The sequence below is a fragment of the Rutilus rutilus genome (assembly GCF_951802725.1).
Source record: "Rutilus rutilus genome assembly, chromosome: 6".
NCBI lineage: Eukaryota > Metazoa > Chordata > Actinopteri > Cypriniformes > Leuciscidae > Rutilus > Rutilus rutilus.
Window position 1 is genome coordinate 19,231,196 of NC_140214.1, and position 142,891 is coordinate 19,374,086.

General features: G+C 37.1%; 13 protein-coding genes across 19 annotated transcripts in view; 5 read left to right on the forward strand and 8 right to left on the reverse strand.

Annotated features, from left to right (window-relative positions):
• Nucleotides 1-4,089: 4,089 nt before the first annotated feature.
• Nucleotides 4,090-13,626, reverse strand: crispld1b (cysteine-rich secretory protein LCCL domain containing 1b). Its single transcript, XM_084412099.1, has 15 exons — nt 13,390-13,626; nt 12,590-12,899; nt 9,750-9,868; nt 9,504-9,636; nt 8,535-8,650; nt 8,338-8,438; nt 7,393-7,554; nt 7,086-7,146; nt 6,934-7,000; nt 6,650-6,780; nt 6,513-6,556; nt 6,352-6,424; nt 6,152-6,221; nt 5,154-5,287; nt 4,090-4,805 (listed from the first exon to the last, which is right to left on the reverse strand). The coding sequence occupies exons 2-15, from the start codon at nt 12,845-12,847 to the stop codon at nt 4,754-4,756; spliced, it is 1,521 nt and encodes a 506-aa protein (XP_084268225.1). The 5' UTR covers nt 12,848-12,899; nt 13,390-13,626; the 3' UTR covers nt 4,090-4,753.
• A 1,462-nt stretch (nt 13,627-15,088) lies between these two features.
• On the reverse strand, nt 15,089-18,491 carry pi15b (peptidase inhibitor 15b). Of its 2 annotated transcripts, none has more exons than XM_084412616.1 (6): nt 18,404-18,491; nt 17,993-18,213; nt 17,020-17,138; nt 16,637-16,769; nt 16,442-16,557; nt 15,089-16,282 (listed from the first exon to the last, which is right to left on the reverse strand). In XM_084412616.1, the coding sequence occupies exons 2-6, from the start codon at nt 18,131-18,133 to the stop codon at nt 16,147-16,149; spliced, it is 645 nt and encodes a 214-aa protein (XP_084268742.1). In that variant the 5' UTR covers nt 18,134-18,213; nt 18,404-18,491; the 3' UTR covers nt 15,089-16,146. The 2 variants fall into 2 exon arrangements, with proteins under 2 accessions (XP_084268742.1, XP_084268741.1); XM_084412615.1 differs by having other exon boundaries at nt 17,993-18,288.
• Nucleotides 18,492-31,516: 13,025 nt separating this feature from the next.
• Nucleotides 31,517-51,122, forward strand: jph1b (junctophilin 1b). 3 transcript variants are annotated; one of them, XM_084411237.1, is made up of 6 exons: nt 31,517-32,197; nt 36,330-37,092; nt 43,471-43,589; nt 46,651-47,315; nt 48,700-48,798; nt 50,733-51,122. In XM_084411237.1, the coding sequence occupies exons 1-5, from the start codon at nt 31,819-31,821 to the stop codon at nt 48,778-48,780; spliced, it is 2,007 nt and encodes a 668-aa protein (XP_084267363.1). In that variant the 5' UTR covers nt 31,517-31,818; the 3' UTR covers nt 48,781-48,798; nt 50,733-51,122. The 3 variants fall into 3 exon arrangements, with proteins under 3 accessions (XP_084267363.1, XP_084267361.1, XP_084267362.1); XM_084411235.1 differs by having other exon boundaries at nt 31,543-32,197; nt 50,574-51,122; XM_084411236.1 differs by lacking the exon at nt 50,733-51,122 and adding an exon at nt 48,971-49,814 and having other exon boundaries at nt 31,543-32,197.
• Nucleotides 51,123-60,260: 9,138 nt separating this feature from the next.
• On the reverse strand, nt 60,261-66,334 carry LOC311291240 (uncharacterized protein). The gene is made up of 10 exons (XM_084410162.1): nt 66,141-66,334; nt 65,377-65,460; nt 65,142-65,264; nt 65,004-65,056; nt 61,969-62,025; nt 61,638-61,721; nt 61,279-61,401; nt 61,138-61,190; nt 60,744-60,896; nt 60,261-60,444 (listed from the first exon to the last, which is right to left on the reverse strand). Exons 1-5 carry the CDS (start codon nt 66,262-66,264, stop codon nt 62,020-62,022), a joined length of 390 nt encoding a protein of 129 aa, XP_084266288.1. The 5' UTR covers nt 66,265-66,334; the 3' UTR covers nt 60,261-60,444; nt 60,744-60,896; nt 61,138-61,190; nt 61,279-61,401; nt 61,638-61,721; nt 61,969-62,019.
• Nucleotides 66,335-71,857: 5,523 nt separating this feature from the next.
• Nucleotides 71,858-76,114, reverse strand: LOC311292166 (uncharacterized protein). Of its 2 annotated transcripts, XM_084411740.1 has the most exons (6): nt 75,811-76,070; nt 74,842-74,987; nt 74,664-74,747; nt 74,410-74,532; nt 74,265-74,323; nt 71,864-74,024 (listed from the first exon to the last, which is right to left on the reverse strand). In XM_084411740.1, the coding sequence occupies exons 2-6, from the start codon at nt 74,843-74,845 to the stop codon at nt 73,905-73,907; spliced, it is 390 nt and encodes a 129-aa protein (XP_084267866.1). In that variant the 5' UTR covers nt 74,846-74,987; nt 75,811-76,070; the 3' UTR covers nt 71,864-73,904. The 2 variants fall into 2 exon arrangements, with proteins under 2 accessions (XP_084267865.1, XP_084267866.1); XM_084411739.1 differs by lacking the exon at nt 74,842-74,987 and having other exon boundaries at nt 71,858-74,024; nt 75,811-76,114.
• Nucleotides 76,115-76,185: 71 nt separating this feature from the next.
• Nucleotides 76,186-78,193, reverse strand: tmem70 (transmembrane protein 70). The gene is made up of 3 exons (XM_084411738.1): nt 77,869-78,193; nt 76,955-77,054; nt 76,186-76,796 (listed from the first exon to the last, which is right to left on the reverse strand). Exons 1-3 carry the CDS (start codon nt 78,067-78,069, stop codon nt 76,351-76,353), a joined length of 747 nt encoding a protein of 248 aa, XP_084267864.1. The 5' UTR covers nt 78,070-78,193; the 3' UTR covers nt 76,186-76,350.
• Nucleotides 78,194-78,358: 165 nt separating this feature from the next.
• On the forward strand, nt 78,359-80,096 carry elocb (elongin C paralog b). 2 transcript variants are annotated; one of them, XM_084411741.1, is made up of 4 exons: nt 78,359-78,452; nt 78,814-78,848; nt 79,025-79,168; nt 79,359-80,096. In XM_084411741.1, exons 2-4 carry the CDS (start codon nt 78,845-78,847, stop codon nt 79,547-79,549), a joined length of 339 nt encoding a protein of 112 aa, XP_084267867.1. In that variant the 5' UTR covers nt 78,359-78,452; nt 78,814-78,844; the 3' UTR covers nt 79,550-80,096. The 2 variants fall into 2 exon arrangements, with proteins under 2 accessions (XP_084267867.1, XP_084267868.1); XM_084411742.1 differs by having other exon boundaries at nt 78,818-78,848.
• Nucleotides 80,097-80,865: 769 nt separating this feature from the next.
• Nucleotides 80,866-85,121, forward strand: ube2wa (ubiquitin conjugating enzyme E2 Wa). The gene is made up of 6 exons (XM_084411743.1): nt 80,866-80,952; nt 81,511-81,602; nt 82,577-82,679; nt 82,759-82,914; nt 83,009-83,084; nt 83,221-85,121. The coding sequence occupies exons 1-6, from the start codon at nt 80,938-80,940 to the stop codon at nt 83,232-83,234; spliced, it is 456 nt and encodes a 151-aa protein (XP_084267869.1). The 5' UTR covers nt 80,866-80,937; the 3' UTR covers nt 83,235-85,121.
• Nucleotides 85,122-95,068: 9,947 nt separating this feature from the next.
• Nucleotides 95,069-97,739, reverse strand: rdh10b (retinol dehydrogenase 10b). The gene is made up of 6 exons (XM_084411735.1): nt 97,058-97,739; nt 96,380-96,615; nt 96,172-96,270; nt 95,932-96,077; nt 95,712-95,843; nt 95,069-95,627 (listed from the first exon to the last, which is right to left on the reverse strand). Exons 1-6 carry the CDS (start codon nt 97,356-97,358, stop codon nt 95,504-95,506), a joined length of 1,038 nt encoding a protein of 345 aa, XP_084267861.1. The 5' UTR covers nt 97,359-97,739; the 3' UTR covers nt 95,069-95,503.
• A 31-nt stretch (nt 97,740-97,770) lies between these two features.
• On the forward strand, nt 97,771-101,211 carry rpl7 (ribosomal protein L7). Its single transcript, XM_084411736.1, has 7 exons — nt 97,771-97,855; nt 98,403-98,505; nt 98,627-98,793; nt 99,001-99,138; nt 100,264-100,373; nt 100,466-100,683; nt 101,151-101,211. The coding sequence occupies exons 1-6, from the start codon at nt 97,842-97,844 to the stop codon at nt 100,672-100,674; spliced, it is 741 nt and encodes a 246-aa protein (XP_084267862.1). The 5' UTR covers nt 97,771-97,841; the 3' UTR covers nt 100,675-100,683; nt 101,151-101,211.
• kcnb2a (potassium voltage-gated channel subfamily B member 2a) lies at nt 101,207-120,788 on the reverse strand. Its single transcript, XM_084411734.1, has 3 exons — nt 120,231-120,788; nt 117,527-118,193; nt 101,207-105,074 (listed from the first exon to the last, which is right to left on the reverse strand). Exons 2-3 carry the CDS (start codon nt 118,100-118,102, stop codon nt 103,176-103,178), a joined length of 2,475 nt encoding a protein of 824 aa, XP_084267860.1. The 5' UTR covers nt 118,103-118,193; nt 120,231-120,788; the 3' UTR covers nt 101,207-103,175.
• A 4,984-nt stretch (nt 120,789-125,772) lies between these two features.
• trpa1a (transient receptor potential cation channel, subfamily A, member 1a) lies at nt 125,773-134,584 on the forward strand. The gene is made up of 28 exons (XM_084411509.1): nt 125,773-125,803; nt 125,983-126,106; nt 126,807-126,957; nt 127,062-127,237; nt 127,662-127,769; nt 128,000-128,108; nt 128,193-128,338; nt 128,425-128,561; nt 128,644-128,692; nt 128,775-128,874; nt 130,003-130,103; nt 130,282-130,451; nt 130,626-130,790; nt 130,926-131,043; nt 131,494-131,660; nt 131,742-131,832; nt 131,915-131,974; nt 132,044-132,139; nt 132,240-132,310; nt 132,385-132,538; nt 132,632-132,721; nt 132,986-133,155; nt 133,268-133,397; nt 133,499-133,681; nt 133,773-133,841; nt 133,918-134,022; nt 134,150-134,259; nt 134,348-134,584. The coding sequence occupies exons 2-28, from the start codon at nt 125,984-125,986 to the stop codon at nt 134,562-134,564; spliced, it is 3,366 nt and encodes a 1,121-aa protein (XP_084267635.1). The 5' UTR covers nt 125,773-125,803; nt 125,983; the 3' UTR covers nt 134,565-134,584.
• dnajb6a (DnaJ heat shock protein family (Hsp40) member B6a) overlaps nt 134,584-142,891 on the reverse strand; it is a 10,101-nt gene continuing 1,793 nt past the window's right edge. For both annotated transcript variants that reach the window (XM_084411507.1, XM_084411508.1), the window contains exons 2-10: nt 142,448-142,533; nt 142,171-142,280; nt 140,490-140,546; nt 140,237-140,353; nt 139,975-140,124; nt 139,475-139,655; nt 137,012-137,082; nt 135,238-135,381; nt 134,584-135,151 (exon numbers count right to left, since the gene is read on the reverse strand). In XM_084411507.1, coding sequence (XP_084267633.1) covers nt 135,084-135,151; nt 135,238-135,381; nt 137,012-137,082; nt 139,475-139,655; nt 139,975-140,124; nt 140,237-140,353; nt 140,490-140,546; nt 142,171-142,280; nt 142,448-142,515 — 966 coding nt within the window. In that variant the 5' untranslated portion in view covers nt 142,516-142,533 and the 3' untranslated portion in view covers nt 134,584-135,083. The remainder of the gene's footprint in view (nt 135,152-135,237; nt 135,382-137,011; nt 137,083-139,474; nt 139,656-139,974; nt 140,125-140,236; nt 140,354-140,489; nt 140,547-142,170; nt 142,281-142,447; nt 142,534-142,891) is intronic.

The window sequence follows — 142,891 nt, forward strand, 5'->3', positions numbered from 1 at the left end:
ATGGGCCGACTGATTCAAGCTGATAGAAGAGCAACTTTGACTGAAATAACCACTCGTTACAACCGAGGTATGCAGCAAAGCATTTGTGAAGCCACAACACGCACAACCTTGAGGCGGATGGGCTACAACAGCAGAAGACCCCACCGGGTACCACTCATCTCCACTACAAATAGGAAAAAGAGGCTACAATTTGCACAAGCTCACCAAAATTGGACAGTTGAAGACTGGAAAAATGTTGCCTGGTCTGATGAGTCTCGATTTCTGTTGAGACATTCAGATGGTAGAGTCAGAATTTGGCGTAAACAGAATGAGAACATGGATCCATCATGCCTTGTTACCACTGTGCAGGCTGGTGGTGGTGGTGTAATGGTGTGGGGGATGTTTTCTTGGCACACTTTAGGCCCCTTAGTGCCAATTGGGCATCGTTTAAATGCCACGGCCTACCTGAGCATTGTTTCTGACCATGTCCATCCCTTTATGACCACCATGTACCCATCCTCTGATGGCTACTTCCAGCAGGATAATGCACCATGTCACAAAGCTCGAATCATTTCAAATTGGTTTCTTGAACATGACAATGAGTTCACTGTACTAAAATGGCCCCCACAGTCACCAGATCTCAACCCAATAGAGCATCTTTGGGATGTGGTGGAACGGGAGCTTCGTGCCCTGGATGTGCATCCCACAAATCTCCATCAACTGCAAGATGCTATCCTATCAATATGGGCCAACATTTCTAAAGAATGCTTTCAGCACCTTGTTGAATCAAAGCCACGTAGAATTAAGGCAGTTCTGAAGGCGAAAGGGGGTCAAACACAGTATTAGTATGGTGTTCCTAATAATCCTTTAGGTGAGTGTATTTCATAATGTTAAAAACTAGGTCTGTCAATAGAATAAAATAATCTTGAATAATCTCATGATTTCTGTCTAATATTTAGAATTAATTGAATAAAACTGTTAAATTGTATTTACATTACATTTTTTACCTTTACACGCATACATCGGGTCTTTAGTGACCCGGGACGTCATTCACCACCCTCCTCCTCATTCATTTTTTAACGTTAGACATCAACCTTCTTAGTATTCCTCAATTAATTCATTATAAACAATATAACAAGAAAAATCATTCATTTTTGTAAAATAAAAAAACAATGTAAGTATATTTTTTCTGCCAACAATAATTGAATCTTTGATGACTGAATAAGTGCCAATCACCTTTATTCCACAATGTGGCAATGTCTGATACACAACGATGAAGTGACGTTTCATTCATAGTTACCGCAGGCAGAAAACAAAGAATAGGAAGTATCATCAGCAAAACTTGAAATGGCTCAGCCAATTACTGCAGAGCAAGTACTGAACGCAAGAAAATATTAGTGTCACTGTCAATATTGATTTTGAAGAGGTTGAAAATAAGAGCTTGAGAATATGTTTGAGATCACAAACATGAGCCAGATGCTTAATGTTCTGGGAAATAAGCTCTGACGAGGATTCTGCTCAAACTGAACCCTTCCAAGCTCCAAAAGGTAACAAAATATGCTTTATTTGATTCTTCTGTAATTGTCACTCTAATATCAGGAGAGTTTTGTATTATCGCGAGTCGCGACAGGTAGAGATCCTTCCGTGTTAGATCAAAATCCGGGTCACTAAAGACCCGAATATGTAATAATAATTGGCGAAACATTCATGCATTTAAGGGTTTGATATTAATTAACTTAACATGACTATCAGATGTTACAAATAAAGAAAGTACTGCATTACACATGTGTATTTAATATTTTAAGTTAACATGGTGAATTTGACAGTCCTAAAAATTCTCTCAAATTTTTCGTAGACCCCCTAGCACCCCCGTGTGGCCCCCAGACCCCTTTGAAAACCCCTGATCTAGACCGTAATTATGAATATAATTTAGTTAAGGGTCTTTCTCAGTCTAATTAATTCTTAAGATAAATCATATTTCTTAAATTCATGGCAGTGAACCACATTAGGAAAAAACAGGGTATGCTCATAGTGTTTGGTGGCATACTGATCATTATTCATTTTGACCGCAATATGAACCACAACGATATTTCATTACAGTTTATATGCATCCAGCCAATAGTCTGTTGGGTGCAAATATAAAATATAAAGTCACACTGTTTTCAGACCCTGGATCTAATCCAAGAACACATGAGCATGTGAAACCTGTGTTGCTTCACACTCACTGCCCACGTTCAAAGGTCCACAACATATCTTGAGGATATATAGGCATGTGTTTGCTGGGGTTGACACTTGGGAGACTTAGATTGTCAATGCGAAAAAAATACGTAGAAAAAACCCTCCAGGAACAATCCCATTGTGTTTTTGTATTTGCAGCACTGTGTGTGCAGAATCAGTTCTCTGATTGGAGTGCCATCCTCTGTGTCTTGAGTACAGACATGTCATTATCCCGTTCCAGCTCCAGCTTCTGCCACACTGGCCTGTGAATTTTGACAGAGCTCTGATGCATGCCTCTTCTCTCTGGATACCATCATACAGATCTGCTCTGGTTCCTCCACAACACAGCTTCCATCTCCAGGTAACTGTCAACAGGCTGGTGACTATTGTTTAGAAAGCTTGCTTCAAAGTGTGGGTTGACAAAAGATGGATAACTACTGCAATATGTAACTTCTATAGCAAATTATTTAGCAAAAGCTGATAAATATAAGCAAGATGTATGCTATAGTTAACATTTGTGACCTCACAAAGATTCTTGACTACGGATCTTGTTTTTTTATGTTTTCTGTTACAAATGCTTTTGTAGATAGATCAGTCATCATGACTTTATTCTACCATCAGAAGTCTCCAATAACGATTACTGAGATGAAAAGAGTAGTGTTTTGCTGCTCATGTGATTTCAACATGGTGTCCTCCATGAGGTGACCTGCTCTATGTAAAATAAAACAGCTTTTTAAGGTTACTTTTATGACTGAAGTCTTATTCTCATAATGAATGTACATCATTTTTCATAACACACACTATTGGGGTCAGTAAGATTTTTAAAGAAGTATCTTATGTTCACTAAGACTGCATTTATTTGATCCAAAATACAATAAAAACAGTAATATTTTTAAATATATTATTACAATGTAAAATAAAGTTTTTTACTGTATTTTAAAATGTAATATATTCATGTTATGGAATTTTTAACATCCATTACTCCAAATCTTCGGTGTCACATGATCCTTTAGAAATCATTCTAATTTGTTGATTCAGTGCTCAAGAAACAATGTTGAAAACAGTTGTGCTGCTTATATATAAATATATATATATATATATATAATAATAAGAATAAGAATCCTGGAAAAATGAACAGCATATATTTGAAACAGACATCTTTTATAACATTATAGATGTCTTTACTGTCACTTTTGTTTAATCAGTTTAATGCTTCCTTGCTGAATAAAAGCATTCATTTCCTTAAAAGAAAATATAACGGCCCCCAAAATTTTGACTGGTAGTGTAGCCTACTGCTCATTTCTTCCTGAGTAAAACTTTTTAATAAGGAGACATTTAATGAGTGCACCTCTATATGAACAAGGCAGGAACATACTTGTGATTTTGTGATAAACTAGGGTTCTAAGCCTGGAGGCAACGATCTCGAGAGAGCCTGAGAGGGCAGACAGGAAATGAGAGAGGTCAAGGTGAGTGACAGAGAGCCTGCTACTACCACTCAACCACATCTGTGCCTGACATGGAGGAAATGCACTCCAGGAAGTGAGATTAAAACCATCACACACACCAGCATACACACAATGTCCTTCTTTGTCTGTGGTGCCGGTGCACTGCCAGCAGAAGTTGAGTATTTTCACATGAGGCACGTTGGGTTTTCATTCTTCAAGGTGCAGAGGCTCCGTCTGTGCTTTTCAGAGTCTTGAATTTGAAGTAACCTCACAGCTGTGTTCAGCCAACAATCACAGAAATTCAAATACATAATACATCAAAACTGGACATTGTGATGGGACCATTGTGAAATATTTCAATGCACTTTCTCCGCAATAAGATGTACTCAAAATGTTCACAGTCAAAGTCATAATAGGATATTATAGTAATAATTGCAACAGAAGAATTATGAGTCTAAATATCTTTATTTCAGATTGCTTGATAATAAATAACACAAAAAAAGTCTCTTCTTTTCCATATTGCTCCTTTTGTGGTACATTTTTCAAATTCTTCTAAAGCAATAATGATTTCCTGGCCTGCCAGGTTGTTACAGTATCAAATTCTGAACATACGCAGCATAATATACTGTAAAGCGCAATACACCAATGAGCAGCTTCTGAACACTGATTAAAAAAATATGTTTACAAAAATATAAACTGTAATATTATATGGCCTTTTCTACACACTTGACATGTTCAGAGATTAACACTGTTGTGTTCGCATGCACAGCTGCCTATTTTGTTACTTTAAGGAATGCTTAATATCTTTATGTGCTTAAAATAACAACATATACCTAAATAAAACGTACAAGAATGAATGCAATGAATAAAAACTGTATTTACAACTCGTATATACATGACATTTACATGCAGACCAAAATCATGGAGACTCAGTTTTCTCAGGACCAGATGGTGTCAAAGTCAATGTCTTTTTTTCCTGTTGAGGATATTTTTCGTGACAGCCCTGGCCTTAAATCCAGCCCAGCAAGACCAGCAAACCAAATGCACGGTAATTACCGGCTGTTACATTACCAAGAGCTCTATTTCTTTGCATCCGTCCTTGGAGGATGGTTTCAAACGACCGCAAACACTCTGAATGCTTTGCCTCCTGAGGGATTCTGTAGGCTAAATGGAAGAATAATGGCCAATATTAATCCAGATCCAGCAGGATAGAAATATATATGGTTTATACGCTAGTATGATTCATTAATCACTTCTTCAGATACTCATGATACCCTCAACATGCTATGTAATGAAGCAAAATAAAACCAGGCTGTGTTGGTGGTCTGGTTTTATTTTGCAGAAATGCAGAGTTTATAACATTACGGTTCAGCCACCCATAACATGATTACATTATCCAACCAAGCTCATATACAGGGATATTAGATAATTAGTCTGAAGACCAGAAGCCAAGAAGGAAAGATCCTCTACACAGAAGTAGTAGCTCAAAAGCTGACTCAACACACTCAGTACCTCTCTGAGGTGATGCCATTCTGGTAGGAGCCCTTGTACTGCCTCCTTTTGTCTACAGGCATTACGTCCAGATAACCTCCCGAGTCGCTTCGAATCACCCCTGCGTGGATAGCTGCCCTGCATATACTGGAATTCTGCTCAGTGGGACAGAAAGAGGAAATATTCATTTTCTACTGCAGTTGTAACAAAACAGTGACTTAATAGCCGCTATATAGCGACCCAGAGGAACATTTCATTGCTCAGACATCGTTCTTTTATAGCTCAGGAGACTTATGCGAGTAATCAATTATGTTTAAGTATCAACTTTCAAAATTCCTTAATGGAAATAAAAGTAGACACAACTGAGACATATTTTTTTTACATATAATATTGGTATACAGCTATAACAAATAATGTGGATAGTTTTAGTCAAATTAAGTTTTGGTGTAAGAGCAAATCTGAGCAGTTTGAAATCATTTTTGATAGTTTACAACTTGTGAGATTTCTATGGTTTGTAGAATCTGAGAAACAGAAAATGTTGGTAAAAGTCTGTATTTGCTCTCCATTTCAACATTGCAAGCTAGGAGAAACAACTGAGATATTAAAAAAGATCTATCATATGTTTTTTTCAATGATATAATGGTGTTTTAATGTAATTAGAAGATAGCAGTGACTTCTTAATATTTATAGCAGGGCAGATAGTTGTAGAAAACACAGAATCAAAATTGTTCACATAACATCATTTTTGTGCTTAAAAACACAATGCCTAGGCCCTAAAAGCAGCATCTAGGGACATTGTGTTATTTTTTTCATTTCTAACACAGCGTCCCTAGATGCTGCTTTTAATTTAAGTGCCACGGTTTTTTTTTAACACGTGTCATGTGCGAGGCACTTTGAAAGAGTATAAAGCTATAATCAAAGATGTCCATCTAGTGCATGTTTACATAGAAAAACAATGGAAAAGCAGTGCGATGGAATGCAAAAACATGTTCTGTGTGAAAATGGGCATGAAGACTTACATCTGAATAATAGCGGGTTCCGGTTACTCGGGCATAGCTGCCATACAAGCAATTACGAGGACAATACAATCTGAAAAAAAGAAATAAAAAAACATCTTGTTAGCTGTTGCGTTATTAACGACAAAATGCTTTTTCCAAATTTACTACATGGTATCTTGTGTAATCGGTCAATAATATTTTTTATTATAAAGTAAATTCACCTGGGACAGTGCTGAACTGGTTTCTTGAAAGGGCAGAATTGTGCCACCGTAGTTTCACAATTAATTGCTTTCACTGGAAGTCACAAAATATTTGTTTTTAAATTTCTTTTCTGAAACTCTAGCAACTTTATCTCATTATGAATGATCATCCGTGCACTGACCTGGGACATTTGATACGGTGAAGGCATTGGCACTCTGATTTTTCCTGAGGAATAACATTAATTGGAAAGAAATTGTGAGAACAATGTTGAACCTACATCCAGCAGCATGAAACAAGCATGTGGGTTCTATGACTTACGCCAGAGTCTGAACTCCGTTTTTGAAGGACTTTGAGAATCGTTGCCTTCTGCCCACCCTTGTGACATCCAGCCAGCCTCCATCATCATCTATTATTCCAGCATGCAAGCCGCTGCCACAGATACTGGATTGCTGGAAAAACAGCAACATTAATAAGAGAGACCCTGAGCTGACCACAATATATAAATACAGAGCTGATACAGTATATAAATGTGTAACTGGAAAACTTGACAGTTGATGCCACATTGAGATAAAAAGTAATACAAAGCAAATGTATTCACCTACCATGTCATAATGACCTGATCCAAATACTTTTCCATAGTTGTACAAACAGCCTGGCGGGCACTCGTACCTGATTAAAGATTGACCAGTCATGAAAATAATTCATAGTAGCATGACCCAACCACACTGTTTAGTAACTGATGTGTGAATGATACCTGTTACAAGTAGTTCCTTTGCACTGATCACGTAATCTAGTATCACATGCTACTTGCTGAGCTGCAGAAAAATATATACAAACAAAGATGTGTTATGTATTTTCTGGTTAACCTTTAAGTAATGGGTTTTCATGTGCTAAATTAGGGGAATGCGATTCTCTTTCTTCAATATTACACTGCTTGTAAACATACCCCAAGAGTATGTACATAGAAACATACATACCTTCTGATGTCACCCAGCAAAGACATTACAGCCCCGCCCACTTTTGAATATCTTAAGTCAACCAATGAGCTTAAAGTAGCTTACACATCTGGGAAGTACTGATGACTTCATTCCTCTCAATGTTCTCGTTGGGAGACGGAGTCGTGGTCTCATCCCTGTAATGAATGTCGTGGCTTCGGACGGGCTCTGGTTCGATATAGTTATTTTCCTCTGCCTCAGGGGTGTAATGATAATGACTACCATCATCTGAAGAGAGCACAAGACTTTTAAGACTTACAGCCTTCACAAATGTTAGCTAAATATTGTTTTCATAACTAGTTTAGGGATGAAAATAGTTTAAAATGTTTTAATCAAATTAACTGCATAATACAGTAGTGGCCAAAAGTGATGTCTGGCCTAGGAAAATTGACCTATTATTATTGAATTATTATTCAAAAAACGTGTTAAAGATTTTGTAAGCATATTGCATAGTTGTGCTTCGTGTCAATTGTTTTATTTGTGATAACGCAATGAAACATACAAAGAAATTAGGCACACAGGCAAAAACAAGAGAGAACCGTCAAAATAATAGCTGATTATGTTGTAGTAAATGTATGTTTTTTTCCTGAGAGCTTTTTGTTTTTCTATGCCTTTTGTTTTGCATAGTAAAATAGCTGTAGTTTGCCTTTTTTTGCCAAATAATTCTATCAGATAAATACCTTAACCAAGTTTAGTGTTTTATTCTTCCCTCATATTTAAAATATAAAAAAATTGTTTTCCTAATTTTTCATTTTAACCCCTCCAGACATCTCTTTCAGCCATTACTGTACGTCATGATAATGAATCAAATTGATCGCAATTAATCACATATCAATTTGCTGCCAATATAATTCAAGATAATTAATTGGCATTGAATTGAAATTTGTTTATCTTTCTTTCTTTTCATTGTTTTTTAATCATGCTAAATTAACACATTATGTTACTATATTTAAATACGTAACAAAAAAAGGAACATTAAACATCAGTTGAATAATATAGTCAGTTTAGTACCTTTATAGCAGAGGTTGTTTCTGCAACCGCCGCCATAGCTGGGTGGGCAAGCAGAGCAAGGGGTCCCGTGCTTGTATGGTGCATGTCCCCACCAGTTTCCTCTGAGAAAAGGATGGCACAAGGCAAAAGCTAATAATAGTGCTTTATTAGAACTATGTCATATTGCAAATGAAAAAAAAAAAGATGAACGTTCATACGGGGGAGAGTAATTGCAGACCAGATACACGGCTTTGGTCCAGATCATCCCCCATACATTCATGTTGTAGCACACATTGATGGCACAGCCAATTTTGCTGCTTGTGGCCCAAACCAGCTGTGAACAAATCATAATATAACATTTACTGCATTGCATATCTCACCTGCTTGATTGCTTGTATTGTCACAAAATGTAAACTATATTATCACCCAGCTCTAATCTGCTAAATACGACTATAAGGCATGAGATATTAAGATATTATAAACATTAACTTTCCCCGCCATTGAGAGAATTTTCCGTCATTTGTGACACAACGCTTCCGTGCTATTGACTGAAATTTCCGGCAATCCATGTTTTAACTTTTATACGGTACGATCAAAACACAGCGAAGAAGAATCAGAAACAAGCAATAGATGCATTGCTTACACAGGCCATCAAACATTAAACAGCATATAAACCAAAACTGCCTAATGTTACTGAATGACATGTCGACGCAGAACGAGTTATAGACTGTGCAAGCTTTGAGGGTTTGATGGACTCGATCTACTATATTTTAATCATTGTTCTGAATCTGATCCAGATGAATCCCTTTTTGTTCAAAATGTTGCTTTTTTTAAAGTTATGTTTTTGGCCTTTTTGTGCCTTTATTGGATAGGACAGCAGAGATTTTAACAGGAAAGCGAGGGGTAGAGAAAGGACCTCCAGGTGGGAATCGAACTTGGGTCGCAGGAGGCACAGTTGCACTATGTCGGCGATAACCACATAATTTTTTTATGAAACCTACCCACATTCAAGTGTTGATTAAAAAAAAGAATGCAAGAGTTAACATCATGTGTTTCTGTAAAGGTGCTTTGAAACAATGTATGAAAATACATTTGAAAAGAAAATTGACTAAATGTAAACTGGTGACTATTTTTCCTGCCAGGGTTTTGAGGATATTGTTGATCTGGTAACGTGAATGTGTTTTTACCTGTGTGTAATGCGTGCAGACCGGTCCAGAGCATCTGTAGGGGCAGTGAGGGTTACACTCTTGTGGATAGGGGTAACTGAAATCTCTCACCTCATCATACCAGGCTTGGACATGAAATGTCGGGGGTCTGTCTCTGAAGAAAATCATATTTAAAGATAACTTAATGCACTGTATAAGATCTGCATGAGATGCAATTGTTATTTGATGTGACCTCAATATTGTTTGTATCCATTTTTAATACAGCACCTGCCCCAGTGAGCTCCCAGGTTCTGGCCAATCCGGGTCAGTAAGTGAGACGGTCCATGTTCCCAAAGACAAGTGTGTGCCCAGTGCTCAGCACTCCTTTCTAGTTCATTGTCCCACACCTGTTACAGCGTAGAAACACAAGCCACGTTCACAAAGCAACATAAAATAATTATCTGTCCTGTATTTGAGTGCTCAAAACAGTTTGGTTATTTACAAGAGGGACGACCTGTGAAGGTATTTTTGTACTGGACAACTGTACAACATACGCGCGCATCTAATTTGTGTTGCGTGTTTTCATGTGTGGTTTTGCCGATCCCAATCACTGACTGTGTGAATATAGGTAACACAGCAGCTGAATCTGTCGTAATTTTTGCAGAAAAAGCACCTCAGAAAGATGTTCTGATAACATTTTTGGCATATGGTTGAACCTGCTTCTGCCTATGTACGTCAATGCATGGTTGTTTCTGACCGGTAGATTGATACAAATCTACAAGTGGGGCAGTTGAAGTTAAAAACCATAAAACATTTCTGTTTCACTAACTTGGGACAAAAGACATTAAACCTACCATTAGGATTGCTACAGGTTTAAACTGTTTTGTATGAAAGAAAACACAGTGTACTGTTCTGCACAGGGCTCTGATTATTTCAATACACAGCAGTTTCATTTAAAATGACATATACGTTGTTTGCTGCCCTGCCAGTGCGCTAATCTGTTCCATGTGTGCAGAGCTGGTGCATTCCATTCCAGCAGTCCTCAACAAATACTATTGCTGAACCACCTTGATCATTCTTTTATATTGCACAATAAATAAATCAAATAGTTTTCATTTTAATCTAACTTAGATGCTACTTAAATTGCATTCCTGCTGTTTATGATGTTAATGCGAGCTGTATAAAATATGTCTTGTCGTCAACATGCACTTAAATGTTTACCATAATTGTAAATGTAATATCGGTCTTTAAGGGATACTCCACTTTAAAATGAAAATTCGGTCATCATATACTCACCCTCATGTTGTTTCAATCCTTTATGAATTTCTTTCTTCTGCTGAACAGAAAAGAAGATATTTAGAAGAATGTCAGTAACCAGACAGTTTCTGGTCTCATTGACTTCCATAGTATATATTTTTCCTACTATGGAAGTCAATGAGACCAGAAACTGTCTGGTTACTGACATTCTTCTAAATATCTTCCTTTCTGTTCAGCAGAAGAAAGAAATTCATACAGGTTTGAAACAACATGAGGGTGAGTATACGATGACAGAATTTTCATTTTAAAGTATGAGTATCCCTTTAAGGCGCATAAAAGCCTAGCAAGCTTTCTGAATATGAGCAGAACCAGCATAGAGATGCAAAGCCCGTTGGCATTTTATGTGGCCTTTGAGACCCATCTTGACATTGTTTATTTGTTGTGATGCCTAATTTGCTGTTACAGCGACCATCTGGGTGCATTCCAAGGGAGATATGCATCCTCTGTGACTCCCTCCACTTCCTTTTCAGAGTAATTACCCAGAGGATTGCACAGAATGGAGGTAGCTAATGTCTCCTCCCCTACCTGCGCCCCACACAAAGACACATTCTGTTCAACTTTGCTGAGGGATACAGGCTGGAGGCATTTGACAGATTTAACTCTGAATTGTTCAGAGTCCCAGAGCGCCACAGATGTTATCAACTCAAAAGTAATTGACTAAGAATGTTTTGAAACGGTTCTCTTACAGCTGATTGCAAGTGTCAGTCATATGGAATGATCCATGCGCAGTGCAGAGAAATGAATGATATATTGAACATTTAGAGTGTTCTTTTCTATTCTGTCTTTGAAGTGCGAGTCAATATTTGCCTCCATTGGTGCCAACTGCAATGCAGTGAGAAGAAGCAGCAGCAGCAGCAGCAAACCATAGACGGTTCTAAGAAGTATCAGGTCATTTTTGGCCAGAAAGCAATTGAGAGGTCTGGCTGAGTGCCATATACAGTAGGTGAGCCACAGAACGTGGGAAGGAGAAGCTGCATTTTGGCCTCCCTGATGGACCAGATGAACTATTTGTTGTAGACCACAAACTTGACTGTAGTTCAGTGTGTTTGAATGCATTTGTTCAAAGTGCGGTTATAGTTGGTTACCCAATACTGGTTGGCAGAGCCATCTGATAAATTTATGAGCCCCCTCATGACCCCACCAATGTTTAAATAGACTTTTAACTCCCAATTCAAAGGAAAAGTTGCACACTTTTTAGTCTTTTCAAAGTCACAAGACAACTTATACTGTAGAAGGTTTTCACATTTGCAGTAGCCTAGTTTTTTAAATAGCCTACATTTGATATTTTATTCCGGTAGTTTGATTTAATGAAGGGATGAACGATATATTAGTACCATATTTGTTATGCCGATATGAGCATTAGTACCGATATATATTAGTACCTTAAGCCGATATGAGAGATTTTCAATTTATTGGTATCTGCCAATAATATTTGATATTTATCAGCAGATAATGTATAAATGTACATTCCTTTTGCCATTATCTAATGCTCAGTTAAAGTTAATCTGTAAAAACACTAATAGTTTAATACCACTGCAATCTTAAAATATACATTTTCAACACTATAATGGAATGATGTCTAAAATCACTTGTACCATTGAAAACAATTGTTTTAAGTTTAGTGTTTTGTTTTTCATTTATTTAGACAAAATGATAATGGTAGTAGACAATTTATTTGGCAGGTACAAAGTCTGACCCTCAATTTCTGTAAGTCCTTCTGCAGTAAGTATATATTGGATCATGATAAATCTGTGTAAGTTAGGAACATGATTCAGCAGGATTGTGACTGAGGGAGAATCATGTGATCTTACCATGTACTCCATGTTTGAGGCAGGGGGGTACACTTGACCCCTAAGCTTATTATGTAGGTCAAGAATGAGTTGCATATCACTTTGTGAAATTGCTCTCTTGCCCCTTGGCTTGGATTGCCACCACGCCTCATCCTTATCCATGTATTTTTCCAGGATGGCTTCTAAGTGGGTGGCATTGGGAATGACCATGGAAACCACCGTTTGGACAATCACAAGCAGCACAAACCCACTAAATAAATCTTCATGTCCACACTTCATGTTTCCTTCACATCTGTCAGCTACAAAATCCAAAGTGGTATCTGTCCTCTGCCTGTGAAATCAAAATGACTGTAATCAGATCTACATTTTAACGCACATAAATGTATATTTTTATATACATTTTTGTATAAAATTTATACATAATATGGTATAACAGAATGACATAATAATTAGATTTGATTATGTGCATTGGTTCGCATGGATGCTCAGCAATAGATCAGTTCACAAGCCTGACTGAAAAGTGCAGTTTCAGCATTTTCACAACTTGTCAAAGACTTGTGTACGCCTTTTGCCACACACATGCAATATTTCATACAGTCGTGTCCTGCATTAAAACCAACCACACACGTCTTTGAAGTCTGCATATCATCTTCAGCTATATAGGCTATATTATGAGTAACTCTAATGCTATCTCTTAAAATAATAATATTATTATCTTTACTAGAGTTACCCTTATAAAGTTTGGAGTAGCATCAATTCCTTTGTCATATTGCAGAACAAATGTTAAGTGTTCTTTATACTGAAAGTAAGCAGCATTTTACCTTATGCGGTCCTGCGCGTGGACGTTTAGATCCGGTGTTGACCTACTGAAATAATGTTTCTCTGCAGTTTTTGCATTTCAAATACACGAGCCCATCTGTTTTGATCTGCTTGCAAGTTTCTTTATGAATAAGTCATCATGGGTCATTGTGCGGCTAAATAATGAACGTTCAAATGTTTAAATTTGCGATTCTGCGTTTCTCATTTATAGTGTACTTTTAAGCCACGCCCACAAACACACCCACAGCACAGAAGCGTTTAGGTATATATACCGGTGCATTTGCCTGTATTTCTAGTAATTTAGTCAGAGTAGAAAATAATTATTTTCATTTGTGTTTCTATGTGTTTTTTAGTGTGTGTTTTTTTTTATTGCCATAAATGCTTAAAAAAAATCAAGACTACCCAATCGTATGAAGATCTATCTATCTATCTATCTATCTATCTATCTATCTATCTATCTATCTATCTATCTATCTATCTATCTATCTATCTATCTATCTATCTATCTATCTATCTATCTATCTATCTATCTATTTATTTATTTGACTTTTTGCTGTACAGTGTTGTGTATCTGTGTAATAGGCCAAACCAACACTAGATGGCAGCATTGAGTGATATGGATAAAATTAACTGTGAAAACTCTCCATAAACATGACATTTGGGCTGGATGATTATATTGATTACATTTAGCCTATACAAAACTGATTTCCACAGCTTGAATTTTAATTTGAGAAGCTTTCTAATTTGTCTCATGATAATCTAGTATTTCTGGCAAAGTCACATAATACTTTTTCCTTTTATCTTAGTAGGCCTACTTTAAAGGGCATTCTTTAAAATGTGCACATCTGTAGAAGAGGTCATGCAATTGGTAAAGGATGATTTTTCTTTAGTGTGAAAATAAATAAAATAATGATTATTTCGATGTATCTGTTGGCAGAGAGGGCCTTTAGCAGGCCCGGTCAATGTATGCAGTGGTTTTGACCTATATTTTGCTGAGAGAGCTGGATTGTTATGTTTGTTATTTGGTGGTAGAAAGGGGGAAGTCTTTCAGTTTTGTTTTGTTTTTGTGCTCACATCCACTGCCAATATCGATGGTCTGCAAAATTATAAAAACAGGGGTATATTGTTTTTTTCCTAAGCAAACATACTATTGGTTTACCATTTCTCATATTTCAGCTTTATCAACATACAGAAATGCTGAGAATGTTTTCACCAGATCAGTCTTGCATAGTGATCAGGAATATTTTCAGGTGTCTCAAAACTATTATAATCGAGTCCTGCAGATTTGAAGACAGCTCTGAAATTTTTCAGCAGAAACAGAACAGAAAGGCATATATTCAAAGTAACACAAGAGGTTGACAAAAGAAGAAATAATGCAAAACTAAATCTGAAAAGTGGATGAGGAGAATCGCTGAAGAACTGTCCAGAAAAACTGGAACCATTTAGCTTCATGGACACATGTTTACATAATCCATAAAGTAATTCAGCAGTCTCTGAAAGACACTTAAACCATGTGAAGTAACATGTGCCAGGAAAATCTTAGAAATGTGTTTACATATGAACCCAATACATCTCTTGAATGTCACTGTGCATTTGCAAATACAATTTTTCAGTAAACTTAAAACTACCTTTGAATGACACTTCTTTTCACACACATACAAAGCACCTTAACCTGTACCCCAAAACAGACACTCACAAGTAGTAAAGAATTCTTTATTTGTATATATTTTCAGCACAAAACTGTAGAAACACTTAAACTACACCAACTGCATATTGGGCTAAATATAAACAATCTCAGTGCAATATGTGCTAGTGCTACTGTATCTTGTGTTTAGGGAGATAAAATAACATAAGAGCATACAATATATATCTCCCATTTAAAAAGAAGAAGAACATGAAGAAAACAATACCGCTACTATGCGCTGGGAATGTATAACGAATAATTCTCAATCTCCACCAATTGAAAGAGCTCTTATGCTGGCATAAAATAATGCACTCATTGTATATGAAATGACACAATCATAAATGTAATAGCTTAGATGCACCTCCTCTCTCCCAGAGAACTAAAAAACTAGGATGTGGAGGTCACAATCTGAGGTCATGTCTATGGGTCATGTTAGTGTAACCATGGCAACATCACTGTTCGGCAAACATTACGTAAAAAGAAAAGCGAATCAAATTCAGAGTAGCAATCCTCGACACAGAAAAGCACCATTCCATGATCATTTTTCATGAGTTGCCAATTGCTATAGTTAAATGTAACACGCACACAAACACCATATAATATAACTAAACATGAGAACTTTTCATAACCAAATAAAAATGTTGAAAATACATTCAACGTTATCATTACAAAAACCTCAGAGTGGTTTTTGCTACTGAAAATACATGTACAGCTATAAAAACAAAAAATAGCTTGAATGTTTTATGTCTAAGCACCTTGGAAAAACCCTGACGTAACGGATGTAAAAAAAGAAAAGTGTATAAAAGTGGAATATAAACATTCTTATATAGAGTGATCAGTACAGACTTGATCTTTGAACCAGAAGAAACTATAACTACTATCCATGAGCATCAATATGATGGCTGATCCTAAAACAGTCATGTTAAGATTGTATTAACATTAGCACCATTTCTGGAATCGATATATCACATACAAAAAAGCAGCTAAATCTGCTGTACAAAATGCATATATAATTTTAAAAGATATATTACACAGTACATTACTGTAAAATTGCATTAAACATATGACAGACAGCTTATTTAAACCAGTACATGAAGTTTGAGTTGATGGCAGGATAGCACATGTTGTTGCTGCATGAACCCCCATAGCTTGGAGGACAGGCTGAGCATGGCACACCGACTCTGTAAGGTGCTTCGCCAATCCAGTTGCCCCTGAAAAATAGGATTCTTATAAAAATATGCCACAAAGACAAGCATGCGTAACACTTTAGTCACGCTCTGGCATTATCAGACTAAGAATGGCACACTCTGTGCTCTTGTAGAGTGTAAGGTCTGGCTAGAGTCACGTTAAAGGATAAAAACATGACTAACTTTGGGGAATAATTGCAGACCAAGTACGTTGCCTCCCTCCACACGGCGCCCCACACTACCATATTGTAACAGGTTTGGATGGCACATCCGACTCTGTTTGATGACGCCCACACCATCTGTAACATTCATAGAGCATCAGACATGCAAGTTTTTGCTGTTTGCTAAATCTATATTATGACTTGCAACCAAACTCACTTGTGTGTAATGTGTGCACATGGGTCCATAACAGCGCATCGGGCAGCGGGGATTGCAGTCGCGCGGGTATGGAAACGCATAATCTCTGACCTCATCATACCAAGGTTTAACCAGCTGAAGAATGGAGCGGTAACTGGCAGGAGCACAATTTGGGCGGGTGGGGGGTGGGGGGGGGGACAGTATTATACACTGGACTGTATCCAAAACACAATTCTGGTCTGGCCTGATGCCTTGAGTCTTGTTCATCATTTGTAATTTGATAATGCTGCTAAAGTGACATTTTTAAGTCTTAAATGAGCACCATTCTTCTTTATTCAAGGAACACTAAAGATATGAGAGGTTTTTCTGTCAATGGCAAACAACTGTTCACCTGCAAGACTTACTAGCCAGTTCGGACTGAGAGGTTTTGACCCAGATATCTGAGAAGGTAAGGAGGTCCATGTTCCCAAATACAGGTGGCTGCCCAAGCTTCTGCTGACCTGGCCAGGCCTTCATCCCAAAGCTAAACAAATATATTAAAAACAGAGGTAATTGTGTGCAATAAAAAAATATTATAATTATTCTTATTATTTAAAAAAATTTACATTTGAAACCATGGAGGAAAGCATATAAAATCCATGTCAAATAGACCTAAGATTAAAGTGCCCTACTTTCTGCTAATGTCTGCTCTCTAATTGCTCTCGTGGTACTTTGATGTCATACACCGATCGGTCTGCGCAGTGCCACTTCAAGTCAAACACACTAGGCTGCGTCCGAAATCACATTCTCTTGAGTAGGCCTGCTTATTTTGAATAAGTAATTATTTCACGATTACTAAAAGTAGGTCTATGTTCTATATAGTGTGTAGCCTACGAATGTAATCTGGACGTACTACATTCCACAAATTGTCATTATCACGTGACCTATAGTAGGGAAGTTTGAGATTTTGGATGCAGCCCTAGTGTGATTTCATGTGAACATTTAGTCACATGACCAGAGATGTTTAATCCCGCGCGCGCGCGCGTGTGTGTGTAAATGGCATAGGCCTACTTGTTTTACTTTATAATAGGCTAGGCTACTTAATTGTAGTAATTGCAAACAAACTGGGATTAAACTGTTCTGGTATTGTGACTATTTACACCACCAACGAGTATTTAATAGCCTACCTTTTAAACTCAAAAGTACATTTACCGGTGGGATTAAATTATTTGAGACTATTTTGATAAACTATTATAATATTTTATTGTATCCAGCAGGAGGAGCTGTCGGATGAATTAAATGCAGCACCGCATTTCAATCTAATCTGCTTCATTTAATGTTGATAGTGAGGGGTAAAATGCTTCATATTGTTTCTTTGGAAATGAGTAGGATGCTTACCATGTACTCCATGTTTGCTGCAGGTGGGAAAACATTCGCGCGCACCTTGTTGTGATAGTCCAGAATTGCTATCATGTCATCTTGAGAAATGTACCGTTTTCGCCTTGATTTGGGTATGGATGGCAATCCGTCATCACCCATTTCCGATTTATTGATAGTGAGATTGGTTCCGGCGAGAGTTTCAGTCGCATTTCTGATAATCCAAGCGCTCGCATCACTGGCTACGAATACAAGAAACAAATCGGTAAAAAAGTTGATGGTCTTCATCCCTCTTTTGGTGACTAATCAGTGATTATCTGCAAGTAAAATAATACTTATGAACATTTACATGAAATATAACTGATAAAAGATATTTTAATTACACATTGTAGGCTATTTAAAAAGTGTAAGATTCCTGCATCAACATCGTACCGTTGAATCGTTCGTTTCTGAATGAGTGTGCGGAGCAGCTCTGTGAGTCTCAGTTATCCTGATGGAGATCTCTCATCCCGTCCACTGCTGCCTCTGGCTTTTATACTGTGCTGCTGGGATTCAGGAGGCAAGCGCAAGGTGCTCTGACTGCGACCGGTCACCTGAACACCAGAATGAGGCCAGCTCACTATCTTACACTCGGTATGTTGTTTAATTGCAGTATAGTGAACTTTTTAAAAAATTTTTTTAATAATTACGTGCTGGCTGTAGCTGCATTATTACACTGCTACTTAACTAATAAATACATAAATATATATTATAAATATTTTTTGAATAGAAATACTTTAATTAGCTTATTAGGATATAGACCGGGGAAAGACGGGATTCCCGGATGGGTGGATCTACAGTGTTCTGCAACGGCAATAATTCAGAAACAAGTATTAAAGGAAATATAAGTAGGCAATTCCAGACGTGCTTGTAATAACACTAATTAATCATAGTTTGCTATTAGTTGCACTGAAAATATACCATGCTACTGGATGCATTTTTTGTTTCCTTAAAAAAGACAAATGTTACAAAATCCATGTATATAACCTTTGTGGAGGCTAACATCTTGTTAATAGACACAATTAACCTTTCTCAGTATGGCTAACAGCTTAGAAAGTCAGTGAGATATGGTTTTTGTATTATATATGATTTTCTTCTATTATTCATTATACAGATACACTTGTTCAGTGTTTGAGTCCAAAGAGCCCATTTGCCAGCATGTGTGTGGAGCCAAGTTAAGAAGCCCTTTGGAAGCATATCGTTTTCTTTGGCAGGTGGAAGCTGAGTAAGAGCAACGTGACGCACATACGACCCCACTCCCCCGTTAACTCTCCTCCCCTTTTCCACTGAACAGTGAATTTGCAGGTTTTCTTGGAACTGAGTGTTACTACTTATGCATTCTTTGGTCCAGAAGTGAGATTTGTACTATGTCCAAGAAGTAATTAGCCCTAAGTTAGAAGTTAAGTTTTTGGGTAAAATTTGAAATTGGGTAATCGGGTTAAATGAAGGCAATGCATTACATTATCTCATCTCATTGCAACTTTTTCAGCTGCTCCCTCTTCACAAGGCCAAATGAGTGGATTATACCATAGATAGAGGATCTTATTGGGTCCCTCTTTTCACAGGACCCAGGTATACATTTTCCTATTTAAAACTCTCAGTGATAGCCTTTATAAAATGAACAAATGTTATTTTGCCTTCACAAAATAGTAATTTGCTATAAATCAGCAAAACAGAAGCAAGTGCAGAGATACTAGAGTGACACTCATAGCTTGACTCATTCGTTTTCAGCTTTGCAGAAAGACCCTACAATAACCTGTCAGAATAACCAAAGTAAGTCATATACTGTATGAGGGACAAAACATGTTTAAAGAGTCGAGAAATAATTGTAAACTGCATAATTTGAGATGGGATATTATCTGTGGTAAAAGATAAAACAGCATGCAAGAAACCAGATGAATAATGTGAATATCTAATCTTTTGGATTTCGTTTCAGCTGTGCATTGGATTTTAATGGAGGAACCATTCGGGCTGTTTAAGAATACATTTAACACAAACTGAGCTATGCAGTATGATATAAAAAATGAAATCTTTTGCAGTTATTCTGTATGTTGGCCTTATGCCAATTAAACCCTATATGTCCCCTCATTCATATTTAATAATGAATTAATATTTGATATTTTTACAGTGCATATTCACTTCTTGGACTGGTGTTGTTTAGCTGAAGAGTGGGAGCTGGAAAGAGAAGGTCTACTGCCAACAAGCCATCAGTATCCTTGCTTAGCATTTGTGTGCTCCACCCAATGATGTTCTTACTAACTGGCAGCTCATAGTTACAGCAGAACAACTTCATTTCCCTGTGCCTTAGGAGGTAAACACTGTCCCAGTGAAACTTCCAAATGACAAACCTGTAATCAGAGGTTCACTAAAGCCAATGGCTTCTATATATAACAATTGTTTATTTTGTTCTAAAAAGATTATTCGAGCAACCTACTTATGTGCCTTGTATTCTGTGAATTCTGCAGTAATAAAAAAAAAAAGTCCTAGAAAAGCTACATATAGCCATGCTTACTTTGCATTCTGAAAGACTGCTTTGTGCATATGCATCTTCATTACATGGAGCCATTATCCATTTAATTCCCACTGTTTACCATTATTTTATAGTCAAAACTCATTCACACACTTAAATCTACCCTATTTAATAAAAAAAATCCATGATGGTCAAAACACAATAAATACATTTAAAGAAACAAATGATCAAGTTCAATATGCAGGTGTGAGCATGAGGAAATCTTAGGTCATTAGGTCGAATGGTTCATCAGGATTCATTAAGTTTTGAATTATTCATTAGGGACCTATGAAAATCTCAAACAGGAACATTGTGTTCATTCACCTATTCACCATGCTGAATCGCTGATATCTGCTCATTTCCATCACTGAACAGCTCATATACTGACAGTTTATTGTTTGGTCACTTTTTTGTTGTAACAAGTTGTCCTCAACATTATTTCAGTAAAGAACATCTATTGTGAATATGCAAACAAATGCATTTGCGAACATGCACCATCATTAAAACGTTTGGGGATGGTATATGTGTGATCTGTAATGGTCGGTAAGAAAATCTCCTGTTCACCAAGGCTGCATTTATTTGAGCAAAAATATGCTAGTAAAAACAGTAATTTTGTGAAATATTATTACAATTTAAAATAACTGTTTTCTATTTGAATATATATTAAAATGTAATATATTTTTGTGATAATATATATTATCTGTGCTCTCAGATCTTCATCTTCAATTTCTCTTATGGTACCTCGGATTACCATGGGTGCCAGATCTTTTAGTTATGCTGCCGCCCACCTATGGAACTCTCTTCCCCTTGATGTTCGCAATAGCGATTGCTTGTTGACTTTTAAAACGCGTCTTAAGACATATCTTTTTATACAAGCTTTTTTATAACATGTTGTATTGAGTCTTTAATGCACTTTATCTGTATGTGGCTTGTTTGTTGTGTGTATTGTCTTATGCAGTGACCTGTATATTGCTTGTGGGGTGACCTTGGGTGTTATGAAGACGGCATTAAATAAAATGCATTATTATTATTATTATTTCTGTGATGGCAAAGCTGATTTTTAGCATCATTACTCTCCAGTCTTCAATGTCACATGATCCTTCAGAAATCATTCTAATATGCTGAATTGCTGCTCAAGAAACAATTATTATTATTAAACATTTCCTATTAATATTTTTGTGGAAACCAAAAAAAAAAAAAAATCAGGATTCTTTAACGAACTGAAAATTTGAACAGAAATTTGGCGCGAGAGACAGAGACGTGTGGTATCGATCAGCAACAGGTAATTTGAATGGTTATTAGAGACAAATGTACAACTTCATTTGTTATGAAGAAATATGTCTTACTGCAACAGGGTGATATGTTCCTTGACAAAATGAAGAGATCATCCAAAATACATCTATATCTTAAGCGAGCTTTGTTGCATACAGTTAGGGTGGGTGTTTATAATGTTACAATGATTTGTGACATAATGGAGTTGTGCAACATTTCTGTAGATGATGTGCCAAAACATTGTCTAGTTCAGGAGTCCACCAATTGTTGTTTGATCCTAAACCAATTTTTGTTGTTACCACAAAAAATACAATATTAGGTTCATGACAGACATGACAGCTTGTAATAAAAAACATAAAAAATTGTTAAAAAAACCTTTGTCACATGAACTCAAACAGTATGTCAGCCATGGCAAACATTCTTGTGTATCTGATATTTGCTTAATCAAATACATCTATTTTCTGTTGCAGAATGTCAAAACATCTCTGACATCATTTTTTGTTCTTCATTGTTCTTCATTCTTCATTTACTTGCTAACAATTGTGCTCATAATAAACTCATGCTCAAGGATGACAGTGAAACTAGCAATTATGATACAAAGTAAAAATAAATGTTTGCTTTTATTTTATTGACATTTTAAAATGTCAGAGTAGGGAGAGAAAAGCCATTTCCCCCTTAAGGGAACCTCCAAGCACAACAACTCTCTCAGTACTCCATAAAAGCACTGGACTCTAGCTCAGATATGAAAAAAAGAGATTGAAAACCTCCCTTTCTATCATGAGCAATTCCCTGGAACACAAAGAGAACAAACTTCTAATGCACTCTAATGCAATTTATTAACGTATGAGGTTTATGAGCACTGTAATGAAAACAATTTCAAATGAAGCACATTAATGTCTATAACTGGGGTCAAATCTCATAAAGCATTATTGGGAGATCACCAAACAGCCTCTGGAGCCGAAATTCATTAACACTATTATATAGTTATTTTTCTTTAAAAGAGTCATATGGTTCAGTGACGTTGGCTCAGACTAATGCTGTGATTAACTATCTGTTTGTTTCTCTAGTCCATATGTAATCCTTGATTTAATTTCTTACGGTTCATGCTGATATCAATAATGGACTCCTGTATTGGCTATCATTTTGTGACCCCCATGATGCAGTGCAATGTTTTTCTCATCAGGATTTTAATGGCAAATTAGATGGCCACACAACCTCCAAAAATCATCCACATGTGGGAATCTATAATTAAATGAAGAAAATTAAATATGATGTGGTTTTTAAGCAATAAATTGTTATTTTGTGGCTTGGCAATCTTGTGTCTTTGGCAAGACCAAGATAATGGTGGTCTAATCATGTGGAGAAGGATTTCACACATTAGATTTATTTACAGGAAATTCTTTGTAAACCCAGTGGCCCCAAGTGTAATCATTTTTTAGGCTACAGCGCAGATATTGGTCAAATTAACAAACAGCATCTCTTCTACTTACTTTAAAAACTGAATATTTCCGTTTGTAAAACTGATGCACATTATTTCTGTGCAAACGAGCAAAGATGCGGTCACAAAGCTGCAAATCCACTTGACCGAAATCTGCGATTGAAAGACTTTTGTCCTCACGCAGAACTCCTGGTCCAGCTCCACCTCTCTGGACGTCTAATGGGGTGGAGGGATAGAGTTGTGGGTAGGGTTAGGACAGGTTTAGGGTATATTATAACTCCACCCATTAGGCCCAAATTACATTCGCCCCTCCTCGCTGGACATCTAGCGAAGAGGAGCTAGAAATGACTGGATTTTGCCAGCGAAAATTCACCAACAATGATGATGAACGGTATGTGCTCCTAACTTTTTATAATATCGTTTATATAGCCTAGGCCTAACATTTAATTTCAGTCTTCAAATCGAAATGGTCGAGAGACTCGCTGTTTGTAGCCTATCGCTCACTCACTTGAGTCAGTCTGAGCCCTATGGACTGAGCATTATGATGGGGATTTTTCAGTGATACTGCAGGTTAGTGGCGACAAGTGACAGTCATTGAATCATTCATTCAAACGATTCCCTCAAAATACAGATTAATTTAGGAATGAGCAATGAGTGAGTAAGTTATTCAATTATCAACCAATTCATTATAAAACACTGGTTCATTCAAGGCAGAACACTTATTCAAAAGAAGTAGGCCTACCTACTCAGAGAATATGCAATTTCGGACACAGCCGCTGTCTTTATGAATGAGCAACTGAGTCATTTACTATTCAACCAATTTGTTCAAAACAGATTAATTCAGAAATAAACAAGTGGCTTTATAAGTAAGTCATTGGGTCATTTGTTGTGACTGAATGACATAGTTACATTCTTGTGATATGTCTGTTGCTTTACTATGTCAGAAGTTTAATAATTGAATCACAGTGTGTGTAAAACGCCAATCTCTTTGAGAGGCTGCTCGCTGCAGAACAAATGGGTGGAGCTAGACATCCAGTGAGGAGGAGCCAATGTAATTTGGTCCTAATGGATTTGGTATTCTAAATGGAGCTAGAATACACCCTAACCCAGGGTTTCTCAAACTCGGTCCTGGAGGGCCACTGTCCTGCACAGTTTAGCTCCAACCCTGATCAAACACACCTAGCTGTGAGTTTCTAGTGATCCTGAAGACATTGATTAGCTTGCTCAGGTGTGTTTGATCAGGGTTGGAGCTAAACTGTGCAGGACAGTGGCCCTCCAGGACCGATTTTGAGAAACCCTGCCCTAACCCTATCCTAACTCTGTCCTTCCACCCCATTAGACGTCCAAAGAGGAGGAGCTGGACGTCATTTGACTCTGCAGCGAGTACCACTTGATCTCTTTAAGGAAAATACTAAAGGACTACAACCAGCATATCAAAGAGAACAAGAGGAATGAAATTAGGTTAATGACATGCACATGTACATGAAAAAGACATGCAGGACCAGCTGCCTCGGTCAAGCACTGAATGTCTTTGAATGACCTTTGGGACGATCCCGTTCTAAACCTATTGTTAAAAGCAAAGTGAGACTGAATAACAAACTGTATTGTTGGTGCTCTGGCCAGAACATTAAACAGTGGAAACCATAGCAGCAAGCACTTTAAATAAAAGTGAATTATAGTGTACAGCGTGGACTAATGCACAAACTAATGTTGAATGTTGTAAAATGTCATGTTGCTTCGAAGGGAATTTTAATGTGGTCTAGACCGAATGGAATAGGAGTTGTATTTTTTTTGCAGTGATTAAAGTGATGGTGCACTGGGCTGGTCAGTTGTCTGGTTTAGACAGGAAGTGGCAATGGCCCGCATTTTCAGTGTGGGAGGAACATGTGGACACTTGTTTTAAATCTTCCATTCATTACAACACCATATTTGAACCAAAATTATAGTGTAGAATTGTTTCCATATCTTTAGTGTTGCTCCAAAAGAAAACTTAAATGCATTGTAAATTGCTTTGGATTAATGCCAAATGCATTAATATAAATGCAAATGTCTGAATCTATCTCCAGAGCCTTTGGAAACATCATAACAAATGGGTTGCACTGTAGGTATGAATTTCAATGAGAGCATGGTAACTGTATGTGTCTATGAGTGCTTGTGCTTGTGTAACAGTTCTTTCTGCATTCCAACATCTTTTTTCTTCCTCAATTCACATGTATGCCAGAAAAGAAAAGAGCTCTCAGTACCATATATAGAATTACACTACAAAAATAGAACTAACAGCCGGCATTTAAAAACATTCGAACTATTAATGCAGAAGATTATTGCATGGCGATATCATCATCCACCACTACAACTGTTTATAGGAATGACACAATATGATGACATGCAAAACCTATAAAATGAAACTATGACTAAAATGTATATTATAAATTAGCAATACATTTCATTCTTATGCGTCAGAGACCATCAATGAAAAGAACAAACAGTCAGCCCTTACTTTTAAAATGGTTAGTTTTAACAATAACAGCTGACATAATGGCAAGAGCTCATGTTGTACTGGTTGAAATCATAGTTTTAAAAAGGAGATGATGTCATGCAACCATGTTTTTCAAGCTGATACAAGGGGTCCGATAAGGAATAGCATATCAAATGTTCCCCTCCACCTGAATGATGCAATCCATCAGCACAACAACAATTTATGACTACACTTCACAGACAGATTTTGTTTTATCTTTGTGTTGTGTATAATTATGGAAACATTGTGCAGTTCTGTTATAATTTTTGTGCACTTGATGAATAAGTGTAAAACTTGACTTAAATTGGATAATGACCAACTGTATAGAGAAACAGCTCCGAGAGATAAAGACTAAAGACACATAGGCAGATTAACCATATGGGCCATTTGGGCAAGTGCCCATGCAGGGGCACCACGCACATATTTCTTTTAAAACAAGCGATTCATTCTCAAACGTATTTCTAGCCTAGGCCTATATGGACCCTTTCATCAGAACGTTCTAAATTCCCCTAATGTTTTGTTGAAAGTTTATTATTTTCATTATTTTATAGTTTTTTTGTGGACGTGCGATGTACCGCCAGATTCACACTACTGCGTGAGCACGCGCGTTTCATTTCAACGCCCATATTACACTAGCATGTCCACTGGCACGGAGCAGAGCGAGTGTTTTCAATTAATTCCAATGGAAGTTGAGCTTTAAGCTCGCACGTGAGCGTGAACCTAAACTTCTTTAGGCTATGAACTGAAAACGCTCACTCTGCTCCACGCTAGGCTAGTGGAAACGCACCATTCAGATTCTGGGAGTGTGCTGTGCGGTTTCGCGTGTTTTGCGTGCTTTCAATCGAAATGAAACTGCTTCGCGACGCTCATGTATGTGTGAATCCACTACAGAGCATCAGCCTTGCACTTTCACGTTGTACTTTGCAAAAAAGTTGCACTCTAGGTGTCAGTGCCGAAAGTTGGGTTGACGTCAGAACCCAACGTCATACTGACGTCAACATCCGATGCATACATAAAGTATTTTATGTGCCCTATGTATTCATACAGTACATGTGTATACAACAAATCTCACATTCACATGGCAAAGTCCATGCCAACTGTGCTGTATCAATTACATTGTTTTAGCAGGGAAAGAAAACCACTTGCGCACTTTCACAGTTTTTCTGAGATATTTGAGCACCCAATCTTTGACAAGGGGTTACTGTGGAAAATCCACTGCAATATGGCATTGTCTTAGTATGTCATGATAAGACTTTTTTTATACTTCTTAACGCACAGTAGAATTTAAATATATTTGATATGTGTTATCTTCAGCAATATTTCTTTAGGCACATAAGCTCAGGCACTTTGTGGAACAAAGCGCCTACAAAGACAGAGTGAACTGATGGCTTTATCTATAGGAATAGTCTGGCTTTGCAATGCACTCTGGGACATACTGGCAGCCTTGGTTTTGTCTTTGTTCCATCTAAGTGCTTAGCAAGTGTTATTGTTGGCTTGCTGTTCCGTTTCCCTCCCGTTTGAGGCCTGAACTCTCTGCAGTGCCCCCAAACAAATACAGAGGGCCCTGCCTTTGTGAGAACCACCATGAACTAGTGCCTCGAGAGGCACGAAACAGGTTTTAAATGACCAGCTGGTGTGCCCAAAGTGCTTTATTTTGTCAGGTGGCCATGTATATAAGAATAATATTGTATTGGATAACCATGTTGGCAACTGTTGGATAACCATGATGCAACCAAATTAGCTCCTGGTGCGAACAATCAATTTTTCAAGTGATTATAAATGGTCATGTTTGGTTTATGACGCAGGGAAGAATCATTCAGCTGTTCTGCTGTAACCTACAACACACGAAAACTTCCCGTTAGAACAAAACAGAGATATGACTATTGCAGTTTATTTTTTGTTGTTAATTGAACTTTACTCTCTCTTGCTTAACGCATCAGCTTTAGGTATAAGAATATGCGCTGTTGTTTTGGGGAGTGGTTCTTCTGTCTCTGCTTGTTTATTTAAACACAGCTGCTGTGTGGGGGAAAGGACACTGACATCATAACCACGCTTGCCCAAATGAAACCAGCAAGAGGCCTACTTCACTTCACATCATTTTTTGAAATGATTGAAGCAGTCATTCGGACATGGCAATAAACCAAATGTGTATTTAGAACCAATGGTTGTGTTCAAAATGAGGCATAAAAGAGGAAATCTGTATTAATAGGTTTTCATACTTCATAAAAGAGATGTACTGTAACAAGTGACATTTTCAGTGTATTCCACACGCAATGGGAAATGTACCAAGCACACAGGGACACCTTGTGGTGGATTATGGGAAAATGTCCTTAAGCAAGATTTTACTTTTCTTATTGGCCATAAAGCAATTTTTTTTAACAATTAAATAACTTAAGCAAAGCAACTCACATTACTCACATTTAAACATTAATACATCTTCACATAATATAACTATATTATATAGCAGGTAGCTTCTTCCGATAGGCTATATTTTATATTATGGATGTCATATTTGTCACACAACTGAATCTTGACTGAATTCCTAAGATTAAATAATTTGGACATACTGTACTGCATACATAGGCATTGAGAGCTTAGAAACATGACGGATAAATACCAGGGGCCGCTATTTGCATTCCTTGTTGCTCAAATACATTGTGAGACTAATTTCATAGCCTACTCATTCACAACACCTGTTATTAAGAATTCAAAATGTCAGCAATAGGAGGCGTCAGAAAATACAATACCATTCTACTGGGTAAAATCTGATTCAAGTTAAATTAAATGAAAATCAATATATTCATTACAAGTATCGCACAAATCTTGTAACTAAATTTAGCTTTAGTTAACGCTAAAAGGGCAAGACCATAAAGAGACATCAGACATTTTTTTTATTGCTATTTACCATCTTATTAGGACACAAATAATAGAATTTCACGATTCTTATGTTTGTATCCTCCAGGCAGAGGTGGACAGTAACAAAGTACATTTACTTGAGTACTGTACTTAAAGCTACACTGTGTAATATTTTAAGTTGATTTTTAGCAAAAAACACTTTGTTCTTTCAAAATTATACATTCTCATTAATGTGTAATCACTTCAACCAACTAATTAAGTATTCTCGTAAGTGTATAATCTGCAATTTAGAATACATACGAGCGAGTCGCTCGAATGGCGGAAGCCATGTTGTGCATCCATCTTGAAAATACATTAGACAAAGAGGGACATACCTGGAAATTCAAGCTTCGCCTTTCGCGTTTTTACACTCAGTGGCACCGTGACGAATGCGAGGGGGAGATTACTCATGACTGCCGGCGGATTTGAAATAATACGGCCACTGTAGGAGTTAAAACGCCCTCGGAATGGGAGGGGCTAGAAAGTAATATTCAGTTGGTAGTCATATACAATTTCACCACTAGATGGGAGAAAATCCTACACAGTGTAGCTTTAAGTACACTTTTTGAGTATCTGTACTTTACTTGAGTATTATTTTTTCTGGAAACTTTTTACTTTAACTTCACTACATCTGAAAGACAAATATCGTACTTTTTATTCCACTACATTTCTGTCAAGGTCCTTGAGTATAAAGTAGTAGGATCAGTCAGGGGATGATTTTGGTTGCAGGGGTTGCATTTTGGTTGGAAATGAAAGTCGGTTTGACGTCACAGAACCCGACGTCAATCTGACGTCAGAACCCGACAGACGTTTGACGTCAAAACCCGACAGACAGACGTTGGATTTTGGTTGGAAATGAAAGTCGGGTTGACGTCAGAACCCGACGGATGTTGGTTTCTGACGTCAACCCGATTTTTCATTTTCAACCACAATACAATAACGTCTGGAGATTAACGTCAATCTGATGTTGGATTCTGACATTAACCTGATTTTTATTTTCAACGCTGCAGTCTTCTAAATGCGAATTTTGTCATTGTTTTGGAGCACACTAGCTTATAGATAACAGTAAGGCTAACATATTCATACTAAAAGCCAAAACAATTTTCATAGAGACTTTATATAGGACACTATTTGAGGGAACAGCCATTTGGGTGTCCGAAACCATTGTGGATATTATTGAGTGCACATTCAATCCCACTACTGGAACTGTGTTCTAGAAATACATTTGATATTTATATGAGGGTGTAGGGGCAATTTCTGACACAACCAATATCTGATTAACGTGAATATTATTACTAGTCTTCTCGACTAGATGTCATCATTTTTTTTTTTTTCTTGTTATTACAAAGGGGTCCCTGCCCCAGGATACATCGCCAATTTGGTGGTATAAATTAATTGAAAAAAAGTATGCTTGTTTGGCAATGCTTGTTACAAAACCTACCCATCACACAACAGCATTTTTTTCTGCATTTTTACATTTTTAAAAAGCCTCCTAAAGGGAGGTTTTTGGAGATTTTGTAACGTTTTGGTCACTTCTGGGTATAAATTTGTGCCCAAAACATAGTTAAGCAGGTACACACACACACACACACACACACACACACACATACACATATGTGTGTATGAAATTTGATACGCAACCAAAAATACATGCAAACTTGTATATGCATGTGTTTATATGTGAAATATATCAACTTTTATCTGAATGTGAGTAGATTTCCCACTACAAGTGACCATGTTGTTTTTAAATGCTACCCACGAGCTAAACAAGGAATGTATGAATGAAGACACCAGATCTAAATATTCACAACAAACACCCTTTCAACATGAAACCAAGAAATGAGACCTACACTTTCACTGCCTCTCCCCACAGCCTCTCAAATGTTTGTATCCCCCAGGATAGTAACTTACCACAGCACGGGGTAGGCTATGTACTTCTGCGTTCATTGTTTTAGTGTTGTTGTAAAATACTGTCCACATGGATCAGTGTTTCTATTCTGAGGACTGATGACGTTCTTTGTCACCTTTTGCATGGCACAAGTTCATTCATCTTTCAGCAAGTGTCTGACATCATCTGAGCATTCATTCTATAAAGAAATTGCAATCTGCAGGGCGACATACTGCAGAAGTGTGTTCAGATGGCACACGTGGGTTAAGGTTTTGGCAGTTCTGTAACCTAAATGACTTTGATGCCACAGATAAATGATGCATTTTCAGGATCTATTTTTGGCTAGAAGAGTGTAGTTGCCAATCACTTCCACCACTAAAGCTGCCATAAATCCACCCAGGACAAGCGTGGGCCACATCTGATCATAACGGTGGCCGGCTATTTTGTTGTGACAACATTACCAATGTTTTCTTTAGTAGTTACAATAAGGTAAGCTGCATAATTATAGACTTAATTGTGAACTAAACTGGTCTGACTGTTGGTGGGAGAACTTAGAAACAATAAAAGTCTATGCCAGATCCATAAATCTGAAGGTCCTCTTGCAGGCCATTTTGTCAATTACAATTACAGTATTCAGTATACAAATCGTACAAATTACAAAAATACGGTGTATAGAAAATAATAAATGGAAAAAAAAACAAAAAAAAAACATTAGGCCTATATAAAAAAAATAAAAAGCGAAATAAAATAAAAGGGACGAGCTGAAAAAATATGGAAAGGGAAATAATGTTATTTACTGGGGAAATAGATATTTACTAAATATGGTTAAACATTCGATACTAAATCTGTCTCAGTCTCTCTATCTGGTCCTATTTCTGATCAAAAACTAAAACTTGCAGCGTTCACCCACCCATAATGTGAAACGATGTGAATGTGGTACAGCGTGAGGGCGGGCTTGTAGTACTGACGTCATCAGCTGGGTGTCTCTCGCCCGACTTTGGGCTCTTGTCTCCTCGCTCTCTCCCTCCCTGTGAAGCGAACAGGGGGGAGAGGATCATTAAAAAAAGCCAGGAACGGCGACAGTGACAGCGCCTCCGGCTCCGGCGCCTGTGCGCGATCCTCCAACACTCGCACCAATGCGCGCGCTCACCCATCTCCACCAGACACCACCACATCACACCACTGCGCCCGCAGTCTGATATTTACCCCCCATTTTATTGTTGTTGAGCATCCGACATACGACCAACCAACCATCGAGACGCAAACACTTTCATTTCAACCCTTCATCTGAATGACGGGCGGACGGTTCGACTTCGACGATGGCGGCACTTTCTGCGGTGGATGGGATGACGGAAAAGCCCACGGACACGGCATCTGCACCGGCCCCAAGGGCCAGGGCGAATACTCCGGGTCCTGGTCCAACGGGTTTGAGGTAGTCGGGGTGTACACCTGGCCCAGTGGGAATACATACAAGGGCTACTGGGCTCAGGGGAAGCGGCACGGGCTCGGCGTGGAGTCCAAGGGGAGGTGGCTGTACCGCGGGGAGTGGAGTCACGGATTTAAGGGTCGGTATGGGGTTCGCCAGAGTCTCAATACACCTGCCAGGTATGAAGGCACATGGAGTAATGGACTGCAAGATGGATATGGGGTCGAGACATACGGGGACGGGGGTGAGTTCAGCTAAACATCACTTGACCTATTTAATGTTCTTTAAAGTCTTGCGTATATGTGATGCTGCTGCTGCTGCTGCTGCTGAGTGAAATCAGGTCTCTGTTTTGTAATATAGGCTATCATTATAAAACTAAGGCCTCTTATGTATAATATAAGGATTATTTTTTCTTCTTCTTCTTGTTTTGTGAAAGATCAAAGCAAGATTGTGCCTTGAGTTATTCCCACTGCCTGACTGTTAGATTTTGCCTATAAATCACGGTCTACAGATTTATGAAGCAGTTTGCCCATGCAGTTGAGTTGATGAATGGCGTATAACTGGACTGGTCAGCAGAAGTTGCTCATAGAGGTCATGGCTAATAATAGTTACATCTGCAACATGTCAAATGAAAGTTCTCCAGACTAGTAGACCAGCAGACAAACTCTTGTCTCAACTTATTCCTTTTGCAAAACATATTGTAACATGAAAGTTATGTGCCCTCATTTCAGTCGCTGGAAGTTAAATATAGGAAAATGGGCATTTATTTAAAAATGTGTGGAATTGTCCACCAGTTAATTTAATTTAATTTATACTTCTTCAAACACCTAAAAATACAGTGACAGTGTTTCACACATTACAAGTGGCATTTTGGTGGCTGTATATTTTACAGTTCATAAGCATAGGCTACTGTATCTATTGTTAACTAATATCATGTTAATCTACAAATGTACTTGAATGTGCTTTGTATTGAAAAACAGACAAATAGGTGGTAAAATAGAAGTCCATAAGATGAACTGAAATTAATTAAATAATGCTATAAAGCAACATATTATAAATCACAACAAAAACATAATTTTAGCATTAATTTGTGGTAAATACATGTGTATTGCCTTGTAAAATATATATAAAAAATTACACTGTATATATTTAAAAACTTTTTATTCTCAGAATTTCACTCTATAATTATTGTCCTATTAAATATATATATATATATATAAAATACATGTTATACATATATATATAATATAATAACATTACTTAGTGTATGTTACCTGAATAAAATGAATACCTGATATTGCAACATCTTAAAAATAGCTAAATGTATATAGTAAAAATATATTTGCTTACATTCAGAAATTGTTTTTTTAAATATAACTAAGTTACAAAGTGCATAAACAACATTACTATTCAAATAACTTAACATTGCACAGTACATTATTAAGTCTTTAAAGAAGAAATTTTAATCCAAGGTAATTTGATATTTAGACAAGACTTTGGCAAGAACCGTGAAGTTTTCTTGAAATGTGGTGGCGTCAGAGAGTTAGGCCTACTGTCGAATATATTCGGCAGGGTCACACATTACCACTTACTCATAACTCACTTTCATCTTCTGCAAAAAGTCCTGAAAGAACTGATAGCTCAGCTAGGCTGCTGAGACAGAGTGCTGCTGTGCACAGTATACCATAAGTCACTTCCATTCTGCCATTTTACCTGTTATTTGAATATTAGCTTCTCAACATTGCTTCTCTAGAGGCAATGATACGCAGAATGGAAATAAGAAGTGTGATGTCCGCACACTGAAAGTAACAGCTCCAAACAACTTTTTATTGAAAGCGCGACGTTTCGACTATCAGGTCTTCATCAGACACAATGACATTCTTGATAATGACATCCTTCTTTTTTTCATTATTGTTATTTTGTTGTCCTGCACCTGAGCCCAGTTAGGGTGCGTGGGCTGTGCACACCTTTGTATTTTTGATTCTTCAAAGACATATACGCATATCATAAGGAATGAATGGATAAATAAGAGTTATGGTTGGCTGGAGCCACAAACTTAACAACAGCTCAGATTACTCCCATGTTTTAAAATAGTGCTGGCTCTGCTGTTGAAGCTGTTAGGTCTGACAGGCTGGCGTATGAGATATAGGAGGGAGAGCTGTTCACTTCGTCAATTCACCGTCATAACGTGGATAAGATTACACCTGTATATTACTTGCCTGATGATAATTTATTCAGTTATAATCTGATGTTTTTTTATTTATGCATTTTAGCACTTTGCATGTTTGCTGAAGATAAAAAAAAAAACACAGAAAACCCCCAAAAACTCATTCCTAGACATGGTGGCAATAGAGAAAAAAAATGCCTAATGTTTATATTGAATAGTGTGTACATGTATGAACTGTTCAAAAGTTTGGGGTCAGTAAGGGTTTTATCCAGCAAAGGCACATTCAATTGATCAAAAGTAACAGTTGAGATATTTATAATACTACAAAAGATTTATATTTCAAATAATTGCTGTTCTTATGAACTTTCTATTCACCAAAGATTCCTTAAAAAAGTTCAATATTAAGCAGCACAACTGTTTTCAACATTAATAATAGTAATAATATAATTTTCTTAGCACTAGTAAATTAGCATATGAGAATGATTTCTGAAAGATCGTGTCACACTGAAGACTAAGAGTAATGATGCTGAAAAATTAGCTTTGCCATCACAGGTATATTAAAATATATAGAAAACAGATATTTTAAATTGTAATAAAATATATTACTGTTTTACTGTATTTTTGATCAAATAAATGCAGCCTTGGTGAGCATAAGATCCTTCTTTCAAAAACATTTAAAACTTTTAAACATTAGTGTGTTTTGAAAGATTCTATTCACTTTTTCTTATTGTAAATTGTTCTTAAAATGATTTATCAATTAGTGGACGATTCCCTCCAGCAAGCTGTCTTTATTCTTGAATTCAGTCTTTTAATAGATTCTTTAAAAATATTTTAGGAAATAATAAAAGAAGGTCTATGATTAGTACTTGCAGTTTAGAACTCCTTAAAGGGGTCATATAATGCCATTTTTGTACAAGCTAATATGATTCTTTAGGGTCTAAATGAAAAGTTTGTAATATACTTTAATTAAAAATTCTCATTAGTATTGTAAGAAAACACTCATTTTACCTGGTCAAAAACAGCTCCGTTTTCAGCACGCCGTTTAAGTGCATGTGTCTTTAAATGATAATGAGCTTTGCTCACCCCGCCCCTCTGTTCTGTGCGTACATCGTTTTTAATAATAACACAATAACCATAACGCGTTGTTCATTATAAACGTGGGATTATGAATTATATTGAGAAAGTCGTACATAGAAAACATGCCGTTATGTACCCTGAGTGTAAACAGCCGCATTCATCGTGAAGCGTGCAGCAAGCGATTTGCAAAGATTAATATAAATATTAATATAAAGGTTAATAAAACGTTACACTCTGGAGGTGCAGCAGGAACACGAATAGTTGGTACCGATCCTTTTTTCAGGAGCAGCTTCTTAGCAAAACCAGCTTTATACTGACCTTGTTTGGTGTGTGAAATGATTCGTGCAAACATGAAAGCATTGACGTTGATCGTGGGGAATATTCCCTTCGAAAACAAACTCAGCCACTGCGTCTTCAGCGGTTCGGATTTAGGAACATCAAAATGACTGCTGTGTTCCTTATTGCACCCAAGAACAGAACACCACAATCGCTTAGACGCCATTCTGCTCATAGACAGTGCTCCAGCGTATCAACAATGACCGCGCGGGTTATGATTGACAGCTTGCTCACGAGCGAGGGCGGGTCTGTGTTGAAACGCTGCTGTCAATCAACAATCGTGGGAGGGGTGTCGATTTTGTGACGTCACGAAATCTAACGGCTTGATTTGAGAGAGGGGAAAACATATAAGAAGATTTAAAAAAAAACACTGGATGGATTTTTATCATTTTATGGTTGTGTACAGGCACTGCCAACTCACATTTCAGTACAATCAACTTGTAAAAGTGCATGTACCATTATATGACCCCTTTAAAATAGGAAATGGAAATACCATTCACTAATACTGTGTTCAGTATTCATGGAATGCAAATAAATCAAATATAAATAATGAATAAATTATTTATAAAAATAAAAAAACATCTATTTATTTTAATTATTGAAATGTATCTAGTTCATTATTTAATCTAATTAGCTTGGAAATATTGTGATGCCTCAATAAAAAAAATCTAAACATTCCTTAAAAACATCAAAGCACTTAGACATGTTAGTTTCTCTAGTGTTTTCTTTTGTATGTAATCCCTGTATTATGTGTTATGCAATATCTAGTCTAAAGTCTCTCTAATCCCTCTGCCAGGTACATACCAGGGCCAGTGGATGGGTGGCATGCGACACGGCTATGGCGTACGTCAGAGCGTGCCTTACGGCATGGCCACTGTCATCCGCTCCCCGCTGCGCACCTCACTGGCCTCCCTCCGCAGCGAGCAGAGTAACGGCTCTGTCCTGCACGACCACATGTCCGACAGCCCTGCTGGCACCCGCGGGGGCTTTGTCCTGAACTTCCACAGCGACAGCGAAGTGGGCTCCGGCAAAAAAAAGGGCCTCTTCAGACGGGGTTCGCTGTTCGGGAGCCTCAAGCAGCTTAGGAAGTCCGACTCCCGCTCCTCCATATCCAGCAAGCGCAGTTCGGCGCGAAGTGACGCCACCATGAGCCGCATAAGCTCTAGCGACGCAAACTCCACCATTAGTTTTGGTGATGGAGAAGTGGCAGACGAGTACCTGCCGACTGAGGACAACGTCGATGCCACCACGACCGAGTCGTACATGGGCGAGTGGAAGAATGACAAGCGGAATGGTTTCGGTGTCAGCGAACGCTCCAATGGGATGAAATACGAAGGGGAGTGGATAAACAACAAGCGGCATGGCTATGGGTGCACAATGTTCCCTGATGGGACGAAAGAAGAGGGGAAGTACAAAAATAACGTTTTGGTGCGTGGTATCAAGAAGCAGCTTATTCCCCTCAAAAACACCAAGACAAAGCAGAAAGTGGACCGTGCCGTTGAGGGAGCCATAAGAGCGTCTGCCATTTCCCGAACAAAAGTAGAAATCGCCACCTCAAGGTTAATACTTCTTCCAGATTAATCCTACGCCGCACTTTCAATTGCATCTATTTATGAAAACATCTCGGCTCTTTATCTCACTCTCTTTCTGATCTCTTTTTTTCCTTTATCTTGCACATAAGACATAAGTTTCTACTTCTAACTAACAGTTTTGCTCACAATAATTACATTCCTCCAACCAACATAGCACATGCATGCTCTATCCCAAACTGTAAAGGAGCTAAATGCTGCTCATTCGCCCTCATGTGAATGAGTGAAACGCAGCAGGTAAGTGACCAGGCAAACAGGCAGCCAGCTATTGTGCAGAAGAGCCCCAATGAATAGTCTGTTTGCATGAGTGCCATCACATGCCCCCCGGCCATAGCTCTCATGCTGATCACATAATCAATGCAGAGCCAACAGGATGTACTGAATGGATGCACTGAATGAAGTCACAGAGGAATCAGGGGTGCCAGTCGTAACATTTATAATCATTTAAAAAATGTTTAGAGGAGTAATTGCATGGTACTGCTCATACACCGATTAAGCATATACGTTCCTAAGAGAAGTTAAGCACAGATGTATCAAGCTCAGAGGAGATACTTATGTAACTTCATGGTGTGGTGGGATGTGCAAATCAAATTGCAAATGCGTTTTCAAAGGCGACGCTGCTTCATACCTCTGGGATTGAATTACCATCAGTTATTTTTATATCTATCATACATAACACTTAATTATCAATTAAGTCACACATGGAATGATTAAGGGAATATCCATTACTGTTCTAAATAGCATTTTCCCACTTTAGAAAACCACGAAAAGTTCATTTTTTTCTTTTGTAATTCATTGACAAAGCTTGCTAAAGGCACAGATCGATTTTTGCAAGTTGAGGCAGGTTGTGAAGATCAGAGTGTGTTAAACAGGAACTCAATAATGTTGTGTGAGCTGAGTGGTACCTCTGATTTATGTTAGGACATGTGAGCCTTTGTGCTATAGTGCTGGCATGGTGTTGATTCTGAAGTTTAGGAAGTTCACTTGTGATCTCCTTTCAATTTGAGACACACATTTAGTTATTCATTTTTGTTCTTTTCCTCAGACATTTTTTTTCTCTCTCATGACAGGCACCAGATAGTAGTAAGAATGACAACGCTATGCTTAGAGTGATAACTCAAAACTCATAACCAAAAATGGACATTCTGTCATCATTGAACCCTCATGTTGTTCCAAACTTGTACTGTTTGAAATCAGTGAAACACAATATGTGAATCTTTTAAGAATATCCTCGGCTCTCTTTTTAATATGGGTGAATGAGGGCTGGGGCTGTCAAGCTCTAAAATGGTAAAAAAAAGCACCATAAATATCATAAAAATGATCCATATTACTTATATGCTGGAAAACATTACACTCACCCCAGCTTTCCTTGCTGTGTTCAAAAGAGTTCAGTAGGGATGTCAGATTTTTGAATGAATTATTCTTTAGTTTTGAGTCTGAGCTTTTCTGTGAATCAGTTGATTCAGTTGATTCAGTTGATTCAGTTCACAAAACAGATCTGAATGATACAGTGTAATGAATCAGACCGATCTAGTTCTCGATTTCAGCTCTTTTTAAAGCTTGAAGGCTCCAGTCCTAATTCTTTGTAATTTCAAGAGCGACCAGTGCATTATTTCTCCTTTTTTGATTTATGAAGGAAAGTAATGACACACTATTCTTTTTTGTACTTCTTTAACAGTATTTAGTATTACTTTATTGCATTTTTCATTGTTTTCTAGCTTGAACGTTCTGCTTAGCTCTATTAATGCAGTTATTTACTTGTTTCTGTCATCACAAAAACCGTGTCCATGTCCTGTTCATTCATTACCATGGGCTTCTTTCTTTTAGCTGAAAGAGTATGAATTTTAATGAAATCTGCTGTAATGAGGCTTGCACAGTCCATGTAGCTAATGAAATAGTAATATGTCCCAGAGCTACTGGATGAATAAAATATCTCAGTGCCTTTGAAGATTGTTAGGGAGAGAAGTGATAAGCACTGTAAGGGTTCAGGGAATGTGCGGAGAGTCTGAGGCTTCAGATTGCCTTGAAGGAGTCTTGAAAAAGAGAGCGAGAGAGGGTTCTCCGGCTCTCCGGCCTGTGCTCTCTCACACATGTGCACACTGTGTCAGCACTGAGCCTGACTAAATAAGGCAAGGCAGGAGCTGGCTTCTCAATCGCTGACAAGAATATAGTCTTGCAGCCGTCACTGATACAGTAGCCAGTCTGCGTCCTGTTATCATCTGTTAGAGAGCACTCAGGTTTAGAGCCGTGTGTATGTGTGCGTTTATCCTGTCATCACAGACTTACTTTTTAACCTGGCAATCATAATTCCTGCCGAAATATAATAGTTATTATTGTATACTGTATGTTATTTAGTTTCATTTTATTCAATACTTTTTGTTTAATTTAATTAATTTTTTTTGAGGTGATTTAAAAAAAAAGTAGATTTTATAAAAGATCCTGCAAATTTGTAGATTTGGTCACGGCTTTAACAACCTGAACAGATTATCTTTCTTAATCTTCTGTTTGTCCTTCCACAACAGTTTATGTAGAGAAATGTTTTCTTCTACTTTATATGCTCCGTTTTGTAGTGGTTTGATGACTGCGAAATTAATTTTATGTTGTAAAGTTCCCATAGGCACACTTATGCTTGTTTGATGTCTGTCCAAGGCAAACATTTTGCATATGCGATTAATTAAATATGCTACCATTCCAAAGGATTTTTTCCAATTTTTTTTGAAAGAATTCTCCTATGCTCACCAAGGCCACATTTATTTAAACAAAAATACAGTAAAAAGAGTAATATAATATAATATATGACATCACTTTTTACCACTACAACTGATATATATATATATATATATATATATATATTTATTTATATGTATCCATATCCCATCTGGGATATATATATATATATATAATTATTCTTCAGTTAACACATTCAGTTCATTATATATAATTAACTGGATGTGTTAACTGAAGAAGAATTATGAGATTAATCACGATAAAACATTTTTAGTGATTTGCAGCCCTCTAATGTGAAAATAACTTATCAATGTAGTCCAGCACATCAATGTGAATATCATATAAACTAGTACTATAAGAATATGTACAGAAATGTACGTTTGCAAAAGCTAACTGGACAGATCAGAATCGAGACACGTGTTGAGTTGCTGTGAGCTCAAGCTGGGAGGATGTGCTCCTTTTCACATCTTTATCTGAGCTCTTGTGTGTGATAGAGTGGGCGAATGTGAGGAGACACTGCCAAATTAAAACCCTCAGAATTTCTGCAAGTGCTCCATCTGTCGCCTAGGAGATGTTCCCTGGCTCAGACTCCAAAGAATATTACATTAGGTCTATTAACGCCTAGAGAAGATACTGCTTATTACTTGGCTGACAAATAGAGTGTAGATGCTCTCTTAATATTATATTAATATTATACACGTCTTGTGTGTTTAAAGGAGCCATGCTTGTTTATTTTAAATAGTTTGGAATTCTAATCAGTAGTAAGTAGTCATATTTAAAGGGACAGGTCATGAACATTGACTTATTATTTTTCCTCCCATCTCTTACTTTTTTCCACCCGCGTGTCATTTTAGGGGCTCCGTAGCATTGTTATACCAAAAATTAAGTACATTTTCACTGATAATCTATACCACTAAATGTTATTGATGTCTTTCCACATGCATAAATGTGGCAACAATAGTAAATAAATGGCTTTTGAAGATTTCATATTTGGGTAAACTATTCCTTTTATATTCCTTTTACATGTTTCATTTCACAATATGCACTGTATAGAGTCTGTAAGATTTTGTTTTTGAAAGAAGTCTCTTGTGCTCACCAAAGATGCATTTATTTGATAAAAAAAACAGTAATATTGTGGAATATTGCAATTTAAAATAACTGATTCCTCTTTTAATATTTATTTTAAAAATTTATTTATTCTTTCAGCATCACTTCAGTCTTCAAGGGTCACATGATCCTTCAGAAAATCATTCTAATATGATGATTTAATGCTCGAGAAACATTATTATTATTATCAACGTTGAAAGCGGTTTCGTGGCTTAAAGTTTTTGTGGAAACCGTAATACATTTTCCTCAGTATTCTTTGAATAATAGAAAGTTGAATAGAACAGCAAAAACTGTTTATTTTTTTCCCTTTACTGTCACTTTTGATCAATTTAATGCATCCCTGATTAAAATTGTACATTTCATTTAAAAAAAACTGACCCCAAACCTTTGAATGTGAGCTGATCTGTGCTGGGATGGTTTGGCCAGAACCATAATAAAGCATTCATCTTGCTCTCACAGAGTATTAGAACTGCTTTTGCTCTATGCAAGCGCCAGACCCTCAGTATATTTGTTTTAGTGCTACCACACCATGACATGACTCTCTAAATCAAGCTTACATTATATCTTCCTCCTATTTAATGTTTCATTTATCACCATTATTGCAATTCTCAGCAGAGGACCAGTGTTATATGTCTCAATTATACTGTACCATGTATATACAGTGCAGACCTTATTACTCAAGCTTTGTTTTTTAGAAGGAAAATAGAAGGCTGGCTAGTTTAATTCATTCAGCCAGAGCTTTAGATTCAATAATTTACTCGCACAGCTCTTCTTAGAATGTGTCCCGAAAGCTCTCCTCACCACAGTTAAAGACTATGATCCCTTAAAAGCAAGCTTAGCATAACAGGTGCAATGTGGATGGACTTCAAAAGATACTTTGTCTGGATTGGAATGTTTCATGACAACTCAAGTAACATGTTAAGATTACATGGCCTGGTAAAATATCGGTGCGAAGAATACAAAAAACAATAATGGTTAGGCTAATGCAATTTTTTACAATGAGAGAGAAAATGGTATTAATATTCATATTTTACTCTGTATATGCGATGGGAATTTTTAAGTAGGACACTGCCTTAAAGAAGAACAGACCAGTTTGACTGATATGTTTAAACCAACTAAAAATAGGTTTGATGTCATGAGGCCTTTCAGTGCTCATGGCACTGCATATCTGTATATGAAGGCATTATACTGTAACATACATCTGTATACAAAACTGTCTTAACTGACTTTTAACGAGCGTTAATCCGATGAGTTATTTAAGGCATTTTTGGGCTGATACAAAATACTTAGTTATATTTAAACGTTTTGTGGATTAAATATGGAGTAGTTTGCTGTATATTAAATATTGACACTATATTTACAATGGCTTTGGAGGCACCATAAAACTTTGTGCATATTACATTGATTTTAATGCTCTTATAGTGTCCTAAAAAGTTTATTTTTTAAGTCTTTTTTTATAAGTCTTATGTACTAGACCATTAATACAGAGACGGTTTGATCATTTATTTGATTTGACCAGTGTTTAGAGTTGTTTGAGAGTTTAGAGAGTGTTTGATTCGTTAAATTGACAGACTCTTGATTTGAAGATTTGTTTGCATCATTACTCAGAAATGCTCCTTGCATTAAAAATTTCATAGCAAATACCTATATATAAACATTATCACATGACTGAAAAAATATATTAAGACACACTACGGTTCAAAAGTTTGGGGTCAGTAAGATGTTTAATGTTTTTGACATCTTCTGTGATGGCTAAGCTGAATTTTCAGCATCATTTCAGTCTTCAGTGTCACATCATCCGTTAGAAATTATTCTAAAATGCTGATTTAGTGCTCAATAAACATTTCTTATTATCAGTGATGAAAACAGTTGTGCTGCTTAATATTTTTGTGGAAACGGTAATAACTTTTTTTTCAGGATTCTTTGATGAATAGAAAGTTCCATAGGTAGCATTTATTTGGAATATAAATCTTTTGCAAAATCACATTATGTCTTTACTGACACTTTTGATCAATTTAATGATCCTTGCAGAATAAAAATATAATTTAAAAAAAATCTTTTTGATCCCAAACTTTTAAAATGTTGAACACTGTTTAATAGTGTTTATCAAATATTATCAAAAGACTGAAAAAGCTTAAGATCTTTTAAAATAAATATGTATATATTGCTTAGCCCTAGATATGTATATTGTATATGTGTATTTGTATATTGACAGAGGACAGTCTTGTACTCTTTCCAAAGTTTAATGCCAACAATTAGCTCAATTTGTAGCATCATTCGCTTTTCATAAATAAGAAAATGAAAGCAGTACACAGTATAGTAACTTGATTCTTAGCTTGTTAATGAATGCATCTTTGTGTGCTTGTTGTGAGCAGCTCTGTGGACTCTGGCCATGCAGCCACTGCAGTGGTGGTGACTGACAGTGCCAGGGGCAGTGTTAAAATGATGCACTCTTCTCCCATATCTTATCTTCCAAGCTGTCTGACTCCAGCTCTGTGTCTTTGCTTTACCCAGAACCGCACACGCCAGGGCCAAAGCAGAGGCAGCTGACCAGGCCGGTCTGTCTGCCAGCCAGGACTCTGATATCGCCAGAGCAGTGGCCAGAGAACTGTCCCCCAACTTCCATCAACCAGGTATCCCACCATCCACGCACACATTCGCTTTCTCTCATGCATACACACACGTTTTATATGCCCTTTCACCCCTCCCTAATTACTCCCTTTGTGTCCTTGTCTTTGTGTCTGGGTCAAGTGTCTCTTTTTTTGCCTCCCTGTCAAGCAAAGAAAAAGAGAGCAGATGCAATTGCAAATGAGTTGTGAAGGGGAGGAATCTCATTTGCATAAATTATCTACTGCTTCTCTGAGCCCAGCTCCAACTGCTTTTAATGCCTGCAAATTATTTAAGAAAACATTAGGGTCAAGAGGTGTATGCGTGACATTGTCTGTATATTTTATTATATAACATTTCATTTTTATCCTAACCACTGGGGACAAAGTACACATCAAGTGCCTGAGTAAAAGTACAGATACCCTAAAAAAATATTACTCTAGTACAAGTAAGAGTACACACTTTCAATTTCACTTGAGTAAAATGTACTTAAGAATTAAAAGTAAAAAGTACTGATCCATGAACCATGTTTATTAATTATTCTAGCCAGCACTAGTCTGAATAGTCATTAGTCAACAAAGATTAGTGCAGACTATAAAATATGTATTGATTTGCAAATAAGCAAACTTTTTATTATTTTACCCAAACCCACTTATACACTAGCAAAACATTAAACTTCAGTATACTAAAATAAGTTACTGATAATTTGAGTATGCAAGCAAGTGAAATAATATACCATAGAGTAATTTAAAAATGAGGAAAAACTTAATTTGTGTAGCTAAACATGTGGCTACAAATACAATACAATGTATAGACGACACTCAGGGCAAACTATGTTAAAATTATTTGCAAACTATTGCAAACATATGAGTTTATATAATTTGAAACTTGTACAGCAGCGGGGAAGACGCTTGGACATAAATTTTCTTTATTTGACCTAAAACCATCATACAGACGGTGACGTGTCCACACTGAAGAATTTCAGTGTGTGAAAAGAAAGCTTTTTTAGTAGATTTAGTTCACAGATAACTGACACTCATGACCTTAATATGATTTCATTTATTGTAATCAATTTACAGTAAATTCGGCATTATAACTTACTTTTCACGCCATCAGTCTCGCGCATATTCAAGCTCTAAAGATATCCTGGTGTTTGGCTCATTTTGACTGGATCATTAAATCAGTGAGTTGTTGATTAAAGAACAGCTGCAAGCAGATCAGTCCGGTTCACAAAGGGATTGTTCTGTGTGATTTGTGAAACAATTCATCAGGTTCATTGGAAAGAAACAGCTTGGTTATGAATCGGGCATCGCTTTCATGTCTCAGAGGGGGTGGTGTTTTTTTTCAGTTCGAAATGAGGAATATGTTTTTTTGAAATATAGTAAAAAGCACAATAATATGCTTTAGTGTGAAGTAAAAGTTTTGCGAAAAAGTAGAGATACTAGAAAAATATACTTACAGTAACAAAGTAAAAATGCTTTTTTACTGTCCAGTGTCCACCACTGTACGTTAGCATTTGATAAATGTAACATGGCCCATGCATGTATGATTCATATCAATAATATCACATCAACCTCCAGAGTTTCTTCAACCACTTTCTGCTCATATAAAGCCTTTTTAAAGCCAAAAAGCCTTTGGCATTTGTCCATACATTACCAAATGGTTTCGGGATAATTCCCAAACACTCCAAGTGGACTCCTTAAATCCCCTACCCCCCAACTCAATTGCAGGTCTGCATGGCTGGCCAGTGACATCTTTCTTATGAAGTTAAATGTATTTTACATTTTGTGGATCACTACGGATACGGCTGTTCAAAACTATTCTTGCTTCCTGAAATACTTTGCATCTCTACTTCCAGGATTCAAAATAGCGGCTGTTAAAAAACAAATTAGTCGTTGCAGTCAAACATGTTTATTACAGCAGTCAGTTATTTGCACAATAGCCAGTTTTGACAGAACAATCACAGTGGGATTAAATCTGCTGTTTAGGGGAAAAATTCTCTATGAAGAGTTTCCCCCCATCACCATGTCCCCCTTTATATGCTCTATTATTTTCAGTCTACATTCCAACTCATAAATGAATTGAAATGGAGACGATTCTTCGGACTTGCGTTGCCTGCACATGTTTTAGGTAAATATTGTCCAGGTCTAGTCAGGCTCATACATTTTTCTTCAATATAATCTTGATGCAGAAATCACGTCTTAAAAAAATTGGGATAAAAATGACAAATATTTATATTAGTAAGACACACTCATTTTAGTTTACAATACGTTTTATTTCACATTAGGCTGCTGCAAGTACATTTGAAAGCCACATTATGATATAAAATCTTACAGACTTAATAAAAATCACCTTAATTCAGTGCAGTGAGGCTGATAAATTCTCATGTGACCTGCAGGCTCTCCCAGAAATATTAAAATGGTTTTCTTTGCCTCATCATAGCATCAACATAATGTTCTCAGGGGAACAACATGGACTGAAAGGGTCCTGAAATGAGAGTGCTTGTTGTCAAGGCTCTCCGCAGATGAGCTGTTCCACACTTCAGCTTTGTAAAAAGGCTGATAAACGGTGTGATTTATTCGCAGTCGTAGCCTGGCCCTGGACACGATCCAGTGCAAGTTCTAGAAAGCCCATCTGTGTCAGCTGTGAGGCCACTCTGGCCATACCCGTGGTCTAGAGAATCTGGAGAATGACTGGAAGCTCAGACTTGAATCATAAAAGCAAGTGGCAAAGTTCTTAATGTCCATCCCTGTATATACACTAACAGACTGAGACTTTGAAAATGTGAAATTGCATCTGTGCTGGCAGTTTATTCTGAGCTTGATATTCACAAGCAGCACTCTTGAGTATTGAGCATTTGAGCCAAATTTAGATCTATCAAGGTCTTTTTGTCAGACAGTAATAATTTGATCTTATTTCATTTGGGTTTTATTAAGATTCAGATGTTGAGTCTATATAAAATGTAATAAAAATAAAACAAAATATTAAATTGATATAAAATACACATATTAAATAAAAAATGTATACTGATATCTAAAACATAATAAAATATAAAACTAATTCTGTCTTTCTTTATACCTTTTTAAGGCCCTGACTATATCAAGCAGAGATTCTCCAGTGAGCCCATTGAGATTAAAGAAGTACCAGAAGAAAAGAAAGAGAAATCACCGTCAGGAAGTCCGCACTTTTATCGCAAAGGCACAACCCCAAACCAGTCCCCTTCCCAAAGCCCCGGTCCTACACCACCTCCCTCACCCCCCCTCAGCAAGAAAAAGCCCTTCTTTAACAGAAGTGCCCCTAAAGCCATCAAAGAAAACAAGCCCCCTGCTGCCGAAAACCTGGCAGCGGGCGTCACCAAGGCTACTTCCAGGATATCAGAAAAACAGGAAGTAAAACAGGATGTAGTACCTGTAGCCAAACCCTCCAAGTCGCCGGCGCCGGTCGCCAATGCTTCCAGCCCTGGGAACGGTGAGCTGCACTCCCAGTATCATGGATACTTTGTGAAGGCTGAGGTGATGATGCCACCTGATGATCTGGAGGATGAAGAACACCACCATGTAATGCCGACTGCTCTTGCCAGGATGCCCCCACCTGCAAAGCAGTACCGTGCACCGACACCCAAACCAGTAATGGCCAAAGAGAGCAAACCCGAGCCCAAACTGAAGAAACAAGATTCATTGAAGCCAAAGAGCCTAGCAGAAACTAAGAAAGCCAGCATGGAAATTACTACTGACATTGTTGAGGAGGAATCAGTAAGTAGCTGCAATATACATGACATTTATTGCTAAAATGACTATTCTTGACTGCATACTGAATAACATAACTGTGCTCTTTGCACAGTATGTCGAAAATGTTATTTTTCACAGATGCATGATATCTATATAATCAATATTAAAATTCTATATTATTTCTTTTTTAAAAAGAGATTTTTGAGATTTCCTAAACATTATATTTAGCTGTGTTATTAATGTTTTAAAGAGTTAGGGCCCTATTTTAACAATCTGAAACGCAAGTATCAAACGCGAAACGCAAGTAACTTTGTGGGCGGATCTCAGGCGCTGCTGCTATTATAAATTACTCTTGCGCCCAGCGCAAATCTAAAATGGGTTGGTCTGAAGTAGCTACATTACTCATAGGTGTGGTTTGGGCGTAACGTGCAATAAACCAATCACAGCGTCATCTCACATTCCCTTTAAGAGCAGGCGCATTTGTTCCATGGCGGTTGCTATTATAACGGCGGATTTGCCAGGCGCACGCCAGGAGCGGTTCACAGCCGAGGAGAACGACGTTCTCGTCAGGGCCGTAAAACACAGAGAAGTGACATTGTATGGGGATGGGAGAAACCCACCCAAATAAGCTTCGGTTAAACAGGCGTATAATAATTTGGGTAAATATGTAAGCTAGATTTATGCCTATTTTTTCACATCATGGACACCACAATGATTTCCCTCATGTGGAATATTTTTCCTTGTAATTATGTATGGTTTGCAAAAATGTCAGCTGCTGCATCTGTGTAGATGAGAGAAGCAAAGTGTATGCGCGTTGTGCACATGCTACATTATGGCCAAGCATGCGCCCTTAAAATAGCATCTTAACGCGCCACTGAAAATGCGCCACTGACTTTAGACTAGGTTTTTCCTGGTCTGTGGCGGAATTGTTTTCTGGAACTGCAAAATAGCACCAGGGAACGTTTGCGCCGGAACACGCCGCCTCTTTTCGATGAACCGCCCCCGGGAGCGCAAGTTCATTTCCTAATTTACCGACGTGCGTCTGCCGAGGGAAAAGTCCGCTGTGCGTCGGGTGCAAAATAGGAATGAAACATGCGTCGGTGTATAAAGTCAATTGCGCTGGGTGCAAGATAGGGCCCTTAGTGTTTACAATTAGTTTAAATTAGTTACATGACGGTAAAGGTATGAATAGTAGAATGTAATACTGTAATTAAATATACAATATTGGCTAATACCAATACATTAGAAAATATCTAATTTCGTTCAATAAATCAATATGGTACTGATATATCATTCATCCCTTCACTACTTATATGCACCCTTTTGGCCAGAATATTTTCAGTTGCTATTTGAGAGCAGGTGGCGTTCGATTGCTAATCTACAGCTTTGTCTCTTGTTGGTTCTTCAGGGTCCCAACTCAATATTGGTCATTCTAGTGATGCTGATAAATATTGGACTGGCAATTATTTTTGTCCATTTTCTCACTTGACGGAACATTAAAACTCAGGTAAGACTCTCGCACTCAAATGGAGGATTTTGCAGGTTGCCATAGAACCTGATCTTTGCCCCATGTCAGTCACCAACTAATGTAGTCTACCTTACTCTTGCCATGTAATTGCAGCTGTGCCTGAATGTTATTCAACATAATTACTTACCCTCTAACTGTTTCGACCCTTCAGTGAGCTCATGAAAACTAGCGGCATAGGCCCCTAATTCTCCGCAGTTGCGTCAATGGCCTTTAAAACAAAATGACGCCAGTCAGACTCAGACACAGGCAAAGGACTGGACGACTGGAATTAGAGCAAATCATGGGAGAAAGACGAAACCCGGACCATTCGACCTGAGCCAACCCAGTTCCTCTGGCGATGATTTGTTACTCGCTTGGGCTCTGAAAGCTGAAGCAAGCAGTCGTTGGGAAAGAAAAAGAATCTGCTGATCCAAGCCGTACCCAGTCAAGTGCATGTCCACCCCCGCTGCTATGGGGAGGGGTGGAATGGGGGGACTTAACTGGATATGTTCGGAGATGCACTTTTAGTTGACAGAAGCAAACAGCTGCCTTACTATTTTACCAACTGACGTTTTAAAGGGGAGATGTGCAGTGGGTTGCCAGTGTGTTTGGGCAGCAGGAGTGTGTACCAGTGTCCGCTTTCCACTTGGTTCAAAACACCATGCACATTTTGAAAGGGTCACTTGCCAGTCTTATTCCATTACCCATCTCTACAGCCTTGTCTAACATCTGCTCCTGTTTTAGGAGATTCATCCATGACACGCCTGTGCATGGTACTGGTTTAACGACTTTGTCTTGACGTTTTTCTTTCTGTTGTGTTCTTTTTTCTGCACCTGTAGCTAAAGATGATGAAAATATCTCTAGCCTGTTGTATTCTCATTCTCAGAAATCAAACTTGAAAATAACAGCACGTTACAGTTGTAACTTTAAGATGACCTACTGAGAAAACAAAATCAAATATTATTTATTTAAATATTGGCTTTTGAAAAATGCAAGTACAGTGCGTGGTTTGATTTAAAAAAATATATATTTATTTGAAGTATTATTTTAAAATTGTGTGTATTTTTCAAAAAAAGAAAAAAAAAGAATGGTATGTTTGTAGTATGTTTGACATTGTACTTACTGTAGGGTATAATGCATGGCTTTTATTTTTTGAGAAATGACTAAATGTTACATTTTGCACCTTTAATCTTCATGGCCTGATATACTGTGCCCTCTAACCCCCCACCCACCCACCCCTACACCCCCTCGCTCTACCCCTTAACTTGACATGTGCAGAGCGGTACCTGCCTCAATATTATGCCTGCAAAATTGTGTTGAATACATTCAGGTCGACCCACTGGTTATAAATGCGAATGTAGAGATGGCTGCCTTTAAAGAATTTATAACAGTGTTATAGTTTACCTCAGACAATATGTGATTTTTGAAATGCTGTCTTAATTAGGAATTTTGTGGAAATCTGCTGTTATTCTCCATTATTTTAGTCTGGTGGTGCATGAGAATGTGGTTGCAATTAATGTGCACATGGTGCGTTTGCACCAGTATTTAAATGACAAATGTATACATATAAATAGATATATTTTATATACAAAGTCAGAATATATTTAGTCAACAGTTGGACACTTAATGGCCTTGACTAAAATTACAGCACAGCATCTTTTGCTGATTGATTCGAACATCCTGCATGCGCGTTGTATTTGGTGGCCACGGATGTGGGGCTGTATGTATCGTGTGAAGAATGAATTTCAGCAGTAACAGGCTGACTATTTTTACAGAGGTTTTGTCAGACTGCGAGAGTATGTGAGAGGGAAGGAGGAGGGAAGAGAAGAGCATCAGAATGGATGATGGCTTGTCATTTGACAAGAGAGATTAATCTTCAAATGTAGAACAGACTTATTTTTAAAGAATTATTTCTTTTTTCCTTTTTGTGGCAGGGGGAAACGCCATTGATTTACACTCACCGGCTATGTACATGGCTATTTTTAATTTGTTTGTTTTCTATTTCTGTTTATATTCCACCCTGAACTGATGCATATTAGATGTAATTAAAAGTTCCCCATGAAATTTGGCATTTGTTAAACAAATAAAGATTTTTGTCATTTTGTTTCTAAGCATCTCTTTACCAAGCAAAGTTAAAATTTCTGTATTTAAAAAAAACAGCTGTAAAACAGCATTTAACTCTTTCGTGCTGTCACGATTGAAGATCCAGCGTAGCTCTTACTGGGTCAAATTGACCATACAAAACATCACAGTGGGAGAATCCAGGCTGCATTGAAGTTTTAGGCTAAAAAGTTGCAGTAAAACTGTTAAAGAATAAACCAAGTAAAAAAAAAAAAAAAGGACCTGCAACAGCACGGAAGGGTTAAATGCGGCATTTGAAATGGCTTTAATATGTCAATGTAATATCTTCACATTTTCAAACTCATTTGAATGTATTGTTTTCATTTTAAAGGTTGATGAAAGTTTTGATATGAACTGTCCCACACACCTTAATGACACTGAAACGTATATATAAAGAAATGTTTTTTTTTTTTTTTTTTTTTGGAAATTATTGATAAAAAATTATAATTAAAAAGGTGACTTTGCAAAGTCTTTATGCATGTCCTGACATTATTTTATCCCATTTCATTGACAAGCACCCAGTCCAAATCATATAATAACCTATTATAAGTCAAAGAAGAGTTTTAAATGATTATACAGATTAATACAGAAAATTATTAGACAGAGTACAGATCAGACAGGGGGCTCCCATTACTGCCTCTCTAAGTGCAGGTATGCTTTATTTTAGAGCGGTCCTTCCCCCTCGAGTGTGAAAATTGTTCCTTGTCTAGAGGATTGCTTTGGTGATCCTAAGACCAAAATAGTGCGTAGCAGCTGCTGTTGGCTGGTAGAGGGTCGTATTTGAGCACCATGAGAGTTGCGCCAGCCTATGTCGTCTCTCTCCTCCTCTGAGCTCACTGGAGCGAGTGGAAGGTCACCCACCAGCTGCTTTGTTCTTCTCTTTTAGTATATGAACATGGACCCCATAGTGGACTACAGTTAATATAGAAAGAACCTTAAATAGAGGCGCGATCAACAGACATAACACTCGGAAGTTCTGTTGCTCATCAGCCACAGCCATTAGCGCCTAATCTCGCGTGACATTTTACCTCAAAAACCTCCCGCTGACGCACGAACAGGAAGAGGATCACACAGAGGTACTGTATGTCACGTAGTCACATGACATCGGAGTCAGCCGTGTTGGTATTTCCTCCAACTTCAGTAGGTCGCGTCATTGTTTGCATCGTTTTTGAAAAAGTTCTCTCGCACAAATGGTTGAGGCAAACTTAGAACCTGTGTAGTTTGAGAAATATTTTGGTGGGAATTGCCAAGGTTAAACATTTGTGGCATGTGAATGGGAGACAGTGAGAAACCTCAACCATCTCAAGCTACATACACCGGCTCATATTTCACAGGTCATCGCTTCTAAAGAAAAGGCTTGCGGTAAAGAGCCATTTATGAATGGAGTGGATTTTTTTCAGTGGTCTTATAACCACAAGAAAAGAAGCAAATTGTTTTAGATTTATATATGCTCCAACATGCCCCCCCCCCCCCCCCCCCCCCCCCCCAAAAAAAATTATTAAAGTAATTAACTTAAAGTCCTATCACAAACGCTCGATGATGATCATTGCTTAGCTCAAAATGACATGTAGTAGGCTACATGTGACAAATGAAAACATTTTTGCACCTCAACTTCCCTTTTGAAACATACAGTGGACAAAGTGGAGTTCCCTGATTAACCCTGTACTCTTAACCCTCCTTGCCCCCTCCCTGCCATTAGATCTAGATTGATAGGTCCCAAGGGTCAAAGCTGTGAGGTCAGCCCGTCCTGAGACACCTGCTCTCTCTTGTCAGGCCTGCAACACCCACACTCCCACTGTGAGTATGCCACCTCACACCCAACCCTCTTGACAAGAGTGTTTCCAGCACACATACTGTATATATTACACTGACAAATACAGCATCTGTCTGCTATGTGGTGATTTCACTTGTCTTTTGTCATATTATGAGGAATATAGGGCTGCAATTCTCTCTCTCTCTCTCTCTCTCTCTCTACTAAAAAAACCTTTTTGACAGAATATTTTGATTCAGCAAGGAGAAATTAAAAACAAAACAGTGACATTAAAGATATTACAGATAGAATCCTGAAAAATGTATTATTGTATGCATTATTATTATTTTTAACTTCGATAATAACTAGATGTACCGCATGGCGGTACAAAATATGACCGCCGCTCAGGCCTGCACTGGCTTCCCACAAAAATAAATGACGTGGAGCAATTTGGCTGTATTGCGTGTTTATGTATATAAGTTGTATATTTTAAAAGACTGTCTGGAGTATTCCTGTGGATAATTTAGAGTTTTGTAATTATTTGCTATTACTATTTAAGTTTTATATCAAAAGTCATTAGTTTAGACACTTAACATCCGTAATGTGAAAATGTCACATTCATAACAGTGGATTTAGGTGAAGAAAGTGTACACATAATACATTTTGGTCTGTACCATGAAGAGAAAACTGATTCAACTATATAAACTATATATTTTCTGAAAGCGTAGACTCTCAGGATGTGATCTAACATGGCATGAAACATGTCCCACCCACGTCATTAGTATACTGCCCAAGCATAACACATTGGGTATTGGTAAATCGGGTATATGGCTGATACCTAAAAAAAGTAGTAGTATGTGCATGTCTGTCTGTGTGTGTGTGTATGTGTGTGTGTTTGTGTGTGTGTGTGCGTGCGTACATGTGTGTGTGTGTGTGTGTTTGTGTGTGTGTGTCTGTGCATGTGGATTTGTATGTGTGTGTATAGGTGTGTGTCTGTGCGTGTGGATGTCAGTGTGTGTGCATGCTTGCGTTTGTTTGTATTCCTGCATGTGTGTGTGTGACAGTATCATCCTAAACCAGCAACCCTTCGCTCAACAGCACCATCTACAGGCCGATGAGTGTACAGTCACTAAATGTGCACATAAATGAATTTATTTTATACCCCCCCATGGATGAAATTCTACGAAACTTAGCATACCCCCAGAGGATGTCAAGTTATTCATACACATGAAATATGGTGCAGTTCTGAACATCTCAACTGAAGATAGGGGTGATTAAAGCAGAATAATATTGCATTTTCATTTTTTATGGGAGGGGCGCAAATCACAAATGAGTGATTATGGGCTAGGTTGATGTGGGCCCTTAAGACCAACATACCATAAAAATGTCTTCATCCTCGGTGCCACGGTTCAGGTAGTTATTTAGGAAAAACTGCATTTTTTGGGTTTGGGGGGGCCCAGTGCGGGGGGGGGGGGGGGGGGGAGTGGCCCCCGGGGACCAAACGAAATTTTTCCGTAAAAGTCTAGTGGGGCTACATGCCCACCAAATTTCATGTTCCCCGGTGTTTCGGTGTCCCTGGTATCGTTGACGGAAAATTCAGTAGATGACAAAAAAAACAAAAAAAAAAACCTTGACAATCCCTATATGACCGCTTTCGCTAGCTACGCTAGCGGCGGTCATAATAAGAAATGATTCTTGAGCACCAAAACAAATTATATGATTTCTAAAGGATCATGTGAGACTGAACTAATGATGCTGAAAATTCAGCTTTGCCATCACATAAATTACATTTGACAATATATTAACATAGAAAACAGTCAATATTCTTGGATGTTAAGTTGTAATGATAATATGCAATAATACAAATTTTATAATTTATATATGTGACCCTGGATCACAAAACCAGTCACAAGTAGCACGGGTATATTTGTGGCAAATGGGTCAAAATCTTAACATGTTTCTTTTATGCCAAAATTCATTAGGATATTAAGTAAAGATAATGTTCCATTAAGATATTTAGTCAATTTCCTACCGTAAATATATCAAACATTTATTTTTGTGAGTGAATGCAGTACAATCGCGAACATAAATGGACAACTTTAAAGGTGATTTTCTCAATTCTTTTATTTTTTTGCACTCTCAGGCAAAAATTGTCCTATCCTAACAAACCTTACATCGATGGAAAGCATATTTATTCGGCTTTATTTACAAAATTTACCCATGTGACTGGTTTTGTGCTCCAGGGTCACATATTATATATATAATTTACCAAAAAAATGTCCCCACAAGGACAAGGATTTTGGATACTGCCACTCATGTCCCCATAACGTAGGGTTTAAGACAGACAGACAGACACACACACACACGCAGTACATATATACACTAGTATATGCTTTTATAATTATTAAAGTACTTTATTATTATGGAATGTTTGTTTTAGAATATTGGACAATCAATCAATACACACAGAAACACTTTCAGAAAGATATACTAACAAATTATTCTCATTTACATTCATTAACATAACCATAACTTTTAACTCAATATATAATATGATGACTCGTGTTTCTGTGATCAAGTGCCATAAGGTAATGTCTCACAAATCACATATTTAGAAGAAATGAGTAAGAGCAACTCTTGGTTGCTGGCAGACACTGTGAATGAAGCTGCCCAGGGCTCTTATTTTAACCTCCTTTATTTCAGTCTGTCTAAACTTCAAATAGGACGGCGATTCTGAATGAATGATAATACTCAGCAGCTGATAATGCGCCATTCAGGAAGGAGAATCAAGTTCCTAATTGACAGACTGCTGTGCGGGCTGAAGGGGTGCAGTCTTATTTGGCAGAATCGAAATGTTATTTAGAATTCAAATGTTTGATACTACCTGGTATCAAAACAGTGTGCATGCCAATTTTTTTAAATTAATTTACTAGAATGACTAAGAACTCCAGAGCAATCATTACAGTGACGCTCATATGCATTAACCACTGACTTGATCTGCTCAGAAAACAAAACCGAAAATGCAGAGTAAATAATGACATCTACTTCAAAAAAAGAAGAAGAAAAAAAGAGAAGAAGAAGAAGCTGTATACTCCATGTATTTTGCCCTATTGTCCTCCCAGCTGTGGGACAAAAAAATGATTCTTATTCCCATCATTTTTTGCTTCTATAGAGGCATTGAGTTGTAATGTCACTTTGTTTCCAAGGTCATCAACAACGTTTACAGTCAGATAAATCTGATACTCTCCCTGGAAAGTAAAATACGGCAATCTGTTTAATTATAGATTTTTGATCGTATTTCTATTTTTTATTATTATTATTTATATTAATATAGTGTATATGTGACCCTGGATCACAAAACCAGTCATAAGTCGCACGGGTATATTTGTGGCAATAGCCAACAATACATTGTATGGGTCAAAATTATAGATTTTTCTTTTATGACAAAAATCATTAGGATATTAAGTAAAGATCACACTGTAAAAAAAAATTACATCCCCAAGTCAAAAATTTCAAGTGACCGATAACGGCAAAATTTTTCAATTAGTCTGACGTATTATTTCTCATTGAGCCAATGTTAACAGACTATTGCAACAAGAATTTCACTTGGGCCAATTGAAAAATTTAGATGTTATCGGTCACTTTAAATTTTTGATTTGGGAGGGTTAGACATTTTTTACAGTGCATGTTCCATGAATATATTTTGTAAATTTCCTACTGTAAATATATAAAACATTTATTTTTGTGAGTGAATGCAGCACAATCGCAAACATAAATGGACAACTTTAAAGGCGATTTTCTCAATGTTTCGATTTTTTTTACACCCTCAGATGTATCTCGTCTTAATATTGTCATATCATAACAAACCATACGTCAATGCAAAGCTTATTTATTCAGTTTTCAGATTATGTATCAATCTCAATCTCATAAAATTTACCCATGTGACTGGTTTTGTCGTCCAGGGTCACATATTTTAATGTACTTCATTTCTGAGGAATCAAATTAAAATAATACATCACATTTAAATTGGAGCGGATAAAGCATTATATTGATTGCTCACCTCAGGGCCATTAAACTTTTTTATGTACAATGGAAAGGTTTCATGAAGTGTTTCTGAAACAAGGAAGCAATCTCATTGATATCCCAGCTGCATCACTACAGTGCAAGATAATGTAGTAAACATTCTAACATGTTATACCTCCTTTGATGATGTAACATATTTTGAAATCCTCACAAGGAACATCTGGCTGCTCGTGATTCAACCACAGCTGACCTTTGTAGTAAACACTGCCATGATAACCAATACGGTTGATTGTGAACACTGAAACACAAAACCAGTCAAATGTCATCAGCTCACATCAAAGTTAGTTAAGCTATTTAATTATAAAGATTAAATTAAACTGGGGCTGTTCCATATTATGTAATATAATCAGTATAAATCTTTCATAAACTTACTTGGGATTACTGTATAAGTTACAGAGAACAAATTCACTCCTAGAGAGCAGGGAAAAGCAGTCATTGACAGGTAATACAACGGTCCTGATGAAAGAGAGAGTTTTAATGAAAAGACATCTCAAATACTGAATGTTGAAATATATATATATATATATATATATATATATATATATATATATATATATATATACAATGAGTAAAATAAGTATTTGAACACCCTGCTATTTTGCAAGTTCTCCCACTTAGAAATCATGGAGGGGTCTGAAATTGTCATCGTAGGTGCATGTCCACTGTGAGAGACATAATCTAAAAAAAAAAAATCCAGAAATCACAATATATGATTTTTTAACTATTTATTTGTATGATACAGCTGCAAATAAGTATTTGAACACTTGTCTATCAGCTAGAATTCTGACCCTCAAAGACCTGTTAGTCTGCCTTTAAAATGTCCACCTCCACTCCATTTATTATCCTAAATTAGATGCACCTGTTTGAGGTCTTTAGCTGCATAAAGACACCTGTCCACCCCATACAATCAGTAAGAATCCAACTACTAACATGGCCAAGACCAAAGAGCTGTCCAAAGACACTAGAGACAAAATTGTACACCTCCACAAGGCTGGAAAGGGCTACGGGGAAATTTCCAAGCAGCTTGGTGAAAAAAGGTCCACTGTTGGAGCAATCATTAGAAAATGGAAGAAGCTAAACATGACTGTCAATCTCCCTCGGACTGGGGCTCCATGCAAGATCTCACCTCGTGGGGTCTCAATGATCCTAAGAAAGGTGAGAAATCAGCCCAGAACTACACGGGAGGAGCTGGTCAATGACCTGAAAAGAGCTGGGACCACCGTTTCCAAGGTTACTGTTGGTAATACACTAAGACGTCATGGTTTGAAATCATGCATGGCACGGAAGGTTTCCCCTGCTTAAACCAGCACATGTCAAGGCCTGTCTTAAGTTTGCCAATGACCATTTGGATGATCCAGAGGAGTCATGGGAGAAAGTCATGTGGTCAGATGAGACCAAAATATAACTTTTTGGTCATAATTCCACTAAACGTGTTTGGAGGAAGAAGAATGATGAGTACCATCCCAAGAACACCATCCCTACTGTGAAGCATGGGGGTGGTAGCATCATGCTTTGGGGGTGTTTTTCTGCACATGGGACAGGGCGACTGCACTGTATTAAGGAGAGGATGACCGGGGCCATGTATTGCGAGATTTTGGGGAACAACCTCCTTCCCTCAGTTAGAGCATTGAAGATGGGTCGAGGCTGGGTCTTCCAACATGACAATGACCCGAAGCACACAGCCAGGATAACCAAGGAGTGGCTCTGTAAGAAGCATATCAAGGTTCTGGCGTGGCCTAGCCAGTCTCCAGACCTAAACCCAATAGAGAATCTTTGGAGGGAGCTCAAACTCCGTGTTTCTCAGCGACAGCCCAGAAACCTGACTGATCTAGAGAAGATCTGTGTGGAGGAGTGGGCCAAAATCCCTCCTGCAGTGTGTGCAAACCTGGTGAAAAACTACAGGAAACGTTTGACCTCTGTATTTGCAAACAAAGGCTACTGTACCAAATATTAACATTGATTTTCTCAGGTGTTCAAATACTTATTTGCAGCTGTATCATACAAATAAATAGTTAAAAAATCATACATTGTGATTTCTGGATTTTTTTTTTTAGATTATGTCTCTCACAGTGGACATGCATCTACGATGACAATTTCAGACCCCTCCATGATTTCTAAGTGGGAGAACTTGCAAAATAGCAGGGTGTTCAAATACTTATTTTCCTCACTGTACATACATACAGTGCAATGCATAAGTTAATACACCCATGCTAAAGTTGACTAAAGGAGGAATAAAAAATCATATTTTGGAAATTGAACTTAATGCCTTAATTTAAAAAATTAGGAAAAATCCAACCTTTAAGGACACCAATTTTCTTTGTGAATGAATAATGTATCGTAAATAAATAAATGTTCTTCCTTAAAATACATGGTGCATAAGTGTGTACACCCCTATGTTAAATTCCCATAGAGGCAGGCAGATTTTTATTTTTAAGTATTTAAAAAAAATTTTTTTTAGGATACTATGCATCCTGATAAAGATCCCTTGGCCTTTGGAATTAAAATAGCCCCACATCATCACATAGCCTTCACCATACCTAGAGATTGGCATGGGGTACTTTCCATAAGATCATCTCTCAATGCAAATCAAACTAGCTATTAGGCTAACTGAAATAAAACCATGCCAATCTCTAGGTTTCCAATTATATTTTTGAACTAAACTGTCAAAACTTTGGGGTCAGTAATTTTTTAAAAACTTTTTTTAAATCAGATTTATTTTATTTTATTTTTTATTCAGACAGGACACATTAAATTGACCATAAGTGACATTAAAGACATTTAGAATGTTACAAAATATTTCTATTTATTTTGAACTTTCTATTCATCAAAGAATAAATCTATCACGGTTTCAGCAGCACTGTTTTCAACACTGATAATAAGAAGAAAGCTTTCTTGAGCACTAAATCAGCACATTAGAATGATTTCTGAAGGATCACGTAAAACTGAAGATTAAATGAAAATTCAGCTTTGTCATCACAGGAATACATTTATTTTAAATTGTAATAATATGTCACAATATTACTGTTTTTACTGTACTTTTGAAATGTACATTCTGTATATATATATATATATGTGCGTGTGTGTGAGAGAATGTGTGATTTTTACAAATATTTGATATTCCACTTACCATCAAATGTGTACCAGACAGTAAGATGTTCTGAGGAACATAATAATCTTCTCTCTACAATCACAGATGACACACAAGATAATGCAATAAAACAAAGAAAAGTTGAAGGGCACAAAAGCACCATATCTGCTATCCTTCATGAACAACACCAGTGGCCAAAACTCTCATGGTCAGAATGGTTATGTACAAGTTTAGAGGTTGGGATTTAAACAGAACAACTATTCTGTAAAAAAAGTTCTTGCTTTTAACAATGCACTGTAGTGTACTTTTGTAAAACACATTTGGTTTGAAACCCACCGCAGGTGTTTTGTTTTTGTGTGTGTGCAGGGAACTGTTGAAAAAAGGAAGTTTGTCCATGAGATGAAATCACGAAACAATGTAGTGTATGTGCATGACTTTATTCAGTTTTATACTTCAGCATCACAAACATGATGACATACAATTTCTGCAAATATTTAATGTATTAAAATAGTCCACTGAAACAACAAATTGGTATTTCCTTTCTCCTTGCTGTTCACATGAGGAAGTGTGGCATCACATTGCTGGACTAGTCAAAACTTCTCACCTATTGGGAAAAAAAAGTTTATAAATGTCATTAGTTTTTTTTATATCAAACACACAGACATTAGAACCATCGACCAGAGTATAATGTGTTTTTACAAGTCTGATCAAAGCCAGTGCCCATGTCAATTTTACTGCCATCAAAATGCCATTAAAACATTATCAATACTTTGAGATGGCTTTGCTTTAATGATTTATGAATATGAATTAACCACTGACAATCATTTGATCTTATCAGAAAACACAGAATGGAATATCTGCTCCAAAAAAAAAAGGAAAAAAAGAGAAAAAGAAACAGCATACCATATTTAGCTCGTCCTACATCCCTCCCATCTGTTGAAAACTTTTGCTCATAACATCATGATTTTTCACCTGCCCAGTGACATTGAGATGGACTGTTTGCATGTTTTCAAGGTCATCAACAAATGTCACATTCACATAAACCTGAAATTCGCCCTAGAAGGCAAAATACATAAATATATATATATATTTTTTTTACCTCAACTTGATCATAAAGATATAACACATTGTTTATTTTGGAAAGAGTAAATTGTTAGTTTTGAAACCTAGACCGGGGAAAAAATTTGAAAATTTGTTATATGACATATATTATTATATAATTTTGCTATATATTTTTATACATCCCAATCATAAAAGTCATTTGTATTGGAAAAGATAAAGCATGTTGATTGCTCACCTCAGGGGGATAAAATGTCCTCACATAAATTGGAATTGTTTCATGAAGTGTTTCTAAAACAAGAATGTGGTCTCATTAGTGAGATTAATGCACTGCTGAAACACTGTAAAGGATGTAGTAAAACATTCTAATGTGCAGTACCTCCTTTGATGATGTCACATATTTTTAAATCTTCACAAATAATATCTGTCTGCATGTGATCCAACCACAGCTGACCTTTGTAGTAAACAAGAGCATGAAACCCCATACGTGTGGTTGCGAACACTGAAGGACAAAACAAAGCAAATAAATGATTAATAAAAAAATAAAAATAAAGTATATAATTATTGATAATAATAATGATTAATAATAACTTTTTTGATTATTATTAAGTGTACTACTTATTATAAATATTAAACAGGATCAGTTTTGAATTGTGAAGGGCAGTTCCATAAAGTAAACATTATTATATGCATAATATAACCAATATAAAGCATTAATCTTTCATCTTTTCAACTTACTTGGAATTACTGTATATGTTAAATTGTATGAGGTCATTCCTATAGAGCAGGGGGATGCAGTCACTGACAGGTAATACAATGGCCCTGGTTTAAGAGAGCATTCAAATCCCACATGAGGTGATTCATGAACTCATGATTCATAAACATAATTTGTCAAATAAACAGTAATTAATATGTAAATTGAAATAAAATAAAAAAATAATAATCTATTTGAAAAAACATCCATTGAGTTTTTAATAATTATCACTTATCTTTTGCTGGTAGCTAAGGATCTGAGGTATAGATCAAACTGAGTAAATAAGTAAACCATTGAAAAACAAAAAGATCTTACCATCGTAGCTGCCCCAAACGCTAACACTTTCTGAAGAGCAAATCAATTGTGTCACTGCTGAGGACATACAAGACAATGACACAATATGACAAAGAAAAACTAAAAGGTACAGAAGCACCATTGCTGATCTCCTTTAATGAAACAAACCAGTGGCAAAACCTCTCCTTAATGGTTTCATACCATTTGTGTATCAGTCTTCAAATATTGATCTAATAACAGCAGGACACAACAATGCACTGCATTATTGTAAAACTTCTCTTTTGGATTGAACCATGATTTTTTTTCTCTCTGTAAGTACCTGTAATTATGTGAACAAAGAAGTGCTGGTAAACAGAAAGTAGTGAATGCAGAGAGTATGTCATTTAAATGGCATTTATTTACATTTTCACAGTTTCAGCTTCACAAACATACTAAAACCATTTCATGACTCTCCTCAACAGTCCAGACTTAGACAATTACTTTATTATTAAAAACAAATCGAATAGAAAATATAACATCTCTCCTAAGTCACACACCACAGAAAAGGTTATAAAATAAGAAATAAAATATTATATATTTATCAAGGTTTATGCTTAAAACATTAACTGTCTTAATAAATCTTGTTAAATACCATTCAAAAGTTTAGGGTCAGTAAGATTTTTAAATAAACCTTTTATGCTCCCCAAAGCAGCATTTACTGTATTTGATCAAATATACAGTAAAAACGTTTTGGTTACTTACATAACCTTGGTTCCCTGAGACATTGCGCAGTACCTGACGCTATGGGGAAAGTCTCTTTCTCCAAAATACTGAAGCCTGATTAAATCACCTCTGTGTAACAACACAGACAAATGGCGTTTAAGCGCACCGCAATGGGTATATAAGCCACCGCTGAGTGGCATTTCATCATAATTTTTCGACTGAGGAAAGCGGAGAATCGACCGCTAACAGTGCAAGCATAATAACACGGCAAGGGTATGCAATGTCTCATTCCCGTCCATCTCAGGGAACCGAGGTTAGTAACCAAAACGTCCTTTCAATAATGGTTCACTCGACATTGTGTCAGTAGCTGACGCTATGGGGAATGCAATCCAACAGCGCTGTGTTATTAGCGCAGGACTGTCCTAGCTTAAAAGGCAGAGAAAAGGCCCTGCCAGCCTGGTCCAGGGATAAAGCTCTGTTCCCAGGACCTTGACAGTGAGGAGGACTGCTCGGGCTGCTGCTCAGGGTCCAACACTACCCAGGGGCGAGGGCCCTAACATTTGAGGAATGGATAGCGCTTAACGGTCCGGGAGGCAGTGCCTGACTTCAGGCTCTGCTTTGGGCTGGGCTTGAGCAGATGCTGGAATCAGATTGACGGGCTGCTCGGTCGACCTGGGGTGAAGCCGTCCACTACCGAGCCGAAAAAGGCACATTGGAGAGACCGGGGAGTCAAGGAGGGCTGTCTTGTCGGCCACATTGATCTCTGTCAAGTTCAGCCAAAGGTGGCGCTCAAGGACCACCAAGCTGCTCATCGAGTGGCCAATTGCTTGGGCCGTCATCTTGGCACGCAGGTTGAGGTCGGTCGTGCTCCACAGCACCTTAAAGGCAGATGGATCCAGGCCTGACTCGTCCATAGACTGGAAGGAGTGTGGCCTGTAAAACCTGCTGGACTGCCATCGTACGGAGGGCAGATCCTGCTTGGCCGGCTGCTGTGTAAGCCCTGGCTACCAGGGGTGATGTGGCCCTGCAGGGCTTAGAGAGATGAGGGATGAATCATCAACAGATTTGACGACTTAGTCAGCTCTTCATGCACCTCTGGAAAAAACACTCTGTCCCATTTGCTCAGCCCCGTGACTCTGGTGCTTCTTCCTTCTAGGCTTTTGAAGGAGTGCCATGAGAATGGGGGAGTGCGAGATTCCTTTAAAGAATGTGAACCACGAGCGGGCGGCCCAGGCAGGCAACACACTCAGAGTGCTCATCCGAGGGGTGCCTTGCAGGTGCCACAGTCTTGACGCGACATTTTGCAACAAACGCTGCTGAAATTCGATCTTTCAATCCTGGGTTTTTCAAATCTTTCTCCGTCAGTGCGAAGATCATTTCTTTACTGACTAAGAAGAAGAAGACGGCATTTTTCTGTGTAGTTATGCAGACGCAATTCAATCAGGCTTCAGCATTTCAGAGAATGGAACTTTCCCAATAGCGTCAGCTACTGACGCAATGTCGAGTGAACTGTTATCGAAAGGGAATTGAAATTTTTTTACTTATTACAATTTTAAAGAACTGTTTTATATTTGAATATATATATAATTTATGTAATTTATTCCTGTGATGGGAAAGCTGCATTTTCAGCAGCCATTACTCCAGTCTTCAGTGTCACATGATCCTTCATAAATCATTTTAATATTCTCGATTTGGTGCTCAAGACACATTTCAAATTATTATCAAATATTTTTTTTTGGATTATTATCAAAATCAGTTTTTGTGATTGAAAACTGATTTATGGTGCATCCGTTCTTAATAAAAGTATTAATTTCTTTAAAAAAAAATCGTTCTGACCCCAAAATTTTGAACGGCTGTATAAATTTATCTTGTGTTTTCTCTTACTGTAAGTAATTTTCCATGTCTAAAACAAGAACTGAGCAATCATTACAGTGACGCTCATATGCACTGACGATCACTTGATCTGCCCAGAAAAAAGAACCAAAACTATGAATAATGACATATCCCTCAAAAAAGAAGAAGCTGTATACTCCATGTAGTTTGCCCTAAAGTCCTCCCAGCTGTGGGACAAAATTGTTCTTCTTATTGACATCATTTTTTAATTCTATAGAGGCATTGAATTGTAATGTCACTTTGTTTCCAAGGTCATCAACAACGTTTACAGTGAGATAAGTCTGATACTCTCCCTGGAAAGTAAAATAGCGAAATCGATTTAACTATAAGATTATGGCTTTTAATCTCATTTGTGTATATTATAATATATATATATTTTTAATGTCTTACGGATCATATTAAAATAATACATTGCATTTAAATTGAATAAGAGTGGATAAAGCATTATATTGATTGCTCACCTCAGGGCCATTCAACTTTTTTAAGTAAAAAGGAACGGTTTCATGAAGTGTTTCTGAAACAAGGAAGCAATCTCATTGATATCCCAGCTGCATCACTACAGTGCAAGATAATGTAGTAAACATTCTAACATGTTGTACCTCCTTTGATGATGTAACATATTTTGATATCCTCACAAGGAACATCTGGCTCCTCGTGATCCAACCACAGCTGACCTTTGTAGTAAACACTGACATGATAACCAGTACGGTTGATTGTGAACACTGAAACACAAAACCAGTCAAATGTCATCAGCTCACATTTATAAAGATTAAATTAAACTGGGGCTGTTCCATATTATGTAATATAATCATCATAAATCTTTCATAAACTTACTTGGGATTATTGTATAAGTTATAGAGAACAAATTCACTCCTAGAGAGCAGGGAGAAACAGTCAACGACAGGTAATACAACGGTCCTGATGAAAGAGAGAGTTTTAATGAAAAGACATCTCAAATACTGAATGTTATACCCTTTTTTGTGGCTTACTAGTTAAGTGGGTTTCCAATTATATTTTCTGTACACACACTATACCTTTCAAAAGTTTGGGGTCAGTAAGAATTTTTAAAGACATAAAAAAATTCAAGGACTCATTGAACTGATCAAAAGTTAGAGAAAAGACATTTATAAAGTTACAAATTATTTCTATTTCAAATAAATGCTGTTATTTTACATTTTCTAGACCTCAAAGAATCCTGAAAAATATATCACTGTTTTCACAAAGATATTAGGCAGCACAACTGTTTTCAACATTGTTAATGATAAGAAATGTTTCTTGAGCATCAAATCAGCATATTATAATGATTTCTGAATGATCATGTGACACTGAAGACTGGAATATTGCTGAAAATGCAGCCTTTCCATCACAGGAATAAATTACATTTGAAAATATAATACAACAGGAACAGATATTTTAAATTGTAATAATGTGTCACAATGTTACTGTTTTTCCTAGATTTTTGATCAACGCAATGCAGTCTTGGTCACAAGAGACTTTAAAAAATATAAAAAGTTTGTGTTAATATAAAACATATATTTGTGTGTATGTGAGTTTTGTGTATGTGTGATTTAAAAAAAATAAAATGATATTCCACTTACCATCAAATGTGTACCAGACAGTAAGTTGTTCTGAGGAACATAATAATCTTCTCTCTGCAATCACAGATGACACACAAGATAATGCAATAAAACAAAGGAACGCTGAAGGGCACAGAAGCACCATATCTGCTATCCTTCACAACAAGAATATGTAAGTTGGGAAGCTGTGATTTAAATAGAACAGCTATTCTGTAAAAAACGTTCTTGCTTTTAGTAATGAAGAGATGAGAAACTCACCACAGGTTTTTGACTAAGTACCAGTGGTTTTGTGAACAGGGAACTGTTGAAAAAAAGGAATTTTTTTAGATAAACAAGCAGGAATGTAGTGGATACCGTATGTGGATGAGTTTATATTATACATGTTTAGGATAACAAACAATTGCTGCAAATATTGAATGTATTAAAATATTATATTTTAATATTATATTTTATATTTTTATATTGTTTCAGTCCACTGAAACAACAAAATCGAATTGAGTCCATATCATAAAAATCTGTTTGCAAAGCCTGTGCTGAAATTGCGACTGATTTATCAAAGAATCCACAGTGAAATGAACGGAATAGAAATACAATAATATATAATAATAATAATAATGTATAATAATACTCAACTGAGACATTCACATTGTTCAAAAAAAATAACCACATTCCTAGCATTAGGATCCTTTGGAAGGTAATGTTATTTTTAGTCCAGTGATCCTGTATTGCTCTTCACCATCTCACTAACACGCCAGTGGGCGGGGCCAAAGTTGCGATGATGAACTAGGTGTTGGTCTTCTTCTTCAGATACTTATTTCACCTATCTATGATGTCATAAATGTCGTTCTCTGGGCTTGGTTACAATAAAAGCTGTTTTTGGACTAACAAGGAAGTTTTCCGTTCTGAATAATTACAAAATATTACCATATTTAAATTTAAATGACCATAGTGCTAAATTTGATCACTAAATTAATATCAGTCATTTTTAAAGACCAAGGAAAAGTTGTTGTCATGTGAAATCTCCAAACTTTTGGTATCGCTGAAAAGCCATGAATGGGCTCTTTACAGCACATACAGACTGAAAACTGTGACGTGTATTGTGTCCGAGAAATTCACTAAAATATAATGTCCACTGCAGTGGACAAAAGTCTATTCCTGGGTCCCAGGAGGGTATGTCAAAACAGCATAGAATAGTGCATAAGTACGCGAACTGGGAGCACCTATAATGCTCATATTGCCCCATTTTTAATAAAAAAATTAAAATCAAAAATAAAGTACTGTATTATAGTAACTTGAGGAGTTTTTCAACAAACTACTTATTTACTCTTACTTGAGTCATATTATTTTTAGTAGCCTACTACTAAGTCAATTATTTCTTAAGTAGCAATCATTTTACTTAAAGGTACAGCTAAACTATATAAATAACATTTTAAAAAACTGCATACATCTTTGGAAGAACACTGTAGCCATGGGGATGTCCCGATCAAGTTTTTCGTGCCGATCCAATCCGAGTCATTGAATATCGAGTAGCCTGTCGATACAGAGTTCCGATCCGATGCTTGTATTTTCCAAGTGATTGGTGCACACTTCAAGTACATTAAAGTTATTATCAATTCAATGCAAAAAAGGAATATGCAGAGAGTTTTTTTCAGGGGCAGGGGCTCAAAATCTAAATTTTTATATAATTTTTGAGAGCCTGATTACAAAACTAAAAGAATCACCAAAAGCCATGTCCTATATAATGTTGTCATTATAATTTTATGTAGCTTATATTTTATGCAGCTTATTTTTTCAAGCAATTCAAAACTATCATGCTGGGGAACAGTGCGCATCTGAAGTGTCTCAGATGAAGGAAATACGGTAATCCATTATTTATCTGCTTTAATATACCGGCCACATTTTCTTATCGGGGCGATAATGATAACATTAAAACATATATCAGCCGATACCGATATGGTGGCCAATATATCGTGCATCCCTAAAACATACATACTCATTTTCACAAATACACGCAGTAAAATAAGATACAAGATAGTATGAAAATAATGTCTATAATAATATGAAAGAAATGTTTTAAAAGGTTATGACATGTTTGTGATGTTATGTTTTATTTATTGTTACGTTATTGCATCTTGCTTCGGACTTGACTGACAGACTGGCATTCTGAAACCGCAAGATGCTGTCCAAATGCAATGATGTCCTACCTCCCTGTCAACATATGTATTCCCATAACTCCACGCACCCTGCACACGCAGACATCACACGTTATCAGCGCATTCTGCTTTGCAGAGTTGTAGACAGACAGTCACCCAGCACTGCAAACAAACAGCAGCCGCCTTTTACAGTTCCTCCTGAACCAAACAACAAGCTTACTGTTCATGCCATGCTGTAACCGTAATTATGAAATGGCAGTCCTGCTCTGGCTGTGTGAGTTCATGTGTTTTGAAGAAGGCGTGGCTTTGAAGAGCGCTTTGAAGGGAGGGAGGGATCTCATGCTTTCAAAGCTTGCTATTGTTAGCCTCTCAAAAATTGCTTACCCTACCTTTAAGTGAGAACGAGAAGTTTAAAGCTTACAGGCTTCCGTACGTGGTCCACCTGCAGTGTCTTCTGGGATTTCTAATGGTTCAATTCTCTGCACTACCTTCAATATCAAGAACACATCCGGGTACTTTAATGAATCCTCTGTACTTGCGTTCTTGAGTATTAGAATTTAACTTTGACGGTTGACGATGAACGAACGCAAGGGCACAAGGGAACGCATACTGAGAAATGGCAGAAGCTCGAATGTGCATGTATGACGCGCTACAACAGGACCTTACTAGCTCTCTCGCGTCTCACACAGGCTGTGTCCAAAATCACACGCTCTCTTGAGTAGGCTAGGTACTTATTTTGAATATTTACTTCATGATCGCTAAAAAAGTATGTTCTATTAGTATGAGTGTGTGTAGTTTAAATGTAATCTGGACGTACTACATTCCATGTTGTCATTATCACGTGACCTAACATCAGTTGCATCACTTCACTGCCATTCATAAATCCTTTTCCGTGGCCTCATGGGATAGTGAAGTGTCAAGTCAGGTCACATTTATTTATATAGCGCTTTTTACAATACAGATTGTTTCAAAGCAGCTTTACAGAGATAACAGGAAAATGCAACAAAGTTTGTTTCCAGAAGAAAATAGCGTCACAGTCCTGCTTAAGTAAGTTAAGTCAGAGAATGTCTAATAAGGCGAGAAGTTTCACTCTCAGTACACTTCCGGCTTCTGAAATGGTTGCAGTTCCACTTTGATTCCATATGAGGGCGCTCACAGGACGAGTGCAGAATGAATGGAGGTGTATGGCAGTATACCCATCAAAATCCACTTTTCTCAGGATATAATTTTTTGTCTAGTAATTTGAATATTGTATTCGAAAGGAGATGCAAAGAAATTACACATTGCTGGGTGTTCGATTTTTTAGAGTCACTTATTTGCTTTAAAAAGTCTTTTAAAGTGTCAATGACATCATACACATCATATGACCAGAGATACTGCTTTACGGCAATCCTTCAGTCACTTTGGTGCTTTCGTGCTCTGCACTTTCTTTTCTCTCGAGGCATCGACAACACAGCTGACACAGGTAAATACACGTGCTAGACGAGTTTTTGTTTTGTTTGTTTCTGGTCCCGCTTCGGATGCCACGATGCCATCAAGCGGTATCTCTGATCGTAATCAGTCCTTCACTGACCAATCAGCGTTCATTTGCAGAATGCTAGCGTGTTATGGGCAACAACAACTCAACCTGTAAGAAATCGAAAGGACATAAGTACTCGTTCATTCAGCTTTCGACCTATAACCCATGTTGAACTTGCAAAACCTACTATCGAATCTGAGATTTCTCAACGGCAATCGGGTGAAAGAGACAAATTTAGCCGTCTAGCCCCATAGACTCCCATTCATTCTGCACTCATGGGCGATCGCCCCCAGTGGAACTCTGGTGGAACTACAACCAAAATTCGGTACAATAGGACTTAAAGGTGAACTAAGTAACTTTTTTACCTTAACTGAACAGCTTCAGAGTCATTGGAATGGTTATATTACTTATTTCGGGTTGAATGGTGGTCGTTTCGCACCCCCCTGGTGCCCGTGAGCGGAAAATCCGCACTTGCAACTTTGAGCCGGCGGGCCGCCGGCCGCCGCGTCAGGAAGTATCGCGTGATATCAGGTCTCGCGATGTAAAAAATTGCTTTATGGCCAAAAGAAATCTGCTAAAATGCTGTCATTATTGCGCTCCCTCACACTGTTCGAACCCGAATGAAGAAGACGTTTTAAAGAATGTCCCATCTGCTTTGATGTCGTTGATCTACTAGCCTCTGATGTCTGAGAATCGCCAACGAGTTTTTACAACAGTGTTGTCAAATATCTATTCCGAAGCTGTGGGGGAGCTCTAGAGAGAAACCTGCGAGCAAAAAGCGAGAATACAGCGAAGAAATCCCGAAACTACTGAGCCCCGCTTTAATAGGGAGTGGGCAGGCTCTCCGTAGACGGGCTCTGGTTAAGTGATGTTTCATTTTGTTGTATAAAAATGATTAATTTAGTTAATTTATATATATATATATAGCCGCTCTGGAGAAAACCGTGATGTCAACGTCCAGCTCAGTTCAGTTCTCATATAATGGTGTCCATCATATGCACACTTCAGAATCTTGCCGGAAGAAGTAGGTCATCCAGGAACTTTTTGCCTACTCTGTTATAAGTACTGTAAATTTGGACATACTTCTTTTGTCACATACTGTTTTTCGCCTACTATATAGTAGTATAGAATGCGATTTCAGATGCAGCCACACACATTTGAGCTTCTTATCCTTTTAACGATGGTTAGCAAACCCACTTAAAGGTGCATACTGCCACCTACTGCATGACACCTGTGTGACAGCTGACATAAAATAAAGGATCAGGCTTAGGATAGCCGATACCATTCAGTATAAAAATTACAAAAAAATATTTTGGTAAAAAAAAAAATATATATATATATATATATATATATATATATATATATATATATATATATATATATATATATATATATATATATATATATATATATATATATATATATATTGACATCATGACAACTCACTGGAGATTTTTAGCATGGTAATGAATATGACAACATTAATGTATTTGGTCTTGGTGGAATAGATCTGCTACACTGCTGCTGAATTGCTGCTGCTGTTGATTATTGCTGTTGTTATAGATTATTGCTGCTGCAGAGCAAGTACAAGAACTTGCTACAGTCAATAAATACACCGATATGCTGCTGTGAGTATGCAAGACACACTGCTGCTGCACAAATAGCATTTATCAATTACTCATAGCAGATCAATACAGGTGGAGCTGGGGAAGGTGGAGGGTTTTAGACGAACTCTGAAACCGTGCTGCAAACATGTTGGGCAGCAAGCTCATTAGCTGTAGATGCAACATGAACCATTTAGCTTGTGCCAAGTAACCACAAAGTAAAAAGCCACAAAATTGCTCTGTCTTAAGAGTTTTGTACCATATAAGTGTATCAATCTTCTTCCTGAAAGCTGGGATATGAAAAAAATCACGATCTAATAACATCAGGAAACAACAATGCACCGCATTATTGTAAAACTTCTCTTTGGTATTGAACCATGAATCAGTTTTTTTTTTCTCTCTCTGTAAGTACTTGTGACAAAGAAGTGCTGGTAAACAGAAAGTAGTGAATGCAGAGGGTATGTCATTTAAATGTCATTTATTTACACTTTCACAGTTTCAGCTTCACAAACATACTAAAAACCATTTCATGACAATTGCTGTTGATTATTGCTGTTGTTATAGATTATTGCTGCAGCATTTATCAATTACCCATAGCAGATCTATACAGGTGGAGCTGGGGAAGGTGGAGGGTTTTAGACGAACTCTGAAACCGTTGTAAAAAAATTAATTTGCATTGTTTATCCTTTTGATCTTTCATTCAAAAAATTCACAAAAATCGAACCTTTCATTGAAGTAAAATAATTGAAACTGGGGAGGAAATCACATTATGAAATAAATGTTTTTCTCCAAAACACGTCAGCCACAATTATTGGCACCCCTAGAATTTTTTACGAGTAAAATATCTCTGAAGTATTTTCCAATTAATATTTACCTTTATTTAGCACACCAGGGTGACTAGGAACATGAAATTGTCCAGCTATGACTTCTTGTTTCACATGAGTTTAAATATGAGGAAACACAAAGGCCAAATTCCCTTAATCATCCATCACAATGAGTAAAACCAAAGAATATAGTTCTGATGTGCAGCAAAAGATTGTTGAGCATCACAAAATAGAAAGTTACTGTAAGAAAATAGCTAAAGAATTGAAAACCCCCATTTTGACCATCAGGGCAATAATTAAGTAGTTCCGATCAACTAAAGATGTTACGAATCTGCCAGGAAGAGGACATGTGTCTATATTGTCTTAATGCATGTTGAGGAGGAAAGTTTGAGTGGCCAAAGACTCTCCAATGATCACAGATAGAGAATTGCAGAGATTACTTGAGTCTTGGGGGTCAGAAAGCCTAAAAAAAATGATCAAACAACCCTTACACAACCACATGCTGTTTGGGAGGGTTTCAAGAAAAATCCTCCTCGCTCCTCCAAAAATAAACTCCAGAATATTCAGCTGTCAGACATGACTAGAACTTCAAAAGGGACCGGATTCTATGGTCAGATGAAACAAAAAAAGGGCTTTTTGGCAGCAAACCCACCAGATGTGTTTAATGCAAACAGAAATAAAAAGTACCCCATGCCTACGGTTAAATATACTGCTCGATCTTACATGTTGTGGGCCTATTTTTTAGCTGGAGGTCCTGGACATCTATCTTGTTCAGATGGTATTATGGATTCTAGCAAATACCAAAAGATAAAAAATCAAAACCTGACTGCCTCTGCTAGAAATCTTATAATGGGCCGTGGTTGGATCTTCCATCAGGACAACGGTCCAAAACAAACATCAAAATCAACACAAAAATGTGTAACTGAGCACAAAATGAAGCTTCTGCCATGACCGTCCCAGTCCCCTAAACTGAACCCTATAGAAAATGAGTGGGGTGAACTGAACAGAAGAAGCACCAACATGAACTTGTGAATCAGAAGGATCTGGAGACTAGATTCTGTACGGAGGAATGGTCTCTGATCTCTTGTCAGTTATTCTCCAAACTCATCAAGCATTATAGGAGAAGACTCAGATCTGTTATCTTGGCAAAAGGAGGTTGCAAAAAGTATTTAATAACAGGGAGCCAATAATTATGGCCAGCGTGTTTTGGAGAAAAGCATTTATTTCATAATGCGATTTACCCCCCACTTTCAATTCTTTTACTTCAATGAAAGGTTAGATTTTTTGCAAATTTTTTTATGAAAGCTCAAAAGGATAAACAATGCAGATTTATTTTTTACAGCCATTTTTGATCATATTTACCAGGGGTGCCATCAATTCTGACCACTTGATATTATTAAAAACAAATCGAATGGAAAATATAACATTTCTCACTTAACATAATATATAAAATGAGGTTTCTGTTTATAACATTAACTGTCTTAACAAATTATGTTAATTTTGCTGTCGGTTACAATCATAATTTTTCTGGAATCTTTGAAACATTATAAATGCTTACTGGATGTGTTTTTTTCTGAATAAAAGTATTAATTCCTTCCAAAGAAAAAGTCTTACTAACACCAAACCTTTGAACAGTAGTAAATTGATCTTATCCTTGCTGTTAAACTGCTGTTCTACAACCCTCCTCAAAAAATTCCTTTCTCACTACCAGTACCTTTTATTTCTATAGTGATGTTGAAACGTATTGTCAGCCTTCTTTCAACATCATCGACAATGTTCACATCCATGTAAATCTGATATTCTCCCTGGGAAGGAAAACAAAATAAATACAACTTTTTTTTATAGCTTTCAAAGGATGTCATATTTTCATTTGTCATGTGCTTGCATCCAAAGCAACAGTGCATGTAATTGTTTTCATATACATGTTCACTTAGAATCGAACACATGACCTTGGTGTTGTCATGCTATACCAGTTCAGCTACAGGAACAACTTATAAAATCTCATTTATAATAGAATGGGTACAACATTAGTCATGAAATCTCACCTGAGGAGTAGGCAATTTGCTTCTTTTTAAAAAAAATGGACATGTTTCCTGCAGTGTTTCTGAAACAAGGAAGCACTCAAATCAATATCCACAACTGCACAATGAAAGATGAAGTGCAGTGCAGTAAACATATTTTAACATGTACCTCCTTTGATGATGTAACAGGCTTTAACATCCTCACAAGGAATATCTGGTTGTGTGTACTCTAACCATAGCTGACCTTTGAAGTAAATTTGAGCATGATATCCAGCACGAGCAGGTGTGAACACTGAATGACAATAAAGTTCATTTCAAATTTAGAAAGCCAAAAAAAAGCTCAAACATGATTCCAAGTTGCATGACACATAGATTTTATACATAATGTAATGATTCAGAAGCATAACATTTTAATAAACTTACTTGGGATTACTGTATAAGTTAAAGTGTGCCAGGCCACTTTTGGAGAGCAGGGGGAACCGGTCAGTGACAGGTAATACAACGGCCCTGGTTAAAGAGAGACTGAGCATTGAATAATGACATCTCAAAAATATTAATATAAAGAGTGAAATACCTTCTATCATTTTGCAAAACTTAGTACACATGGGTGGTGTTGCTAGAGGTTTGATATCTGAGCAGGTAACCAAAGTGCTGCAGGTTTAAACTCCACAAGAGGTGATCCATGAACTTTAGCCATTGTGTCCTTGAGCAAGATACTTCACCATGGGTTGCTCTAATACGGTGCCCCTAAAGGGACATGGTGATGGGGGAGAAATGAGATGGGAGGAAAAATTATATTTCAATGATTTTGCGTTCTCTCACAAAATGTTTGCGTTCCTCCAAGGAACTTTGCATTTGCTCGCAAAACTTTTGTATTGTAAATAATAAATCTCAATGTGGTCCCACTTTATATTCAGTATCCTTAACTATTATGTTCTAACATTTGATTTAATTATTTGATTCAATGATTTAATACTTATCGTTTACATACATGTTTTACATTGTACTTATATATTTTTTTAAATACCTGCATGGAATTACAGCTTAATTTCATACACTGTTGACCCTTCTCTTACCCCTTCTCTAACCTACCCATATACCACCAAACCAGTCCCTACCCTTACCCACATCACACCTCAATAGCAATACAACATAAACACAGTAAGTACATTTTTGTGTGATGCAAGTACATAGTGGTTAAAGACACCTAATATAAAGTGTGACCCAATGCTTTTGCGAATGAACATTGTGATTCATGGGAGAATGCAATACTTTTGTGAGAGAAAACCATTGAAACTAAATATAATTTATCCTCCCATCTCATATATATTTCCCTTTAGGGGCTCCATATTCCATATGATAAGCTAAATGACCTAATTAGTTGTTTAAAACTTTTCTTTATGTAAACATCTGTGGAAATGTTTCTGTCTTCTCTTTTTCTGATAACGATTTAAACCACGAGTCATTAAGTTTAAAAAGTAATATCTTAATACAGGCTTTGCACTGACCAAACAGAATCATTTAGCATCATATAACAGCACATTGTTTAAGAAAAAAATATTCAACTCACCTTCGTAGCTGTACCAAATGCTACAATACTCTGAGGAGCATAATAATCTTCTTTCTGCGGAGGCAGAGGACACACAAGGCAAAGCTATAATACAAAAAATAAAAACTGAAGCATGCAAAAACACCATAACTCGTTTTCCTGAATAAAACTAGTAGGCAGAGATCTCTCCGTCTGAAATAATAACAACAGTTTTTTGTTTTAATGATCAAAATGATCATAGTGTCACACTAATAAATACTTCTTAAAACATCCCCTTTCGATAGATAGGTCACCGATTGTTCCCCCTATAAATGTCAATGGTTGTGAGAATAAGGAAGAAAACAGAAGTTGGGCCACAAGATAAAATCATGATGCAGGAAGGATATTGAGATAGTGTGCACAGATGGTAAATGTCCATTTATTTACACTTTTATACACGTTTCTACATCACAAATATACTGGATGACATATTCCTGCAAATATTTAATACACAACAACAGTCCATTGAAACGTATACATCTTGGTTTCCCAAGCTAAATCGATCCAATGTTGGTGGAAAAGTTAACTTTTATCTGGTTTGTTCAAGTCATCTGTATCAAAGGAAAAGGGCCGGTCGTAACCCATGAGGTGATTGTAATCGTTGGGCAGAGCAAAAAGCATTGGGTTGACCAGCATCGAGTGTTTCTTGGCGTAAAAACTAGTGAACATCCTGCTCACAGCAGGGATAATGACATCACTCTGATGGAAAACAGTCCGTTTCTCCACTAGAAGGGCACTGTAAGTGATGGCTGTGTACATGTCGGTCTCCTTGTTGTGGTACAGGCGTACTACATAGCCTTTGGTGATCAAGTGGAGGAGAACAGGAGTCAGAAATGTGAAGAAACCTATAAAGCCACAGAAAGCCACTTGCAGTACAAAGCTGTTCACACCAATGCCTGTTTTCATGAGGACATATGGCATCACACAGAGACTGAACATACTGCTGGAGTAGGAGAAAAACTTCACACCTACAACAAAGGAGCAGATTTAGATCATTAGGTTAGGTTTTAGAAGCTAACATTAAAAAAAAATCATGGCAACAACTGATAGCTATATCAGTTTGGAAGTTCACGTTGTGTTTTACAAGTATAAATTATGTATGTGCTATACATGGCAGGCAATTTACCGAGGACAGCTTTTCCCATACTGCCTGTGTAGATTAATTCTCCATCTTCAGGCTGAACTGGTGAGGATGTATACCATCTAACAGCACAGTATGGCTGAACCTAAAGTACAAACAAACAAAGCAATTAAAGGGTTAGTTCACCCAGAAAAAAAGTTCATAAAGAGATTGTAAAACTAAAAGTCAAAATTTTCTGAAGAGACTCGATAGCTTTATATGATGAACAGATTGAATTCAGGCTTTTATTTTATTCACGTGTAACTTTTTGAAGCGTCAACGTGATAATTATGCGGAGACTGTGTCAGTGGAGGGACAGAAATATCTCAGATTTCATTAAAATATCTTTATTTGCGTTTCCAAGATGAGGTCAAGCCTTGCAGGTTTGGAACGGCATAAGGGTGAGCAAATGATGACCGAATTTTTATTTTTGGGTGAACAAACCTTTTAAGTGTAACACTTTTGAACACTGAGATACTGTAACTGCTTCTCAATTCAGTGTAGACATTAAACATTTTTAGACATAAAATTAAAAGTAAAAAGATTGTTTTTTAATTTACATTAAAAGAAATGAATTTGTATTTTAATTATAGTTCATTTGAGATGTCGCAACTGTAACAGATTTTCAGGAACACCTCATTATAATAAAATAATTTATGAAAAAAGCCCATACTTTTTTAAAAGCACATGCAGGACAATTTCCACATTTTCTGATATATATATATAATTGCTCAAAACAAAATAAACCAATATTTAAATTGAACATTTTATGTTTATACACAGGATCCATGTTCTTCTGTGCTAAGCCAAATTAATGATGAAAGCTGTCCAGGTATAAACAATGTACAGAATCAATCGTACCATTTACATTAAGGTAAACAGCAAGCAAACGGCATATTTAAACGCAATCTACTATGTACCTTTTTTGCATGGGCTTTCAAAAATGACCTTCGGTTCACATGCAGCAAATTATCCTGCCCCTTTAAAACTACAGCATGAGTGTGGCAAAAACTCCCACTGCTGTGTGATACCGGACGAACACCGACTTGGATTTTTCTGATGATCTGTTCTTGGTTTTTTGACAGACGCCGCAACCCATGCAAAATCCCAATCTGATACATTTTATCATGTGGAGTTTTCCCACTTCCTTAGATAGCAAAATGACAACGCACCGGAAGCAATTTGATGCGTGAGCACACACGTGCGAGTTAAAGATTCGTAATCGATGATGAACTGTACAAAAACCTCACAGATGTGAAGAAGTATATATCTTTCACATCACACTTTAGTGTCAATTCAACCAAAGCATGCGATTCTAATGTGATATTAATTATTAAAGCATATTGAGGAGGACTCTACGTTTGTAATATCTGTAACGGAAGTGCATGAATTCTCTGCCTGACAATTGTTTCCTGTTGTCCGCACTGACAACAGAAGCAGTTGCCAGAAGCTTATCGGTGAGAAAACAGAAAAAAACTGCCCTGAACAGCTCAATCTTAGTGAGGTGAGATAATATATCTTGTATTTAATTATGATTATTTAATCTTGATTCGTGCGAATTCTGTCTCCTGAAATATGTTTTGGAAAAATACGATTTGTACATAGTGCTGCTTGAGCTAACTGGGAAGGAAACTCATTGCCTATGATTTACTGCTCTAACGTTACATGCATGACCCAGACTGCATCAGGAATCGTGGATCGTTTTTATTTTTGTGCCTAATATTAATAAAAATGTCAGTTCAATATCAGTTTCAATATTAATCAGATCACACACACACACACACACACTTGTTTGGTTTCAGCTGCCCTTTTTATTACTAACGCTACATTATTACGTGTTAACTGTTAATTTCTCTTTATATTTCAGAGAGAGAGAGACAAGGGAAGGCAGTAAAAATGGGTAAGGTTTTCTACGTTTTTTTTTTTTTAAACAAATGAATTAACTACTTCTAGACCTAGTCATTTGTGTTATTGGGAGAATAAACCATAGCCTACATTACTTAGATATCTGTATGATATGTTTCTGTGTATGTTATGTTGGTAGTTTGAGTGTATGATCAAATTAATACATTTTAGATGGAGAAGAAAAGACCTATGGTGGCTGCGAAGGGCCAGATGCCATGTATGTGAAATTAATCTCCTCTGATGGCCATGAGTTTATTGTGAAGAGAGAACATGCTCTGACATCTGGAACAATCAAAGCTATGCTTAGTGGTCCTGGTGAGTATTAGTTACCAAAGGGAATGAATAAAATTCGAATTGCATCTAAAAATAGGATCTTCCTGAATTTTGTCCAACAGTAGTTATTCCACATATTCTTTAAATGTGACATTTTACATGTTCTTTATTTGTGTTTTATCTCATTGAAGCTTTAAGGTGATAGTAACATTACATTATCTTTGTTTTTCAGGCCAGTTTGCTGAGAATGAAACGAATGAAGTCAACTTTCGAGAGATCCCATCTCACGTTCTTTCCAAAGTGTGCATGTACTTTACATACAAAGTCCGCTATACTAATAGTTCAACAGAAATCCCAGAATTTCCTATTGCCCCAGAGATAGCGCTGGAGCTTCTGATGGCTGCCAACTTCTTAGATTGTTAAACATAAAAAAAGAAACACTCATATACACGTCTGGCTGCAGAATAAATATGAAAAGCAAATTATTATTGGTTTATTTTATTGCTTTTAAATACTTTAAGTTTGCAAACAGAGGTATGCTGTGCTGAATAAGAGGTATAACAGTTTTTGGTCACTTGTTCTATTTAACCTGTAATTGCTTTAAAAATAAAGTTATTTTATTTTACTTTATTGTTTTAAGCTTTGACCCAGTATTAACTTACATAATTTCTGTATTGCAAAATAAAGTTGCCTGGAGTGATAAATTCCTATGAAATGTTTTCATGACTAGAGTCAACCAGACAGACATGTAGTTTTACAATGTATTTTGTCTTAAGTTCAAAATTCAGTTCTTCTTCTTTTGGTTTTATGGCGGGTTGTGAACCAACTTCATAGGTACATACCTAAACGATATATTTTGTAGATTTGTCATACCTTTTCTGCATGTGGATTCATCAGACAGAAGTCTTGTAATTGTCCGCAGTAATCATTCATCAGTTGTTTAATGAATAAATTCAGTTGTTCTTGAAAATATTTTGTTCATTCGTTTAATTCTGCTTTGTGGAGATTATGTGCACTTAAACCTTTATATTTTCAAATAGTGAATTCTCCAAAATAAGGGTTTAAATTGAACGTTGTTTTTCTGTTCTCCATGGATGACTGCATCTACAAATATTTTTGAAAGTTAATAACACCAAGGGATAAGTCTAGATAGGTTTACTATAATAGCAAAGGGAGGTTATCAAACTTTAATAAAATATCCAATGATGTACCTAATTAATAGGCCTATATTAAATATTTAAATTGTATGTATAACATTATATAAATATGTATTTAAAATAATATATTATTGGTCACAACAACAGTGTGACATTTTAGTGTAACCGTTTAACATTTTTCTTTTTTCCAGTTTACATTTAGCTAAAATGGCTAGCTGAAAATGTTTAAGGGCAGGTTCCACCACGTTAACTTACCCCATATACACCCAGTCTTTTTTTTCCCCTGCGCTATAACTGAAGGAATGCTAGATTAATTCAAGGTATGTACATAATATAATAAACTGACATTCAAAAATAACCCCACCATGAGTAATATTCGCTAGAGTAAAGTAGGCCTATAGCAATACGCTTCTTTCTCCCCATTTAAATGATGCATGCGTAGTTTGCACATCACGTTACAACACAATTGTTTTGTAGTTTCTTATTAAAAGGAGTATTTTACAAAATGTTAGCCTGTAAAAGAGGACGTTAGGCATTTTCACCTGTAGTGCCTCCCCCTGTTTCAAACAAACTGAATGTTGTTGCATTGCGGTTCCGTGAAAAACCTGATTAGACGTCATTCGGCCAATCGCCTCTCTACAGGGGCTTTCCATCATGGCGTCTATGCAGGTGAATATCTCCCTACATACACAAGCAACTATTTTCAAATAACAATGTAAACCATTTTTCGCATTTAGCTGTGACACGTACCGGGTTTCGTCCTGTGTTCCTGCCTGTGGTGATCTGAACACAGGACAGTCAGCTGTTTCATTCGTACGCACATTTGCTTACTTTGTAAGCTAACGTTCAGTCAGTCTGACAGCCCAACAAACTCTGTACTGTCACATCACAGTTGTAGCGGTGGAAGACGATACTTATAATAAACGGGATGTGAAACGGGAATTATTATGTAGCAGAGTTCTTCCGGAGCTGTAAACAATTGTAATGGTGCTTAATCGCTAGTTTCTATAGCACTGCAAATGGTTTGTTTGACTAGCTCGTTGTTAGCGGTCTGCTTGCTAACGTTAGTTGTATTTTTCAGACATTAGAATTTCATTTAGGCGAATGGTTTAAAACCACGCACAGCGAATTAAAATCATGTATTAATAGTTTAGATTCATATTTTAGGAAGGCTGTCCTGTTTTTACTTTCAGTTGTGCCTTAACCCAAGTTATTTTCACTTCCCAGAAGCGATTACAAAAGGAGTTGATGGCATTACAAAGTGATCCACCTCCTGGAATGACACTAAATGAGAGAAGTGTACAGAACACAATCACTGAGTAAGTTGTGAGATGTGTAAATGTGCAAGATCAAGCAGTCAGTTCAGTTGGGTTATATTTGGACAGTTTGCAACCTTTCCTTAAAGTTGTTGACATGAAAATGAATCTGTTTTCTAAATGCATGCTAAAGAGCTTATTGTGAACAATTAATCTGTGCATGTTTCTTTTTTTTATTTGACCTTGTAATGTTTAATCCAAATGTCATAACTGGATCTTCCGGTGAAAACAACAGACTTCTCTCTGGTGACGTTTGTCAGATTCTCCAATCATTTAGTCCACTTAAACCCCACCCCTGCAAGCTCACGTTTATCTTCCTCCACTTGTTTTGAGCAATGGCCATGTCTCAAAACCTATATAATTTTTTCAGTTGTCCGATTTTATATGTAAGAAATAATCTGTTAATTTCATTTTCGACTTTAAATGGACAGTTCACACAAAAATGAAAATGCTGTAGTTTACTCACCCTCATGACGTTCTAAACCCATAAGACATCATCTTTTCGAAAGCAAATGAAAATATTTTTAATAAAACCTGAACAATTTCTGTCCTTCCTTTGAAAGAACATTTCTAAAGAGAAATGATTGCTTTATAAACAGATTTAATTTAGGCTTTTATTCACTTATAAAAATTGACCTGCACGCATACATTGAGCACATCAAATATGGTAAACATACTTGCATGACCAAACCTTATTTATTGTTGCATGTGTTTTTTTAAACTTTTTGAATCATCAAAGTTTTGGTGGAAAGGACTTTCAATGGAGGGACAGAAATCTCACGGGTTTCATTAAAAAAAAATTAATTCGTGTTTTATGAGTTTGAAACAATGACATGAGGGTGAGTAAATGATGACAGAATTTTCATTTCTAGGTGAACTAACCCTTTAAACCAGTTCATTTCTGTATTTAATGGGTACATTTATATTTATTTCAGTCAAAGCAATGAATCAATGATTTTATTCTTGTATTTGTCCAGGTGGTTTATAGATATGGATGGTGCTCCAGGTACTCTTTATGAAGGAGAGAAGTTTCAACTCCTGTTCAAATTCAGTGGTCGATATCCTTTTGATTCACCTCAGGTAAATTGTGAATCTTCTTATATATGGTCTTTTTGTATCAAAGCTGAATGCTTGTTGCTAATAAATATTGTTTCTATAGGTAATGTTCACCGGAGAGAATATACCCATCCATCCGCACGTTTATAGCAACGGTCACATCTGTTTATCTATTTTAACGGAAGACTGGTCACCAGCTCTGTCTGTGCAATCTGTTTGTTTAAGCATTATTAGCATGCTGTCAAGCTGCAAAGAAAAGGTAAACGTAACTTTTTAGTTAACCAAATTGACAAAGGTATAAGTGAAATTCATTATGGTTGTCTAATGAGCTGTTTTTGTTGTCGTTGTTTCAGCGACGTCCTCCAGATAACTCGTTTTATGTAAAGACATGTAATAAGAATCCAAAGAAAACTAAGTGGTGGTATCATGGTGAGTGTATCCCATTATCTTCTCAATAACTTCTTTTCATGCGAGTGTGTATTAAAACAGATATGATCAAATAACTTAGGTTTCTTTGCTCTGTATACTTATTTCTTTTTTTTTCTTCTTTCTTTTTTTTTTACAGATGATACATGCTAGTATCAACACCATTTTGATAAATAAACAAACTTTTCCAAGTGCATCAAGTACTTTATGACAGTCTTTGGGTTAAGACTGAACCAGCAGACCCTGGGATGGTGATTTATGTATGGATTAGGCATACACTTCTGCTGACTGCAAGAAGTGTATAAAACTGCAGGAATGTAACCCACCCGGCAAGTATATTTTGATGGAATCAAGATGTGGAGCTTTTTTTTTTCTTTTTTTTTTTGTGTCATTTTGGTTATTTGATTTACGTTGTAATGTTTTCTTTCATAAGCTTCTAAGGGTTTTTTTTCCGTTTTTTGCAATAATATCTTCATGTGGGTTTGGAAATAAAGGGATCATGACATGAGAAATCAAATTTGCATTGATATTTTGACATAGAGGTTTTTGTACCATTAAAACATCCTAAAAAAGTTTCATAGCTTGAAATGTCCTCCTCATTATAAACAAATCAAGCTCAAATGGCTTGTTCTGATATTGGGTGACCTGGGACGTCACATGGGCAAATATATTTGCATATGACTGCCTACAGAGCAAGAAATCGCTAAATAGTTACACATCACCGCACCATAGGCCCCATTATAATCACTGATGCTGTCTACACTGGATACAGAATACATATGCCCGTTCACTTTCTGACATAGGCCTACTCTACGTGCTTGTGTCTGTTGACAACAGGACAAATGGAAGAGTGAAAGAAGGTTCGCTCTGAGGCGTCCAGTAAACAGCTGATTTGCGTCTCTGTACAGATCTCAGCATCAGAAACAGATGGTTTATTTTAATGGTGTCCTGGATTATGTCAGAGGGTTATATATTTGTTTGAAACATTTTCTTTTGTAGACGAGGCACAGTGTAATGAATAATTTTTTCAAAACACTTACTCGCGTGCAGTGGGTGTTGATACTGTTTCCTATGCAATGACGTTAACCAATCAAAACTGGCCGTTTATTGACAAGCCTTAAAGGAGCCGCCCCTTAAAAAATTGTCATTTCAGGGTCAGAATGAAGGTTGAGAATAATCATTTTTCCACATATATATATATATTTGTGTTTTTTGTTTTGTTTTTTGTGCAAAACACTTTATTAACATTATAAGTGAACCTCGAGGAACATATTAAAATAATTTAAAAGACATTCATGTCATGACCCCTTTAAAGGAAAACTACTGTAGTGTAATGGATCAATAATCAAAAGCAGAGACAGATGTCTATCTTTTCCTTGCTTGGTTATGCACTGTGAAATTCGAACAGGGCACATTTGTACGTGAAGATTTTATCTGTATACTTAAAAACTAGAGTTTCTTTTAAAACAAAACTATGCCCTGCACCTTTGGTCCTTGTCCCCTAATAAGCCATTTTAAGTTGAATTTTGTAGCTGGGTGTGGTGTATAGGACTATTCTGATAAATGTCATATTTACGAATATGTACAGATTATATGCAGTGTGTTGATCATATTACATGATCTTAAAGGTAATTTTGAATTACACAAAGAAATGCTTTATGGGTTAAGGTTTAAGCACTGGTTTTATAGATAGACCCACATTTTGTGTAGTTAAAACAAGAAATAACTTGACATAATCACTTTATCTTTTATGTGAAGCTCTATCTAGTTCTATTAAAATTGTATGTTTTGATTTATTGGTTGTATCCTGCTGTGCTGGGTAAGATTGTTTTCAAAAGACAACTTTTTCATGCAGTTAGCTTTAGAAAACGTAAAGTTTGTCTTCATTGTTTTGTTAACTTTATTTAACTTTATTTAAAACAAATGTTCTTATTAAAGTAATATATTTTGAAATGCTGTCATGTATTTTAATTAGACTACTTTGTAAATGTATATTGTTTGACTTCAGATATTGTTTGAATAATGAAGTTCTCTTCGAAATTGTCAACAGACTGTGTTTGGTATAAGAAAAGTATGTACATGACACACTTCACCATTTATGGTAGTTTGCGATTGAATACTGATCTGTCCACTAGAGGGAAGTACAGTAATGTCATGTAAGCAGTTACATTACATTCACATTCATGTTCGTTGCAGACACTTTCTCAGCAAAGCAGTAAACTACTAATCTACACAGTTTGGGGGCAGTAAGACTTTTTTTAATGCAAAGCTGCATTTATTTGATCAAAAATGTTTTCTATTTTAATATATTTTAAAATGTAATTTATTCATGTGATGACAAAGCTGAATTTTCAGCACCATTACAACAGTCTTCAGTGTCACATGATCCTTCAGAAATCATTCTAATATGATGATTTGCTGCTCAAGAATAATTTCTTATTGTTATCAGTGTTGAAAACAGTTCTACTGCTTAATGATTATGATCAAGATTTTTTGAATGAATAGAAAGTATATCTATATAGGCTACATATGTATATTTAAGTTCAGTAATTTCACTTAAATGACAATTAATAGGTCATTTTCATTGCCATTTAAGTGAAATTACTGAACTTAAATATATGAGCTTGATAAAAATAATTCTATAAGAAAATTTCAGATGGCACTTAGAGGCTTTTGCATCTGAACTCTTCATATGTTTATATATATATACAGTAGTCAACATTTGAACTGGATCAAAACCTTTCATCAAAGTTATACATGAATTTTGAACAATACCCGTTCTTGTCTAATGACAACTTTGATTCACTTTTTTGATCCACTTCAAATGTAGACTACTGTATATATATATGTATATGGTAACAGTGTAAGTCTTCACTGACACTAATGGAGTCTTGCTTTAAAAAAAAATATTTACAAATTTGTAAGTCAAGTTCTGTAAGAACAATAATACTTTGTAAAAATCAGAACAATTAATGTATTAAAGCGAGTTAAACAGAATATAAATAGAATAGTTGGAGTGCTCTTTACTATGTATTTTTGTTTATTATATTGCTTTGACTGAGGCCAGCGAAGAGCAAAATGGAGCCTGAATGAGTAACTGCGAAGATGAAGGTTATTTTCGGGAATTGTTTTCTTATTATTTTTTAAATAGTAGAGAATGAAGTCACAGGAACCAACAGTAGTTACCGTGTGATTAGGAGTTTACTAGTCATCAAGAATGATTTTAGTGAATCATCTATTCAAACTGAACAATGATAGTGAACCATTTCATTTAAAAAAGATAAATAGTCTGGAATGTTTTTTGAACTGTTTATACAGATGTGATTCTAAAGTCCTCTGTCTGGTGAACAGTACAGTCATCGGTTTTTCTCTTCCGTCACACGGATGCTTAGGATTTTCCTCATAGGATATCTGCTCTTTTGAAAAATGTCTGTGACATCATCACATTGGCAATGTAATGGTATCATCCAAATGAGCGTGGTGGGAGTGTAATTTCCTGGTAAAGGGAACAGGATTGATTGTGGATCTGTGATCTCTCATGCTTGTTCATTTTCAGGGGAGTTAACAGAGCAGGTCTGAGCCTATTAGTCAGAGGGAATTTGGGGGAGCCTCACAGGGGGAAAAGCGGTCTGCTTTTCGTGTGTCATTGTAGGCTAATGAGTTGCCAAACCAACATTACTGAGATAACAGGGCAGTAACGCAAATACTGTGATATAAACTGGATTTTCCTTTTTTTTCCCCATTTTATAAAACATTTTTTTGTTAAATTATTTTTTATGATAACGAAACTTAGATTGTTCTTAAGACTTTTGCTGCAAACACCCACAGAGCTAAATAAGGTAGAGATTTCTCAAAGCAAAATCAAAATAATCGTCAGTGCATAATTAATAACTGATACAACAGATTCCAGTGAAAGCACATCACGAACACCTTACAATGAGCTGCTACACACTGACCAATCAACCAATGCTGTCATCTCTAATTAGGGATATGCTGTATACTTTTTGAGTTTGTACAAGGGGCTCATTATTGCTTTGTGGTATTTAGGCTGGAAGTGGAGTTATCTAACAGACAAGCGTCACTTGTTGGCTTTTATTCACTGAACTGTCAGTACAAGTTCCAGGTTGTTGTTAGGCTGTGACAGTTTAGTTTAGTAACACTGGTATCTCTGTTTGAAGTAAGATTACGTAAATGTCATTTTGATCATTTCATCACTTTCACAAAATTAAAGAGAGAAAAAAAATCATGATTCTTTCCTATCTTTTTTAACTCTTTTTTGTAGTCAGGATATTCTGATAATAAGCAGCATTATTTGCTATATTTAAATGGATATCTACGGTCAAAAACACTTCCTACTGTAAATATATTTCTGCAGCCGATGTGAGCTAAAGCCCGAACTCTAATGTGAGCTCATTCCTGATTTGACTATCACTGACAATTGAGAGAATCCCTTTTTCCCTCAGGCCAGAGGAACAAGTGAATGTATTTAGAATCAGTCTGATGACATTTGAATGTGATTCCCTGCTTCTCTCATTCCATTGATAAGGATGTCTGATATTTCTCTCCGATGGTCACTGGTATTTCCGCAAGTGAGTGGGCAAGGAAATACTCATTTATTAGGCTTTTCATTATGTAGTTACATCCATACACAGGGGTGTTGGTGATAGGACTGATAGGGTGGCAGAGGATAATTGACTTGTACACACAATTCGAAAGTAAATGAGCTAAAATGAACTGTATTTTTATAAATGTTAACAACGATTAATAAATACATACAGAATGTATGTTCTTGTTCATTGCAATTTAACAATTTGCAGATTTCTACATTTAAAGCATAATTTCTGCTATGTTCCAGCAGAATGTTTTTTTATATATATTAAAAGTATATTTTCACATCCTTTCCCTAAGGAGCCTTATCATTCTGTGAATAATTTTTATGAATTTTCAATTACATGATACTATATTTTTTTCAGACCATATTTTCACCTGAAATTATATACAGTGCCTTGTGAAAGTATTTGCACCCCTTCATTTATTTCACATTTTGTTTACTGCCTTATGTTAAACTACTTTCAATTACTTTTTTTTTTTTCACATCAATCTACACTCCATACACCATAATGACAAAGCAAAAAACTACATTGCAAGTATAAAGTACATTGCAAGTATACTGTTGTGGAAAATAAACAATTCTGAATAAGAGACAAATGTTCAGTTAGTGATTATAATGATTTATTTCTTGCAAAAAAAAGGCAGGCTCCCTCTCTCTTTTATATCTCTACTCATAACAGATAACATAGGGCCATCATAGCCAATTGAACATTTCTCAACCTTATTAAGAAAATACATTATTTCTTATAGAAAAATATAATTAATCCAATAAAACAATGAATAAAAGCAATCTTCATGACAATTCCCCCCTTTTGATTATTCTCTTAATCACTCACAAATATAATACATTTTTCCATACATATTACATCAGACATGTTAGTCCTCTCGGTTTCAAAACATATCTTCACCCTGTAGGAAGAAGAAATGCATTTTGCTGTTTTTTCAAGACATAGGCATCTCTGGTTGATTCAGCAAGCTATAAAAATACAAAAAATTAAAACTAAAATAAAATCCCTCATTTCATACCCTGTCCTTGTACGCCATCTCGTAACTCGGATGACTGCTGCTTCCAACACTCTCATCGTCCTCAGAAAGACTACTGTCATAATTATTGATTTCTTTGTCATGGGGTCCCTTAGGCATCCAAGGATATAAGTCTGGAAATGTTATACTTTTTTCTATATTTGATACTCAACACTAGGTTTCAGCATTCTCTCCACTAGGCTTGATACACATTGGAATAGACATGGTAGACATAACAATACCAGGAGCCCTATCACTACCACTGGCAAGAGGTAGTGTATCAAAGAGTGTCAAGACATATGTATCAAATCATACAAATTGGTTGCCACTGACATCTGTGGTCTCTCCTTTGATTCCTTTTCTTGCTCTTTGGGTGGAAACTTTCTACAGCGGCTGACGTGGACCTATCCACCTCTTTCTCCTTAGATCCCTTATCACCACGAAATCTCCCTTGAGCTACTTTCACCTCCACACAAATGTTAGACAGGAGAGAAGACATTTCTTTACAACATGTCATGTTCACACAATTCGGTTGATGGCACTCGTTGTTTAACCCCTTCCTTTCCCATAAATGTGGATCTTCCAAACAATATCTCAAAAGGGCTTAAACTGGGTCTCTTCCTCATTCTCATATGCATTAGGACTATTGTCAGGGCCTTTACTTGAGCCCAGTGTCCTCACAGCATTTGGCCAATTTATTTTTTATCGTTGAATTCTGCTCATGTCACTGCCTAACATTTTTCCCACCTGTGCGGTGGCTTTATTCACAAAATGTGTTCCATTGAACTAATTTTCCTCAGAATTCCCCATCCTGGTACTATTTCAGTCAACAGTGCTTTTACCACTGCTGCTGCATCTTGTTTCATCAAATTTTAAGCAAATGTTGTGACCCCCTTAGTAAACCATACATTTGTTATCCCCCCTTTTGATGTATGGTCCAACCCGTTCATCAATTTAGCATAATGGTGTTCGGGTAAACAAGGTTTGCCATCAACATTAAACCAAACGCATGTCTTAATACTGCAGCCAGATTTCATCCAGACATCTTTCTCTGCCTCTAAAGCAAAATATTTCATTCTCTATGGGGAGTAAGAAGAGTCAATGTTATTTTCAGATAACAGAGTACATACAACACCTTTTGTTTGTGTGGCAGCAGCTTTTGCTGCATTTGCTATAGAAAATGAAAATTTTCTCATTAGTGTGAGCTGTACACATACAGACAGAAATGAGATTAGGCAACAAAATACAATCCAGTACATTTGACACTACTGCTGCATGAATGATAGGTCAACCATCGGTTTTTTAAAAATTAAATAACGTGAGTCTGTGTAAATTGTCAATTGTCACAATCTACTGCTTGCACCGAATAATTGGAGGGCAACGACCCTGGTGTTAACACTTCAAATTCAGTGGTTACAGATTATCCTGTGCGATTCAGGCATGTTGTTTGGTCTCTGAAGCCATCTACAAACAACACTTTCTCACAATTATCGAGTGGTGTGTAGCAGGTCAGGTCGTGGTGTACAGACTTGGTCAAGGACAGTCAAACAACAGTGTTCCTCCCCAACCTCCTCCTTGCATAAAATGTGAGGGGCTCTCTGGATAATTTTTATGGTAGCCAATTTGTCACTTTGTCACTCTGCTATCAAATCTATTATATTTACGTTTACGGTTATGATCACACATACACTCACCTAAAGGATTATTAGGAACACCTGTTCAATTTATCATTAATGCAATTATCTAATCAACCAATCACATGGCAGTTGCTTCAATTCATTTAGGGGTGTGGTCCTGGTCAAGACAATCTCCTGAACTCCAAACTGTCAGAATGGGAAAGAAAGGTGATTTAAGCAATTTTGAGCGTGGCATGGTTGTTGGTGCCAGACGGGCTGGTCTGAGTATTTCACAATCTGCTCAGTTACTGGGATTTTCACGCACAACCATTTCTAGGGTTTACAATAATGGTGTGAAAAGGGAAAAACATCCAGTATGCGGCAGTCCTGTGGGCGAAAATGCCTTGTTGATGCTAGAGGTCAGAGGAGAATGGGCCGACTGATTCAAGCTGATAGAAGAGCAACTTTGACTGAAATAACCACTCGTTACAACCGAGGTATGCAGCAAAGCATTTGTGAAGCCACAACACGCACAACCTTGAGGCGGATGGGCTACAACAGCAGAAGACCCCACCGGGTACCACTCATCTCCACTACAAATAGGAAAAAGAGGCTACAATTTGCACGAGCTCACCAAAATTGGACAGTTGAAGACTGGAAAAATGTTGCCTGGTCTGATGAGTCTCGATTTCTGTTGAGACATTCAGATGGTAGAGTCAGAATTTGGCGTAAACAGAATGAGAACATGGATCCATCATGCCTTGTTACCACTGTGCAGGCTGGTGGTGGTGGTGTAATGGTGTGGGGGATGTTTTCTTGGCACACTTTAGGCCCCTTAGTGCCAATTGGGCATCGTTTAAATGCCACGACCTACCTGAGCATTGTTTCTGACCATGTCCATCCCGTTATGACCACCATGTACCCATCCTCCGATGGCTACTTCCAGCAGGATAATGCACCATGTCACAAAGCTCGAATCATTTCAAATTGGTTTCTTGAACATGACAATGAGTTCACTGTACTAAAATGGCCCCCACAGTCACCAGATCTCAACCCAATATAGCATCTTTGGGATGTGGTGGAACGGGAGCTTCGTGCCCTGGATGTGCATCCCACAAATCTCCATCAACTGCAAGATGCTATCCTATCAATATGGGCCAACATTTCTAAAGAATGCTTTCAGCACCTTGTTGAATCAATGCCACGTAGAATTAAGGCAGTTCTGAAGGCGAAAGGGGGTCAAAAACACTATTAGTATGGTGTTCCTAATAATCCTTTAGGTGAGTGTAGTTGACAGTATTTAAATTTAGACCCTTGGTTGAATTTAGACAAGAGTTTTTAACCTATATTGGACAGCAATCTTCAAATTCACAATTCCAATCCAGAGAGTAATTCAAATCATCATCATAAATGACAGAAGTAGTTATAATTACCAGTAGCAGACAGAGCTGGAAAATCAATCCAATTAAAGCTTGTCCTGTGTTTTCTTTTCATCAGATTCACTCAGAATTATTGCCTTATATAAAATTTGTAATTTCACTTAACCCATCTGTAATGATAAAACACTCATTCCAGAGATTAATGACACAATATACACACAATCACGACAGAATATTTCCCCAAACACATACGAAACATACAGTGCAGTCACCATCACACACATTCATACTAGACACACATGATTATGAACCGCTCATTTTCAAGGTTTGATCTTGGTGATATCTCTAAAAATATTTTAACTTTTAAAAACTCAGGTTTGACCTTTTTACATAAATTTTTGCTGCTTTATAACTAATGATGTTTTATTAACAAGGTTCGGGAGGAACACGTTCAGATAATTAACACAAGTGGAGAGCACTCAGCAATCAATGGTAAGAGGTGTGTATATATACTCAGCAGTCTCACCTCATTCCATTGACAGTTTCGCAGCATCCCCCCACCACCCCTTCTACACGCTTCTAGTCCTAAACACTTACATACGGGGGGAGTACTCTGGGTTCGGGCTGAACTCCGAGCTCGGAGCCCTCCCTCCGGACAGCACGCCAAATACACATTAAACTTTACCCCTTCATTATATGTAAGTGTGAACTCGTGAACTTAGGGTTAGGGTTTACATGGTCTTTTAACCAGTTTCAAATAGTTTAATTAATTTAGTTTTTAGAAAAGTCAGCTGGGTTGTTTTGGTTCTAATATCCTTGCTTTGTTTTGTTTAAGCTTGCTTTAGCAGGGTGATAATAGACAGAAAAAGTACCATCCCTGCCTCCACTCAAGTAGTCTCTCTTTCTCTTACTGCGCAAATAATCTTTTCAACAGCCTCATAAGACTGTAACTTAGACAGAATGTGATATTAAATTCATTATAATATAGAACCTTAACCTTTGTTATCCAGACTTTCTCTCAAATCTTTAAAAGCGGTCTTCATCTTTAGTGACCATCATGTCTCGGAATTATCTAAAACTATAAAGACATATTAGTTTAATATCAGCACTTCTATAAATTTTTCTTGCCCATAAGGCAACCAACATTGTGTTCCTAAAGTTTTGTTACTGTCTCCACAACAAATAATGACAATCACCTTTTTTCCCCAGAAAAAAAAATTTTTTTGCTGCTTTATAACTACTTGTTACAGTATTCCTCTATCAGGTTAGTCTGCATGCAACGCAATAATATCCGTATTGTCTCAGTCCCACTTATCTCTACTTACAGACAGCCTTATAGACTTGCTCCTTCAATCCTTATTATATAAATTCTAGACATCTAATGTCATGCATCCAGGATGAAAAAGTAAAATCCCTTGTGTTTTCATTTATTTTCCCTACTTTCCTGCTGCATCAACTTTCTTTCACTACTTTCATCCTAATGACACTTAAAGTTCACTAGGAAAATCATAGAATTTGATTAACCCTTCAATACATACATAGGCTACATACATTACTCTCCTCATCTGACAAAACACCGGTGTATCACAGCTGCTTGTTTTACTGTGATATTTTCCCATGCTGATAATAGTGTCTGTGGAGTTCTTTCGGCGTATCTATTGGACGTCTCCAATAGACCCAACGTTTTTCCCTAAATGAAGTTTTATTAACTAAGTTCGGGAGGAGCACGTTCAGATAATTAACACGATTGGATAGCACTCAGCAATCAATGATAAGAGGGTATATATAGACTCAGCAGTCTTACCTCGATCCATTGACAGTTTGCAGCATCCCCCCACCACCCCTTCTCCACACTTCTAGTTCTAAACACTTACATGCGGGGGGAGTACTCTGGGTTCGGGCTGAATTCCGAGCTCGGAGCCCTCCCTCCGGACAGCACGCCAAATACGCATTAAATCTTACTCCCTCAAAATTATATGTAAGTGTGAACTCGTGAAAATCGGACAGGAGGTGCTCTAGGACTGACTCACGGGGTAACCTCGGGTTAACTTCCCACCAGTCTGCACCCCAAAGATTTGTTTGGAGGCGAATGGAATCGATCCAGTCCGCATCCCAGATGAATTTGGTCCCCAACCTCGAGTTTAGTTACACGTTAAACTCACTACTCTACCACAGACCCAGTCATCAACATGGTTTAATATCCTAATTTCCTCAATTAATTTTTTGAATAATTTATATTTGTCTCTTTACCCAGTTCTCAGTGCCACTCTGCCATAAAGCCCAGTGGTTGCAGTGATGTTTGTCCTTCTGTGAGTTTCTCCCATCTCCAAATATGATCATGGAGCTCAACTAGAGTGACCATCAACTTCTTGGTCACCACTCTAACCAAGGCCCTTCTCCATCGATTGCTCAGTCTGGCCAGCTAGTTTCAAACTTCTTCCATGAAGGATTATGGAGTCTACATGCTTCTGTGAACCTTCAGTGCAGCAGTATTTAATTTTTTTTGTCTTCCCCAGATCTGTGTCTTGACACACTCCTGTCTCTGAGCCCTGCAGGCAGTTCTTTTGACTTTGTGGTTTTGTTTTTGCATTTTCAGCTGTTAGACATTTTATTGAAAAGTGTGAGCCTTTCCAAATCATACCCATTCAATTGAATTTGCAGAGGTTAACTCCACCCTAAGTGGTAGTAATGTCTGCAAGCGAACCTCAAATGCTCCTGAGCTAAATTTCAAGTGTCCTAGAAAAGGGTATGAATACGTATGCAACATGATCATTTCAGTTTTTCCTTTTTAATACATTTGAAAAGTTGTCACAAAACTGTTTTTTGCATTGTCTTTATGGTGTATGGAGTGTAGACTGATGTGGAAAAGTAATTTAAAGTAGTAAAAGTAGTTAAAGTAAAATTAAGGGATACAAATACTTTTGCAAGGCACTGTATTGCAAAGTAAATGCAATATATAATACTTAATATATTTTAAAAGGCTTGCTTTGTGCTTTCAACTGCCTCAAATATTATTAACAGGGTACATTATTACCGAGATTATAGTTGTTAAATGCTTTGAAATGTTTCCTGCATATCAGGATAATATGTCCAGCATACAGAACTGGGAAGATACCATTCAAAGTGGAGATGTAGATCATGGAAACAAGAAATGTACTCCTATGGAATGGGTTTCTTTTCCCCCTACATGGGTGGCCCTTGTACATTTCCTTATTTTCATATTATCTTTTCAAACTTTGTCAATCCATGACTGCATTTTAAGCATGGATTAAACCTATACACCTTGTTTGCAAAGTACCTTTTCATCACTTAGACCTTACATACTTTAATCAGGAAAAAAAAAGGCAACTGTACATGATTATAGGAAGACTGTTTATTTAACAATAAGCACTTATGGCATTCTCTGATAATCTTTTGTCAAAATCATTGGTGTTATCCAAATCAAAACCACAACAAGAAGAAATACTTTCAACACATGTAGTGCATTTTGTAGAGTTATTAGGAGGATAAAACCTCTAAAGTGACAAAGTCATAGAATGTTGAGAAAAGAAACAGTACACAACAAATAAAGTGTGAATACATATAAATAGGTGACAGGCCTTCTTATGCAATCTTACAGTAACACAGCATTTAATAATTAAGGCTAAATCGCTGAATAATGTGTTATACATTTGTAATTCTTGCATTCTCAAATTTGACAGCAAAATGTCATCAGAAAAAACTTGTAATGTACAGCTTTCATCGTCCCAGAGGAACTACACAGATTTTAGCAGCACTGCTCAGTCAGAACCAGTTAGATTCCAGTCTTTGATTCGTTGTTGTTCGTGGACTCCTTCCGTTGAGCCAGAAAGGGGTACATGCACTTATCAGCACCAATAAATCTGTACATGCACACGATGGCATCAAACGGCAAAATGCTGCAAGATATGAGAGATTATAGACCATTATACGTACACAGATTAAATAAAACAAGAATAGTATGACATATTACACTAACTTACGTTTTCATGAAGGTGACCATGTACATGATTCGTGGTGTGCAGATCATTGCTTGGTCTGTTAATATGGCTCTCATGGCCTGTTTTACACAGTACTCTGGCTTTAGCGGTGGGAAAAGTGGAGCCATTTCTTTCCTGTTTAAAAAGATTGTAAGGGAACAATTATAATTAGAACATGTCTCGACATCAGAAGCAAATTAAAGATATTTAGTAAAACACAAACCTAATTTTGCAGCCTTTGAACATGCCAGTGTCAACTAGAAAAGGACAGACAAGCGTCATCTTTATTCCATCCTTATCAGCTGCTTTCAGTTCATGGCTCAAAGACTCATGGAAGCCTATGGCTCCAAACTTGCTTGCACAATAGTCCTACAACAAAGAGGAGAAACGAGTGGGTTACTGAACTTCAAAAGCATCTTTGCAATGCAGTACATTACACTACATACACGATTACTTTTTTTACCTCCACACCAGCAGTAGTGAACAAGCCCAATGAACTAGCAACAGTTACAATATGTCCGTGATTCCGCTCCAGCATCTTGGGAAGAAAAGCTTTCGTAGTCTGTGAATATAAATATACAAAGAATCAAAAGATGAACACAAATGATCAAGTGTGAATAAAGACTGCAAAACTTTGACATTAATGGTACTGATCAAAGCCTCATACTGACCCAGAAGTGAGAATGGCAGTTGACCATCATAGTCCTTTCGATAAGCTCGTCTGGACACTCAAGAAGATGCCGCCCTGAGACAACTCCAGCATTATTGATTAACAGGTCGATGTTGCCCACCTCTTTGCGCACCTTTTCTGCAGTCGAATACACACTCTCGCGTTTACTGACGTCACAAAAATATGTGTAAACTTTCAGCTGGAACAGAGGCAACTCTTGAATACTATCCGAAGACCCTGTAAAAAAAAGAAAAAAAGAATAGATTTGATAACAGAACAGGTTTGCAAATATTTAACCCCTTTAAATTAATAAGTTATAAAACTTTAATAAAGTCTAAAATTTATTAGAAAAGTAATTTGGTTTGTTTTATTTGGGAAAATCTGGGATTAAAGTTGTTAAGACCTTCACTTCTAAAGCACTTATTCAGCTTTCTTAATCGTTTTCAAATACATTATTAAAATCAAAAGTTGTATCGGTTAATAATTAATGAACTTGAGCTAACACGAACAGTATAAATATTTGTATTAACTAACGTCAACTAATACTAATAAACACAGTAACAAATGTATTGCATTAACTAATGTTAAGTAATATGAATTAATTGTACCGTATTACAATAAAGAATCTTGTGAAAAACTAATAAAAGGGGGAAGAAAGGGTCGTTACCACTAAACTCACCAGCGGAGGGGTTCATTTCTCGGTAAATTTCACGCACTATCTCTGCGGTCTCTTCGTTAGCCTGTCGGTTAATGTCCCACAAAACAAGGATCGCTCGTCTCCGGGCAAACTCCAATGCAAAGAACCGCCCGAGACCGCTTCCAGCACCGGTAATAACACATACCTGGCCCTCCACACTCTTCTCCCGTGGACGAATAAACCATTTACCACCGGCCAGCACAAACGACCAGATTATTTTAAAAGTGACCACGAAAAATTCAGTGACGATATTCATTATGTGTGCGTGCCGCTGAGCTTCCATTCGCTGAACTAAACTGACAAATTACAGCGACGTTCAGATCAAACAGCAGAGACAGAAATCAAACTGCAGATGTGCTCAAAGAAAAACCCCGTCGAGCAGTAAACAAAATCCAGGACCCCTCAGCTTCAACGACGGGATGAAATCTGCCCATACCAGTATGGTTTCGTGGCTCTTTAAATATGATCGAACTCACTTGACTTCATAACTTTCCACGCGTGTGTCCGCCTGCTATGCAAAGTAGTCAGAACTTTTGCGTCATATCTATATGCATTGTTACCAGCCTATCTACTTCTCAACATAATGTATTTTAAGAATAAAATATCAATTTAACCAGAACGTCTCTTCAACGTAAAATAAACACGGTATTATTTTTTTAAATGCAGGCAGTATATCTAGAGACCTAATACTTGACCGGAAGTGTGAAGGACCTATGTTATAAGACCTCACCGCGCATGCGTAGAAGCCTCTTTTACTGTGGGGATAATGGCGGGTGAAGCGTAAGTTGGAAACTGTGCTATTTGAATCTTCTTCCATCGGTTTAAATATAGCTCATACGATATTGTTCCGAGTATAAATGAGCAATATGTGTATGTTTAAGTGCTATGAAGGGGAAATTGGGAGTATCGGGGAATGATGAATCAATAAAATATCATATGAATGTCGTGTAGTCTGCCGGGTGGAATCGGATGAGCAACGTGTGAAAAAGCACTTAATATAGTAACATTAAAACATGCCCGAATAAGTATTTCTATACCAAGATATCCAAATGTGCTCTGGAGTTATGGAATAGTCTTCTTTGATCTAATATTTATTTATTGTCATTAGCTGCTAACTTGAAGCAAAGGCATGATGCTACATTGCTAGTATTTTTATGAATGCAAGTTTTAGTCTAAGGTTATGCTGTCATATGTATGTGTGTGTGTATATATATATATATACATATAGTGCTTTTTTAACGTAAAGTAGCTGTCATTATGATAGCCTGGTCTGCAGGCCTAATGTGGTTACCAGAGAAATGACAAATGTGCTACCATTTCTCATCAGAAAGAAGAAGGTTCCCTCAGTCCCCGAAAGCCTCTTGAAGAGGCGACAGCGATTTGCTGCCATCAGGGCCGTGCGTCTGAAGAAGGCGATGGCTGACAAGAAGGTTGGTGGTTTAGACTTTACCTGCTAGCTTTGTTGTTTATGAACAGTGGTCAAGATAATATGATGATAAAGCATCAATATAGAGCCCAAATTGAGAATGCATGTCGTCTCTCACCTGTTAGGCCCACAAAGTCACCAGGAAGCTCATCTTCAAGAGAGCTGAAGCTTACCACAAGGAATACAGGGAGATGTACAGGCGTGAAATCCGCATGAGTAGGATGGCTCGTAAGGCAGGCAACTACTATGTCCCAGCTGAGCCCAAACTGGCTTTTGTGGTCAGGATCAGAGGGTAAATGTTCCACTTTCAAATGATCTGCCCTGCTGTAGGCAGACTTCACAGATTGTGGTTAATGATGTTGCTCTTTTTTCCCCGTCTTATCGACCATGGTGATTCCTCTTGAAAATAAGCCAAATCTTCTGAAACCACCACTACATAGTATTACTTTTAGTGAAACTGTTTTGAAAGTTGTTGATGGGATACCTTGTCTATCCTCAGTATCAATGGTGTCAGCCCCAAAGTCCGCAAGGTGCTTCAGCTGCTCCGTCTCCGCCAGATCTTCAACGGTGTCTTTGTCAAACTGAACAAGGCCTCCATCAACATGCTCCGAATTGCAGAGCCCTACATTGCCTGGGGGTACGTAAAGTTGTGTTTTGGGTTGAACGTAAAAATTGTGATTGTCGACGGTGTATTTATAGCTGTCTTATGGTTCAAGATGCACTACTATTTGAAAGCTTAGGGTCAGTAAATTTGTTTTTGTCTTCTAAAAACAATCTTACTGACCCCAACATTTTTAACATTAGTGTATACTTTGCTCAAAAATGAAAGTTTCTCATGTTCCAAACTAATTTTTTATAGACAGAAAAGGAGAATAGTTGTAGAATGTACTGGCTTCCCTTTTATATAATTAAAGTGAATGGGGACTCTGGCTTCCAGAGTCTAAATATTAGAGAGCTTTGATTTGTCATTACATGACCAGTTGGCTTTGACATCAGATCTAACATTGATCCATTAAAGGTGTCAATTTGAATGCATGTTTCTTGCTCAATGCTATTGTGTTGGCTTCAGATGATTTTAAATACAGTGCATAATATGAAAATCAATCTACTTTTTTGGTGGTGCTTTGTCCTGTCATTCCCCGTTTACTTTCATTATGGAAAAGAGTGGCTGTTATCTCAATACTTTGTTGTGTTCAGTGGAAGACCCAACAGTTCACCCAAAGATAAAAATTGTCATCAGTTACTCCCCTTCATGTCCTTCCAAACCCATAAGACATTTGTTTATCTTTAGAACATAAATGAATATATTTTTTAATGTTGATATGTGAATTAAAGCCCAGTTTAATCAGTCTTCTGCAGAGATGATCGTTTTATGATGAACAGATTTGTCATGTCTCTTCAGAGGACTTGGATTAAACCACTTGATTTAGTTTTATTTTACGATCTCTTTATAAACATTTGAACTGTCAAGTGTTCTGTGCGAATAGACTAAAATAACTTGTGTTTTGAAGATGAACAAAAGTCTCATAGGTTTGGAATGACATGTAATTGACCTTTTTAACCTTTGGCTGAACTATCCTTATGTGAAATGTAATGTGTGCCACGATACAATGGCTGAATTTGGAACCACGTATCACTTACCATTTTTGTCATAGAAAGATATTGTGAAATTAGTAAGAGTGGTTCTGAATACAGCAACTGTCTCCTAATTGTATTAAAATGAACTTTACCTGCTTGCTGAAGTCCCATATTGCTTTTTCAGCTACCCCAACCTTAAATCTGTGCGTGAGCTCATCTACAAGCGTGGATTCGGCAAGATCAAAAAGCAGCGCATTGGACTGACAGACAACTCCCTCATCGAGAAGACCCTTGGTAAGACCAGGCAGTGGACACCCTGATTGAACACTAGGTATTGCAGTAGTGGTGTTTTAGGATTCTCAGTAACATGATTTGCATATATCCAGGTCAGTGTGGAATCATCTGCGTTGAGGATCTCATTCATGAGATCTACACTGTTGGAAAGAACTTCAAGGCTGCAAACAATTTCCTCTGGCCATTCAAACTGTCCTCTCCTCGTGGTGGCATGAACAAGAAGACCACCCACTTTGTTGAGGGTGGTGATGCAGGAAATAGGGAGGACCAGATCAACAGACTCATCAGGAGAATGAACTAAGAACATTAGGTGAGCACCTGACTGAAACAGATGCCCATTTCTTTTTAAGTTTGACAATTATTTATTTGCATTTAACTTCTTGCATATCATACCAACAATGTGTGTGATTCAGGTTATTAGATTGAAGAAAAGTGTTACCAGAGTGATGTTTGTGTTATGGAATAGTGGTTACATTCGCTATAATGCATCAAGCAACCTCATAGTAGTGTTGGTAATACTTTGTTCATTGTTAATTTGTGTATTATGTAGGCTGTTTATTGTATTTATTAATCTCAGAAACATGTCCTTTAGGCATTATTTGCTTGATACTGATGCTATTTGTTATTGTACTGGTTAACCTCATAGTAGGGTAGAGGTTAGAATATATCCTCTAAAAGGCCTGTTGGGAGCGAGACCCATTTAAAGTAAATGTCAGGGGGACCAACTGCCTTTCAAGTCAAATGTCTAATCTAAAACTTTTGTATTTGTCTCTACAGGTTTTTGGAACATTTCTGCTGTTGGTCTGTGTGAAAATAAAATCATTTACACAAACACTGATTTAGAGATTTATTTCTTGGCATCCCTTTATTGTGACACTTTAGTCTGCTCATGATATACTGTAAAAGTATCTCGGAGTTCTCAATTGCATCAAAAAGATGCTACAGCTGTGTCCTTTCATCACATCTAATGAAGCTTCTCGCTATTAAACCACTTAAAGATGAGGTTGAAGGTCTACTGATGTTTTAACTTTAAAGAACACGCTCGTAGTGTCCTGTACAAACATTTATTTGTTTAATGGTTCTAGGTATCTGGAACAATGCAGTCACTATTTCAAAGAAAAGATGTACAACTATAAACATCACATTGATATACAAACTAGGATCCAAACTTAATGAGAAAAAAAAAAAAGTTTGATATATGCAGAAATGAAAGTCTGTTTTGGAATGTACATACAATAGTCAAGTTGTATTAAAGATAAATCTGCTCAAATCTTGTGCAAGTTGATGATCATGCAGCTCATTGTTCCTTTTGATTTGACATCAGCAAAATAATTTTTCACATACAGAAATATTAGGGCTTTCAAGATTACATAAAAAAAACCTGAGAACTTAATTGTGTTTGCATATTTTACTCTATAAAAAGTAGGACTTTCTGTACAGACTTGTCTGAACCAAACCATAGATCTTAACGCCTTCTCATAAATGACTTTTTATGAAAAGGCACCGATTTGAATACTTCAAGCAGGATTTGTTCCTGCCTAGTTTGTTTTAAAAATCACTTGAGTATGATTAACATAACACAACTTGCGTACCTGTGTTTCTACACTATATGGATGTAGCAGATAATTTCTTGAATGTACAGTTAATATACAAATCATACACTCATTCAAGGTTCTACTTTAAACTGTTGACATCCATTGACCTCTTTGTTACCTGTGCAACTGTATTGCACGTCAGGGAGAGGAATGTTAAAATAACAATCTTTAAATGTACAATATTCCCATCCAGTCAAACTGGCATCATACAGAAATAAAGTGCCATTTCCTTCATCCAGCAGAGGGCATAGTTGATTTACTATATCATAGGTTTCCCTCAACTGATTCTGAATTGAAGGCAACTTAACCATCTTTCCATGCAGTTTCACTGATGTGGAGAGTTGCCCACAGCAGTAAACATCCTAAACTATTTATTCAAATAATTAATGTATCTCTAGGTTGGCTATGGCTCAACTATAAAGTGATGCAAATGGAAACACTTGAACTTGCGTTTCACTGAAACAGACATGCTCATATAGATATCAGAATATTTAATACTGACATGTTTTATTTTGGTTTAGAGTAGGTTTTCCTCTTGTATTACTTGCTCAAAGGGACAGTTAGAATAGAAAGGAATTTGATTTGATTCACATTTGCAGTGAGAACTGAAAACTTTGTGTTGCTTCACATATGACCACTGAGGAATAATATCACTCAGCAAGAAAACATCAAATGAAGGCATATTTTGGTCAAAAATATTATTTCAAGTCAAATGCTGACTGCCAATTTACACTGGTAGCACTTTGATCAGAACTATTAAACAAACCCAGCACAAATGTTACAGTGGTTAGTCTTTAAAAAAAAAAAAAAGGTGTATGTTTACAACATCTGCTCAGGGCTGTTAATCTACAATGAAGAATTTGTGGTCTTATCACAGTTGCCTGAATCAGTCGATGATCCAAAAGATATATGATTCAACTAACTAATCCTTCACATGGAGGGTCAAAATAATAATGCTAGAATAATAAGATTATGTTTTGTTCTTTAATGTCCTCCCTCTGAATGAATATCACTAAGCTCCTGAAGTTGAGAGCAGACCTTGTCTCTCAGGATCTTTAAGTCAATCTCTGCGGCTATGCAGTTCAATAGTGTCGAAGAAAGACAAAAGTCCCCTTCACTACATCAGTTACTCTTTCTGTCCACATGCTTAGATGCACTCATTCTGTGAACATGTTGCACAGATAACATGTTAATGCATCTCGGCACATCACATGCTAGTTTCACATGGTGGTGAGCGACCTCCTTCCCCTGAAGACTTCAGAATATCAGGGGAAAGGAGGTGGTTGTCCACCTTCTGTCCACTTTGAATGCCGTCTTCCGCTCCAACGGCACCTACTGTTGCAGAAGCACAGTTTTGTGCACTTTTAGGGGACGTGGGAGTAACAGCGGCTCTATCGACGTGGTTTCTCCCTCTTTGGCTTTCAGAAGACGACAGGCTGAACCCCGGAGAGCTTGTGGCTCCATCCCCTTCGAAGCCTTTCCCTGGGGACCTGGGACTCTGCCGAGGAGATCCCACCAGCAGTAATGGGTCAGATACCGGTAGCTTTGGTGTCAGTGTGGCCGCGTCATCCGTCACGACTAAGTGCAAGTTGGAAGCCCCTTCGTCTGCAGATTCGGTGAAGTTCACTTTGAGTCCCTTGACTTTGACTTGGTTTCCTTGTGGTGGGCTCCTCACGTTTTCACCGCTCGGATCGAAGCTTTGGTTCTCCTCGCCCTGTGACATGGTGCAGCTGTCTGACTTGCACTGGACAAACTCGTAGAGGCCTTCTTTAATGATTGTGGTCGGCTTTGCTCTCTCAGGTGCTCGTTTCTCCAGGGAGGTGATCTGGCTGAGGTCGAGTGGCGGAGGAGCGCGTGGATGTCTGGGCAGTAGCGCGCTTCTTTCGACCTCACTGATGTCTGTGGCACAGCTGGCGAAACTGTCCACGCTGGACACGCTTCGGATCTCAGTGATGGGTCTCTCTTTGATCCGTGGTTCACACTGCACTACCTTCAACTCCATCTCTTCTTCTTTACCAACAGTGCTCGCTTTGGAAGCCGAAGGTCCACTGCTGCTCATGGATGAGGCGGCAGTCATCTGGTTGTACATTTGCTCAAGGGATTTTGCATTTAGCCTCTGAGGGCTTGAATTGGGTTTGAATAACCGAACTGGAGAAGCCAACTGTCCTACTTCTTGATATTTTGCGTCACAGCCTTTGGAAGCCAAGTCTGGGTTCTTCTGATAGTTCCAGCGACTGGGTGAAAGATGATTGTCTGCGCCCTTCTCCTCATTCTTTTCGATCACAACGTCCAGAAGTTCCATATTGCGAGTGAAGGCATCTTTCAGGTTCATCGACACGATGCTCCCGTTCCTCTTGGCCCTCTCAAGTGCTTCTCTTCGTTTGATTGCCTTCTCTTGTCGCTTCTGTTCTTTGTAGAACTCAGAGAAGTTGTTCACAATAATAGGAATGGGCAGAGCAATTACTAACACACCAGCGATACAACAGAGGCCACCCACTATTTTACCCAGGAGGGTTTGGGGATAGATATCCCCATAACCCACAGTTGTCATGGTAATTGTTGCCCACCAGAATGAAGCGGGAATACTTGTGAATTTCGTAGCATCTTCGTCTTTTTCAGCAAAGAACACAAGACTGGAGAAGATCATGATGCCCATGGCTAAAAACAATATCAACAGCCCGAGTTCATTATAACTTCTTCTCAGAGTGAACCCAAGAGACTGAAGACCAGTCGAGTGTCTCGCGAGTTTCAGAATTCTCAGGATTCTCATGATCCGGAAGATCTGAACTACCCTGCGCACATTCTGGAACTGGAGGACACTCTTGTTGGATTCTGTGAGAAATATTGTGACATAATAAGGGAGGATAGCCAACAGATCAATGACATTCAGAGGCCCTTTGAAGAACTTCCACTTGTTTGGAGAAGATAAAAAGCGGAGAATGTACTCCATAGTGAACCAGGCGATGCAAATGGCTTCAACGTGGGCCAGGTTTGGGTTGTCGTTGGACCCTCCGAATTCATCAATCACTTGTAATTCAGGCAGGGTGTTCAGTGACAGTGCAATGGTTGAGAGTATGATGAACAGAATTGATATTATGGCCAGAACCTGCAAAAAAGAAAAAAAAAAAAGAAAAGAAAAAAAGCGGTTTAGTGATGTGACATTAAAAGTATAAAGTATTATATATATATATATACATACACACACACACAAGATATCAATATATGTATACAACAAGATATTAAATTAACACACACATTGATCACTGCATTTACAGAAATCTTTTCACTTTTAAGAAATGTTTTCTCAACATTGCATCATTGCATATCTAATCAGCGAACTGACGAACACATTAATTATTATTTGAATCATCACTCAGTCATTTAACCATGTATTACTGTCTCTGGAAGGCATTTGTCTTTCAAACAAATGTGCAAATGTATGTCATTTCATATTTACATTTTCATATTATAACTTTACCCTAATATATTTACTTGAAGTAAGCCCTTGGATTTTAAGTTAATAAGTTAAATAATAAAATGAAGTAAATAATAAATAGTACTAAAAAGTTTTCAGATGTCGGGTAATGGTCACATGACAGGTAAACAAATATTTTTTATCTTTTTTAGCAAATGTAAAATTACTTAAAAGTAATCAAAATACATTAACAAGAAAACATGCCCTAAAATGAGTACTCTAGATAACATTTCTAACTATAATTTTTGTCATTTTGAGCAACTGACTACAATTTGTAAGTAATCTACCCAGCACTATATATAAATATTATATATATATATATATATATATATATATATATATATATAGTTTCCAAGAGTGTCCAAATAATTGGGGCCACTTTATGCTCACAAAGAATATATAAAACACAGCATATCCACATTTACAATTCTTAAACTTACATTTGAAGTGTTGCAGATATTCAAAACATTAAGCTAAGAATGAGTGACATTACTTGGAATTAATGCAAATGCTAATGGGACTGAGTGGGAACAGAAATGAAAGTGAAAAAGAGACTGTGCCCTCATCCTAATTAGGATAATGTGATCTGCATCGCCTGTTCTCTCATTCTCCTACAGCGCATCAATTCACAAATGGCTTTGACAAGACTTATTCATCAGCTACTTTGTTAGAATATGGAGGTTGTCCCATGAGGTTATCTAAATCATCTGGCAAGGTAATCAAATAACCCTAATCAGACTAAGAAATTTGATAGGCTATTATATTGTGTTTCATTAGATACATTTCCCTGTTTGCTGCATTACAGGTGGAGAAAACATCACATTCTTTACATATGTATGACAATGTCAGTCTGTGAACTTTGTCCAGGTAGACATTTTTTGCAGGTTTTCGTAATATTTGAGTTTGCATTTCACTGTTTTTATTCATTTTGAAAAATACTTATTCTGTTTTTGTGCAAGTGAGATGAGTAAATGCATGCTCACTTTTAGTCTAGAACTACAACAACATAAAGTTCACAGCGCACTCAACGCCTCTGCACCTCATGATTTCTCTCAACAAGGGGAGAGGTGTCAGTCAATAAATAAGAAAACAAAGTAACTATAATGCGTTACTTAAGTTACTTTGAAAAGTAATCTGATTACGTAACTCACATTACTTGTAATCCGTTACCCCAACCCGATCTCATTAAATGCGTATCTATAGCATGCATTGTGTTTATCGTGCAATTTATACGCGGAAATTAGTTTTTACGTGCATATGATACGCACTGTAAACCCCTTGGGTAGGATTAGGGTACGTGCGTATTATACGTTTGGGTAGGATTAGTGGTGTGGGGTACGTGGATATTACACGCAATAAAGTGCGTATCATAACCCAACATTGTACCTAACTGAAAAATAGTCATTGATCATGAGATGTTTGTTAATTGAGCCAATTGAAAGTTTTTCCAAAAGGGCATTTACTAGACCATTATTTTACAGATGTCTTTACCAGCCTCTTTACACTGTCTTCAGACATTCATTTTTCTATAGCTATCCCCACTGTTGTAAAAGAAAACAAAAACAAGGCTTAACATTGCTGCATGAATTATAGGCCTCTTCAAACGCCTTCAATGATACAAAATGGATTTTTTATTATTATTATGGCATCAGTCTCAAGTTACTTACTTTCACTTACTATTTTGAGTTTAAACTGTAAGTTTTTCTGGGAAAGTTTTAGATTATTGCACTGACATTATGTCCTTATAAATTACAATCTCATCCACAAAGATATAACAAACTATGATGTACTACAAAAGACACTGAGCACTCCTTCAGTGGAACTGCATTAAGAGGGGATTAATAATGATCCAGGGTGGAGAATAAAACAGCTGACCTTGACAGTGTCCTGTCATTGTGGATGGCGCAAATACCGTTATGAAAGAGATGTCATAACACACTTTTACATATTCGGCATATTTTATCAACTTCTTCACGATATTACACCAGAATTGTTTGACAAATACGAAGTCATATTAAGTCATTCAAATTGTTCAAATCTCTTAAAAGTATACGATCCACAGAGGAATGGATGATTTGGCTAATTTCACACGATCAGCACTATGGCGCAATTTGCCAGCCCACTATCCTTTACTAGAGTGCTTAATATTACAATGTTTAAGGAAGACTAAAGAGATTACAGGTTGATTCTTCCCTTGTGGGGGGAGGGGTGGGGGAAAGACTGAGTAACTGCTCCTAACCTTTCCATATCCTTACTATAGATAGAAACTCAATCCTATTACAATTATCCTGAAATGTCCTCTCACACAGACGACAATGTGAACACCTTTTGCAAGGTTCATACAGTTCTCAAACAAGAGTGAAAATTTGTTACAATGTTCCGATTACAACAATACCATTACGTTACAATGAATGCTCTTTAAGTATGAGTCAACAAAGTCTTGTTGATGGCTTGAATAATGCAGTGTCTGAAACTATTTCTACACTTGCTACACCAATGTCATTTGTATAACCAAGTGCTTTGTTGTCACTGATTACCGAGTATTGATTGTTGCTAGAGCATGTTAAACAACTGGTGAGGCAGGCTAAACTAATGTCGGGGTCAGATTTTATTTGTACCCGCACAAATAAAAGCATATGCTTGCTGATAGAGGTGTTTGACATTGTGTAATGAAGTAGAAGTATAAGGAAAGGATTCTGAATAACCTCCAGGGAGGCTGTAATTGCCATGGCTTGACGCAGGGATTGTCCCCGCCAGGTAGGGTTGAGTAGCGTCTGGCTGTGACCAAGAGACCTAAAGTCCAGTCAGAGGTTGGCGCACCCACGAAGATGAGAGTAAAAAAAGAGCTGATTTTAATCCCTAGGGAGAGAGGGTCAACACGTTATATTCCACCCAACTGAGATCCAATTCAGTTCGCGTGATTTTTTAGGTCTTCTTTTTTTACGTTCCAAACTCATTCTGAAAATAAAAAACAAACTAAATGCCACAGAATCAAATAAGGCACTTCGTCCCTAAGGAACAAACATAAACAAAAGTTTTGTGACATCAGCAAGGTAGTGCCCTTTCTCTAAGACCGAGTTAAATTAGGGTTAGGTGACTTGAAGGATCTCTTGGTGCTTCCTGTGCTTCCCTATACGCATAAGCCCTGGCCTAATGCCAGACATCTCCCTGTGTTGAGATCATTGCCCATGTAATCACGTTTACAGATCCACCGATGAGGACAGTTAACTAATCCTCCTGCCTTTCTCCTTCAGTACTTATCGCTCCTGTCTCTCTTGTGTTGAGAACAAATACATGTGTCAGCAGAGGCATTACACTGAGGCCCGTGTGACGTACCTTGATATAAATGTTTTTTTTCCAGAACCTCAAACTGATTAATGAGCTGACCACGCAACACATTGGGCTGGGAATTCATGCCCTTCAAACTTAAAGTCACCATAAAGTCAGAACATTGCTTGGATTTTAGTGTCGTTACACTATTCTGACACAGCTGATGACAGCAGGGGGATTGTAATGTTTTTAGAGAATTTAAAAGTAGCTCTTTTTAATGGTTGCATGTAGGCTATACATTGTAAAAATGTAAGTAATTGTAATAGAAAAAGAATGTAACAAAAAAAAATATATATATATATATACAATTAATATAGGTTAATTTTAATATGATTGTAAGTTACTTTAATATTTATGGGGGACTAAAATTATAACTTAAAAGACAATAACGTTTTACTGTAAAAAGTATACTTATTGCCCTTTTTTGTTAATTACAGCCTAAGGTAATTCCTATGAAATATATATATATACAGATAAATGACATTGTATTGTCTTTTAAATTACAATTTTAGTCCCCCATAAATATTGATGTAACTTACAATTAACCAAATAAATATTACAATTAACCTATATTAATTGTATATTTCTTTACATTCTTTTTTTTGTGTTAAAATTACTTACATTTTTACAATGTATTGCAACAATCAAAAAGAGCCCATGCAGATTTCATACATTTTATAGAATAGTTTACTTTTTGGAACAAACTAAAAACAAAGCATGCTAAAAATTGTTATGCTAACGTTGTTGTTAATAATGTGATGTAAAAACATTGTGTTTTTAATCTCGCCTTAAGACCCATCTTTTTAGGCAGGCTTTTATGTGAGTACTTTTATACTTGTATCCAGGCTGTAATAATGAGTATTTGTTTAATGTTGATTGTTTTATAGTGTGTGTAAGGTGTCCTTGAGTGTCATGTAAGGAGCCTATACATTTTTTTTATAATAATAAAAATAAAATGGTACAATAGCAGTTGAAAACAAACATTATCGCAAACTATACCCAATGCATACTTGCCAAATAAATAAATATGTGGACATGAAATATTGATATATGTTATTATTTCATAGTCTTCTTACCTGTAGCTATAATTATTGAGCACAAAATAACGTACAATGTACAAAATAACAAGAAGAAACCTGCAACAATATTACGGTAATATTAATACTAAAGTAATGTTTTGACAATCGCAAACTGAGATGCAAGACGGCGTTGCATTTGTATGAAAGAAGAGAGCGTATCTGCGAGGGCTATGGACAACGGCTAATATTATGAAACATCTGACCACTAGATGGCGCTATTAAACAGATTCGAGAATTCGAAAACAGTGAAATTCGAAAACGAAAATACAAAAAATAAGTAATTGTACTGTACATCATATTTAAATTTCCTTTTATGGAGCTGCAGCATACCACCGTTGAATATGTACCATTTCAAAAGACCGCTAAACCAGAACATACTTAATTTTGTTTTAAAAACACTCTGTTTTTTAAGGTTTTTAAACAGTAAATCTTATGTAAACAGAGGGCAAAATGGGTCAAGTGAAATGTATTGTAAGACTGGTTTAGGTTTCTACTAGCGCTGCTTTGGTCCTTGAAACATCTGGCTCTTATGATGAGCTTGTACAAAAATATCTGGACGATTTTTCTCATTCAAATTCACTGCCCACAGAATTATTGTCTCGGCACTGAACCGAGGATCTGAAAATAATCACAAATAATACATATGAGGAAAAACTGAAGGCAATCTGGCCGAACATGAGGATTTGCCTTTTAATCTGCCTGGTGGGTTGGATTTACCTGTATTGCAAAAAGTCTGAGATTCACATGCAAGTCAAAGTCCAGGAAAACAGAAAAATGAAGAATTTTTCTACTGAATATTTGGTAAAGCTGATTCATTTTTCAGACCAGCACCATGGACAGCTCCTCACCGGGCAAACCACTTATCCAGCAAGAGCCCTGTGCTTCAGGAATTAGAGTGTTAAATCCATCTTCCTTTATCTGCAAACCTTGCTGGGATGCTCAAATGACTCAGTAATGTGTTCTCTCACAAACAATTACAACAGACGAAGCTTTCAGCTCTTCTTTCAGAAACATCCCTGCACAAACAATATTGACATCTACTGTTTGACAGACCCTTGTTCCTGTTTTCTCTCTGCTGAACTTGTTGAGAAACACCTTTCTAAGTGAGCAAACTTATAAAAACACCCTAATCTTTTGTCAAACAAATTGAGGATTGAGGAGTGCATTTTGATACTGTCAATTAAACTGTTATGCGGTGTAAAACTCTAAATGAAGTGTCCCATACAGCTCCTCAGAAGACACCTCTCTTCCAGAGAGGAATTGAAGGTTAAATTATTTCTGGAGAACACTGTTATTATTACAGCCATGACAGGAAGAAGAAACTCTGTCTGGAAACCCAAGAATGTCTTGATCGATACCGAGGGGTTATTTATAAAGGAGAGTCATGGGATCTGTTTGATTGTGTTTTTTTATAGGACAGGTTAATTTGGAGCTCAACTCCCACATTTGTCAAGTAGCTTTTGCTGAGTAAGAGACACTATATGATATCCAGTTCCTCTATAATGCGCAGTGTTGTGTCCAACACGCATGAAAGCAGCTGAGCTGAGCTACAAGATGACTACTCTGTTTTTGACAGTGTCTTTGCGTGCACGGGGGTGGAAGGAAGCAGGGGGTCATGATTATAGTGATTAGTCAATAATATGACCCTGATGATTGCTTGTGGTTTACAGGCTAGCCCTCAGCCTACCACTTACTCGCATGCAAAATCTTCAGCCTCACAAGTGGGGTAGGCAGGCAACCTCTACTTAAACACAGTTAAAGCCTGCTATTCAGTCTGTCCAACTGACACTGTCTATTTTTAACACAATCTAACATCTCTGCCCTCATACCAGATCCACGAGAATTTGCCCGACATTCGTCCCCCAAAATGGAAATCACAACTGGGTTCAAGGAGAGGTAGAGCTTCAGAGGATAAAACTCTAAGTCTTATCCTTTCAATACTGGCAGTGCTCCTGCCCGTGGCAGGGTTTTAGCTATTGTGGGTTGGGAAGGTGGAGCTAATAGCATGTATTTTGATGTCAAAATGTAGGAATAGTCAAGTCACATTTATTTATATAGAGCTTTTTACAATACAGATTGTTTCAAAGCAGCTTTACAGAGATAACAGGAAAATAATGCAAAAAAGTTTGTTTCCAGAAGAAAATAGCGTCACAGTCCAGCTTAAGTAAGTTCAGTGATGTTTCATTTTTGTTTTTAAAAAAGTTATTAATTTAGTTAATTCATATATATATATAGCCGCTCTGAAGTAAACCGTGATGTCATCGTCCAGCTCAGAATATTAAATTTAATGTTAAATTTAATGTCCCCAACTAAGCAAGCCAAGCCAATGGAAACATAGGTGGAAAAAGGCGACAGTGGCAAGGAACCAAAACTCCATCAGGTGACAGAATGGAGGAAAAAACCTTGGGAGAACCCAGGCTCAGTCGGGGGACCAGTTCTCCTCTGGCCAATGAACGAACAGTGTATGATTATGATTCAGGCAGCATTATAGGTCAGAAGTCAGATTGGTTTGGAACAATCAGAATATTATCCAGTTCCCTCTGGTTGAAGATCAGAGCACAAAGATGGCCTAAGAATGAGCATCATTAATACAATAGAATGGGATCGGAGCTACTTAAAAAAAAATTAAAAAAATTGGCTTTCTACTTTCAGTTCTATACCCTAAATGTATGGGTAATTTTTTTTTACCCTGTTTAGTGAATCTGGCCTGTAGTCTTTATATTCCCATTGTCTGTTATTAATGAATATTCTCTATATTGATCCACCACATGTCATGTAATGCATCATTTTAGTAAGGATTCTTTCACAGCTCAAAACTGAGTCTGACTGGCAGATTCATCCTCCCCTTGTGCACCTCTGACTTTGGCTTTACATGTTGCCAAATACCACAAAGGGAGTTTAAAAGTCTAAAAAGTTTTCTAAGCGCTTATCAGTGTGTAATCTGATCTTATCAATAATCAGTGCTACACTTTTTGCCCTGTTCATAATTGTATGTGCATTTGAACATCCCTCTGTATGCAGTGTCTTTTGGGATTAAAGGCATTACGAAAAAGCATTACAAATTTGAATTGCTTTTTTGGAAGTTTAACCTCCAGGTTATGAAATATCCTGAATATGAAAATGTGACAAGGTCATACATGCTAAAAGAATACTAGACACACTACTAATGGACTCAATGCTTATTGATTGTAGGTCAAGCTACATTAATAATTGGCTTTAACCCTTTAATGAAGCTTCAATTACAGGATCAGATCTTGTATATAACTTCCACATCCACTAAATGGGATTTTATCCATCAGAGTGGAATGAAAGGTGGAACTGTAGCTATTTTGTTTGTTCATTACTCAGATTAAAGATAAATCCCTTTAGGTTTTCCAGGCTTAACTACATAATTGTGTGACATTATGGGGGATGGAAACTCCTCTGAGTCGGCAGAGAGGCTAAAGGACTTGTTCCACAGTTCAACGCCCACGTTGGGCCTATGTACAGTTTGCTCCCTCTGGGTCACAAGTTCAGCACTTCCTTTTTGAAAGCACTGGATTACATAACATGACAATTACTTTCAATGTCTATTCCGATCTGAGGATATATCAACTTTGAATTGCACGGTTTTAACCTACGTCTGAACTCTGGATTTGATAACTGAACCGGAAAAACGCTTTGCTATTTCTTTCTTGATTTTTTCTTTCCTTCTAAATCTGTGCACAGTGATAAACATATAGAGAGTAAGTTCTGAAAAACCTTGTACCTTTAATGGTCTCTTTTAAGATTAAATGCACCATTGGTTTGAAAATCAGTTGTAATTGTTTTCAACACCATTTACTCATGTTTGAAATATAATTCAATTAAGTTGAAAGTATAAATGCCACATTAAATAATCATCTGTCACCTTACAGCACATCATTCTCATAAACATAGCTCTGCTCAGTCCATAATAATTGTAAGACGAGATCCGTTTACCAACCTCACTTTACTGAAGTGGACAAGGGGTGAATTGTTTTAAAATGATTAATGCAATCTCACTGTAGTTAAAAAAGCACTGAATGGAACCTTTACTCATCTTCACATTCACTTTGTCTGTTGACCTCCATGGCTCTTGAAGTGATGGCTGAGGGGAATTCACCAGGTATCCTCTTGCACCCAGAGTCCCAGCCAAAACCCAGACCTCTTTATTTAGTATCAGAACCTCCACTGACAAAGAGCTTTTCTTTCTTTTTCCCTTTCTCCCTCCTCCCCTCTTCCCCATCCCTGGGCTTTGTGCAGAGAATTTCAGAGCTGAGAGCATAAAGTATCATGTCATGATCAATTACAGTAAATACACATAAATTATTCACACCACCGACATTTCAGAGGAACAGTGATCTCATCAAAACAATCTGCAGTGAACACCTCTTTACAGATTATGATATCTGATTAGATGTCTCTCATTGTCAAGTATGAATCCATAAAAATGCAATCAAATCTTTTAGATTTTGTATTGCATTTGAAATAAATCTGCAATATATATTGCAGTGTGTGTGTATGTGTGTGTGTGTGTGTGTGTGTGTGTGTGTGTCTGTGTTAAAATATCCCTTTCAAAAGAGATGCTCTACATGATGATTCACTTATTATGTGGGCCACATGGAAAGGAACATACATTTGAAATATGTTTCCTTTGCAAAATTGTAAGGCACTTCATTTTGTATGAATTCCACTTCATTTCATTAGCAGAAATCTTGTTTAAAGAGTAAATGGAATGGTTTGACGACCAAATGAAGATATCGTAACAGCTGAAATGAACATGAGAGGAAGACAAATTCAACCTCCTGAAGTATTAATTACCTTCATGTATTGTTATACTGTATTTTATGTTTCTTTGCGTTGCTTACTAAAGGCTCAGGATGTTTATGCATGCAACACAAATCAAGGTGATGTGACAGAGCTCTTTAAATTAGCTCGGCCTGACCATACGATGACCTTTTGAGAGTACACACACTACGCAAGTCATCTGAGATAAGAAGAGAATCAAGGGGAAACAAGATGGTTAAACAGGAAGGATACACCAGATACCTCACTCCTCATCCAGCACATTAAACTATGGAGATGTCACAACGTTTTTGATCAAAGAAAATAGCTGGTTTAAATGGATAAAGTTCACCTTCCCAGGCCATTCACAATTCTCGCATAGGCATTCTGAAACAGGGGAAACAATGTGGAAAAGTGCTAATGCTCCTAATAACTTCCGCAGGGTGGAAAACTGCCTTCACTAATTGATTAACTGCTAAACACGTGACCACATTACACACTGTAGCCATAAGCCAGACAGAATGCCAGCAGTCTATTTGTAGGAGCAGACTAGGTAAATCACCAAAGGAGATTAAGTCTCCATTGCCTCCCAGAGAGCAGTGTGCTGACCACTGAACAAGCTACTGTTAGCTTTATCTTTACCACCTAGCAACTGTCCAGTTGCAAATGTATTATCTTTTGTATAGTATGATAAAAAATAACAATAAAATGTAGGCTAACAGCTTATTTATAACAGCTTATTTGCCATAGGCTCTGCTGAGAATTCCTGCTGCATTCCAACCCATAAAGCAAAAATATATATTTTCAGATATTAAATATATTTAAAAATTACAGGAATGTACTGAAACCGACATTGCAACAAAGTAACGTATTATTGGCGATATTCTGCCTGCAATATGCTTTCAACATGCTTTGGGAAATACCTCCTCAGTTACACTCCAGTCTTTACCTGCTAAAAATCCAGTGTCCAATAACCAAACCACTGAAGCCACAGAAGTGAAGGTCGAGGTCAAGGTTAGGAACCACTTGCCATTAATCTTGTAGCTCACATGCAATTAATTATGACTGGACCCCTGTAATGTAAAGGGGTTCACTCTGTTTTCCCCAAAACCCAGATCCAAGCATGCAGAAACTCGGAGTTGCATTTATTACCAGACAATAAAGTGGGGTTTATTGAAGGGAACTGCTTTGTAATTTAATATACTGCTATAGATTGTGAGCGCAAGTCTGCCATACCATCTAAATAGGCTTGTTGCAATCCTGAGAGTTGTTTCCCATCTTCCAGTGATCACAGCAGTGATATGATAAACTGAACTAAGCTGAAGGTGATTTCGGTAAACACAAAGCTGCTTTTTGCCTGTCAGAGCAGACATTATAGCCGATTGGTGTAGGCTGAATAGATGCTGACTCACTCAAACGATTGACTGGCTACAAATCATTGTGGCAGTGACTCAACCTTCATCTTCCTCTCTAAGAGCAGAACGTGCAACTCCACCTGCCCAGTCCCGATCCCGCATATAATGCTAAAGTAAATCTGTCAAATACAATGAATCAGAGCGAGATGATGTAGCTTTTCCTTTCTGGTCAGGTAACAGTTGTTGACAAATATGCCCAAGCGAACACATGGATGCAGTTTATTGTGGGAATGTTTATAAGGATTACCTTTCGCACCTCATCCCCCCCCCAACAATTTTCCTTTAGTTTCTTTTCACTGTGTTTTTAGTCCTATTGCATCAGCCTTTACTTTCAGTTACACTGAGTTCAGTACCAGCTCTGAACCAAATGTTTAACATTAAATGTTTGGAATAAAGATCTAACATCTAGTTTTGTGTGGCATTAAAAAACACAAAAGGTAGTTAAATTATAATCTATAATGAATTTATGATTCATTTAATGAGAATGTTAGTTGTCATGATTGCAATGCTAACATCTTTACTATTAAGATGATAACTACTACGATGCAAAATGCCATTTTTCAAGTGAGTTTAATCAGATTGTTTAAACTTTTTTCATTTATTTAAAATGCTTTTTTATTCACTCCTTGGAAATACACTTTTCTTAAGAGCCAAAGGGTAAGAAAAAGAATCCTGTACATTAAAGCATTTCACTAATGGCTCCTCTGACTGCTTTCCCTGTCTGTATTCTGGGAAGTAGATGATCTGTGTATTGGGACTGGGCAGTGAGTGGAGACAAAGCATCTGAACAGCTCTGAAAAAGCCTTTCAATAATCTCAGCAACCTTCTATGGGGACAATACTAATGCCTAAGAAAATATAATTAGTCAAAATGTACTTGAAATTATATTTAAAGCCCCATTTTTTTTATTTAACGGACTTATTGTTTTAATGATTCATTCTTAATCATTCTTATTTAAGATGTGCGCATATTACTCATCCATGCAGCATCTCCCCACATCAGCAACAGCAACAATGTCGGATAGAAAATGCTGCCATAAAAGTTTCACATACTGACATGCCGTTCCGTAAATCTTCCCTCAAGCAAGCTATATACCACAAAAATATGCCTCTTCTTTTGTGGCGTAAAAGCCTGGGCTAATATGTCTATCATGACATCCGGGAAATGCATATGGGATGTGTGTATTTATAAATTCATCTTTGGGTTTTAGATTTCATCACATCACTGATAGCATCAGTCTCAGAGTTTTGCAGCCTAAACTTTACCCTTGAATTTGCCCCTAGTCATTGTAAGGCAAATTAATAATTCATTTCAAATTGAATATTTGGATTATCATTCTTCAGTTTTTTTTTTTAAAGTGCAAGTTTGTTGATGCTCAAAAAGAACATCCTGGAATTGTCAGAATGTGATCAATTTATGTGGCTATACTCTGATATTTGGTACTGTGCGTGTGTGGGCCGCGTGCTTGCCCTACCTTGGCCGCCACAGAAGAGCTCGGTTTCTCCAGCAAATCCCAGAGCTTCTGCCTTTTGTCTGGACAGCAGCCCGTTTCCACCTGATCTCCGTCCTTCTCCCTGAGAGTTTCAGCCTCTCTTCTTAGCTCTTCATTCATCTGCTCCTTCTTCTGATGGTACCGTGCCTGGCAGCACGACTCCAGGTAGATCTCATCGATGCCCCAGTAGTCAAGCTCCTGGCCAAAAGACAGAGCGCACATCTCTTCCATCATGTGTAGCTTGCCAGTCCGGTAAAAGTTTAAAATGGAGGAAAAGGCACCGGGGTGCCTGTCAAAGAAATACTCATTGTCATTTAGACTGTAGTCATCGCAGATCTCCATTAAGGTTTCATGAGTGTTGCAGTCTCTGAGTTTCCCCAGACGCGTTCGCGGCAGTCGGTCCAGGGTTCTCCATAGCACCTCATGGACCAGCCCACCAACATTGATCCGGACTCTTCTGGATCTGGCTTTCGTCCGGATAATATCGATGGGTTCTGGCGGGAGTGAGCCTTGTGGCCGTGAGACCCTCTGAGCCCCAAAGTTTGCCCTTTCAGCCATGACTGCTGCTACTCAAATTTTATGCTAATTCGGATGTCAATTAGGAGTACTATGATGAATCCACCTCAGACAAGGCCCTCCATGGTTGCACCTGAAAATAAAAGACATTTCAGGAAGACTTATCATAGAACAGAAGAATTACTCCAATTACTGAATAATTTTATTTATTTTTTATATATAATTCACAGGAATATGAATAGGCAAAGTAACAGTGGACAATACATAAATAAAATACATTATAAAAAAAAAAAAAAAAGTATAATCATTGATAGATGAATAATAAATAAGACCATTAAAAATGAATTTTATGGAATTCAGGGCTCAGAACTCCAACACTATTATGACCTTATTTTATGCTCCAAAAAAAATAATGAACCAATACATTTTGCAGGCTAAAACCAGTCTCCAAAAGCACACAGTTTTTTTAGAAAGGAAATGATTATAAAAAGAGGAATCTTAACAAGGGCCCTGCACTTCATTAGTTTGCAATGGGGTCAACATGGTTTTTGTTTTCTAGATTTTTTTCAATCATTAAAAATGTAATTAATGATTGACTGATATGACTTCTGAATAAAAAGTTTGACAATAATTATGGGGCTTAAAAAAAAAAAAAAAAAAACGTCTAGGTGCTGTGAGTACAAAGAGTGTAGCCTACTGAAATACTAAAACAACAATTAAATGTTTGAAAGTTCTTGTGGCATTACCAACATGTAGGAGGCCATCTTGTTGTCATGTGACAAGAAAACCTGTGTGTGTGTGTGTGCGTGTGTCAAGGTCATTAAGATTTTTGTTTGTTTGTTTGTTTGTTTATTGAATATTCTGACATTTTTATGTATAGGTTTGTTTTGGAGTAACATTTAGAAAACTTGATTTTCAAAAATGTGTAATAGGCTAATGATATTTGTTAAAAATCGTTATCTTAAAAACATGCTTAAAAATTATTTGTATGCCACTTAACATGACTATTACACCTTTTGACATTTCCAGAGTTACGAAATAGTTCCCCCCCCCTAAATATATAGGCTACACGTTCGAAAAATGGTTCCAACCAAAATGGACACAATAATTACTTTTCTAAGAACTTAGAACACAATTATTTTTTTATTTTTGTGTTGTTGTTGTTGTTGTTGTTTTAAATCATCTCGAACATGCAAATTCAACATATACAAGAACATGATATTCATGTTCTTGTATAGCATTTGGATGTCAAGTAGGCTATACTTTTGGCTCTGAGGACAGACGCTAATGCGATTGAGTATTTAAGAATGGCTTGATGATAAACCCTGGGAGGACTATTTAGCGGGCTTCTATTTCCTGCTCTTAAAAGACTTCGAAACAGCCGGCTATTTAAAACTCCCTTCCAGAGAGGAAACTATATAGGCCAGCATTTCATAATGCTGCAGCACTGCGATGTATCAAAAACTATAATGTCCCGTTGTGTAGTTTGCATTGCGTTAACACCCTCCCACATAATACATCCGCAGCTTTACGCTTTATCCCCACAAGGTTAAGTTGGTGTGCCCTAATATTACCGATATCACTCTGTAAACTCCGGAAAAAATCAACTCAACGGTGCACAAGATCCACGGTCAGGAGATAAACAAAAATACTATCGCGAGACACGTTTGTTATACAGTTAAAAATAAAGATAGTTATCATAAATTGAATATGCCTACTTTGTATATAGTCTAATAGCCAACATGCATTTTCCCCTTATCAACTTTGCATTTCAAGCTGTTCAAGTAGGCCTACAATCATTACAGACTAATCCTTAATCAGGGAGGTAGAGTCTGTACTTTCCAGTGCACCTGTTTCAGGACAGCTGACAAACACTCGTTCACACAAAGGTTATTCGGTTCTTATGAAGAACCACTTGTGCTGTATAAAAACCTGAGTTGAGACTATAATTGCATCAAACTGCAAAGCCCTTTCCCGTTGCTGTCAGGGACCTTTATTTGCGAGATTGAACACTAATAGCCTGGGATACGCTGAGAGCAGCAGAACTGTAGTGTTCTGGCATCCCTGTCCGCGGAGTTTATGCGCCCAATGAAAACAGTGCAATCTTACGCACAACGTATCCAAACGACCTCCGGTTCTTTTAAAGCGGATAAAAGCAACGAAATCTTACCTTCCCGCCGTTCACCTCTTCTTCCTTTACCTCTACAACCAAAAGGAGTCAATTAGCCTCTTATTTCCCCCTCCATCTGCTCAAGGGATAGAGGTATCAGTGGTACCCCTGCTGAAAGGGCAGTCGTTCCTCTTCATTCTGTATGGACTCAATCTCACAAGTAACTCGTGCGAAATTAAGCAGAAAGACTAAGGTGGGGCGGGGAAACCCCCGAAACTGTTGATTATTCTCGCCACGAAGCCATACCCTATGTTTAAAGTGAAAAGCAGCGCGTATAAGGACTGTCACACTTAGCGCTTAGTGGAGCTTCGACTGAGCAGGAGCGCGCGTTGCATCACAGCACGGAGGTGAAGCCTAATTGGATTGAGCTGTACATCACCAAGGATAGCAGCAGCATCAGATCCCTCCGTCCCATACAGGAGTCAGTGTCACTGATCTCTAGCTCTCTGTCATAGCAAGTTCAAATGAGGTGGGGACATGACACAATGGAACACGATGATCCACATTTGGGAAAGGCGGAATAGCATGACAAGGAACTTGATATAGTTTGCGTGATGTATAAGATGATATTTAAGATTCTCTTATAGAACTTAATCAGGGATCACACAACTGAAAAGATTAAAAGATTTAGATCGTGAGAGACTTATTGTCTTACATATAACATGCATTATTTGTGTATTATATGGGCCATACAGAATTGGTGTAAACTGCTGTCCGACAACCAAAAAACACATTTAAAAAGCATTCAAGTATTCAAATTTGAGATGTTTACTAAGATCCTTCTATTATCTATTGAATCCCACAATAATATTTAAAACATAAGTAAGTTTAATATTTATAAAATCATAATTTATCGGGTAGAACTACTTTCAGTTGGGAGGTGGCTGTCCCGAACCCTAACCCCTAAATTTCAACTTGTGAAAATGATATTGAAATATATATTTAAAATTTTAATTATTTTATTTTTAAATCATGAAACTTTATGTAAACAAATGTGTCCCACATTTTCATGTCACTACCAAAACAGTGTGTGTTTTAGTCCACTGGCTGAGACTGATTTTAACCATACCCCTACATTTTTGATCAGGAAATATTATTGTGTGCCTCTCTCTTATAGCCTCTCTTTTATTATACATTGGTACCATCATTTTGAGGGAAATGTGTTCAAAAGTCTGAAAATCTGTGTGTAACTTTAAGGGACGTCACTATACCAAACACCTTTATTCTGCAATTAAGCAATCTTTTTGGGGTGTAATTCCATATGTGTGGATAACTGTTCAGAACTGTGCTAAGTAACCATGTGCTGGCTATCATCTTTGATCTAGGCTCAAAAGTATCTAAAATTGTCACTACCGAAACATGTGGTGAAGTTTCGGTTGTGACATCATGTTTTTTTTTTGTGTGTTATTCGATAAAATTTAGTTTTTGTGTGTGTACAACTGTTCAGAACTGTGTTAGGTAACCATGTGCTGGTTATCATCTTTGAACTAGGCTCAAAATTATCTAAAATTGTCACTACCGAAACAGTCATGACCGAAACATGCCATCATTGTTTTGGTAGTGACAAAAGGGAACACAATCATTTATTTGGGGGAAATAAACTACATTTTTGTACAGTTATGCAAATCATTAGTATCTTTGTATGTTTTAGTATGCAAGTTAAAATTCTGTAATGTGATGTGGTCGCTACCAAAACATTACTGTCACTTCAGAAAATGTGCCGTCACAACAGAAACGGATGTTTTCTCTAAAATAAAGTTTGGTATATAATAATAATAATAATAATAATAATTCAGTATAATTATCAACTAAGATGTTAATTATAGTATTTGATTCAATGTATATTCAAACTAATGAATCCTTAACTTTGAAATGCCTTTCACAAAGAAAGATTGGGTTCAAAATACAACAAATCTTATAAATTACACTTGAAATATTGTTAAAATTGTTATTGATTTACCTGTGAAAACTTTTTTTTTTATAGCAAAAAATATATTTACAAGGTAGATGTAAACAAAATATTAATAGGTCAATATAAGCCATTCTTATTAAATTACTTATTATTGTGTTTCGGTAGTGACAAATTTGGGGAGAGGAAACATATTCCAAAACTTTCTGAAAATACACTATGATAATTAACAGCACAATTACTAGAAATGTGTACCTTGGATATTATACAATTTGCATACATACAAAATTTGTGGGAAAATACCTTTTTTTTCAAGACATTTCCAACTCGTGGCTTGAATTCCCCAAGAGATAGATAGATAGATAGATAGATAGATAGATAGATAGATAGATAGATAGATAGATAGATAGATAGATAGATAGATAGATAGATAGATAGATAGATAGATAGATAGATAGATAGATAGATTTTAAGTGGTTTAAACACAATACCTCTATCACGGCCATTAGTTGTAATAAGACAGATTGGGGCAAAGTGCTGTATTTCAATTGGCCACTGGATGGAGATATGATCCTTCTCTCTCTCTCTCTCTCTCTCTCTGCACTTTCACACACCCCTTCACCCTCCCTCCACTACAATATACTCAATACTTCCTGTCAGCATTCTTCTTGACAACTTTAACTGAGTGGGACAATAGTTCCTTTGGGATCCATGTCAAAAGAGAAACTGGCTCTTTCTCCCCCCTCCTTATTGTGCTTTCTGATCATGAACCAGCTCAGATGCAAATTCATTAAAAATACAGAGGATATGGTTTTAGACCTGCAAACCAAACACTCCCAGCTAAATGAAGGTCACATGTAAACTTTTAAGAAGTCATTCTCAGAGAGAAGCAGAGAGTCTTTGTTAAAATTACATAAATCAAACTGTGAAATGTTTCTCTCAAGTTAATAACTTTCTTGTAGGTCTGTAAATTTTACAGAATAATGTTATAAATGGTTTAAAATCACATCATGTCATTTTACTGTAAAATGCAGTATAAACATGATTTTGGAAGTCAAAAATAATGAATTATCGTACAATGTACAGTTCGAATCTATAAGAAAAAACAAGTACTTTAGTAATTATTGTTAAAATGATGTCTTTAAAGTACTGTAAATGACACCTTATAATTTACAATGAAATACAACAAAAGGATATTTCTATAGAAGCCCCCGAGTGATTATATTTTAGATAAATGGTTTTGTTTCTTCTTATTTTTCATATAATTTATGTAGGCCCACATTAGGATGTTTTGTGTTACCTTTCATGGTTAGATTTAACAAAACACTTTTTACAGTGGTATTGTTGACCATCTGGTGTTTTTTTTTTTTTTTTGGTCCCTTCTTTCTAAAAGAACAGGCCTCTATCACTGGGTTTTACTGGGTCACTTGTTTTGTTTTTTCATATACTTTTTTTCATTTTTTTTTCATTTAGTCATTCTTTGTCTCAAACTACCAAGCTAGACGGGAAACAGTTTAAAGCTTTCTACATTGTGCCACTCATGCCATTGGAACAAAACCGTTAGGCAGATGGTCACCGTCTGTCTGGTCTGAGAGGTCTCAGTCACTCGCACTCTCAAACTGTACATCACTGGTGCACCAATGGAATAAAAAAGATGCAAGGAAAGAAAATAGAGAGACAAACCTATTGTACCTTTAACAATAGAACCAACTGAGGTGGTAAAGGTTCACCCAAATCTCTCACAACGCAGAGAAAATCAGAGATTATGGAGAGTAACTCAATACCATCTAGTCTCTGAAGAGAGAGTGTAATTAGTAAGAGCAAGATGAGTTGGCATGAAACACATGATGTAAATATAAATAAATAACTATGAAGTATATAAATACATTTTATATCTAATTAACGACAATGTTAATAATCGAATTTAAATGTGAATAATACGTTATAAAATAATTATGTCAGGGTATTAGCTTCAGGTTATGACTTGGGACTTCTGATGCTTCCATGTAAAGTCCTGGTGTGCCAGAAGCGCACGCTGTTCCTGTCTGCATCATGCATCCTGCTATTAGGTGCTGGATTGTCTCAGGAGGATCGGCCCTATTGATTTAGAGCTGAGTGCTTGCTCCTGTCCTGCTATGATTAGAGCCTCTGCGCTTTCCATTGGTCCTGCTATTTTAAACCAATTTTCCAAAGTCAGCCATACCAGCTACAGTATCTGGCAGTGGTATATCCCATTGAGAGGTTTGTCTTCCGATGGCGCTTCCTAAATTATTCTGAAAATCTCCCTTAGATTTGAGTTAGTCTCTTGGACCTTCAACACTGTGGGCCATGTGTTTTCCGTTTCAATCAGGATGCTTGGACCCTGTAAAAATATAACACAAATCTGCCTTTCATTCTTGGCAACTGAATTTATTTTTGAAGGAAATTATTTTTTTATGTAATTGAACAGAATGTACAAAAATAATGTCTGTGAATCAAAAGCATACAGTAGTTCAGGATATTTTTCAGACAATGAATAGTTAAATGTGATAAATAATGTGAAGAATCCTATTGATTGTCTTAAGTGGTGATGATAGTTTTCATGGATCATACAGGTCTTTTACCTTTAGATCAGTTGATCAAAAACAAAACAAGCCTATTCCATTTCTTATCACACATCTGCAAATGTTTATAATAAAGATCAGATTAAATCATAAAACTGAGAATTCTCAAGTAACTATAGCTATTGAAAAGTCTTACAATCATTCTAAACCTTGAGTATAGTAAAGGAACTGAACTGGACTATGTGTGCAATCATGAGAAGGAAATTCTGAAGTTCAAAACTGTTTCTTATGCAATGTTTCTTATGTTTAAAATGTATCTTCAAATCATTTTAGATTAGAAACCTCCAATATTGGTTTTAAACATTTTATGACTTAGTGTCTCTATTAAAGCAAACGTCTACATGTTACTAAACATCACAGGCTCGTAATTAGTATGAGCTGTTTGCTTCATCAACCAAAATAGTCCTCATTTAATTTGTTAGTTCTGCTCCAAATGAAATCTTTGAAATGAATAAAACAAGATTTTGTATGGAGACACTACAATATTGTCTAGCTGGAGATGCTTTGGTTTTACAGCTCACAAATAATGCTTTTGATGAGGTCACAAGCAATAATGTCCCATGAACACAATCAGGGGGTTTATGCCTCTGCAGTCCCCACAGGAAATAATCTTAGACCTGAAACGGACCACTCTAAAGCTAATGTGTAACCCTTTAACTCCTAAATCCTTGATTGATATTTACAAATCTCACAAGTAATGCTTCAGTTATTGAATTAGCTGAAAAAAAGAAGGTTGATGTAAATACAATATAATTATAACATGTATTATACAGAATCACAATTATATCATCTAGTACATAAACCATCATAATGTAATGTATCTAGTGGAACTTGATTCTCAGCCTCCATGAGCGTACATTTTTGCTCTTTTCTAAGTGCCCGCAAGTCTCATTAGGAGCCGACTGGTTGCATCAGAAAAATAGTAAAGGCTCTATCCCTCTCTCTCGCTCAGTGAAATAGTGTAATCTGATAACTAGGACACATCTAACCACACTATAAAAACCCTCTCACTAATAGCAAAGAAGCCACATACAAGCCAATATAGAGGAGAATCCAAATGGGTAAGAATGGGCCTCATCAAAAGCCTCTTCAACTTTTTCATCTCGTGTTGTTTATATCTGATGTTATGATGTTTCATATAATTACTCTTTAGTTTGAAGTTTGTGTGTTTGAAAGGCAGTCAGGCAACTTTTTTTTTTTTTTAAAGGCTTTTCTCTTGTTTTTCATGGTCCACTGACAGGATGACTAAAAAAGGTGCAGAAATGACACACATCTCCAAAACAGAGTCAAAATCTAGACAGCAGTCATTCGACAGTGTCATGGATGGGGACGAGAGCAACCAGATATCTGCAAATGTGTTTGAGGTACTCTTCTTATCTAAATTCACTAATTTATTTAGAAAGTTTGGATGTTTATAAATGAAGTCTAATTTTGCTCAACGAGGCTGACATTTTTTGCTGAAAAAATTCAATAAAAACAGTAATATTGTGAATAATATTGCCTGTCTTCTATATTAAAATACACTGACCGGCCACAAAAAAAGTCGCTGAGTCTATGATTGGATAATTAATGCAGTGATTATTATGTTTCTATTTGTTTGGCACCAGTTCTTCTAACCCTAATTGGGAGTGTGTAGCTTTTCATTTTTTAATCAACCATGTAGGATCATGGCCATATTCCAGGATGACAATGTCAAGATTCATCAGGCTCAAATTGTGAAAGAATGGTTGGGATGGAGCATGAAGAAACATTTTCACACATGAATTGGCACCTCTGAGACCAGACCTTAAATGAATCTTTGGGATGTGCTGGAGTAGACTTTACAGAGTGCTTGACTCTTGCATTGTCAATACAAGATCTTGACCAAACATTTATGCACCTCTTGATGAAAATAAACTTGTCATTTCCATCATGAGGCACATAAATATTTGGTCACGATCTTCAAGCACTCTGTAAAGTCTACAAATTCTGTTTAGTTTCCCATGTCTGATAGTATTGTGAGGACAGCTTGTGCAGGTGGTCTAATGTTCCTCATGACTGGATTTCAAACTCTGTTGGTTTCAGTGGGCTAAGCAAGGAAACGCAGTGGCTCTGGAGAAGCACTCCAAGTACTTGGACATCCGCGACCACATCGGTGCCAGCCCGCTGCACTACGCCTCATCCAAGGGATACTTTCGCATCATCAGACTTATTGCGCAGGTCATAGGACAACAAGGTAATAGAGCCACACCTTTAGACATTTACTTTAGCTTGAATTCATGACAAAATATCTGTTGCTGTAAATAAAATAAAACAAAAAAGTCATTTTTGACACCGCAGAGCTCAATGCCAGGGATGAGGAGGGGAATACACCTCTTCACTGGGCCGTGCAGAAGGACCAGCCAGGGATCTGCTCTGTGCTGCTGACTCTGGGAGCAGATCCTAACATCCTAAATAACAGCCAGCAGTCACCGCTACACACGGCAGTCAGCCTGGGCAAAAACCTGGTGGTAGAGGTGCGTCATTCTGCTCATAAGATCTTCAAACACTAAAGCTCATAGTTGTGTTTCATTGAGCCCGATCTCACGGGAAAACGTACAAATTCTACGAGGTGGCTAATTCGTACGAATTCATACGACCTCACTCGTACGAATTAGTAAGTTTTTTGCAAAATCGTACATATTGTACGAATTGCCCAATTCGTATGAATTCATACGAATGACCTACCCCTGACCCCGCCCCTAAACCTACCCATCACGTGGGTTTAGACAAATCGTACAAATTCGTTCGAGTGAGGTCGTACGAATTCGTACGAATTAGCCATCTTTTTATCATTCGTAGGAATTCGTACGAATTGGTCGTGAGATAGCGTTGGTTTCATTGGAAGAAACATGCTCCTCTCCATGTATCTAACATAATTATTCTTTTGGGTTTACTTAGCAACTTGTCTCACATAAACAAACTGATGTGAACCTGGAAGGGGACATGGGAAACACCGCTGTCATTTTAGCTGCTTCTTTGGATAACCATGAGGCTCTGGTTATATTGGTAAGTTGATTTTGATTTTAAATCAGTGGTGGGTGAATGTTTAAGTTCTATTAATTGAATAGAAACATATTCATTATATTCAAGTATCTTGCATGTATCAAATCCATGTTCGCCCACCATTGTTTTTAATTTAATTTAATTTAATAATAATATTAATATAAATAATCATATAATCTTATTGTACTACACACACACACACACACACAATCATTGTAACCTCTCTCCTCCAGTACAAACATGGTGCAAAGTTCTGTCATCAGAACAAACTTGGACTTTTTCCAATTCATGCTGCTGCTTTTTCTGGAGCTAAGAAATCCATGGAGGTCATCCTTCTGAAAGGTGAGATGTTGTATCACTGAACCTGAAACATTATATTACATAGTACCTACAAATCCACTGTCTTGTATTTCTCATTTTTCACAGGAGAAGAAGTTGGTCTGTCCATTGACAGCCATATAAACTATGTGGATAAATCTTGCAGCAGTCCACTCCACCTGGCTGTGCGTGGAGGGAATCTCGACATCATTAAACTCTGCATTGCGTACGGAGCAAAAATTGATCAGCAGCAGGTAAAAGAGGGATCTTGTCATGAAAATGAATACCAAGAAAGAATCAATTCACTATTTTCATTTGTAACATATTTTTCTCTTTACAGTGTGATAAATCCACCGCTCTCCACTTTGCATGTAGTCAAGGTGCCACTGAGGTTGTGAAAGTCATGCTCTCGTCTTGCCATAAAGTGTGTGACCTCATCAACATCACTGATGGGGCCAACCAGACACCTCTACATAAGTACTTCAGCTTTACACACTAAACAAGACTAAACAAGCCTAAACAAACAAACATAACTAACATATTTATTTTCCATTTGCAGAGCAGCGATTTTTGATCACTTTGAACTCTCCGAGTACCTTATATCACAGGTATGGCAGGTGCAGTTGTAAAATGAATAAACTATATTTGATATACTGACAGTTACTGTAAACCCGGACATTATTGTTCCAGGGTGCTGACATTGACTTTGTCGACTGCAAAGGCCATTCTCCACTCCTTCTGGCAACAAGTTGTGGAGCATGGAAAACTGTCAATCTACTCCTCTCCCATGGTAGGTAACCTTAATAAATTATTATTATTATTTATTTTAATAATGATAATAATAATAATAAGGGCTGGGTATTGACACACTTTTCACAATTCAGTTCAATTTCGATTCGGTTCTGATTTTTATTCAGTTCGATTCAATATCGATTAATTGGGTTATGTATAATTTTCTCAAGGAAAAATATCCCTCAACTAATGCTGTAAACTCCACAGGGAACCCCAGTTGGTACATTACTATAATATTAAAGGTTATTATAGGCTATTTACATTTCAATTACACATAAGGACATTTTTATACTTTTTAATGACATAATTGCATTTCTATTTGTTTTTTGAAATATAAACATTTTAACTGGTGGCTGTCATAAAAATATTACAGATTTATCGTACATACGTTAAGAACAAGTTGAGTGAAAATACAATGAAATAAAATGTTTGACATTTTAAACATTTTACTGACATCTTTCCGCGGTTGAAACACTGATTGAGCGATTACACGAGACTTGATACCGATTTCAGTCAATTGTATACTGTATCTTTCAACATACCTTCTGATGTTTATTTTGTGCTGTAACTTGTAGTAAAGCGGAAGAGATGATCTGTCTCGCAACGTTAAAGAGCGGCAAAACGGTATTAACAAAAGTAACAAAGCACAAAGGGAGGCGTGCTACAAAGTTTTGTTCATTCATCATCTGAAAAACAGTATAGACTAAAAGATCGATTCTTTGGATTTAAGATTCGATATTGGTTCATAAAAATAAGAATTGATTAAAATGAGAAATTTATTATTTGTATTATCATTTCCTATCAGTGGTTCTCACCTTTCCCTTTTTGACTTCAAGTAGACAACAATATTTGAAGTCCCCGCTCCTTTTTTTAATTTACAGAAATTAGGATGTTAAAATAAGTAGCCTATAACTAAAATAATTATAAATTAAATCAAATTGTAGTATTCCAGAAATTTAGGGATGAATTAAACTAAGAAATATACTTTTAGGCACCATTGGATGTTTGCCGAGATCCCCTATGGGACCCGACCTCTGGTTTAGAACCACTGTCTTACAATATTATTTATTATAATAATCCAAATAAGAATAACACTTACAAGCTGATGAATCTGTTTGTTTCATAGGAGCTGATCTGAAGAAAAAAGACACATCTGGATGCAACTTCCTGCATCTGGCCATCCTGCAGCCCAGGGGTCTGAAAAACCTGCCAACAGAGGTACTGCAGGTAAAACGCACAGGGCTGTACCCATCTTTCACTGTAGTTCTCATTCCCACAGCTTTTTTATAGGGATCCAAAAGGAAAAGTCACTGCTGCCCTCTACTGTTAGCGTCATTAAAAAGAGGTAGAACTGTGTAGAAGACTGTGCGAAGTTCACCGTGAAGCTCTTTTGGTTTATCCACAGCACGAGAGTGTGAGAGAGCTCCTCAATGATGAGGATATTGAGGGCTGTACTCCTCTCCATTACGCCTGTAGACTGGGAATACCAGAGTCTGTGAAGAACATGCTGGGATTAGAGGTCTCGCTGGACCAAAAGTGCAAACAGAAGAAATCTGCACTTCATTTTGCGGCCGAGTAAGTCTGTTGTTGTCATTGTGAAGATTCAGAAATGGCAATAAGAAAACAGTAAAGAGCATTTGCATTTGCCCATCTCCTCAACAAATTGAAGGAAAGCTGCAGTTATATAGGCCTACAGACAGTATAATAGCTTACTTGTAGTTATGTGCATCATTTTCTGTATCTGTTGAGATTTGGGAGGATCAACACATGCCACAGGATCCTGGAGATGGTGACAGACACCAGACTGCTGAATGAGGGGGATGAGAAAGGACTGACACCGCTGCATCTGGCGTCGCGTGGAGGTCACGTTAAAGTAGTTGAGCTTCTCCTACGCAAGGGGGCGCTGCTTCACAGGTACGAGTGATGGCACAATTCACTTTTTGTCAGGAGTAAAATAAACAACCCTGCTTTACACAGTTTCAACATGATGCAAATGAGCAACGTAGAACTCCTACAATCCTAATGCGAATCATGTATATTTTTGTATAGTGACTATAGAGGATGGTCATGCCTGCATCATGCTGCATCTGAAGGATACACACAGACCATGGACACTTTGCTGACGTCTAACATCAAACTTCTAAACAAAACCGATGGAGAAGGAGTAGTCTGTCTAATTTGCTAAAACACTTATGACACAGCTTGGTCATAGCTACTGATTTACATCGGGGTCTAAACGTCCGAGAACAGCTTTAGTTTAGCATTTTTAAAATCTAATTGAATTTTTTTTTTTTTTTTTTTTTCAGAATATTGTAGTATTTGGTTTGTAGTAAGGATCATGCGACACTGAAGACTAAAGTAAAAATGCTGAAAACTCAGCTTTGTCATCACAGGAATAAATTACATTTTAAAATATAAAACATATTAAATTGTAATAATATTTCTCAATATTACTGTTTTTCTGATTTATTTATTTTTGATCACAATGGGGAGCAAAAGTGACTTAATGACTTTAGAAACAGTTTGAACTTTTAAGGACCCTAAACATGATTATTTTGGGAACACTTGCATTGAATGTATTGCTGATGATGTTGCTCTGAATACTGATCTCTTATAGAACACAGCACTGCATCTGGCTGCTAGAGCAGGTCATGTGGCAGCAGTAAGACTTCTGTTATACAAAGGGGCCAAGATCGTCCTCAATAAGAATGATGCCTCTTTCTTGCACGAGGCTATACAGAATGGGAGGAAGGAGCTCACTAACACCGTGATTGAGAGTGACAGGTCAGCTTAGCCATTATTTTTGATAAATATTAGAAATGTCTTTTACAGTTTCTTCATTTATCTCATCTTTGATGAATACAGATGTGAAGAGGCGATGACAACGTTCAAACCAAACTCAGCAAAACGCTGCATTGTCATGGACATGATTGAGTTTCTTCCAGAGTCCTTTACAGTGAGTTTTAACGGTTGCTTATGCCCGTCACTTAAATTGAAGGTTTAACACTCTAACCAGCAAAGCAATGCAATTTCCCCAGCATCTTTTAGACACTTGCATAAGGGAATCAGAGGAGGATGTGAACAGCACCAATTACTATGTAAGTTTCCTTTCGTATTGAGTGTTTAAAGTAACAACCTCTTCAACTAACACCTTGTATGTTCACCAGATTGAGTACAACTTCCGGTGGCTTCAGCATCCACTGCAAAATCTTAAAGCAGACATGAAAAAAGACACCAACTACAAACCTCTTAGTGCATTAAATGTAGGTATATGTAGGCTATAATAATATATACAGTATATATATATTATTATTATTTTTTTTTATTGTGAATGGGCATGTTCAGAAAAAGTCTTCCCTACAGGCTATGGTGAAATTTAATCATGTCAGCTTGCTGACCCACCCAGTCTGCAAGAAATATTTGGAGATGAAATGGTGAGTATTTGCCATTGTATTTGCCATTTTTGATGTCTCAACATCCTGAGTTTTCGGAATCCCTTTTTCTACAGGAATGCCTATGGGATCAAAGCACATCTGCTCAATATGACTGTCTATGCGCTGGGGGTGTTTCCTTTAACTTACCTCATTGTGAACCTGAAGCCCACATTGGTCACTGCAAGAAATGTCACATCAGTCAGCATGGTCTGCACTTCCATGTACAAGGTACAATAATACTAAGGCAATTCATGAAAAATATGTTGTGACACTGTATACATCAAGAAAAAAACTGATGCAAATTCTCTTTAATTTACACAGCAATCCTATATGACAACAACATGCATGCTCTTGGTTCTTGTTATGAACATGTATGCAGTTGGGAAAGAGATCCTGCAAATTTTTCAACAGGTTTGTTAATGCTGCACTTACTATTGTCAATCTTACCTGTATTTTGCCCAAAAAGTGTAATAAGAAGCACGACTCGACTACATCGTTAAAAATAAATAAAACAAAAATATAGTATAATATATCATATAATACCATTGTGAGGCGGCTCATCTTCCCTAGACTCCTCTGACAACTTAAATCTCTCCAATTTATCAGTTTGAAAATATTTGCATCCTGAAAGTTCAAGTATGCACAATCATTTTAACCGTGGCTTGTTTTTGGAAGCGGTTGAATTATTTGCGAGATCCGTCAAACTACATGGACTGGTCCGCTGCGATCTGTGCTCTGCTGTTCGTGGTGCCGTTGCTGATGAACGCGAAGAGTTCCTGGCTCTGGCAGGCAGGAGCACTGGCAGCTCTGGCCTCCTGGATAAATCTCCTCCTCTATCTCCAGCGGTATTGGACTAGATGATAGTTAATACATCCACAGAACAGAAATACTGTATGTCACAGAAGCATTACATAAAAATTTTAAGGACTTACCATCTGTATTCTCTCATGGCTGTAGGTTTGAACGGATTGGTATATATGTGGTCATGTTTCGGGAGATCTCACGGACACTGCTGAGCATCATATTGTTGTTCTTCTACTTGATATTGGGATTTGCTTTGTCCTTCTATGCCTTGATGATCGAACAGGTGAGCATATGAGTGTTCTTAAATCATCGTTAAACGTAAAAACGATTCATTTGGGAAAACTAGCTTTAATGCCCAATTTAAAATATGAATTTACTTTACAGCAACATTTTGGAAGGATGTTCCTGTCACTGCTGCAGACCTTTGTCATGATGGTTGGAGAAATCAACTACCAGGACAATTTCCTGAAACCCTACCTGCAAGGAGACCTTCCTTTCCCAAACTTGACATTGGTCATCTTTATTTGGTTTGTCTTACTCGTGCCTATTCTTCTCATGAACCTTCTGGTAAGTCCAAAAGAAAACACGGTCTGAATTGAATATAAAACAACAGTCCAGTATGTCTTTTTACAGTCAAACTCGTGTATTTTGAGTTTAGATTGGTTTGGCTGTTGGTGACATAGCAGAGGTTCAGACAAACGCATGTTTGAAGAGGATTGCAATGCAGGTGATTCCACTCAAACTCTCTAATATTGTGTCATTTCTCCTTAAAAACAATGGTTTACTGTCAATCTACTCCACAGATTGATCTTCACACTAATCTGGAGGAGAGGCTTCCCTATTGGTTTATGAAGCGGGTGGACCAGGTCACCATCAGAGAATTCCCAAATAAATGCTTCAGAGGAAAGGTCTGACAACTTGATAATGATAAGAATATGTTGAAGTTTTATAAAGACAATGCAACTGATAATTGTGCAGTAAGTTCACCTTGCTAATACCCAGCTATTAAGACTGCTTTAATGTGCTTGTGCACAGAAAAGATGGTTTTTCAGTGGGAATGAGGTGAGGAAGTCCAGGACCCGTCTCAGTCCTACCAGCCACCAGTTATCTCCACTGGAACGGGAGCTAACCAAACAGAAATATAGGTAACACCAATCTGCCTAATACAAAACAATGTTTAACTGAACCAAGTCATTCAATTCAAGTCAGACCATGTGCTGTGCAATTTCTCAGGCTGAAGGAGATATCAGAGACTATGGAAAAGCAACACAACCTGCTAAAGCTCATAGTGCAGAAGATGGAGATCAGCTCAGAGGCCGAAGAACATGACGGACCCCCGGTCTTTCAGGAGCTGAAAGAGAAACTCCTCAGCAAGAGCAAATGGGGTCCGTTGCTCAGGGCAGTGACCGCCAGAAAGAAGCGAGTCTGCAGTTTCATAAAAACGTCATGAACACAACATTGTTTCAGCGGAGTTGTTGTATTTACTCATAAACTGTGATGACATGGCTAATATTTCTCAGTATGACTTTACGTTTGCACAACAATCAAGGCTAAAACCAAATACCAAGCATTTAGCATTGTCTTGTGTCTACATTGGTTGAATTTATAGTAATAATAACCCAAAGGTAAAAGCAAACTGGTTGTTCATTCATTAATAAATTGTGTGAATCATGCGAATAAGAAATGCTCGCTTGCACATATTTTCATTAAAACTATTCACCTTTTTTATTTGGGTATCAGTCACAGTTCTTCAGAGCAGTCATCATTTACTGTTTGTAATAATTATTGATTAGTAGCGGCAGAAAAGAAATGTAAAAAACAAATGATAAATTGTAACTTTGCATCCAAAAAAGAACAGATAAAAAACAAACAAGAAAACGCTAGAGTGTTTTTCCGACCTCAACACAGAATATCCACAGCTACAGTATGTCAGACTATCAGTACTACGAGTTCAGATGCAGCAACAAATTTAGGACTCTTTGGCCTTTTTGGTCTCTCCCTTCACCGTCATTCTCTTCCTCTTGACTCCAGTTTGCTCTGTTGGGATACATAACTTTTAAGTATCACAAGCATCATGCTTGAGCTCCAGGAATCTGACACGATATATGAAATGGGCTTCTGACCTTTGCCTGCAGTTTTATTTTGCTCCTCTCTCTGAGCTGACTGCCTTGCAGAGTGTGAGAAGGAGGAAGAGGAGGAGGAAGAGGAGTCAGGGAGCTCCTTCCTCTGTCTGTGACCCTCCAGCATGCCCATCTCCTGGGCTCTTCCTAGAGAGAGGGGTGCGGTTTAGTTTAGAAACTAATTAAATAAGTGTAATAATATCTGCCTTTAATTTAAAAAAAGATGTTTTGCAGAACTATTACACTATCTATTACCAGTCAGTTTTCCCCAAACTGTTTTGACGGTGATAACTCTGCACTATGCATACTATACCTCTGACATCCAGAGGTAGAGATGCATTTAGAGAGCATAAAACAAAATCACAAAACTTGTTAGTTTTGTTAGCCATGCATTCTGGTAGCACTGCAGCCAGCTTCATTTGGCAGGCGAAAGGCATCGATGAAAGGCAGTAAACAGCTAAGAAATGCCGTTCTACATAATAGAGAATTCAAGACAACTTTAACTGATAATTATCCCTAATTTAACTAAATTGTTTGAGACATTATCAAAATTATAATCATTATTTAATAAAAGTTATCAATCCACTCTTTAGAAATGACACTTCTACTGATCACTTTTAATTTCTTTGATTAATAATATTAAAAGTGTTGCATTATAGCACAGTTTATTCATGTACATTCAAATAGTTAGAAAGTTGATTTCTTTAATACGTTTTCATTTCGGAATGTACATTACGTAACTGTGCTATCACATGATATTTGTTAATGGCTTAAGAAAGTTACTATTCGAGGTAGATAAATTGCCCCCTGTCCGCATTGTTTCTTGTTCGATTATGATCTGCTTGAAGTATTAATGATCATAAATGTAAGTCTCATAACAATATCACTCACTCTAATCTCCAGAAAACGCAGAAGAATTAATCATAGAGTGTTAGTTAAACAATCAAGCTGCAACACACTCCCTTAATGATTGGATTTGGAAGAAAATCAAAGATCAGTCTCAATTAAAGCAAAACTACATAGACTGCAGAGCTGCCACATCCCCAAAAAGGATGAAACTCATTTATTTAGGTTCAAATTATTTTACAAAGTACACAAAGTTCCTTGAATGGTCATAAATCAGTTATATTATTAACTCCGGTTCTCATCAGGTTATTTAGTAATAACATTACAACTATGAACAACATTTGTTGTCTTACATGCAACAATGAGGGAAAAAAAAACATTTTCATTAATTAAAAATTGCATATCAGTACAATGGATCTAGCACTCTACCAGCATTTACAAATGTTAAACAAACGAATCAGACAAGTTGCCATAAGGTTTGAACAGCAAGTTACATACTCCAAATCCACACTCAGTTGGTAAAGTCATGCACAAAGCACAATTCTCTTTTCCTTTTAGCCCAAAGCACTATTCAAAAGGCAATGTGCAATCATGAGGACACAGCAACACAAAGTGCTAGCGGAAAGAAAAACTAATCTCACATTATGGTCCCAAAAAACGTAAAATTACACGCATCCTGCGAAAAATACTGACAGTCCTCAATTATAAATATATAAACCAAAAAATTGTTCAGAAACATCAGTCTAAAAAGGAAAAAAAGGAAAAAAAAAGAAAAAAAAAGGAGAGGGGGGAAACCAACAAACAAGCAACAACCAAAAAAACGCAATGTACAGACATCTGAACAACAGTACTAACATTGTTTGAGCTCAAGTTTGTGCTGAAAGGGCTCCATTATCTTACTTGTGTTCCAATCGCAGGAGCTGTTCCTTACCATTTATGGTTAGAGATTTTAACTGTCCATCTTCTTCCACTTCTACCCGTTCCTGTCCATTCTCGACGATTCTACAGAAACAAATTAAAACCACATCTATGAATTACAAAAAAGAAACACTTGTAGGGTTGGGTATCGTTTGAATTTTAGCGATTCCAATACTTATCAATTGACCTTTCGCCGAGCCCCGCCCCCCTTAGTTACTGTTGCTACGTCCGACAAACAAATGGTCAAACACGACCAGAGCGACAGATTGCATTGACTGGAAGTGGTATACCCGTGCGTGTCAGTGACCATTTTTGGAGCAATACCTCCGCGATATACTCCAGATCGAGGCAAAAGGGGTTACAGTATGCAGTGGAGGGATATATTCAAAATATAAAAATATGCAATGAAGGAGACACGACTAGCTGCTACTATCTACGTCTCTGTCGAGGCTAATGCTTACCGGTGTTACTGTTCACACATCATTTGTGATATGACAAAGAACAAGAAAACAAGTGTTTAAAAGCATTGAAAGACACTCACTGTTGTGTTTTTGTGTGAAAGAAAAAACTCTCTGAAAATAAAAGTGCTGTCAGCAATAATTTTTTCTTATGTGTTTTTTCGCATAACACACTATGACTAAAATTTTAAATGCTGCAAAACACATGGGAGTTATATTCTCGATGCTGTAGTTTATCTGATCAGTCACAGTATATCATTAATCAAGCTTAATTTGACTTTTCAACTACAATTAGGCAGGGTGAACTGAAAGCTTTTACAATCTTTTAGCTATAACTTATATCATTGACAAAAGTACGTGGTGCATTTTCTTCCAAAAATGATTTTCTTTCTCAAATTCATGCTTCAAGTTGACAACGCACAATAAACGAAATCACACAATAACTGTTTAACCAGACATAGCCTTAATTTGCATCTAAATAACTTTCATTGCTTGTCTTTCATAATGCACTTACCATAATATTTATTAGGGGGACAACAGATCACAAAACTCGCGGTTCAGACAATATTATGTTTTTTGAGTAACAGATAGGATAGTTTTTCAGATCAGAAAAAAATAAAAAATAATTTTAAGTAGCCATCGACACCACAGCCAGCAGACGTATTTATGCTTCGTAATGTTCGACACATTTAACTGGGAGTGGGGCCGTCCACACTGTTTTATCCATTGTAGGCATCGCTCACGTTGTGTTTTCGGCTTTGGGAATGGAAAGAACGACTCCTCCAGACAATCTCTCGGGGTATCTAGTGTCCGATTTACAAACGCCACGGGCGCACGCTTCACCATCTTGCTAATGTTTGTCGGACCTGCTCACATAGTAACGGTTGCTATGATGTGTGATTGGACAATGACCGTTTTGGGGGAGGGGCCGGCGAAAGGTCAAATCCCATTTTCTATTCCAATAAGGTAATAAGCATTTTTATGCAGTTGCTGAAAAACACGAACAAAAATGTGCAGCCTAAAGAAAACTTACACAAGCAAAAAATTATTAAAGACAAGTAAACAGTCAGTAATAAAATAAAAACAACTAAACAAAGATACAAATGAATCAGTGTTTTAAGTTGTTCAGGTAGGTGCACTGCAGTCTTCACTTTATAAATAATATCTAGATTAATCCTAGTACTGGGCGGTATGAGCAAAAATCCATATCACAGTATTTTTCAAAATTATACCGGTTTCGCAGTATATGACGGTATTTTATTTTTATCAAGCATTCAAAGTGTTTAGAAAGAGGTGCCAGCAGGAGGCGCTGTAGGCATGTAAGAAACGACTGTGTACACAAAGCAGCGCCGCTCATAAACGCTGCTTTATCAGGAAAGATAAAGAAAGATAAAGAAAGATTAAATGAAAATGACATCGAAACTTTTCCAAAGGCAGTCAGTTCCCCTCAAAGATACATTCATATAAAAACACCCGCGCCGCGTTTTGACTTTGAAACGTGCAGTGCTCGTGTTTATTCAACAATGTAAATGCCAACTACAAATACATTTTCCGAAAGGCTGTGTTGATATTGTGAACCAATGTATGGGAAACAATATAATTTGACAGCTATTAATTATAGTTTAACCTATCCATGTTCACCGTCATGCTTAGTAGCCTAACACATACAGCTGTGCCCTCACCACAGTGCAGCAGTGAAAAGAGACCCTCTCAAATAGTGTCGCGCCGCGCAGTTTAACCGTATTGCAGTATATAAAAAATTCATATCATAACAAAAATAAAAACCAGTATTCGGTATGAACCGGTATACCGCCCAGCACTAATTAATCCTTTTGTAAAAGTTACAAAAGTTATTCAGTCAAGATTAGTGAGTGATTTTTTTCCTCTTGTGCTTTGATTAACATTAATGACACATACGGCAGCAGTATTTTGCCGGATAGGGTTGTAGGCTAGTTGTATAACGTAGTTGGTATAATGCATTTTTACATCTTAAACGTATAAAAAAAATGTGTGCCTACCTTTTTGTAGTGATTTTCCTCCCATTGATGAATTTAGTGGAGGTTGAAACAGAGCGGAAGCTGCCCATGCCTCCGCCTCCGCCTCCGCCTCCTCCTCCACCTCCCCCTCCACCAAATGAAGTTGAAGAAAAGGAAGAGAAGCCGCCTCCTCCTCCTCCCATATGACCAAAAGGTGTGAAACCTACAGTTAAAATAATATATGTAAATATATATCTTTATCCATAATATTCATGTTAGTCGGCAAACGTCTGCACAAAATACTATGAAAACATGTTTAATGGCGCTAAAAATACAATTTCAATTGTTGTAGAGTTGTCCTGAACAACTATATAGCCTTGAAGCCTGTGAAAGATATCATAAACCCTGATGTTTGACTTTTAGTACAAGTTTTACAGATTTTTAGACAGGATTTGGTTTTAATTTTCAGCAGTTTTATGATTGCTGTTTTGCATCAATTGAAAGGATTTTGAAATGAAGTGGACATAATTGCAACACCTGACCTGCATCAAAAGATGAAAACCCTGCCCCAAAAGGTGGGAATCCTCCAAAGCCTCCAAAGAAGGACCCTCCTGTCCGGCTCCTGCTCATACCACGCTGGTGGGGGTGCCGCCGACCGCCACCAAAAAAGTCATTGCCAAACGGATCTCCACCTAAAAGATAAAAACAACAACAGATTTGCATATAACATTTAAAGAACTGCCTAAAAAAACTGCTCTGCCATTGAATGCTCACAAAAAAACAGCGAGGTAAATACAAACTCACCAAAGAAGTCTGCAAATGGATCTTGTCCACCAAAGAATTCCCTGAAGACATCCTCTGGATTGCGGAATGTGAATCCAAAGTGGTCGCCATTAAAGTGCCCTCTTCCTCCTCCTCCTCCTGTCCAAATGATAAAGTTACAGCTTTAAACATGGTACACTGACATCATATTGGCATATTATTTATGTACATTTATTTAATCCAAAATAAGAATTTGACCAAACCACATATTACAAAAATATCACTGTAGTATTACCTCCACCTGGTGTTAAGCCTTCTTTTCCATACCGATCGTATAAGTTCCTCTTGTTTGCTGAAGGAGAGTAAAGTAACAGTTAACTCATAGTAAAGCAGAAAATACCACCATAATATGTGAGACCAAACCGATTTATTGCACAGCAGTTGTCCATAATCTAGTAATTATATTACTCATGCACCAGACCTGAATGACACCTGGAAAGCACCAGACACACAAAGTGGGACACACTTCACAGTGGGTGCAATATCATGAGTCATCGGTCATTTTTTGGAATTTTGAGGAAAGTCTGCCGTTAAGAGTGGCAGTGCTAACCTCTGAACACAACCCCTCCTTCTGAAGGAGTGTCTCAAAAGTCCAGAGTCTGTGCAAGGCTGATAAGGCTGGGAGGCACATAATGGCATTGGGAATGTTTGACATATGTTTGTTTAGCAAGCGATTTTCTACAATTTGAGTAATCAGCAGTCACGTTTAGCTTCAGGAAAAAAACCCCAGCTGACTGTTACTGCTAGCACAAAGAGTAGGGGTGATCAATTTATACTGGACGTGAGAAAAAAAAAAAGCAGCTATTTTAAGCTAAATATTTTAAATAAAATGCCATATCCAAAGCATATTTGTTGTTATTACACTTTATTTTATTATATTCTCTTTTAGATTTTTTTTTTTTTTACAATTTATAGCTATAAATTACACAGCAGGGCTCTTCAACCCCAGTCTAGCAGGGCCAGTTTTCTGCACACTTTAGTACCAATCCCAATTTAGCCCATCAGTCTGTAATTTGCTGAACACCTTAATTAGCTTGTTCGGGTGAGTTTGGTTAGGGTTAGAGCTAAACGCAGATGGACACTGGACCTCCAGGACTGGATTTGAGTGCTATGATATACAGTTTTAACATGGAACCCTAAAGGATAATTTAATAAAACCATGTAATTTATACAGAAAACAAGATGCTGAGTTTCACGAGAACAGCGAAGTATATAGGAGTGTACACACAGGATGCATTCCTATGTTATTTTTGGGCCTGTTTACACCTGGTAACCATGCGTTTTTAGTGAGAGGATTTGTTAAAACCATTCCATTTACACTCGCCCACATAAATGCGTCTCCGCAAAACGGATATAAATTCGATCTTCAATTCCCGTGCTTCATGCTAACTTCAACAGAACCAACAGATATGAGCTGCATTTTATCAGCTAATTTCAAGATCAAAGACCACAAAAGGAGAGAGAGCACTGGTAATATCATTAAGTCGCACTACTTTTAATGAAGATTATGCTGTGTTGAGCGACTTACTGCGACTTACTTTCAGTTTCATTTGTGGCAGTTTGCGCATTGGCTTGCTCGGCTACTCATCTGCGGCGATGCATGTTGCAGTAGCGCTGTCATATCGGACTTTTACGTTCACGCTCTGACACGTTTATTTAAAAAAAAATTTGGGAGGAGTCAAATTTACACATGTGGTTTCAACAACCAGATGCATTTACACTTGTCCGGTTTTGTGGTTTGAGTGATCGGATTTAAATCCGTCTCGAGGGCCTTTACACCTGCTCCATTCACGATCGGATAGCTATGAGTAGATGCGTCAGTTATGGCCGTCGACTGGCCTGGACCTCTCTAACACATGCCCTGGGCCACCCTTATTGTTGAATCCTATTTTAGTCTGGTGATTGTTAAGACTTACCATCAGACAGGACTTCATACGCCTCTGAAAGCTCCTTAAACTTCTTCTCTGCGTCCTCCTTATTATCTGGGTTCTTATCTGGATGCCACCTCAGAGCTAGTTTCCTGTAACTGTAAGGGAAATACAGCATGACATGAGCCTACACAGGCAAATGATCATATTTAACACCACTGGAAAAAAATGCTACAATTTTCTACAACTTAATTACTGTTTAATTTTGAATAACAAGCATTATTGAGGATGTAAAGATCTAAATTAAACCAAAGATGAAGCTTACGCTTTTTTGATGTCATCTGGAGATGCATTTTTCTGCACTCCTAGAACCTGGTAATAGTCATCATCCATGGCCACAAACTACACTGGCTGGCGAACAAATGGGGAATAAATAACAACAACAAAATAATAATTAGCATATATACCTGCAGGCACTTTAACGACTGTATCATATCAGATGCATTTCTACGGCCTCTAAATTATCTACAAGATTAAAACTGAAAAACCTGATGTACACAATCTTCCACATGCCCTTTGCCCTCTGATTGATAGCTCAGTTTTAGTATGAACTATCAATTTTAGTACTTTTTAGCCATTTACCATTAAAAATATACACCTTCAGGGCTGTGACTTTGCTGTAAAATCTTTAATGAATTGTATAAAGTAAATATAAGAATAACTTTTATATTGTTATTATTTTTTAGGGTAGGTAGTAGTAGGAACATTT

Excerpts from the sequence above, each read along its gene's own strand:
- jph1b (XM_084411237.1), top strand. The coding sequence starts at position 31,819 with ATGACGGGCGGACGGTTCGACTTCGACGATGGCGGCACTTTCTGCGGT. Across the intron at positions 37,093-43,470 it reads GTAGAAATCGCCACCTCAAG|AACCGCACACGCCAGGGCCA; the intron begins GTTAATACTTCT and ends TGCTTTACCCAG. Across the intron at positions 43,590-46,650 it reads CCCCAACTTCCATCAACCAG|GCCCTGACTATATCAAGCAG; the intron begins GTATCCCACCAT and ends TACCTTTTTAAG.
- crispld1b (XM_084412099.1), bottom strand. The coding sequence starts at position 12,847 with ATGAAGTGTGGACATGAAGATTTATTTAGTGGGTTTGTGCTGCTTGTG. Across the intron at positions 6,781-6,933 it reads GATCAGGTCATTATGACATG|CAATCCAGTATCTGTGGCAG; the intron begins GTAGGTGAATAC and ends CTGTTTTTCCAG. Across the intron at positions 5,288-6,151 it reads GAACCCGCTATTATTCAGAT|AATTCCAGTATATGCAGGGC; the intron begins GTAAGTCTTCAT and ends CCCACTGAGCAG.
- tmem70 (XM_084411738.1), bottom strand. The coding sequence starts at position 78,069 with ATGTATCAGATTGGGATTTTGCATGGGTTGCGGCGTCTGTCAAAAAAC. Across the intron at positions 77,055-77,868 it reads TGAAAGCCCATGCAAAAAAG|GTTCAGCCATACTGTGCTGT; the intron begins GTACATAGTAGA and ends TTTGTACTTTAG. Across the intron at positions 76,797-76,954 it reads TATGGGAAAAGCTGTCCTCG|GTGTGAAGTTTTTCTCCTAC; the intron begins GTAAATTGCCTG and ends CCTTTGTTGTAG.
- LOC311291240 (XM_084410162.1), bottom strand. The coding sequence starts at position 66,264 with ATGGTGCTTCTGTGCCCTTCAGCGTTCCTTTGTTTTATTGCATTATCT. Across the intron at positions 65,461-66,140 it reads TGTCTGGTACACATTTGATG|GACCGTTGTATTACCTGTCG; the intron begins GTAAGTGGAATA and ends CTCTTTCATCAG. Across the intron at positions 65,265-65,376 it reads AACTTATACAATAATCCCAA|TGTTCACAATCAACCGTACT; the intron begins GTAAGTTTATGA and ends TTTGTGTTTCAG.
- LOC311292166 (XM_084411739.1), bottom strand. The coding sequence starts at position 75,937 with ATGGTGTTTTTGCATGCTTCAGTTTTTATTTTTTGTATTATAGCTTTG. Across the intron at positions 74,748-75,810 it reads CATTTGGTACAGCTACGAAG|GGCCGTTGTATTACCTGTCA; the intron begins GTGAGTTGAATA and ends CTCTTTAACCAG. Across the intron at positions 74,533-74,663 it reads AACTTATACAGTAATCCCAA|TGTTCACACCTGCTCGTGCT; the intron begins GTAAGTTTATTA and ends ATTGTCATTCAG.
- elocb (XM_084411741.1), top strand. Across the intron at positions 79,169-79,358 it reads AGCTATGCTTAGTGGTCCTG|GCCAGTTTGCTGAGAATGAA; the intron begins GTGAGTATTAGT and ends TTTGTTTTTCAG.
- rpl7 (XM_084411736.1), top strand. Across the intron at positions 98,794-99,000 it reads TTTGTGGTCAGGATCAGAGG|TATCAATGGTGTCAGCCCCA; the intron begins GTAAATGTTCCA and ends GTCTATCCTCAG. Across the intron at positions 100,374-100,465 it reads CCTCATCGAGAAGACCCTTG|GTCAGTGTGGAATCATCTGC; the intron begins GTAAGACCAGGC and ends GCATATATCCAG.
- trpa1a (XM_084411509.1), top strand. The coding sequence starts at position 125,984 with ATGACTAAAAAAGGTGCAGAAATGACACACATCTCCAAAACAGAGTCA. Across the intron at positions 128,562-128,643 it reads AACCAGACACCTCTACATAA|AGCAGCGATTTTTGATCACT; the intron begins GTACTTCAGCTT and ends TTCCATTTGCAG. Across the intron at positions 132,311-132,384 it reads AAATATTTGGAGATGAAATG|GAATGCCTATGGGATCAAAG; the intron begins GTGAGTATTTGC and ends CTTTTTCTACAG.
- pi15b (XM_084412615.1), bottom strand. The coding sequence starts at position 18,259 with ATGAAGACCATCAACTTTTTTACCGATTTGTTTCTTGTATTCGTAGCC. Across the intron at positions 16,558-16,636 it reads TGTGCACACATTACACACAA|ATGGTGTGGGCGTCATCAAA; the intron begins GTGAGTTTGGTT and ends TGAATGTTACAG. Across the intron at positions 16,283-16,441 it reads GTCTGCAATTATTCCCCAAA|GGGCAACTGGATTGGCGAAG; the intron begins GTTAGTCATGTT and ends CCTATTTTTCAG.
- rdh10b (XM_084411735.1), bottom strand. The coding sequence starts at position 97,358 with ATGGAAGCTCAGCGGCACGCACACATAATGAATATCGTCACTGAATTT. Across the intron at positions 96,271-96,379 it reads ACTGCCATTCTCACTTCTGG|ACTACGAAAGCTTTTCTTCC; the intron begins GTCAGTATGAGG and ends TTATATTCACAG. Across the intron at positions 95,628-95,711 it reads ATGGTCACCTTCATGAAAAC|CATTTTGCCGTTTGATGCCA; the intron begins GTAAGTTAGTGT and ends CATATCTTGCAG.
- kcnb2a (XM_084411734.1), bottom strand. The coding sequence starts at position 118,102 with ATGGCTGAAAGGGCAAACTTTGGGGCTCAGAGGGTCTCACGGCCACAA. Across the intron at positions 105,075-117,526 it reads GCTCTTCTGTGGCGGCCAAG|GTTCTGGCCATAATATCAAT; the intron begins GTAGGGCAAGCA and ends TCTTTTTTGCAG.
- ube2wa (XM_084411743.1), top strand. Across the intron at positions 82,680-82,758 it reads ATCCTTTTGATTCACCTCAG|GTAATGTTCACCGGAGAGAA; the intron begins GTAAATTGTGAA and ends TTGTTTCTATAG. Across the intron at positions 82,915-83,008 it reads TGTCAAGCTGCAAAGAAAAG|CGACGTCCTCCAGATAACTC; the intron begins GTAAACGTAACT and ends TCGTTGTTTCAG.